The sequence below is a fragment of the Anolis carolinensis genome, chromosome 6 (assembly GCF_035594765.1).
Source record: "Anolis carolinensis isolate JA03-04 chromosome 6, rAnoCar3.1.pri, whole genome shotgun sequence".
NCBI classification, from domain to species: Eukaryota; Metazoa; Chordata; class Lepidosauria; order Squamata; family Dactyloidae; genus Anolis; species Anolis carolinensis.
The window spans coordinates 8,028,765-8,140,135 of record NC_085846.1 but is presented as its reverse complement, the minus strand read 5'-3'; the positions used below and the strand labels follow the sequence as shown (position 1 = coordinate 8,140,135).

The window sequence follows — 111,371 nt, the reverse complement described above, 5'->3', positions numbered from 1 at the left end:
TTGTGCTATGCTAATAATATAATATATTGTATGTACATATAATTTGTAAGCCACTCTGAGTCCCCTTTGGGGTGAGAAGGGTGTGATACAAATGTAGTAAATTAATGCAGTAAATAAATAAATAATAAATAAATACATTTTAGATTTAGGCTTGCCCAAAGTCTGAAATGACTTGAAGGCACACAACAACAACAACAACAACCCTAATTAACTTGACTATCTCATTGGCCAGAACACTTCCCATTGAAATCCTGATAAATGTACGTTGGTTAAAATTGTTTTTATTTTTAAATATTGCATTGTTCTTTCATTCTTCTTCTTCTTGTTGTTGTTTTTGCACTACAAATAAGACATGTGCAGTGTGCATCGGAATTTGTTTGTTTTTGTTTTTTTCAAATAATAATCCGGCCCCTCAACAGTCTGATGGATTGTGGACCAGCCCTCAGCTTAAAATGTTTGAGGACCCCTGGCCCAAAGGGTCTCTTCCAACCCTCTTTATTATTAATTAATTAATTAATTAATTAATTATTGCTAACTGGCCAACTATAGTCCGGCCCGCCAACAGTCCGAAGGATTGTGAACTGGCCCTCTGTTTAAAAAGTTTGGGGACCCCTGGTCTAGATCCAGGGAAGTCATAGAATCATAGAGTTGGAAGAGACCTCATGGGCCATCCAGTCCAACCCCCTGCCAAGAAGTAAGAAATCACATTACTAGTAAAGGTAAAGGTCTCCCCTGACGTTAAGTCCAGTCATGTCTGACTCTGGGGGCTGGTGCTCATCTCCAGGCCTGAAAGGGGGGGGGGGGGTTGGGGGGTTAGGGGTTCAACCCCCCCCCCCCCCCCGAAATTTTTCAGGTTAAAAAAAATACCTGGTTTACTCATGAATTTTAACTGGTTAACCAAATCCCCATGCTAAGTCTATGAAATGCAAAACATTAAGAGTCCCTCCAGGCACGCTCTCAAGCAGATATTGACAGGTCTGTAGCCGGGGGTGAGGGTGCTAGGGGTTCACCCCCCCCCCCCCGAAATTTTCAAAACCTCTCCCAAATTTTTTTTCTGGCTACAGCCCTGCTCATCTCCATTTCTAAGCCGAAGAGCCAGAGTTGTCTGTAGACACCTCCAAGGTCATGTGGCCAGCATGACTGCATGGAGCGCTGTTACCTTCCTGCCAGAGTGGTACCTATTGATCTACTCACATTGGCATGTTTTCGAACTGCTAGGTTGGCAGGAGCTGGAACAACAACACCCCCTGCCAAGAAGTAAGAAACCACATCCCTGTTCCCTCTCTCTTCTGCCTTGGTCACCTGGAATCACACTGTGTCCAATTCTGGGCACCGCAATCAGGGCCGTAGCCAGAAAAAAAAATCGGATGGTTTTTTGAAAATTTCAGGCGGGGGGTTGAACCCCTAACCCCCCCCCCCCCCCCCCAGCTACAGGCCTGTCAATATCTGCTTAAGATAGTGCCTGGAGGGACTCTTAATTTTTTGTGTATCATAGACTTAACATGGGGATTTGGTTAACCAGTTAAAATTCATGAGTAAACCAGTTTTTTTTTTAACCTGAAAAATTTCGGGGGTGGTTTGAACTCCTAAATCCTCCCCCCCTCCCCCCCCCCCACACACACACACACAGGCCTGACCACAATGGACGGGAGATATTGACTCTAAGCTGGAAGGTGTTCAGAGGATGGCAACTCAAAGGATCAAGGGTCTAGATACACAAGCCCTATGAGGAGCGGCTTAAAGAGCTGGGCTTATTTAGCCTCCAGAAGAAAAGGCTGAGAGGAGACAAGATGAGGACCATGTATAAATATGTGAGGAAAAGTCATAGGGAGGAGGGAGCAGGCTGGTTTTCTGCTGCCCTGGCTGGAGACTAGGTATTTCTTAGCTTTTGATTTTGAAGTAACCAAGAGTTAAGAAATACTAAGGCATCTCTTGTTGTTGACCACCCCCAAAGGAACTGGAGAAGAATCCCGATATTTCCTAGCTCAAGGTTCTATTGCATTGTTTACTGCAGACAGGCCATGAATAGGAGTCTAGTGCCTAGATCCAGGGAAGCCATGCTCCCCCTCTATTCTATTCTGCCTGGGTCAGACCACACCTGGAACCACACGGTGTCCAATTCTGGGCACTGCAATTGAAGGGAGATGTTGACTCTAAGCTGGAAGATGTCCAGAGGAGGGTGACTCCAAGGACCAAGTGTCTGTAGAACAAGCCCTGTGACAGTGGTTCTCAACCTTGGGTCCCCAGATGTTTTTGGCCTTCAGTTCCCAGAAATCCTAACAGTTGGTAAACTGGCTGGGATTTCTGGGAGTTGTAGGCCAAAAACATCTGAGGACCCCAGGTTGAGAACCACTGTCCTATGAGGAGTGGCTTAAAGAGCTGGGCATGTTTAGCCTGCAGAAAAGAAGGCCATGGAACAATGTGAGGGAAAGTCATAGGAAGGAGGGAGCAGGCTTCTTTTCTGCTGCCCTGGAGACTAGGACATGGAACAATGGCTTCAAACTATGAGAAAGAAAGGAGATTCCACCTGAACATTAGGAAGAATTTTCTAAGTGTGAGATCTGTTCAGCAGTGGAACTCTCTGCATTGGAGTGTGGTGGAGGCTCCTTCTTTGGAGGCCTTCAAACAATGTGGATGGCCATCTGTTGGGGGTGCTTTGAATGCAATTTTCCTGCTTCTTGCCAGAATGGGGTTGGATTTAATGGCCCACGAGGTCTCTCTCAACTCTAGGATTCTATGATTCTAGAAACATTTGGCCTTAAGTGGTCATCTGGGCGTCTTTTTTTCACTTTTGGTTTCTTCTGAGTTTTTTTTTAATGGCGCCAGACAGAAATATGATGAAAACATTTCAGAAAAAGAAAGAGAAGCTTCCATGAAGTCACAAAGGACGGCAATAGTAGGCAGGAGACAAGAGACAGAATGTTCTTTGCTGACAAGAGAAACACATATTTTTAACTTTAGAGGCTAGAGATCCATCTGATGACGTGGAACTTAAGGCAAACAGGATTGTTCCCACATGATCAGGTGATTAGATTCTTTAAAGTGTGATCTTGCTCTTTTAGAGAAATATTTTTCAGATTATTTGATATGGAGGACCAACAGATATTATTTCCTCCCTCAGTGTACTAGGGATCTGCCCAACATCTGTGCCCATTAGATACAATGGTTTCTGTCCTAGAAACTTGTCAGAACCACCATTTTGGGCTATATTTTTTAAAGACAATAATTTTGTTTTTTCACCTTTTGGGCACTGATTTTAATTGCTGCATCCTAAATTTTATGCCAGCTTTGTGAACAATACCTGTTTTTAATAAAGTGTTGCACACAGGATTTTGGTTAGATTGTTTTGCTCATTGTATTTCCAATCTCTTTACTGTATTATATGAACAGTAATATATCTCTTATTAAAAATGGAACTGGTTCCCAGTGGCTAGGAGGAGAAACTGAATTTGGAAGGAAGCAAAACACACACACACACGGAGTTGTTTCATTTTACATCATTTTTATTATGACCAAACCTAGAAAACAACTTGGCAAATATTTCCTGAGAGAGATGCTTTGACCCAGTTTGCTTTTGGTGAGGAAATGAGCTGAAGGGTCTTTACGTACCTATACATATATGTGTGTATGTTTATAACTTGGGAAAACCAGTTGGCACCTATTCGGTAAAGAATGCAAAACTAGCAGAGGAATTTCAGAGAAGCAAAGACCCGAGTAAATGGATCTCTGCCAAGTGCCCCAGCAATGCTTCGTTTTCGACCCTTATGCAGCCCTTCCAGTATTCAAGTACCCATCTTTGTGCTCTATATTATGCATCATATAAAGTCGACATTGACCAATCACTCTATTGTCTATTTTTATCCTTTCCTTCCTCACCTTTGGCTTCTTTGCTTGTGCCCCAGATTTCTTTGCTTCCCTTTTGCATTTGGCAGACTTTCTGCATTTGTTTGCTTCATCTGGACTAACCCCTCCCTTCTTCTCCATCATCTTCTCTGCTGTGTTTATACCGACTATTCCCATTTTGGGGTTTTTTCCCCCTCCCTACAGCCTTTCCAGAAGACTTTGTTATCAAATGAGAAGAAAACAAAAATGTTTTCCCCCAAATTCACTCCTTATTCTTTTCCCATTCAGGCTTTTATTTGGATGTGTGTATGTGCACAGGGTTGCCTTCCTAATGTCAAGTCTGTGGGGAGCAGCAGCCAGGTCTCGCCCTATGTATTTGGGTCTGCAACCCCATATCATCAGCAAAAGCTTTTGGAGAAAACATTTCTGGGATGTTAATCCTGTTGGTAGAACCATTTTGAACATCAACTGTTTGGAGGAGAGCACAGTCGGGAAGGAGAAACACTAGAAAAGCTCAGAAAGGCTCTTTGGTTAGGAGAACGGCCAAACGATTTAAACTGGAGTGGAATGCAGGCCTTTGTACCTGCAAAGATTGAGGCCTAAACATGATGAAGCAGTAGAGGTTTGATCCTCGTAGGGAACTTGAAATTATGGGTCAAGGGCCAAACAGAGAAGCCAAACATGTTGGCCTTCTGAGTGTTTTGCATTCTTGTTCCCAGAATCCCGGTCATTTGAACTTCCCAGAATCCTGGTCATTGGCCAAGTCAGCCGAGACCACGGACCCAAAGTCTAAAACTCCCAGAGAACTAAAGTTTGAGAATCATTGGATTAAAGGAATATCACTGGGCAAAGACGCATTAATATGGTGCTGGAAGTCGGAGCTCTGAAAGGAAACATTGGCACTGATGCAAGATGACCAACAGCAAAAAGAGGCCCTGAAATGACATGGTAGTCATTGGCAACAGGGATTCTAGTGTCCATCTACATCTCCATTATGGCCAACGTTGAACATTTGGGAGAGCCGGAAGTCAGAGCTCCAAAATGAAACATTGGCACCGATGCAAGGTGACCCAACAGGCATGTTTTGGCACATGTATTGCTAGCGTCCTGAGGGTCAATATTGCATAAGAGGTCTTGAAACAAGGTAATTATTGGCACCCGTGTCTGTCTTACATCTCCATTATGGACAACGTTGAACATGTGGTGGTCACAAAACAGCGCTATCAGTCAGAGCTCCGAAACGAAACCTTGGCACCCATGGAAGGTGACCCAACAGGCACACTTTTGGCACACGATTTGCTGGAGTCCACAGGGCACCACCGCAGATAGAGGTCTCAAATGACACCAGGGATTCTAATGTCTGTTTCTGTCTTTCTTAGACCACACGTCAGACTTTGCTGGTGAGGAGTGGAAGGAGAGCACAGGGTCAAGAGGGTGCCAAGGTGCCCAGCAAAGAGGTGAAGGCCAAGGCTTGTCGGGAGAGTTCGGCCACGCACACGCGCATCTCCTGGGCGGCAGGAGGTGACGGGTAGTGCAAGGCGGCGTTCTTGACCGAGCGCACGGCTTCTTTCAGCGCCTGGCAGAGCGAGCCACTGGCAGTGCTCACCCGTGTCCGCACCGTAGCCGAGGAGGCCAGTCGTGAGACCGTGTCCCCCACAAAGACCAGTTTGTGCGCCGTGACAATGACGAACTTGCCGTGGGGGACAAAGACCCACGGGGGCTTTTGGGCGCCCGCACTGGCAAGCAGGGCTTCGATGGCCGTCAGCAGGGTCGTGTAATGAGTCTGGCATTGCCCTGTGTAAAACTGCAGGAGCTGGCTGTCCTCTGGGGAAGGTGGTGCCTAGAAAACAGGAAAAAGGGGTGAGATGGTGAAAGGTTTCGTCTTTACCACTTTATCACTGTTTTCAAAAGGGGATCTAATAGAAATGGCTTCTTGTCAGACACTGGGCATTTTTAGGATCAATGCAGGAGGTACTGTGTGGTTTTTTAAAACTCTGAATACATTTTAAAGGTTTTTAACTGGGAATTTTTAAATACCGTTTATATTTAATCCTGTTTTATTGTTTGCATATTGGTATATTTTAATTGTATGCTAATGCTTTTATGTTAAGCCGCTTTGAGTCTCCTTCAGGAGAGATAAAGCAGGGTATAAAAAAAGTAAAGGTAAAAGGTTTTCCCCTGACATTAATTCTAGTCGTGTCCGACTCTGGGGGTTGTTGCTCATTTCCATGTCTAAGCCAAAGAGCCGGCATTGTGCATAGACACCTCCAAGGTCATGTGGCCATGGGCATGACTGCATGGAGTGCCGTTACCTTCGTCCTGGAGCTGTACCTATTGATTTACTCACAATATGCATGTTTTCGAACTGCTGGGTTGCCAGAAGCTGGGGCTAAGAGCAGGAGCTCACCCTGCTCCCTGGATTTGAACTGCTGACCTTTTGGTCAGCAAGTTTGGCAGCTCAGCAGGGGCTCCAATATCAATAAATAATAGAATATAATAAATAGAATAATAATAATAATAATAATAATAATAACAATAACAACAATAATAATACATTCTATATACAAGTTGAATATCCCTTGTGCTTAAGGAGTAGAAGTATTTTGGATCCTTGCAAATTTTGGAAAACCTGTATTTGCATATAGGTATATCATGGGATAACTCTGAGATGGGGCCCAAGTCTAAACACAACATTAATTTATATTTAATACACACTTTATATACATCGCCATCAGTTATTCCCAATGCTAGGTTATTTAATGTAATTCCAGAAAAGATTTGGGAAGCTAAAAATGGTGGACCATAACAACGGATGTCTTTTTCACCTATCTCTCTAAGTATTGAAAGAGAAAGATAGACATTGAATACTCTTTATTAGATGAGAGTTTGAGTTTTGTTGCTGTTATAAACTGATCATTTGGTTTTGGCAAAGTGTGTTTTGGTTAGTTTCAGCTTTAAAAAGAAGTGAATAAAGGAGACACCATGGACGGAGGGAATTCCTATGGAAGTAGGTTACAAACTAGAAATATATTCATTACACAATTAAAAGTGACAGATACCATTTCTTCCGTCTGTGCAGCGTCTGTCGGTAACGTGAGTCCAGGGTTGCCTTCTGGAGTGGTCACTTTGGGCTGGATTTTATCTGCCCCCTAAGAAGAGAAAGCCAGGATTTGGGTACGTATTTGATGGGTTTGGGACAACCGAAACTGGTGGGGAAATGGCCCACAAATGTAGTAAAGGAAAAATATGAGCAAATGAAGGATACATCACAGATCTACTCCACATTCTGTAGAGCTACGGTGAGTGGAAAGATTGCTGCCAGGGTGAAAAATAGCCAACTTGGTTTGTTGGTTTGAGCATTGTGCTGATATGCTGGGAGGCCAGTGTTTAGATCCAGGGTTCCATAATCTCAGTGAAAGTGAAAAATGGTAAATAAAAATAGTTATATCTCTATAAATTTCTAGATCTTCCAGCGCAACTCTACTGTCAACTTACATTGGAAGGGGACCACAGAATGGCACTGGAGGACCCAGGTCAGCCATGGACAAACTTGGGTCCTCCAGGTGTTTTGAACTTCAACTCCCACAAGTCCTAACAGCCCATGCTTGCTCTAGAGATTCCTAGAAAGGCATTCTCTCCAAAAAGATCTTGGCCCTTCATCATGATTGTAGGAAGCTGACCAGAGGGTTCCACTGGAGGACTTAGAGGTCATGAACTTCGTGAATAACCAATCCACAAAATGCACCTGAACAACTATACTCCCAAACTAGTTGGATTAGAGCAGTGGTTCTCAACCTTCCTAACGCCGTGACCCCTTAATGCAGTTCTTCATCTTGTGGTGTCCCTCAACCATAACATTATAACTGTAATTTTGTTACTGTTATGGATCATAATGTAAATATCTGATATGAAGGATGTATTTTCAATCACTGGACCAAATTTGGCACAAATACCCGATACACCCAAATTTGAATACTGGTGGGCTTGGGGGGAGGGTTTGATTTTGTCATTTGAGAGTTGTAGTTAATGGGATTTATATTTAACCTATAATCAAAGAGCATTCTGAACTCTACCAATTGAACCAAACTTGGAACACAGAACTCCCATGACCAACAGAAAATACTGGAAGGGTTTGGTGGGCATTGACCTTGAGTTTTGGAGTTGTAGTTCACCTACATCCAGAGAGCACTCTGGACTCAAACAATGATGGATTTGGACCAACCTTGGTACCAATACTCAATATGCCCAAATGTGAATACTGGAGGAGTTTGGGGAAAATAGAACTTGACATTTGGGAGTTGTAGTTGCTGGGATTTATAGTTGACCTACAATTAAAGAGCCCCATGAACCCCACCAACGATAGAGATTCAAGGTGTTGCTAAGATCAGAAATATGTGTTTTCTGATTGTCTTTGGTGACCCATCTGACACCCCTCTCGCAACCCCCCAGGGGTTCCGAACCCCAGGTAGAGAAACACTGGATTAGAGGCCAATCTATGCCAACAGTAATAACATATCTTTGGCTGCTGAGCTAAAGGCTGTGCCATAATCTCATCTTCTGTTCTCCTTACCTTGAGGTGAACATAGTCATATTCATCCGGCAAGCGGATCCCTTCGTATTCATTGTGGCCATCATCCCTGACTTGTTCTATTGGCTCCCCGGCTCCGAGACCCCCCAGTCGGGGTGGCGGTGGCGGGAGTGGGCGGTCCTGGATGCTGCCCTTCCTCACGATGCTTGGGGAGGGTGGAGGAGGCTCTGTCGACAGCCGTTCTTCGCTGGGAAGGGCAGGCAACGGGCGGCGGGACAGACTTTCCGCCGAAGGCAGGCGCGGACGGGATGGGGGTCCGGGTTCCCGCAGGCTCAGTCCTTGGAGAGCCCCTTCAAGGGGTGGAGAGCTGGAGACCAGCAGAGGAACATCGTAGATACCTCCATCTTCTTCCTCTTCTTCCTCCTTCTTCTCTTCCTTCTCCTCTGCATTCCCCGCTAACACTTCCTCAGGCGACTCGTACAGGTTAAGCAATGCTGAAGCCCGGCGTAAGTTAGACGGAGTGGCATAAACGAGGGGACTCTCGGGGTCTCTCTCTTCCTCCTCCTCCTCCTCCTCTTCCACTTCTTGGCTTGGGAGTTTCTTGAAGGCAAGGGGAACGTCGTAAGGGTCATCAGAAGGTGGTGGGGCAGTGGGTTGTGGGGCCACACGGGCCACTTTTTTGGGGCACGAAGAGGGCGAGTCATACGTGTCAGACGGAGAGTCCCGGAGTACAGAAGAGGGGACGTCATAAACCTGCCAATGGAGAAGAGTGAAAGAAATGAGTAACTGGTCAGTGACTGTGGACAGAAGTGACAATTTATGCATTTGATTTCAATATATAGATAACTATCATCATCATTTATTTATTTACAGTAGACCCTCCATTAACTCAAGCAATCGGTATGCTTCAAGCACAAATAATCAAAACTGAAAAGACAATAATAATAATAATAATAATAATAATAATAATAATAATAATAATAATAATATCTCAGCCGGCATTTGGAAACAATAGACATTGACAAAATTATGATCTGCCAACTGCAAAAGGCCACCCGACTGGGATCTGCACACATCATCCGAAAATACATCACACAGTCCTAGACACTTGGGAAGTGTTCGACTTGTGATTTTGTGATACGAAATCCACCATGTCTATCTTGTTTGCCATGTCATAATAAAATAATAATAATAATACTTTATTTATACCCTGCTCCATCTCTCGAAGGACTCGGTCGGCTTACACTGGGATAAGCCCAAAGCATCAATAAAAACAGTAACACAATACAATCGCAATATAATAACACATCTTACAAAAGTTAAAATAACTTAAAACATAGACAGTAAACCCAATCTGTGGTCAAGCGCCATAGGCAATGGGCCATTTTAAGGGGAATGGAAATCTGAAAATGCATATTCTTTGGTGACTAGGGATTAAAAAGCTGGTTTTATAATAAAACTGTTATATTAAGTTAAATTTCCCTTTGTCTTAATTTGTTTTAAATTACTGTACTATTTCAATATTAATATCAAGTCATGGTGCAGCATGGGGTGTAGTATTAGTTTGGCCTATTTTTAATACTAATTTTCAAGCAACCAGAAATGACATTAATCCAGCATCAACCTATATCCTGCATAACAGTTAACTGAGAGTCTACCGTATTATTGCCATCTCGTTGTTTATTTTATATAGCACCATCTATATACATGGTGTTTTAAGAGTAAAACAATAAAAAGTATTGAGTCTTGCCAAAGGTGTTCAGTCGAAAATATGTTTATATACTTATACACACAGAGGAATAGGAATACTACAAAATAAAATTATATGTTATAAAATACCCAAAATACAATATAATATAAAGCAAACTGAGCAAAATATGCAATTAGAAAATATATAAAATCAAGACAGTAAATAAAGAGCAATAATAGGAAAACAGGGGAATTCTAGACAGGAAACAATCAGGGCCAGCTGACACCTCCCAACAAAGGATTCCCCCAGGCAGGAAGCAGCCAGGCTTTGAAGCTGCAAGGCCATTCAATGCTAATCAAGGGGGCCAACTGCACCATTCACACTTGCCTCAAGCAGACAAGAGTTCTTTCTCCCACCCTGGACATGATTCCACAGATATATAAACCACACTTGCCTAGTTTCCAACAAACCTCACAACTTCTGAGGATGCCTGCCATAGATGTGGGCAAAATGTCAGGAGAGAATGCTTCTGGAACATGGCCATACAGCCCGGAAAGCTCACAGCAACCCAGTGATTCTGGCCATGAAAGCCATCGACAATATATATAAGCTTGTCTCCAGAGTTGTAGTTCAATGCTGAAACCACAAACTACACCAGCTTTTTAAAAATATAATTTAGGAACATAAAAAGCATTACATATGACTGTATTTGGCACTACTATGTTTGATACATTAGATGTATTTTTCCTGTGAAAAAAATAAGTGTCTAAAGATATCAATAACTGCAATGATGTGAGAAACTACTTCCTGCATAGTTTTTAGAAATGACACAGGAGAAGAAAATATAGGAATATATCAACTTAACTATTTTAATTCTTAAGGAGAATATTCTTAATCCATTTCTATTTTAATCTAGGAAAATATGCTTTGAAAAAAGGAGGTAAATAGTTTTGTTTATTTTCAGCTTTTCACTCCTTCACATTTCTAGTTAAGACACTGTGTTCATTTCCAAATTGCTCAGTTTACAAGCCAAACACGTCAAATGTCCTTGAATGCTTTTTGACAGGCATTCTGTCAAATCATTACCCCATAATATAGGATGATTTCTGAGCAGCAATTTGTCATTATCAGTTTGGCTCTGTCTCATTCCTGCTTATCTCAGGAATACGTCTTGAGTAAGTTTTGCTTAACTAAGTCAGAATTGCAACAGACTCAGCTTTATCTAGAATTTCTTTTTGCTGGTTTGCTTTTTTCTTTGATGCAGCATCTCCAAATATTTGGTTTTAAAGCTCTTTTAAGAAAAGAAAAAACATACTCAGATTGGAACCTGGAAGGTAACTGAGTTCTTTCCGTATTTCTTACTGACTAACCTTTGCTTTTGTGTCCCCTTTAAAGTCATTTCTGACCCTGTTGCAGGCACGATTTGTTCAGAACAGGTTTGCCATTGCTTTCCTTTGAGGCTGAGAGTGTGTGACTTGTACAAGATCATCCAGTGGGTTTCACGGTCGAACTGAGGTTGAAACTCTGGTCTCTGCTCAACCTTGGATACTGTCTACCAAAAAACTTACTCCAAATAATTACACACAACTCACAGAAGAAGTCCAATATATTCCTGAATAAATAAAACCCAAAGATCTTCCAGGCATTGGGTTGCTGTGATTTTTCTGGGCTGTATGGCCATGTTCCAGAAGCATTCTCTCCTGACATTTCGCCCACATTTATGGCAGGCATCCTCAGAGGTTGTGAGGTATGTTGGAAACTAGGCAAGTGGGGTTTATATACCTGTGGAATAATGTCCAGGGTGAGAGAAACAAGTCCTGTCTGTTGGAGGCAAGTGTGAATGTTGCAATTGGCCACCTTGATTAGCATTGAGGAGCCTTGCAGCTTCAGGGTCTGGCTGCTTCCTGGGCGAATCTTTTGTTGGGAAATGTTAGGTATCTCTCGTTGTTTCATGTCTTCTCACCTCTCACAACCTCTGAGGATGCCTGCCATAGATGTGAGCGAAACATCAGGAGAGAATGTTTCTGGAACATGGCCATACAGCCTGGAAAACTCACAGCAACCCAGTGATTCTGCCATGAAAGCCTTTGACAACACATCTTCCAGGCATTTAGGAAATTCAGCATTTTGGAGATGATAGTACCAGATTTAAGGAGAAATACTCTCCCATCTTGTTCCATCTTGCAAGAAAGATGTGAGCACTCTCTCACTTGGAAATATTACGTCCCAAAGACCTTGCTAGCAGGGGGTCATCAGAGTTGTAGTCCCAAATAGGAACTTTTCCAAACTTGGAGTCTTTACATCCTTTTCCCATCTTTTTTTTTTTTGTCTAGAATAGTTGTATTTCCTGGTACTCTTAAATTAGAAAAAAAAATGCCGGAGCAGCCTAACAGCACAATCCATTGCATTGCAATGTAGCAGAAAAACCTCTTCCATTTACAATGAGACACTCATATACCAACAAAGGCAAAGGCTTCTCCTCCAAAGCCTGAAATGAAAGAAGGCTTTGCCTTTGTCGTTGTATGTGTACGTGTGTCTCATTCTGCTGTAACAAGGCATTGAATGTTTCCTGCATCTGTTTACATTGTAATCCGCTCTGAGTCCCCATGGGGAGAAGGACGGAAAATATATGTAAAGTTATTATTATTATTATTATTATTATTATTATTATTATTATTATTATTATTTAGTGAACTCTAATTACTCTCTAATAGGACTCCCAGTTCCTCCTAATCTGGTTCAGTTATTGCCTGTTACAGAGATTTTAAATGCCTCTGGTCCTTTGCCCCAATTCCTATGATAAAACCAAGACAACAAGTATTTAAATGGAAAAGAATCTGAGTTTGGAAACTTTCCTTTTTCATATGATTAGTTGCCTAATCATATATAATCATAAGTCATAGAGTTGGAAGAGACCACAAGGCCCATCCAATCCAACACCCTGTTTTGCACGAACACACAATCAAAGCACCCCGACAGATGCCCAGGCAGCCTCTGCCCACAAGATATATTTGGGTGCGGGATTCTGGGAGCTGCAATCCAAAATATTAATATCTCAAATGTTGGCACAGATGCCCTCTGAGTCCAAAGAGTGCACTTTTTTGCTCAACCAGACTTGCTGCCTCCAATCTCTGAACGTAGCCTTTCAATTTTACGGTCTGAGCCAGCTGCCACCTCCTTGCTTCCCAGCTGCCACTGCCTGCTGAGTCTCCATCCATCTAGGGCCCGAAAAAGCCCCCAATTTGGTTCAAGAGCAAGCCGTCTCCACATTTGGCCTGTGATAGGGTTACACTCGGGAGACCAGGAGGTAACCAGCTGTCTTTTGCGACAAATGGGGCCAGCTGCTCAACAAGGCAATGATGCTCCAGCAGATAGCGGTAGGAGCCAAAGCCCATCCAAATGGCAGAGTTATCAAAACGTGACTGATAACGGTGACAATTCTGAAAGAATACACTTTGGACTGGTCAACATGCAAAATGTAAAGAAGTAAGGGAAGAATGCATGGAGGACACCCTCTATCATTACTATTGCTTCACCCAAGAAAAGGTTGTTGCCCCAAGGAGACGGCTGACCTGAAAGGGCGCCAAGTTGAGCAAAACTGAGCAAACAAATCCCAGATCATTAAGGAAAGGACTCTCCATCTTTGGAAGCCTTAAGTTTAAACAGAGGTTGAGTGGATATATTTCAGGAGTTCTTTAATTATGTATTCTCAAATGTCATGGGTTGGACTAGTTGGCCTTTGCAGTCTCTTCCAATTCTTAAGTTTATACGAAAGGGAAGGAAATGGAGGCCAAGGATTTCAGCCTATGGACTATAACAGGCATGGGCCAATTTCAGCCCTCAGCGTGTTTTGGACTTCAACTCCCACAATTAACAACAACAACAACAACAACGTTATTTACACCCTGCCCCATCTCCCAAAAAGGACTCGGGGCAGCTTCCAAGGCAACAATAGTGCAACACAGAACATATCAAATACAACAAAATTAACCAAAATCAATAAAACAACAGCAAATAACATAAAATAACAACATACACAGATCAACGTAAGACACATAAGACGAGCTATTCAAACCAAGTGTAAAGACCACATTGCTTACTTAAAGTAGATAAATCCAGAGTTTATTTACATGCAATCATGGTTTTTGTTTTGTTTTGTTTCTTGCTTTGCTCTTTTGCTAAGGAGAGTATTCCTCTCCTTATGTTTACTTGGTGAGGATGAATACTGCTTGCCATACTATTTTTCCCCAGCCTTTGACTTTGCACATTGATACCCGAAAGCACTTGCCTCCAGTTATGGAAACCAAACAGAAGCATCTATGTAAGTCTGACTTAAAATCAGTAAATTATGCCAGAACTTGGAAATGTTACTTTGGCTTAAGGTATTGGCAACCAGCATATGGATGTCCATAGGATGCTACCATCCATCTGGCTAGATCAGTGGTTCTCAACCTGGGGTCCCCAGATGTTTTTGGCCTTCTACTCCCAGAAATCCTAACACCTGGTAAACTGGCTGGGATTTCTGGGCGTTGTAGGCCAAAAACATCTGGGGATCTCAGGTTGAGAAGCACTGGACTAGAGGAACATAGGCAGTAGTTTCCTCACCTGCTCCCCAGCTCTCCACCAGCTACTACAGGATTGCATTGTGGGATGAACAGCATAAGAAAGATAAGCTTTAAGGTAGTGATGGGGTGACAATCTGAGGGAGCTATTTAATTCCTCCTTCCAAATTGACCAAGAAGTGTGTGTGCCTTCAAGTCACATCTCAATGTGTGGTGACCCCATGCATTTCATAGGGTTTTCTTTGACAAGGAAAATTCAGAGACTATGCACAGGCGAGCATTAAACGCCATATCAGGCTATAAATCCAATGGGGAGTGATGTAAGTTTTCAGACCCCATAAGGAACTGTCTTAAGTTTTGATCAGAGCCCAGAATAAGTAGAAGTACTCACCTCCGCAGGGTCCCCGTCTCTTCTGGTGCCTCGTGGTACCCGGTAGATGCTCTCTGGGGGCAAAGGACAGGGGCGAGCGGGTGGTGGCACCTCATAGACCTGGCAGGAACAAAGAGACATCAGAGACCGGGGTCTTGCAATTCCCAAACGATTCATCCTGGGATCAACAGGAATCCGTTGTCTTTTGGACAACACTAAGAGCTGTACTTGATCCAAGGGAGAGAGGAGAGCAGCAACATCCATCTGCTCTGAGCAGCCCAGTTATCCAGTGCCTGCCTCTTTCCTGGCTTCTTTGTCAATTATAAGGGCATCATGTTGACTGAGACTGACGACAACCCCATGAGTGAGACACTTCTAAGTCACTCTATCCTCAAAAGCCCAGCTCAGGTCTTGCAGACTCAGGCTTCCTCAGATGAGTCTAGTAGGCATCCAGAATGCGGTCTTCCTCTTTTCCTGCCGCCTTCCACCTTAACCAAGCATGAGCGTCTTTCCTAGTGAGTCATGCCTTCTCATGATGTGTTTCATCATCTTGGCTTCTAGAGAGAGTTCAAGCTTGGTTTGCTCCAGGACCCATTTATTTGTCTACTACAGTATCCACAGAACTTTTCTCCAGCACCACATTGCAAACAGGCTGATTTTCTTCTCATCAGCTTTCTTCACAAACATAAACAGAAATGGGGAATATAATGGCATGGACCATCCTAACTCTGGTTATTAACTGATACATCTTTACACTTGAGGTTCTTGTCTAGTGACTTCACTGCTGCTCTTCCAAGTAACTGATTTCTTGGCTGCAGTCTCCACTCTGCTTAATGCTAGTAAAGGGAAAGGTTTCCCCTGACGTTAAGTCCAGTCATGTCTGACTCTGGGGTGTGGTGCTCATCTCCATTTCTAAGCTGAAGAGCTGGCATTGTCCATAGATACCTCTAAGGTCATGTGACCGGTATGACTGCATGGAGCGCCATTACCTTCCCACCGGAGCGGTACCTATTGATCTACTCACATTGGCATGTTTTCGAACTACTAGGTTGGCAGGAGCTGGAGCTAACAGCTTAATGCTATATTAATGTAATTACGCCAGTCCAGTTTGCCTTGCACATTTGTGGGTTTCACTTTTGCTGATTTGTTTAATACAGACTTTCTAGGATTCTGTTGCCCTCTAGCCTTGAGACAACTTTTCACCCAGCACCACACCAGAGTCCAGTAGTACTAACTACAAACGTTTATTAAGGAAAGCATGCACAAAGGGAAAAAGGGTGTTTCCCAAAAGTGCAGGAGAGCAGAAAATACAAAAAAGCAGCAATCCAAAAATGACAAAATATATGAAATCAAGAGAGCCCAAATCAATAGCAGTCAAACATAAATCCATAAGCGTGAAAACAGGAGCTTTTCCCAAGGCAAACTCTTGAAGGAACAAAGGCAAAGACAGGAAACTTGAATCATGAACTTGAGAGCTGAGAAAGGCATATCATCTTTATGGCAACACCACTTAATTTAAGTCCGACCAAGAAGCCATGAGATTATGCTGAATGCACCTGGGCTTCAAAGAATTCTCACAGATTCTCTCAGAACATCTAATTAGTCTATCTTTTACTCCCTCTGTTCTTAAACCTAATCTGGCTTCTTGGGAAAACTCCCCATTGGCTGAAGGCAGTTTCACAAGAGAACTAAAATCTTCACTTTCTGTTGCCTGGGAACGAGTGCAAGAATCCCAAACAATTGCCTTCTCAGCCTGCAATTCTTTCTGATCACTAGCACACTCTTCACTCCGAAACACATCAAATGCTTCATCCTCTGAACAATCCTCTGCCGCTTGCTGAGCCACAACAGATTTGCTAGGCCCTTCATAGTGGCGCAGGCTGGTTAGCAGCCAGCTGCAACAAATCACTCTGACCAAGAGGTCATGAGTTCGAGGCCAGCCCGTGCCTGCGTCTGTCTCTGTTCTATGTTATGGCATTGAATGTTTGCCTTATACAGTAGAGTCTCACTTATCCAACATAAACGGGCCAGCAGAACGTTGAATAAACGAATATGTTGGATAATAAGGAGGGATTAAGGAAAAGCCTATTAAACATCAAATTAGGTTATGATTTTACAAATTAAGCACTAAAATATAATGTTTAACAACAAATTTGACAGAAAAAGTAGTTCAATACGAAATAATGCTATGTAGTAATTACTGTATTTACGAATTTAGCACCAAAATATCACGATGTTTTGAAAACATTGACTACAAAAATGCGTTGGATAATCCAGAACGTTGGATAAGTGAGACTCTACTGTATGTGCAATGTGATCCGCCCTGAATCCCCTTCGGGGTGAGAAGGGCGGAATATAAATACTGTAAATAAATAAAAAATAATAAAATAGTGATTCCATGGCTAACCTCCACTGGACATGGACCACTGAGTTCTGCTGGGAACCGTTTAAATCGCTGCAAATAATCCAATCTGCCGTAGTCAAAACAGAAAATGTGGAGGGACGACTGGAATGCCATTTTCTCTGAAACCATTAATCCAGATGGGATGAAGTTAAACCACCAGATAAAGCAAATCTTGCTGCATGGCTGGCATACTTTCTGTATTTCTGGACATTGCCTAACCATGGATATGAAGCAGAAACAAAGAGCGGGTTCTTGACCAAAGAGGGCTGTCTCACTGCCAAACATCAACAGAAGGCTCAGAAATGTATATGATGATGGAAAGACTTCCAAGGTGTCATCCAAATGGGCAAACTTGGGCCTTCCAGGTGTTTTGGACTTCAACTCCCACCATTCCTAACAGCCTCAGGCCCTTTCCTTTTCACCCTCAGCCGCTTAAGCGGCTGAGGGTGAAAAGGAAGGGGCCTGAGGCTGTTAGGAATGGTGGGAGTTGAAGTCCAAAACACCTGGAAGGCCCAAGTTTGCCAATGCCTGATCTACACTGAAGAATTAATGTGGTTTGATATTGCTATGGCTCAATACTATGACTCAACTTGATGATTCTGCGACCTCTTTCCTTACCTCCTGCTCCTCTTTCCTCCGTCCCCGCTGCCTCCGCTCCTCCTGGGGCGCTTCGTACACCGTTCCGACCGCAGCCGCCTCTTTCCTGGGCACCTGGTAAACCTCCGCTGCAACGTGATGTTGGTAAGGAGTGAGTCCAGGGGACGCTGGCTGCGGAAGGATCCGGACCCTGTTGGCCGGCACGATTCCTTGCTGGCCGTGCAAGGAGCAGAAGTGCCATCCTTCCAGGCCGGGGGCTTCGGGCTGGAGCAGAACCATCAGATCCCCCTTGCGGAAAGATAGCTCCTCCGGACATTCGGCAGCGTTGTCATAAAGGGCACGGCAGAGTTGGGCCTGCCAAGAGAGAGAGAGAGTGAGAAGGGCATCACATATAAGTAAGGGTTCTGAGACTTCAGTACCACAATTTGACACCAAGGGTGACTAAACATTGTGAGAATCTACACTGTAGAATTAATACAGTTTGATATCACTTTAACTGCCATTGCTCAGTGCAATGGAATCATGGAGGTTGTAGTTTGGTGAAGTCAGAGCACCTTTTGGCAGAGAAGGCTAAAGACCTTGTAAAACTGCAATCTATATATATAAAAGAGTGATGGCATCAGGGCAGCGGACAAAACAACAAAACTACAGGTCCCCCAACCTCGAAATTTGACAACACAACCCATCATTCATGGCTCTAGAAAAGAAAAGAAAAATAAAGTCCTAATTACAGGGAGATGAATAATAGTTTTTATCCAATTGCTGCCAGTTTGAAGGCTAAGCTCTACCCACTTGGTCTCCTAGCAACCTACTCAGCCCAGGGGACAGGCACAGTTAGGCCTCTTCCACAGATTATCAGATTTTAACTGGATTATATGGCAGTGTAGACTCAAGGCCCTTCCACACAGCTATATAACCCATTTAGAATCTTATATTATCTGCTTTGAACTGGATTATCTTGACTCCACACTGCCAGATAATCCTCTTCAGTGTGCATACTAAACATAAAGACAACCATACAACAGACATTCAATACCACCACTACCTCAACAATTTCTCACCAACACCACCAGACAACGCCACAGCAACGCGTGGCCGGGCACAGCTAGTAATAATAATAATAATAATAATAATAATAATAATAATAATAATAACTACAAACAGAGGCACAACTATGTGGCCCAAATGATTCATTGGAACTTATGCCTCAAGTACCATCTCCCAGCAGCAAAGAACTGGTGGATCACAAACCTGCAAAAGTATTGGAGAATGAGCACGCAAAGATACTGTGGGACTTCCGAATCCAGACTGACAAAGTTCTGGAACACAACACACCAGACCTCACAGTTGTGGAAAAGAAAAAGGTTTGGATCATTGATGTCGCCTTCCCAGGTGACAGTCGCATTGACGAAAAACAACAGGAAAAACTCAGCTGCTATCAGGACCTCAAGATTGAACTTCAAAGACTCTGGCAGAAACCAGTGCAGGTGGTCCCGGTGGTGATGGGCACACTGGGTGCCGTGCCAAAAGATCTCAGCCGTCATTTGGAAAGAATAGACTTTGACAAAATCATGATCTGCCAACTGCAAAAGGCCACCCTACTGGGATCTGCACGCATCATCTGAAAATACATCACACAGTCAAACACTTGGGAAGTGTTTGACTTGTGATTTTGTGATACGAAATCCAGCATATCTATCTTGTTTGCTGTGACATAATATAATAATAATAATAATAATAATAATAATAATAATAATAATAAGAAGAAGAAGAAGAAGAAGAAGAAGAAGAAACACAAGATGAGTCCACAGCAGACACTCTGCTGGCTGTAGTATTGGATTATTATTATTATTATTATTATTATTATTATTATTATTATTTGAAACACAACAAGATGAGTCCACAGCAGACACTCTGCTGGCTGTTGTATTGGATGATGATGATTATTATTATTATTACATACACAACAAGATTAGTACACAGCAAACAAGATCGCTATGCTGCCTGTTGTCTTGGATCATACGTCGGGCACTTCCCAAATGTCTAGGACTATGTGATGTATCGGTGAATAATGTGTACAGATCCGAGTAGGGTGGCCTTTTGCAGTTGACGAATGGTAATTTTGTCAGCACCGATTGTTTTTCAGTACTGGCTAAGGTCTTTAGGCACTGCATCCAATGTGCCGATCACCACTGGAACAACCATCATCATCATCATCATTAACCTGCATTATCTCCCCAAAGGGGACTCAAAGCGGCTTGACATAAAAGCATTTGTGTATAATTGAAATTATACATTAAAACAGAATTAAACACAAACAGCACTAAAAAAATCCAGTTAAAATCCATCAAAACGTATTCCAACTTAGAAACCACAGCACCCCTTCCTGACTCGATCTCAAACACCTTCAACTTTAAAAGCCTAATTAAAATAAAGTTTAATCCAAGTTTCCATGGCATTGATCCACGCCAGTTCAAGTGGTGTCAAACTGCATTAATTCTGCAGTGTAGATGCACCCCACGATACGGTCATGACAGTGCAAGTGGAATCATTGTGCTACAAATCTGAAGCCTGAAAGTCTAATGCAAGCATGGGCAAACTTGAGCCTTCCAGGTGTTTTGGACTCCAACTCCCACCATTCCTAACAGCCTCAGGCCCTTTCCTTTTGCCCCTCAGCCGCTTAAGCGGCTGAGGGGCAAAAGGAAGGGGCCTGAGGCTGTTAGGAATGGTGGGAGTTGGAGTCCAAAACACTTGGAGGGCCCAAGTTTGCCCATGCCTGGTGTAGATACAACCCTAGGAAACCCAATGGGCAATTTTAGGCAAGTCACACACAGTCCCTAGAGAAATCCGTTGACAAGATCACAACAAATCCAAAACTATTTGGCTTCTTTGCCAACAGCCTTAAATTTTGGATCTGCCTCGGCATTTGACCCACTTCTTTGCCATCTTGTTGCTATCCTGTTTATCAGCCAACCCAACACTCACGTGGGGACGCTGAACAATAAAAAAACCAGATTAAATACGTCCCTAATAGGGTTCAGATGAGATATGCTCTTTGCTTCCCCGTATCTAAGAGGGATGATTAATACTCGGAGCTCAAAGGTCGCAGAAGGGAGGCAGGGGAGGAGAAAAGAACCAGTTTACATGTTGACAAATAAATCTTCAGTAAGGATGACCTCAGATTAGGGTTTGGTGCATAAAAAACCTTCACGAAGCCTGACGGGCGTTCTCCATCTGCAATTGAGGTTAGAAGGGCGATCCCTGGAGGGATGGAAAGGCTGCAGTTTGCCAAAGTTTTCTGGAGACTGGGGAAAAACGTGGCATCACAACCTAAGCCATGCCTAATTCCATGCAGCTGGGAAATCCTGGAACTCAATTTACAGCTCTGCAAATTCATTCGGACTACAACACCCAGAATCCCTGAGATGTTCTGGAAGATGCAGACCAAAAAGTATTTATTTTCCACATCCTGACTCAAATGTACTAGGAAGACACTCATAATAATAATAATAATAAAACTTTATTTATACCCCGCCACCATCTCCCCAACGGGGACTCGGGGCGGCTTACATGGGGCCATGCCCAGAGCAAAACAATATAACAAGTATAAATACAACATAACATAGAGCAATTAAACAATACAATAAGTAATAACATACAATATACACTACAACGCAAATCAAAGGACCTGACGTCTCAATATATTAAACTGTTCCTTAGTATGCTGTCAAAGGCTTTCATGGCCGGAATCACTGGGTTGCTGTGAGTTTTCCGGGCTGTATGGCCATGTTCCGGAAGCATTCTCTCCTGATGTTTCACCCACATCTATGGCAGGCATCTTCAGAGGTTGTGAGGTCTGTTGGAAAGTAGGCAAGTGTACGGCCATATTCCGGAAGCATTCTCTCCTGACGTTTCGCCCACATCTATGGCAGGCATCCTCAGAGATTGTGAGGTCTGTTGGAAACTAGGCAAGTGTATGGCCATGTTCCGAAGCATTCTCTCCTGACGTTTCGCCCACATCTATGGCAGGCATCCTCAGAGATTGTGAGGTCTGTTGGAAACTAGGCAAGTGTACAGCCATGTTCCGGAAGCATTCTCTACTGATGTTTTGCCTGCTTCTATGGCAGGCATCCTTAGAGGTTGTGAGATCTGTTGGAAACTATGCAAGTGGGGTTTATATATCTGTGGAATAATGTCCAGGGTGGGAGAAAAGTGTGGAGCTTGCAATTGGCCAGCTTGATTAGCATTGCAACTTCAGAGCCTGGCTGTTTCCTGCCTGAGGAAATCATTTGTTGGGAGGTGTTAGCTGGCCCTGATTGCTTCCTGTCTGGAATTCCCGTTTTCTGAATGTTGTTCTTTATTTACTGTCCTGATTTTAGAGTTTTTAAAATCCTGGTAGCCAGATTTTATTCATTTTTATAGCCATTCAATTCTAGTCGGGAACCCCTGATGGCGCAGCATGTTAAAACGCTGAGATGCTGTCAGCAGTTCGAATCCGGGGAGCAGAGTGATTGCCTGCTGTTAGCCCCAGCTTCTTCCAACCTAGCAGTTCGAAAACATGCAAATGTAAGTAGATCAATAGGTACCGCTCCGGCGAAAAGGTAGTGGCGCTACATGTGGCCATGCTGGCCACATGACCTTGGAGGTGTGTATAGACAACGCCGGCTCTTTGGCTTAGAAATGGAGATGAGCACCACCCCCCAAAGTCGGACACACTAGACTTAATATCAGGGGAAAACCTTTACCTTTACTAACCTTCAATGCTAATCAAGGTGGTCAATTGCAACATTCCCACTTGTCTCAAACGGACAAGAGTTCTTTCTCCCACCCTGGACATTATTCCACAGATATATAAACCCCACCTGCCTAGTTTCCAACAGATCTCACAAGCTCTGAGGATGCCTGCCACAGATGTGGGTGAAACGTCAGGAGAGAATGCTTCTGGAACATGACCATACAGCCCAGAAAACTCACAGCAACCCAGTATTCCTTAGTAATTGAGCCAAAATGTTTCAGTGGTTGGACTATGTCTTTGGCGACCAAGGTCTGAATCCCTGCTTCACCTCCTTATGCAAGTCACACTCTCTCAGCCTCAGAAAAAGACAATGGTAATCATCCTCTTTTGAACAAATCTTGCCAAGAAACCCTGTGCTATAGGTTGGAAATGACTTGAAGGTGCACAACAACCAAATTGCAAGCAACTGGAAAACATAAAGGCTTTTCATCAAATCGGTCCTGGGGCTGCAAACCTGGTTGAACCAAACCCAGTCCAAATTCCATGTCAACAAACCCAACCAAATTCTTATTTGGTCAGCGCTGCTAAATTACTGACTTTAAAATGTGATCTAAAAGGAACCCAGGTACATTTTGGAGAAAGCGACATCATGCAACCTCTCTCATCCCTTTATTTCAGGCATGGGCAAAGTTGGGAACTCCGGGTGTTTTGGACTGCAACTCCCACCATTCCTAACAGCCTCAGGCCCTTTCCTTTTGCCCCTCAGCCGCTTAAGCGGCTGAGGGGCAAAAGGAAGGGGCCTGAGGCTGTTAGGAATGGTGGGAGTTGCAGTCCAAAACACCTGGAGGGCCCAAGTTTGCACATACCTGCTTTATCTCCTTTATAGTTTCCCAAACCTCAAATATTTCTATTTCAAAACATTGAGGATATTGCTGATAATCAAAAAATGTTGCAGCCCAGCTGCTCTCCAAGGTCAAAAGGGCTCTCCATCCTTGTCTCCACACTAGATTCCTGCAAATATGAGTTAATTCTCGATTTTCCTCTCCAGGTTGAGCATACTTACCGACATTTTGCTCCTCTAAAGGCAGGTTAAGCTATCCAACGCCCAGTTACACCATCTCCATTCCTTTGATGTTTGACACCCGACAAATCCGACTTGTCTTCATGTGCATTTGTGACTCCTGAACTGCTCTGGAAAGAAGAAAAGATTCCTGAGAACATGTTTGGAAGACGCAATGACTGATACAAAAGGCGAACTGAGAAAAGTTGGCAATGTTATATTACAAGTTTGCCAAGCAGGAGAAATATATACATTTCCACTGAAATCAAGGCTTCTCTCCAGCCAGTTTGCAATTCTCTTTCTGTCTCTTCTCTTTGATTCCCAGAAGTGTGTGTTAACTCTTCCCAAATCTCTTGGTCAGCACATTCGCCCCAGAAAAGCCATTTGGGAAAAAGGCCCGGCTGCATGGACTGAGCCAGGCTGGGCGTCAACTCAACATGCTCGAACAGGGAATTGTGTTGCAACCGCAGGGAAGAATCGCAAGCCAAAAAACAGACCTTTACAAGAAGTCTCCACAAAGTAGATTTCAAAAACACAATAAACAAAAACCATGCAAACACAACTTGGCACAAGTCGGAAAACAGCCACTGATTTTGCAGTGTCATGAAATCCAGAAAGCCTGAACTTTTCTCTTAGATACAGAAAGCATGGTAGTTGTAAAGTCCCAATTTACAGTTCCCAGTGTCCTTTTCAGATCCCAATTTCATCCTTAGATCCAGAATAAATCCAAAATAATCAATTTATTTTTTTTTAAAAAATCCTGCAGGTTATTTCTCCTTCTGAGAATAAAAGCAATAGGCAGCAAGATATACAGATGTTTTGGCCAATGCGCTCCAGACCCCAAAATATTATTTCCACTGAACGCCGAGGTCTGGTTTCCAGCTTCCTCCCAATTGCAAAATGTATTGCCCAGATGCTTACTGAAATTCACAAATTACCAACATATTTGGAGTTTTACCACACCAATTCCCTCCATTTTAACTTTATAGAAATTAAAATGCATGCAAATTCAACTTCAGTTCATTAAAACATAGTTTTTTCATCTTGAAAGCAAACTATTGAAAAGCTGCAAAATTCTAGAAAAATTAAGAGAGGAAAACAGTTCAATCTTGCAATTTTCCAAGCACATCGAGCATGATCATCCCCGGAGCGATCCAAAAACCTTTTGCAAACTTTGAGGAATTGTATACAGTTTTGTTTACAGTCCAGAAGCACACACAGTGATAACACCCAAGATAAACTGCAGCCAAAGAGATGTATTTCTAGCAAGTCTATTTCATCCAATCCAGAAACAGCAGCACAGTCCAAACCGATGACAAAGTCCAAAAATGCACATGCTGCAATAAAAACATACAAACAAAGATAAATAAATGGGGGCTGTCTCTAGTCTAGAAGAGGAAGAGCTGCCAAACAAAGGCCAATTTCAAAATCCAGGAGAAAAAAAAGGTGGCAGCAGAATCTAGACCAATCTAGATCAGCTGCTGGGAGCAAAATCCATACCGTCAGCCAGAAAAAGTTTTACATTTTCCACATTGACACTCCAAAACTTTCAAAAACTCTGTAAGGTTTTGTTCTTTCTTTGCGGGTTCTAAATATGGGCTTGATGGGCAGATTCCCAGATGTTCTTCACTTTGTAGGGATCGTAGATCTGTCAGATCCTTCTTTTTAGATTAGTGTTATTATTCTTGGCTCCTTCATAGAAAGGCAAAATTTAATTTCTGCTGAGGCCGAGAGGCTTGGTTTGCTGCAAGCGTCTGCGGAGGAGGGACGCTCTTCAGCTCTTCAAAGGAAATGCAAGCAGCCCCGCTCACAAATGGAAGAGTTTAGAGCCTTTTGCATGTAAAGCTGGGGTCCTGGCTGCCACACAAAGCCATAATGAAAGGCTTGGATGCTGGGCCCCTTCTCCCAAAGTAGCAATTCCTCAGGCCCAGGAGGAAGGCGCGCCCAAGATGCACAGACCTCAGCTGCTGGATGCCATGGCCAGGCTCCAAAGGGAAATTATAGCCCAGGATGCTCTGGCCATACGAAGGGGAGGGAGAGAGGGAGAATGGAGGAAGAGCAAAGGAGGAGAGAAAAGAGGGGGAGAAAGCCAGATGGGAAAGAGAGAAAGAAAGAGATGGAAGGAGAGAGAAAGAGAGAAGCATGTGGCAGATGAGAGAAATGAATTAAGAGGTGCAAAGAAAGAAGAAATCAAGTGGAAGTGGAAATGGAGGGGGAAACAAGTGGAGAATGAGTGAGAAGATAAAAATCAAAGACAGAAAGAAATCAGGTGGAAAGAGAGAATAAGTTTAAAAAACAGATAAACGAAAAGAAAAAAGACCAGGTGAGAGAAATAATCAAGTGACCAGAAGAAACAAGTTTGAACAGGAGGGAAATCAAAGACAAAACACCAAGAGCACAGAGAAAAATAATGTATGCTCTACCACAGACATCAGAAGAGCTGCAAGGCCAAGAAGAAGCCAGGAGAGAAAAGACAAAGATTCACCCAGAGGAAAAGTGTTATTACCAAACATCAAGGGAACCACTGACTGCAGAGGGAAGCTGAGGAAGAAACACAACTTATAAACTATTTACAGATCCAACAAGAAATTCCAACAAATGCTATATTCAGCAAAGGACAAGAGGGATCCTCTCACCTCTGCAGGAGTCTACCGTATCCCATGCAGCTGTGGACAAGTCTACGTAGGGACCACCAATTGCAGCAGCATTGCCCAAACACAACACAATGAACATAAAAGGCACTGCAGACTGATTCAACCAGAGAAGTCAACCATAGCAGAGCACCTGATGAACCAACCTGGACACAGCATATTATTAGAGAACATGGGAATGCTGGACCACTCTCACAACCACCATGCCAGGCTACACAGAGAAGCCACTGAAATCCACAAGCATGTGGACAATGTCAGCAGAAAGGAGGAAACAAGGAAATTGAATAAAATCTGGCCACCAGTATATTAAAAAACTCCAAAATCAGTTCAGTAAATAAAGAGCAACACTCAGAAAACAGGGGAAATCCAGACAATAAACAATCAGGGCCAGCTAACACCTCCCAACAAAGGATTCCCCCAGGCAGGAAGCAGCCAGGCTTTGAAGTTGCAAGGCTTTTCAATGCTAACCAAGGTGATCAATTGCAACATTCACACTTGCCTCCAATAGACAAGAGTTATTTCTTCCACCCTGGAGCAACCCCACTTGCCTAGTTTTCAACAGACCTCGCAACCTCTGAGAATGCCTGCCATACATGCAGGAGAAACATCAGGAGAGAATGCTTCTGGAACATGGCCAGATAGCCCGGAAAACTCACAGCAACCCAGTGATTCTGGCCACGAAAGCCTTCGACAACAAAAAGAGTATGTTTGAAAAACAGAGAAAAGATCAGGTGAGAGAAAGAATCAAGTGATCAGAAGAAACAGGTTTGAACAGGAGGGAAATCAAAGACAAAACATTTAAGAAGAGAGAGAGAAATAAGTATGTTTTGTGTGTGTGTGTCAAGAGCGACTTGAGAAACTGCAAGTTGCTTCTGGAGTGAGAGGAAAGAGTGAGTGAAAGAGAGGAAATCAGGTGGATTAGAAAGAAAATCAGAAAATAAGCTTGGGAAGAGAAAAAAATATTAAAAATATTGGTGGAGAGAGAAAGTACAGTAGAGTCTCACTTATCCAAGCCTCGCTTATCCAAGCTTCTGGATTATCCAAGCCATTTTTGTAGTCAATGTTTTCAATATATTGTGATATTTTGGTACTAAATTCGTAAATACAGTTATTACAACATAACATTCCTGCATATTGAACTACTTTTTCTGTTAAATTTGTTGTATAACATGATGTTTTGGTGCTTAATTTGTAAAATCATATCCTAATTTGATGTTTAATAGGCTTTTCCTTAATCCCTCTTTATTATCCAAGATATTCGCTTATCCAAGCTCCTGCCGGCCTGTTTAGCTTGGATAAGTGAGACTCTACTGTAAATGTGAAAGAAGGAAATCAAAAGACAAAAATCAGGCAGATTGAGACAGGTTTAAAAAAGAGAGAAAATAAGGTGGGAAAAACCAAAGTCAGGTGGAGACAGAAAAGGGTTTTGAAATACAGTAGAGTCTCACTTATCCAACACTCGCTTATCCAACGTTCTGGATTATCCAACGCATTATTGTAATCAATGTTTTCAATACATCGTGATATTTTGGTACTAAATTCGTAAATACAGTAATTACAACATAACATTCCTGCATATTGAACTACTTTTTCTGTTAAATTTGTTGTATAACATGATGTTTGGTGCTTAATTTGTAAAATCATATCCTAATTTGATGTTTAATAGGCTTTTCCTTAATCCCTCTTTATTATCCAAGATATTCGCTTATCCAAGCTCCTGCCGGCCCGTTTAGCTTGGATAAGTGAGACTCTACTGTAAATGTGAAAGAAGGAAATCAAAAGACAAAAATCAGGCAGATTGAGACAGGTTTAAAAAAGAGAGAAAATAAGGTGAGAAAGACCAAAGTCAGGTGGAGACAGAAAAGGGTTTTGAAATAATGAATTGAGGTGGAAAGAGAGAGAATCAAAGTGGGGAGGGAAAGGAAGTTGGAAAGAGAAGAGAGAAGTTGGGAAGAAAGAGGGAATCAAGGGGATGGATGGAGAGAAAATCAGGTGGAAAGCACAGCCAGGTGGAAAGGAAGGAAGGAAGAAAGAGAAAGCAAACCAGGCAGAAAGAAGGACAAGCAGGAAAGAAAGCCAGGAGGCAAACTCACCAGGAAGGAATGGAAGAGAGGGAAGGGATCACAAGAAAGCAAGGAAAAGGGGGGAGGGAGGAGAAAAAAAGGCTCAAAGCGTGCGCCTTGAGTTCATTGTCTCCCGTTTTCCCTCTCTCCCATCTGCTTTTTTGCTCTCCCTTCTCTTGCAATCTGCTTTTCTCTGCAGAGGATTACTTCTCCGGCTTATATGCTGGGATGACCCCCTTCCTTGGCCTTTTTCTTCTCCTGGTTTCCCCCCAAAGTCAGGAGTCGCGTGTGTAGGCTCTCCTCCTCCTCCTCCTTTGGGCTCTTCTTCTCCTCCTTTCAGCTCTTCCCCATTCTTTCTTCCTCCCTCCCTCCTTCCCTGACCCAGCAAGCTCCTTCTCCTCCTTTTTTCCCCTTCCTTCTCTACCTTCTATATCTCTCTCTCCGGAGAAAGGCGAGGAAAGGGCAGGCAGCTGGGTCTGGCTGAGAGCCCCACCAGCCCCCTCTCTCTTCGCCCAGGGCACACACGTCTATTCCTCCCCCAGCCTCGCTTTTCCCCTCCCTCTTTCCTCCTGCCAAGCAGTCCTGGGTCCTAAAAACACCCCGCTCCCCTTGGATGCGACCTTGGCCGCATCCTCTGCAGCAGGCATGGCCAAACTTGGGCCTTTCTCCAGATGTTTTGGACTGCAACTCCCACCATTCCTAACAGCCTCAGGCCCTTTCCTTTTGCCCCTCAGCCGCTTAAGCGGCTGAGGGGCAAAAGGAAGGGGCCTGAGGCTGTTAGGAATGGTGGGAGTTGCAGTCCAAAACATCTGGAGAATAATAATAATAATAATAATAATAATAATAATAATAATAATAATAATAATAATAATAATAATAAAAACTTTATTTATACCCCACCACCATCTCCCCAACAGGGACTCGGGGCGGCTTACATGGGGCCATGCCCAAAACCATACGATATGACAAAATATAAAACAACATATCATAACACAATTTAACAATACAATAAATAATAACATACATTACAATTCAAAATTCAGAAAAAGCAATAAAAACCAGGGCAGGCCACATGAACACTAAATTAAAACTTGGTGAGAAAGACATATGAATAAAACCACGGGGAGCAGGGACATAAAATAGTGGAACAGTCTAGAGCAAGGGTCCTCAAACTTTTTAAGTGGAGGGCCGGTTCACGGTCCCTCAGACTGTTGGAGGGCCAGACTATAAAATGGTCCAAAATTAGGAATGTTGTTGTTGTGTGCCCTCAAGTCATTTCAGACTTAGGTCAACCCTAAGTCTAAAGTTTAGGACAGGGGCCAGGTAAATGACCTTGGAGGGCTGCATCCAGCCCATGGGCCATAGTTTGAGGACCTCTGACCTAGACGATCTCAAAAGACCATATGTAAACAAAGAGACCTCCAAAGACTATCTAGATGGTCTCATAAGACCATTGGTAAGGAAAGGGACCCTCAAAGGCCATCTAGATGATCTCATAAGGCCATCAGAAGACCATAGGTAAGGAAAGGGACCCTCAAAGGTCATCTAGATGGTCTTATAGGACCATAGGTAAGAAAAGTAACCTCCAAAAGCCGTCTAGATGGTCTCATAAGGCCATAGCTAAGCAAAGAGACCATCAAAGACCATCTGGATGATCTCATAAGACCATAGATAAGCACAGAGACCTCAAAAGACCAGGTAGACTTAGGTCTAAAGTTTAGGACAGGGGCCAGGTAAATGACCTTGGAGGGCCACATTCGGCCCACGGGCCTTAGTTTGGGGACCCCTGGTCTAGAGGATAGATATCCCAATGGAATAACCGAAGGAAAATATGACAGTTACTCTCCAAAGGCACACCGGAAGAGCCATGTTTTTAAGTCTTTCTTAAAGGCTAGCAAAGTGGGGGCCTGCCTAATCTCAATGGGCAGTGAATTCCACAGTCAGGGGGCCACAGCAGAAAAGGCCCTCTCCCTTGTTCCCACAAGACGGGCCTGAGATATAGGCAGAGGCGACAGGAGGGCCTCCCCTGATGATCGAAGAGATCGGGCGGGTTTATGATAGGAGATACGGTCACTAAGGTAGGCGGGTCCCAAACCGTTTAGGGATTTATAGGTGATAATCTGCACCTTGAATTGGGACCGGAAAATGAACGGCAGCCAGTGGAGCTCCTTGAACAAGGGAGTAGATCTTTCCCTGTAGTTCGCCCCCGTTATTAATCTGGCCGCCGAGCGCTGGACCAATTGTAATTTCCGGGCCGTCTTCAAGGGAAGCCCCACGTAGAGCGCATTACAGTAGTCCAGCCTAGAGGTAACTAAGGCATGCACCACCGTGGTCAAGTCAGACTTCATGAGGTATGGTCGCAGTTGGCGCACAAGTTTGAGTTGTGCAAAAGCCCTCCCGGCCACCGCCGACACCTGAGCCTCAAGTGTCAACGCTGAATCCAGGAGGACCCCCAAACTGCGGACCTGTGATTTCAGGGGGAGTTCAACCCCATCCAGCACAGGCTGCCACCCAATACCCCGATCAGGCGAGCGACTGACCAGGAGGGCCTCTGTCTTGTCAGGATTGATCTTCAGCTTGAACCCAAGTTTGGCCATGCCTAAACAACTCTGCAGGATCAATACAATACAATTGGACCCCACTTTCATGGTCATGGCTCAATGCTATAAAATCCTGGGAATAAAATACTGTTTGATGCCTCACCAAACTACAACTCTCTCCCACTGTTCAATTCCATTGCGCCATAGCAGTATCAACCTTCAGTTTTGATATCTTACTAAAAACAGAATTTCAGCTGCAATAAATCTTGCCAGTTGAGAGGCTGACAGTTCAAAGCTCTGATCAAGGTTAGGGTGAGCTCCTGACCATTAGCCCAGCTTCCGCCTACCTAGCGGTTCGGAAGCAAAATGTGAGTAGATAAATTTATTTATTTACAGTATTTATATTCCGCCCTTCTCACCCCGAAAGGGACTCAGGGCGGATCACATTGCATACATATAAGGCAAACATTCAATGCCATATAACAGGGGTCCCCAAACTAAGGCCCCGGGGCCGGATGCGGCCCATCGAAGCTATTTATCCGGCCCCCACGGCACAAGGGCAGAAGTGGGTTGGGCTAAATGACTAAATGACTCTTCTTCTCTTATTATTATTATTATTATTATTATTATTATTATTATTATTATTATTAACATTGAGGCTGGGTGGCCATCTGTCAGAGATGCTTTGCTTGTGCTTTTGGTGCACAAAGGCAGAAGGGGATTGGACTCAATGGCCCAAAGGGTCTCTTCCAACCCTTTTTATTATATTATTATTATTATTATTATTATTATTATTATTATTATTATTATTAACATTGAGGCTGGGTGGCCATCTGTCAGAGATGCTTTGCTTGTGCTTTTGGTGCACAAAGGCAGAAGGGGATTGGACTCAATGGCCCAAAGGGTCTCTTCCAACCCTTTTTATTATTATTATTATTATTATATTATTATTATTATTATTATTATTATTATTATTATTATTATTATTATTAACATTGAGGCTGGGTGGCCATCCGTCAGGGGTGCTTTGCTTGTGCTTTTGGTGCACAAAGGCAGAAGGGGATTGGACTCAATGGCCCAAAGGGTCTCTTCCAACTCTCTTTGTTATTATTGTTGTTATTATTATTATTATTAATTATTATTAATTATTATTGCTTGGTGGCCAACTATAGTCCGGCCCTCCAACGGTCTAAAGGATTGTGAACTGGCCCCCTGTTTTAAAAGTTTGGGGACCCCTGCCATATAACATAGAACAGAGACAGAGACAGACACAGAGACAATTTAAACCTTCTCCAGCTTCCAGCTTCCCGAGGGTATACTTGATTCCGGCCACAGGGGGAGCAGCTGCTTCATCATCCACTGCGACAGCAACTTCCTCATTCCAACAGCAGCTGGGTGATTTTTTTATGGTGTCGTAAATTAGCCTCCCCACATATAAGTGGTACCTAAATTTCCTACTTGATAGATGCAACTATCTTTCGGGTTGCTTAGGTCAACAATGAGCAGGGGCTATTTTTTATTTTAATTGTCGGGTGCTCAGGTAAAGGTTTCCCCTGACCAGTTGTGTCCGACTCTGGGGATTGGTGCTCATCTCCATTTCTAAGCCAAAGAGATGGCATTGTCCATAGACACTTCCAAGGTCATGACTGCATGGAGCGCCATTACCTTCCCGCCGCAGTGGTACCTATTGATCTACTCACATTTGCATGTTTTCGAATTGCTAGGTTGGCAGAAGCTGGGGCTAACAGCGGGCACTCACTCCACTCCCCAGATTCGAACCTGCAACCTTTTGGTCCGCAAGTTCAGCAGCTCAGCACTTTAACACACTGCACCACCGGAGGCACCGAGTAGATAAATAGGTACTGCTTAAAAGCAGGGCTGTATTAAGGCCCCTGGTGGCACAGTGTGTTAAAGCGCTGAGCTGCTGAACTTGCGGACCGGAAAGTCGCAGGTTCAAATCTAGGGAGTGGAGTGAGCTCCCGCTGTCAGCTCTAGCTTCTGCCAACCTAGCAGTTTGAAAACATGCAAATGTGAGTAGATCAATAGGTACCGTTCCTGCGGGAAGGTAATGGTGCTCCATGCAGTCATACCGGCCACATGACCTTGGAGGTGTCTACGGGCAACGCTGGCTCTTTGGCTTAGAAATGGAGATGAGCACCAACTCCCAGAGTCAGACATGACTAGACTTAATGTCAGGGGAAAACCTTTACCTTTACCTTGGAGGAAATTACAAACAAAGCTCTTTGGCAAGAAGGCGGAAACGTTTCAAGTCACGCCACAATAATAACATGGGTCAAGGTTAGGGCTGACCCAAGGCATTTTGCTGCCTGAGACAATGGCACTCACGCCTTTGAACCCTTGCTTGGTCTGGCAACCTGAAGCGTCATATGATCCTGTAATTTTTTTTATTACCCTATCAACATGACCAATGAAGGACTGCAGGAGATGTAGTCCAAAAGGTAACTTATTATAGTGTAAAGGATGTTGCTGTATTATGTTCTTATAATTTCCCCATCCCCTGATTTAGAAAAATTGCTGTGGACCTTGATTTACTTTACAGAGTTTTCATGCCTGAAGCATTTCTTCAGTGATGTTGAATTTTCGCATTCCCATAACAGACCAAGACTCAGAATAAACCCAGTAAGAAAAAGGACAAGAGACATGCCTGCTCGCTAACCACTGAACTATATTACCACAAAGCATATGAGGCACCGATGGATTTGAATCGCTCACAAGTGACATCTCTTAGCTACCAATTGAGCTGAACTGAATCCCGTATTCTCCCAACTCACTAGTCATCATTAGTGTATAAAATTATCCACAATGCTTTGGAGAAGAGTGCCTCTTATACGAAACACTTGCCACCAGAAGTGTTCTGTATTTTCAAAATATTGGAATGCTTGCATATATACATATTGAGTGATCTTGGAGATGGGGTCCAAGTCCTAACACTAAATTAATTGATTTTGGATTTGCAATGCAAGCAGACCTATCTGGAACTGTCTAGGCTTGCTCCTGGAAAGAGTGGCACTCTGCCCATGCTCAGAGAAGGCCTGCCGACATCTTTGGGAAAGGTGGCACTCTGTCCATGCTCAGAAAAGGTCTGCCATCATATGTGGGAAAGGTGGCAGTTTGTTGGCATCTTTGGAAAGGGGAGCACTCTGTCCTTGCCCAGAAAAGGTCTGTTGACATCTTTGGAAAGAGTGGCACTCTGTCCATGCTCAGAGAAGACCTCCTGGCATCATTGGAAGTGATGGCACTTTGCTCATGCTCAGAAGTCTGTTAGTATCTTTGGAAAGGGTGGTAGTCTTCCCATGCTCAGAGGTTTGCCGGAATCTTTGGAAAAAATGGCACTCTGCTCATGCTCAGAGGAGGCCTTTGGCATCTTTGGAAGTGATGGCACTCTGCTCATGCTCTATTGGTATCTTTGGAAAGGGTGACACTCTGTTCATGCTCAGAGAAGGCCTGCCGACATCTTTGGAAGTGGTGGCACTCTGTTCATGCTCAGTGGTCTATTGGTATCTTTGGAAAGGGTGACACTCTGCCCATGCTCAGAGAAGGCCTGCAGGAATCTTCGGAAAGAATGGCATTCTGTTCATGCTCAGAGAAGGCCTTTGGCATCTTTGGAAGTGGTGGCACTCTGCTCATGCTCAGTGGTCTATTGGTATTTTTGGAAAGGGTGACACTCCGCCCATGCTCAGAGAAGGCCTGCAGGAATCTTCGGAAAGAATGGCATTCTGTTCATGCTCAGAGAAGGCCTTTGGCATCTTTGGAAGTGGTGGCACTCTGCTCATGCTCAGTGGTCTATTGGTATTTTTGGAAAGGGTGACACTCCGCCCATGCTCAGAGAAGGCCTGCAGGAATCTTTGAAAAGGGTGACACTCTGTTCATGCTCAGAGAAGGCCTGCCGACATTTTGGAAGTGGTGGCACTCTGTTCATGCTCAGAGGTCTATTGGTATCTTTGTAAAGGGTGACACTCTGCCCATGCTTAGAGAAGGCCTGCAGGCATCTTTACTGCATGTGTTTGAGCATGGAAACTCTGGAAGAGGACTGAGCCTGGGCAGGTTGCTCAGCCCTTGAAAGAACAGAGAGGACACTGTCTCTGGCATCCAAATCTGCGACCTTGCCCCCTCCTCCCCTTCCAGGAATCCCTATTCTTAGGATTCCCGTCCTGCAGCCTTTGCTATGGAGACGGCTCCTGTTGTGAGCGGGCTGCCCAGGTATTTTTCCCTCGCAGCGCTATTTTCCTCCATGCCTCGACCGCAGGGCAAGCCCTGCCAGAGTGCCATGCAAATGGCCCAAGATAGGCAAGGCATGGAAAGCCGGCCGGGATTTCTCTCCGAAACAAAACACACTGTTCCTGGGAGACCACGGCTGCGGCATCACCGAGCACCCAATGCCACACATTGTCTTGCCGTGGGGGCATTCTCTCCCCCCACAACCCCAGCTCCACCTTTTCTCCAGAAATGCCTCAGAACACAGGGGATGACTAAAGGCCTATTTCCATCCAACCAGGTGTAATTTGTATGGGCCATGAATGCCAGAGATGAGCAGATTAGGAAAGAAGGGTTGGGATGCAAACATCCAAAAGCCTCTTGCCCAGGCATGGGCGAACTTGGGCCCTCCAGGTGTTTTGGACTCCAACTCCCACCATGTCCTAACCCAGGGGTAGCAAATTCATTTTCATTGGGGACCACAGTAGCCTTTAATGGGCCATTGAATCCATCCATGGATACAGAGGGCCAAATATACTATTTTTTAACATAGTGATTGCTGCTCTTAAGTTTACAACCAATTTGGGTCCCCAGGTGTTACTGAATGACAACTTCTATGACGTTTGATTATCCACCATGTGTACTGAGGATGATGGGAACACAACAACGCTGGGCTGGGCTTTAGCACAGCAGGTTAAACCATCTGCAGTAAATCTTGTCAATCAAGAGGTTGACAGTTCGAAGCCCAGGTCAGTATGAGCTCCTGACCTTTAGCCCAGGTTCCACCTACCTAGTGGTTCAAAAGCAAAATGTGCGTAGATAAATAGGTACTGCTTAAAAGTGAGGAAGTGTTTTAAGCAACCCATAAGGAAATGCCAGAAAAATGCTGGCAATTCGATCAAGGAGGAAATTTACGAACAAAACCGGCTGTTAGGAATTGTGAGAGTTGAAGTCCAAAACACCCGGAGTGCCGAGGTTTGCCCAGGCCTGGTCTACACTGTAGAATGAATGCAGTTTGACACCATTTTAACTGCTATAACTTAGTGCTATGAGGTTCTTGGAGTTGTAGTTTGGTGAGACACCAGCAATAGTCCTCGTGATTCCATGGCATTGACTTGTGGCAGTGAAAGTGGTGTCAAAGTGAATTAATTCTACACCACTGCAAAATCTGTGTTTTGAAAGCCTTAATGCTTTGAGTCATGAGGCGGCTGGCCTATAATGCTTCCATATTAGTCATGCCCTAAAGTCACCCATCAATGGCCAGAGACCATCTCCCAAACCCATTACATCATCTATTATATTCGTGTTTCTCTCTCTCTCACTCTTTCTTTTGTTGCTTTCACAACAAGAGCAAACAGACTTAATAGATGGGTCAGCTCCTCTATGCTGTCATTGCTAACAATGCTCGATATTTATTCATCTTGAATGTGGCAATGTGAAAAACACTGTGAAAATATACAACATTGCCATCTACAGAAAAGGAGATTGTTGTGTCGAGGAGCCAAAAAAGCAAAAGTCTTCAGGAAGAAAAACTAGCGGGGGGGGGGGGGGGGGCATTCCAAATAGGTTGTATCTATACTGTAGGATTAATGCAGTTTGACATCACTTTCACTGCCGTGGTTCAATGCTAAGGGATCTTGAGAGTTGTCGTTTAGTGAAGCACCAACACTCTTTGGCAGTGAAGACTAAAGATCTTGAAAACTACAACTCTCATGATGTTGGGGCTCAGCAAAAGGCTGGGGACTTCTCAGAGGATGAGGGGGATGATGGGTTTCCAACTGCGAAGTCTGTGTGTGATTGGGGTGAATTGCAGGCCTTAGATCAGAGAGAAGTGCAGGCAGTTGAAGATGAGACAGAGGATGTTTTGGATTCCAATGTTCATTCCTTAGCAACAGGGGAAAGGGAAATTGGTGAAAGGTCAATTTCTCTTGGGAATCAGCCTTCAGCTGATGGGGAGTTTTCCCATGATACCAGATTAGGTCTCTGGACAGATGGAGTGAAGGATAGATGAATTAGGCATTCAGAGAGACTCAGTGAGAAATCCTTGAAACCCAAGTGTATGAGGCATGATCTCATGGCTTCTTGGTCAGGCTTAGGCTTAAATTAAGTGATGTTTATTTGATGTCTCTCAGAGCAGACAATGTTGCCCAAAGGTTCAGGTTCCTGTCTCAGCTCTCAAGTTCATGATTCAAGTTTCCTGTGTTGGCCTATGTTCCAGAAAGAGTTTTGCCTTGGAAAAAGTTCCTGCTTTCATACTTATGGATTTATGCCTGTGATCTTGGCTTCTTTGGCATCATGTACCTTGCCATTTTTGGACTACTGCTCTTTTGTATATGGACTACTGCTATTTTATAGTTCCTTTTCTACTGCTCTTTTGAGAAATGCCTCCCCCACTTCCTCCTCCCATCAGAATATTCATATCAGGTATATGTGCAATGTCCATCGATTTCATGATTTGTCTTGGGTCCCATGTATTTTATGTACATGTCTGCAAATTCCATTGATCCCCCGCATTTGCAGATTTGACTTTCATGGATTTGATTAAAACGTTCTCTCCATAAATCTCTAGGTCCGCCAGTGAAACTATGTAGTCAACTTCAGTTGGAGGACCTAGAGATTTCTAGAGTGAACGGCTCTCTGGAAATCTCTACATCCTGCAGTACATTTCTATGGTCAACGTTGGATGGAAGTAGACCATAGATTTGCACTGGAGGACCTAGAGATTATTAGAGTAGGTTTTCTCAAGTTAATCTTTTTTAAAATTTGTGACTTTTTCACTTTCACGGGGATCACACTCCCCTAACTGATGTGAATATGGAAAGCTGACTGTAGAGATATTCTGAAATAAAAATAAAAATCAGAAATCCAAGACACTTCTGATCCTGAGAATTTTAGATAAGGGGCACCTATATGTATAGGTGTGTGTTGGGAGACATACAACAACAACAACAACAACAACAACATTTATTACGGTCCATTGACCCATCAGTGAACAAACAGTTATTAATAAATTCTCCCATCATATTTTCCAAAATTAATATAGATGGTTTCAAGTAATACCCTTATCCGAGATTAGTTTCTTTCTCAGCCCTGTTGCCACTGCGAGGAATTTTGCCACTATGAGGGTCACCCTGTGGCACTTGCCCTCTAAAAGATATCTAACAATCCCCTTTGGGTGATGGCTGGTCATGCAGGACAAAATTGAATATAAAAGTTGACTAACTTGCACTGTGTAACAGCGGCACTTCAATAGATTGTGTGTTATTGTTTCTACTTCCTTTCCTTCACAGGGGCATAGTCTTACGGAGTAAGGCATTCCAGACAATCTGACTCTTAGCAGCTCTGAGGGAAATATGTTTAATCTTGCCTTTGTAAAAAATCTGCAATATTTGATCACAATAAGACTTTTTAGGTATTTGCATAGTTGGGAGACATAGAATAGTTTCAGAATAAGAACGATAAAAAGGCCATCAGAAAATTGCTATTAAATTACTGCCATTTCTCTATCTTGGTATGAACAACAGTAGAGCATTAACCCAAGAAAATGTCCCTTAAAAGCTAGTGACATGTACCATGTAGGTGCTATTGAGTTTGATGGTTCCTTTGAACAAACCAGTCAGATCTTTGGTTGTGTCCAGACTGCAGAATAATAGGAGTTTGACATGAATTTTAACTGTCATGGCTCAATGCAACGGAATGCTGGGATTTGTAGTTTTGTGAGATATTTCTACTGTTATCCATCTAGTCCCACAACAAACTACCAATCCCAAGACTCCATAGGACGGTTGTGGTAGCAAAAGAGATGCCAAAGTGCTATACTTCTGCAGTGTGGACGAGAGATCTCTGCCTTCCGGCATGTAGTAATGCAGGGACCTGAGGGTTTGTGCCGGGCAGTGAGTCATTCAGGCAATCTCTCTTGTCTGCGGTTGTAAAAGGCAACCTATTCTTCAGGTTCTCATTTTACTGAGTGACTCAGGGACAAGTGGGTTTGCCTTCTGCAGAAGAGAGATCCTGGAGGCGGAGCAGCCGATGGGGAAGCCACTTGCAGCCGGGGAACCCTGGAAAAAAGGAAATCATTTCTAATGGAACCTGACCACACTTTTCATAACCACAAGGAAATCCCTTTAATGATCAAGATTTGGATATGCATAAAAAGTCTGGTTGCTCCAGGGGATATCCCAACACAATTGCCTGGTCTGGTGCCAGAAGAGGACGATGTGGGTGGACCCCAGGATTTCATTTCCTCCTCTTAGAAATTAATTGGATTTACTGAATTTCTATCCAAAGAAGTGAGGATCATGTCTACTTATCAGTGACAAATGTGTAGTAAATCGATTGATAATCCTCGGCAGTCAGATTAACAATACAGTAAAACAGGCATGGGCAAACTTCAGCCCTCCCGGTGTTTTGAACAAAGTTTGCCCATGCTTGCAGTAGACTCTCAGTGAACCCAGGGAAGTAGCCCTTAATTGTTCAAAATACATAACCTTTATGTATTTTAAAACATACCGTATTTATTAATGTCGAGTTATAATTTATACATACAGTATGTGGTGGAGTGTGGTGGAGGCTCCTTCTTTGGAGGCTTTTAAGCAGAGGCTAGATGGCATCTGTCGGGGATGCTTTGAATGTGATTTCCTGCTTCTCAGCAGGGGGTTGGACTGGATGGCCCATGAGGTCTCTTCCAATTCTATGATTCTATGATTCTATATTGATTTACCCCTTTCCTAGGGTGCATCTACACTGACTGATTCTTATGAAGGGCACCTGCATTAGCTTCATGGCAGACCAATTATGAAGCTTATCTGGGCTGATACAGGGCAAGGTCACCTTAATTCACCTTTGGCTTCCATTAACCGAAGTCATAGGATACTCTGAATTCTGGGTCAGAATTTGAAGTAACCTATGACTTTGGGTCCATGTAAACCAGTGGTTCCCAACCTCTGGGCCACGGCCTACTGGTAGACCGTGAGACCTAAAATAAGGTCCACTAGACATGCGGGGGAAATCAGCTCTAGATTATTAAATATTGTTTCTGTGGACGAGCAGATGGCGATTACTGGGTTGTATATATTCTGTATCAGAAACTAGAGCGGATGTGGTCTATCCAATGCAATGTTCTGAATCAGCACCCCAAATAACCAAACCAAATCTAAAGTTGACCAAAAACTGATTCTTTATGGATGTATGATTCCCGTTCAATTCGTAACCCTTTTGGTACTAATGTTGGAGAGTGGTCCCTGGTCAAAAAAAAAAAAAAAGGTTGGGAACCACTGATGTAAACCACTGGGTGACGGATCAGTGTAGATCCATCCCGAGTTTGCTCATAACTTGGATTAAACAAAAGATAGACAGAAACCAAGAAGATGACTAAGAATCAGGTTCAGGCGTGGTCTCAGTCCCATATAAGGACTTTATTAAACCAGCCTGTTGTCACAATCATGTTCTTTGAGCAAAGGAAAACATACATTTTCACACCTTGCCGCAAGTGTGCAATGCCTCCAATTTGTTCATGTGAATTTACACAGTCTTTCAAACAGTTCCTATCCATCTTTTTCTATTTTCCTGCTTTTTTCGGCATTCATCACCAAACTTTCCTCCAATTCACAATATCAGGACTGCAGCAGAAGGATATTATTGCACACGAAAGAGTGATGGAACAGTGATATTGAATTTATTCATGGGTTTTTCTGTCAATTGAAAGAGATGATCCAGCTACGCTTCAAATACAGGAGAGACACAACATCATGTGGTAAGGCATTCTCTCCTGCCGTAATTGCCCCATTTCAACCTCGTGTGATAATATTCTAAGAATAGCCAGGGACACCATGCTTGATGTAAGTACGGTCTATCCAAGGATGCTGGGTCTTAATGAAATAGTCCCATAAGATGGTAGAGTTCAGAAAAAGTTGGACTGCAGCACATAGAATCCACAACCATTCTGGGGAATCTGGCAAATGTAGTCCAAAAAGAAACTTTCTCAAGTTTTGTGTCCTTGCTTTGTTTTCTAGCTCCTGTTCCTTTGCAAAACATTGTGGGGACATTAAACAGAGCTTCCATGTTTGGTGGCAGGATACCTGCAAATATCGAGTACCAAGTAACAGAAGAGCACTTTGCCCTTCAAGATTTTCTTTGGCTTTGCCTTGCTGGGACGTCCACTGTTGGAGATTCAATTGATCAATTTGGTCCTGAACCAATTTCTCTTCTCGTATTATGTGAGGTACCACCTTGGGTGCCTCCAAATAAGAGTGCCTTCAGGATCAGAGGACGGCAGCATTGGATGGGATATGTAGTCCAAGGCCTACAAGGGCAAGAATTCACAGGTAAAACTTTTATAAACATTTTTATTGCAATCCATTGGTTAGGGTGACATGTTCCACAGCCAAAGAAAACAACCCAGCTTTGTCTTTTGCATCACAGCCTTTCAGTTGTTTGAAGATGGGGGTTGTAGTCTTCTCTTCCTCAGGCCAAATGTCAGCTGGGCTATACAGTATCTATATTAGGTGGAGGATATATGGTTTAGTTGTAATATATGGGAAAAGGACCTCGCAGTTCTTGCCGATCAAGTTGAATGTGACACAGCTGTGTGATGCTGTAGCAAAATTGGTCATATTTAAGCCTGTCCGAACAGGTCCAAGTCTAGCAAAGTAATACACACGCATATATAGAAGCCTCATCTGGAGTTTTGCATTCAGGTCTGGGAGCCTCATTTCAAGAAGAGTGTGAATAAGGTTGAGTGCAAATTTAGGAAGACGAGAAAAGGTATGGAGAACAAAATATGCATGGAAAAATTGAAGAAGCTGGGCATGTTTAGCCAGAAATGAGGGATTTGTAGCTTGACATTTAGAGACTTAGAATTCCATTCCACTGAGCTGGAAGAATTTTCTAAGTGGTTCATACTTTTCCTAGGGAAAAAAAGCCATGGTGGCCAAAGTGGTATCAAATTGCGATAATTCTGCAGTGTGGATGGACCCCAACACTTAATAATAATAATAATAATAATAATAATAATAATAATAATAATAATAATTTTATTCTTGTACCCCACCCCATCTCCCCGAAGGGACTCGGGGCGGCTCACATGGGGCCTTGCCCAAACATCACAATATAAAAACAAAACAAAAAACACAAGTTTACAACAATAAATCAACAATTTCTCTTGATTTCTTGACCCTTTACCACCTTGGTTTCCTTGTCTCCATAGATTCCAATTTGTCATGGCGATATCTACCTCATCCATCAAATTCTGCCAATGACAAGATGAAAACCTCATTCAGAAGCAATTTTGGGGAATTTCTGCTTGAAATGATATTTGTATCAAGAATTTTTAGCTCTCGTGAAATGGTCAATGAAAGGATACCCCAACGTCAGGCCAATGTTTGGGATGCTTCTCATTGAAGTTGGAACCTAGAAGTTTTGTTACACCTTGTGGATGAAAGGCAGTCCTCATCTCATTGGATTGCAGTTCTCAGCAGCTCTAGACAGAATGATAGGAATTGCAATCCAGCACCCCATGCGGGAGGGTCACACATCATTCACTGCTTTTTAAAAGTCAGATGGAGGAGCAAAGGAAGTTTACCAAAACATGATAAATCCAGCGATTCGAAAGCTGATCTTTGAAAAAAGCTGTACTGCGGTGTAAAGGAAATGCCAGGATCGGTGCCATTTGGGACCCCTTTCTCTAGCCCCCCACTTCACCTCTTGGTATCACAAAATTCACCACCCGTCAGTGTTTTACAGAACAAACAGAAAATAAAAATGCCTCGCATCCAAGGAAAGTAACCACAACTTTGCATCGCATGCATATGAGTGGAACTTTGCCGGCGATAAAAATGGGAATCCCGCAGGTTGGAGCAGTAGGTAATCCCCGGAATCGGCCAGAGACAGGTGCCCTGAGAGAGAAGCCAAGATGAGCCAAATCCTATCGGTGAGTCCCCAAAATTGTGTTTTTTCCCCATAGCAGAGGATGGATGGAGGGTACCCTTTGGGGGGGTAAGGCTGAGGATCAGGTCTATGGCAGGCAATGACTTTTGTGCCAATGGAGCAACAAATCTGCTCCAGAATGTAGCCTGAATCTTACAAGAACCACCCAAAGTGCTGACTCTGTTTGAAGTTTGGACTAAAATCCAGAGCCACTTTCTGGCAGGGTTCCATTGGGATCCTTCTTTGGATTCAGGACTGCGGTTGGCCTTCCATATTTGTGGGTTTTACTTTGGCCGACTTTTAGTTCTTTTTAGGACCTAGGGGTTCCTATAGAGGCATTTGTAGGTCCTCCAGTGCAATTCTATAGTCAACATTCAGAAGAGGTTGCCCATAGAGCAAACATGGGTGAACTTCAGCCATTCCGGTGTTTTGGACTTCAACTCCCACCATTCCTAACAGCCTCAGGCCCTTTCCTTTTGCCCCTCAGCCGCTTAAGCGGCTGAGGGGCAAAAGGAAGGGGCCTGAGGCTGTTAGGAATGGTGGGAGTTGAAGTCCAAAACACGTGGAGGGCCGAAGCTTGCTTATGCCTGATCTACACTGCATTGATTCTACAGTGCAGATGCCTCCTGTGATGTAGTCGTATTTTTGTTCCTGATTCCAGAGCTCAGAGACATTCCTGTTTCGCATGACAGGAGGTTAAACTAGTCACCAGCTGGTTTTTGTGCCCCTTTCTGAGTCTAAAATTTAACGATTCTCTGCATTTGGTGTTTCAAAAAGAAATTTGATATTTCAAGTCAAACCATAGAGCTCAACAGATCAAAGTCATTATATGTCAGGATATAGCTTTCACCGGGTTATAGAATGAAAATGTTAGGACCACTAGAGCCAAACCAAGTTCTTTTAGCTTATTAATAGAATATGATGATTTAGTTCATTCCACAATTAAAAGATAGTAAAGCAATAAGTGGTGACTGGGGATTCTGAAAGTTGCAGTCCAGTCAAACTCCGTCCATTATGTGTTGTCGAAGGCTTTCATGGCCGGGATCACAGGGTTGTTGTATGTCTTTCGGGTTGTGTGACCATGTTCCAGAAGTATTCTCTCCTGACGTTTCGCCCACATCTATGGCAGGCATCCTCAGAGGTTGTGAGGTTGCGGTCATATACCTCACAACCTCTGAGGATGCCTGCCATAGATGTGGGCGAAACGTCAGGAGATAATACTTCTGGAACATGGTCACACAGCCCGAAAGACATACAACAACCCTCCGTTCATTATTTTCTCCCAATGCTGTTGTTCCACAAACCTTACCTTTGCTGTTTCAACAAACCTTACTTTTTCCGGCCTTTTTCTCTTTTCTCATAGGTCGTGGTCTCTATACTCTTCATGTTTCCGGCGCCAGAAGCCCAGCATTGCTTTTCAGCATCGCATTGCTGCAACGAGAGCGAAGTTGAACATTTGGGGACACATTTCCAGAGGACAACCAGGCACACCCAGTCGGTGGCTTCTTCCAGTGGATGCCAGGCCATTTCCGATGGATTAGACAGGCAACGCTCCATTTCCCCATGGGAATACGTGTAAGTCGGCTTTTTGTTGATGTCTTTGTTTGCTAATAACAAACTCTACACAATATCCAGTGTCATTACCGTATTTACTCTAGTATAAGCCAACCCGAATATAAGCCAAGGTACCCTGTTTCCCCCAAAATAAGACATCCCCAGAAAATAAGACCTAGTAGAGGTTTTGCTGAATTGCTAAATATAAGGCCTCCCCCGAAAGTAAGACCTAGCAAAGTTTTTGTTTGGAAGCATGTCTGCCAAACAGAATACCAGAGCATACAGGATCGGTAAATGTACGTACCATAAAGTGTTGTACATGGAAATATTGGTAGTAACAAGAAATTCTTGATAGGATTCACAGTTTGTCTGGTTATGCTGTACAGTATATAATAAATGTTCATTTTTTTTGTTCAACAATAAATGTGAATTCTTTTTCATGGAAAAATAAGACGTCACCTGAAAATAAGACCTAGAGCATCTTTGGGAGCAAAAATTAATATAAGACACTGTCTTATTTTCGGGGAAACACGGTACCTAATTTTACCACAAAAAACTGGGATAATTTATTGACCTGAGTATAAGCCAAGAGTGGGAAATGAAACAGCTACTGGTAAATTTCAAAATAAAATTACATTAATCGAGGCATCAGTAGGTTAAATCAGGAGTTCTCAAACTTTTTAAGTGGAGGGCCGATTCACAGTCCCTCAGACTGTTGGGGGGCCGGACTATGATGAAATAGTAAAAAATTAGGATTGTTGTTGTATGCCTTCAAGTCATTTCAGAGTTAGGTTGATGCTAAGTCTAAAGTTTAGGACAGAAGCCAGGTCAATGACCTTGGAGGGTTGCATCCGGCCCATAGGCCTTAGTTTGGGGACCCCTGATCTAGACGATCTCATAAGACCATAGGTAAGCCAAGAGACCTCCAAGGACCATCTAGATGGTCTCATAAGACCATGGGTAAGGAAAGGGACCCTCAAAGGCCATCTAGATGATCTCATAAGGCCATCAGAAGACCATAGGTAAGGAAAGGGACCCTCAAAGGCCATCTAGATGGTTTCATAAGACCATGGGTAAGGAAAGTGACCTCCAAAAGCCATCTACATGGTCTCATCAGGTCGTAGCTAAGGAAAGAGACCTTCAAATACCATCTAGACGATCTCATAAGGCCGTAGAAAAGGAAAGGGACCTTCAGAGGCCATCTAGATGATCTCATAAGGCCATCAGAAGACCATAGGTAAGGAAAGGGACCCTCAAAGACCATCTAGATGGTTTCATAAGACCATAGGTAAGGAAAGTGATCTCCAAAAGCCATCTAGATGGTCTCATAAGGCCGTAGGAAATGAAAGGGACCCTCAGAGGCCATCTAGACGGTCTCATAGGACCATAGGTATGGAAAGTGATCTCCAAAAGCCATCTAGATGGTCTCATAAGGCCGTAGCTAAGCAAAGAGACCTTCAAAGACCATCTAGATGATCTCATAAGACCATAGATAGGCAAAGAGACCTCCAAAGACCAGGTAGACTTAGGTCAACTCTAAGTCTCAAGTTTAGGACAGGGGCCAGGTCAATTACCTTGGAGGGCCACACCCGGCCCACGGCCTTTGTTTGGTGACCCCTGGGTTAAATAATGTATGTATATGGATACAGATATACAGGTACATAGATCTATATGTATATAAGATTTGCAAAGACCTGCAAACATATGAGGGGAAAATTCATATATAAAATTAATGTATATAGATACAGATATATAAATACATAGGGTTGCCCATAGAGCAAGCATGGGTAAACTTCAGCCCTCCAGGTGCAGGGGGTTAATTCCTATATATCTGTAGGAAATATTAACAAATATTTCAAGGGAAAATGCTTTTATAAGAATAATGGTTATATATTTTTCTTCTTCCCAACTTGCAAGAGCATCTTTCCCTTTTCAAAACATTCCCTTGGTTAAGAGTGAGGGAGGCTTTGGAAAACACACTGATAAGGGAGGGTAAGAGAGAAATATATCGTATATTGCAAGCAATGGCCTCCAGGTTCTGTTGTCCGGCCTTGGCCTTGACCCCATTATAAGCCGAGGGAAGCTTTTTCAACTCAATAAAAGGACTGAAAAACTCGGCTTATCTTTGAGTATATATGGTATATAATACAGGTTGAATGTTTCTTATGCAAAATGCTTGGGACCAGAAATGTTCCACAATTTGGATTTTGGAATATGTACATCATGAGATGTTTTGGGGTGCATCTACATCAGGCAAGGGCAAACTTTGGCCTTCCAGGACTTCAACTCCCACAATTCCTAACAGCCGGTCTGATCTGCATGGCAGATGCATTTTGGCACCACCTTAACTGTCGTGGCTCAATGCTATGCAATCCTAGGAGTTGGAGTTTTACAAGGCCTTTAACCTTCTTTGCTAATGAATGCTGGAGTCTCACTAAATTATGACTCCCATGATCCCACAGCATTGTGCCATGGCAGTCCAGGTGGTGTCAAACTGCATTAATTACACATTGTAGATAGAAGCACCCTTGGAGATGGGACCCAAGTCTAAACACAAACATCATTTTATGCTTCGTAAAGATATGTATGCAATGTTGTGCATGAAACAAAGTTTGTGCACACTGAATCCTCAAAAAGAAAAGGTGTCCCTGGCTGTGTCTACACTGTAGAATTACTGAGCTGCCATGACCCAGTGGTATGGAATCATGCGACTTGTATTTTGGTGAAACACTAGAACTCTTTGGTGGAGAAGGTTAAAGACTTTGTAAAACTATAACTCCCTTGAACCCAGAACATTGAGCCAGGGCAGTGTCAAACTGCATTAATGTTTAGCTCCATTGAAGGAACAGTATGCTTCAACATACTGTATATACTCGAGTATAAGCCTAGTTTTTCAGCCCTTTTTAAAAGACTGAAAAAGCCCCCCTCGGCTTATACTCGGGTGAGAGTCCTGGTTGGCTTATATTTGGGTCAGCTTATACTTGAGAATATATGGTACATTTATTATTTTTTATTATTATTAGTATCATTACACTTATTATTTTTCTCTATTATTGTTGCTACTATTACATTTATTTTACTCTATTTTTATTATTAATAATAATACATTTATTATTTCACTCTGATCTTATTATTATTATTACATTTATTATTTTACTCTATTTATTATTACATGTATTATTTTCCTGTGTTGATTATTATTATTATTACTATTACATGTATTATTTTTCTCTATTATTATTAAAAGGATACATAAGCACATTTACATTGAAGAAGATAGGAATAATGATTTGATCAGAGTTGGACAATCTTATCTTAAATTTGAGCTTGATGTAAATATTCAAAAATATTTAACCTACTGATGCCACAATTAATGTAATTTTATTGGTGTCTATTTTTATTTCTGAAATTTACTACCCTCGGCTTATACTGGAGTCAATGTTTTCCCAGTTTTTTTGTGGTAAATTTAGGTGCCTCGGCTTATATTCGGGTCAGCTTATACTCGAGTATATATGGTAAGTCTCACCTAAACCTATCTTCCTTCTGTTGCTTCCTCCAGAGAAGACCACGACCCTTCCCGCTACCCACAAAGCATCTGGAACGCGAAATGCAGCTGCCTTTCAACTTGTATCTCCTTGAGTTGCTGTGTGAAACAAGGCAATCGAAATATCTACAGCAAGCCGGTCTTCCATGGAAACTCTGTCCCAGTTGAACACTACACCCTCGTCTTTTACCGGACACCTTGTCCTGGGGCTGATGGACTCTACTACCTGAAGGCAGATGTGTACAAGATGAACGTGTCTTGCACATGCATGGTACCAGAGAACGGCATGTGTCACAATAGTGCGGATCGGTGCCACCACGCAGGCTTCCCAAACACAAGGCAGGGGATGTAAAGCCAACTCTCCTATCTCTCTCTCTCGTCCTCATTATCCCACTATATTCACCCATCCTGCCAAATGTTGGTGACCAACTTTTTCTCTTCCAATTCTCCTATGCCTTTGAATTTGTATTGCGACGGAAGGGGGAGAGAGTAAATGAAATGTCCATTCTCTCTGCCATATTCACTTTCCTTTGCTGTAGGATTAACAACAATAACAACAACAACAACAATAATAATAGTAATATACTTTATTTATATTCCACTCTATCTCCCCAAGGGGACTCAGGGCGGCTTACAGAACACACATACGGCAAGCAGTCAATGCCATTATACAATTAACAAGGGCAGACAATACACAAATAGCGGTAAAGGCATTTCCCGTCTTATTTATGGTATCTTGGAGGCTGTGCTCGACTCCGGCCACGGGGAGGTACTGTCGCTCCATCTTCCATGCCGAGGAGCTTTTGTCGTCCTTAGACGTCCTCCCAATCAATGCACTTAAGGGCACTTTTTATTACCTCCCCACTAAAAACGGTAACTATTTATCTACTCACATTTATGCTTTCGATCTGCTAGGGCTTTTTTTTTTTTCATGTCAGGAGCAACCGGAGTTGCTTCTGGAGTGAGAGAATTGGCCGTCTGCAAGGACGTTGCCCAGGGGACGCCCGGATGTTTTGATGTTTTACCATTCTTGTGGGAGGCTTCTCTCATGTCCCCACATGGAGCTGGAGCTGATAGAGGGAGCTCATCCATGCTCTCCCCGGGTGGGATTCGAACCTGGCAGCCTTCAGGTCAGCAACCCAACCTTCAAATCACAAGGCTTTTATCCCCTAGGCCACCGGAGGCTCCTGATCTGCTAGGTGGGTGGGTGGGATGGGGCTGACAGCGGGTGCTCACCCTGACCTCGACATTTTCCCTACAGCATTCAAAGACTTAGGAGCCCTACCATGAAAAAAGTTGGTAACATGGAACCATAATGTTTGCTGCTGTTGTTTTCTGCCCTTGCTCCTGGGCTTCTCATCTCAGTTTCCTGATTCTGAATAGAGGATAGCTATTCAATTTTGTTTGCATTGAGTTTCTTGTTTAAATATAGTGGAGGATTGCTTGCCAAAAGAATCGGCAACAACTCTAAGGCCTATCTGATTTAGTGAGAGGCAAAAGTAATGGGGAGAAAATGTCGACTCTTGTGTATGAATTACTACACTGTACAGAATGGATGGATTGTTACAGAAAACGTTTTGAGAGATTGCCCTTTGCACACTGTATGTAATAATTTTTCTGTTTAGTTTTTTTCTGAAAAATCTACAGTGCTGATGCTATTTATTTTTGTTATATGAAATGTTCAAATTAAATAAATATTTTAAAAGAACGAAAATATGTCAAGTCTTCTGTATTCACACCCACTTGTTCCTTTCCAATGTGATCTAATGGAGTACTTCCTTAGGCTTACTTACTTACTTACTTACTTAGGGGATCCCTCGGTGTCCGAGTATGATGGCCTTCCTAGCATAGTGTTTTGGTGGTGGATACGTAGGTGACTGTGGAGCCCTATTCTTGACCTGCATGTTCTTCCACAGTGAGAGCATTGGTTTCCAGGTGGAAGGCAGTCCTGGTTGTGGAGATTTGTAAAAGGCACCATGATGTGGTGGGTTGACTGGAAATGCATGTGTCGGCAGCTGATTGGCTGAGCCAGTCAGGAGCCAGAATTCTGATTGGCTGCTGTCTCTAGCTTGTTGTTGAGACAAAGGGTTTTAACTGCCACTTTCACCTCGGAAAGTGAAGAGAGTGCTGACTGGAAATAGTCAGGAAAGGAAATGGCTGCCAACTCTCCAAAGCCTGATTATTTATAATGCAAATGAGGCATATTTAAAGACTGTTTAAAGGGACTGTTTAGTCCTCTGTTCTCTGTGTGAATTCAGAGAGACTGCTGTATATATTGTTGCCCTGTTTGATCTTTTGAACTGGAGTAAAGATACTGTTACTTGTTACACAAGCCTGAGTGCCACTTTATTATGCTGCAGGGTATATCTTGGTTCAGAAACTGTGGTAAAGCTTCTATTTATTTATTTCTACAACCTACAACACTGGTCAGAGTTGGTTTGACGCACCTTCCACTTGGTACGTTTCTCCCTTTCACCCTTCATTCATGCCTCTTCAAATTCCACAGCACTGCTGGTCGCAGCTAACCTCCAGCCAGAGCACTCAGGGGCCCAGGTTTCCTAGTTCTCGGTGTCTATGCCACTGTTTTTAAAGTTAGCTTTAAGCCCATCTTTAGATCTCTTTTCTTGTCCACCAACATTTTGTTTTCTGTTCTTGAGCTGGGAGTATAGTAGCTGCTTTGGGAGACAGTGAGCCGGCATTCAGACAACGTGGCCAGTTCAGCAGAGTTGATGGTGGAGGAGCATTGCTTCAGTGCTGGTGGTCTTTGCTTCTTCCAGTACACTGACATTTGTCCGCCTGTCTTCCCAAGACACTTGCAAGATTTTTTGGAAGCAACACTGATGGAATCGTTCCAGGAGTTGATTGTGACATCTGTAGATGGTCCACGTTTCACAGGTGTATAACAGGGTCGGGAGGACAATGGCTTTATAAACAAGCACCTTGGTATCTCTATGAATGTCCTGATCCTCAAACACTCTCTGCTTCATTCGGAGAAATATTTCAGTGTCAATGTTGACTTTTATGGAGAGGCGGCTGCCAAGGTAGCGGAAATAGTCAACATTTTCTAATGTTACACCATTAAACTGTATTCCTGGCATTGCGTGATGAAAGCAGAGTGACAGGAGTTGTAGTCCTGGACATTCATGTTAGTGGGTGATGAAAAGAGAGTGATGGGAGTTGTAGTTCAGGCATTTTACACTGCTAGTGGAGTATGAAGGGGAACGATGGGACTTGTATTCATGGAATTTCATGTTGGGTGATGAAACTAGAAATGATGGGAGTTGTAGTTTTGGCCTTTTGCACTGCTAGTGGATGATGAAAGGAGCACGATGGGATTTGTAGTCCTGGAATTTAGCATTTGTTAGTGAGTGATGAAAGGACAGTGATGGGGGTTGTAGTTCAGGCCTTTTGCACTGCTAGTTGAGCATGAAAGCAGAACAATGGGATGTGTAGTCCTGGAATTTCATGTTGGTGGGTGATGAAAGGAGAGTGATGGGCATTGTAGCTTTGGAGGTTTATGTTGTTAGTGGGTGATGAAAGGAGAGTGATGGGCATTGTAGCCCTGGACATTCATGTTATTAGTGGGTGATGAAAGGAGAGTGATGGACACTGTAGCTCTGGACGTTCACATTGGTGGGTGATAAAAGTAGTGTGATGGGCATTGTAGCTCTGGAAGTTCACATTGTTAGTGGGTGATGAAAGGAGAGTGATGGGCACTGTAGCTCTGGAAGTTCACGTTGTTAGTGGGTGATGAAAGGAGAGTGATGGGCACTGTAGCTCTGGAAGTTCACGTTGTTAGTGGGTGATGAAAGGAGAGTGATGGACACTGTAGCTCTGGACGTTCACGTTGTTAGTGGGTGATGAAAGGAGAGTGATGGGCACTGTAGCTCTGGAAGTTCACGTTGTTAGTGGGTGATGAAAGGAGAGTGATGGGCACTGTAGCTCTGGAAGTTCACGTTGTTAGTGGGTGATGAAAGGAGAGTGATGGACACTGTAGCTCTGGACGTTCACGTTGTTAGTGGGTGATGAAAGGAGAGTGATGGACACTGTAGCTCTGGACGTTCACGTTGTTAGTGGGTGATGAAAGGAGAGTGATGGGAATGGTAGTGCTGGAGTTCTGGGCGGTCAGTGGGTGATGTGGGTCTGTGGGCCTCTCTGCTCTTGACTGCCCTCTGCTGGCCTTGCTGGGCTTTGCATCCCGGTCCTTTCCCCTCTCCTCCTCCCACGCCCACCCTGGACCAAATGCACTGGGCCTTCTCTAGAGAATGTGGCCATTCTCCCTTCCCTCTTCCCGCCTTGGGCCTCCTGGGCCTCTGGACAATCCGGACCTTGTTCTCCTGGGCCCGTCCGCTCCTGGCCCTGGGGAACAATCCCGCATTGTCCCTTGGAGGGAGGCTGGGATGCCAAAGAGCCAAAGGGCAGGTGGGCGCAGAGCGAGGAGAAACCGGGGAGAGATGTGTGGTGGGAGACCCAAGCATTCCCTTCCCACTCTGGGCAAGACCCACCACCTCTGCCTTCAGAGCCCTTCAGAGTCTTCTTCCGGGCCTCCCTTGCTTGCCCATTTGGGCTTTTCTTGGAGAGCTTTTTGCCATCACCACCCCACCCTCTCTTTCTCTCTCTTTCCCCCTCCCCAAAAAACTTTGGTTTCCTCTCCTCTGCCTTATGCGTGGAAACCGGGCCGGGTGCCAGGTGGACTGGGAAGAACAGACACCCCCTTTCATCTCCTCTTGGGCCTTTTTTTTCCTTTCCCGCTTCCTCCCACCCTCCGCCCCCAACACCCATCCTTCCCGGCAGCAGCAGCCACAGCAGCAGCAAGAGGGGCTCAGAGGAGGCAGGATGGGGGAGCACGGAGACCCGGCCGGGGGGCTGCAAGGCTTCGCCCTGGACAAGGAATTCCTGAGTTCCCCCAAGGGCATCCTCATGGAGGCCGAGCTGGTAACAAGACCCCTCCTCGCCTTCCCCTCCGCTCTCCAGACCCCCAAGTGTCCCATCTCTCGCTCTTTCCACTCCACTTTCCTCTCTCTCGGCTCCATCTCATCCTCAACTCTCTCTTTGCATCATATATTGCAGTCAACATTATATTCCTCTACTCACTTTTCATCCAGACCCGTAACTTCTCCGTCTCACTCACTCACACTTTCCTCTCTCCATCTCTCGCTTTTCTATCCATCTCTTTCTCTCTTGGCTCCATCTTATTCTCATCCTTTATTGCATTCGATGTTATATTCCGAGCTTACTTTGCATCCAGATGCCTAACCTCTCCATCTCTCTCACTCATTCGTTCCACTTCACTTTCTTCTCTCCATCTCTCGCTTTCCCATTCATCTGTTCCTCCATCCTTTACACCTTTTCCTCAAGTCTCTCTTTGCATTCAGGCCAGGTTGTGGTGCAGGCTGGTTAGCAGCCAGCTGCAACAAATCACTCTGACCAAGAGGTCATGAGTTCGAGGCCAGCCCGGTGCCTGATTGTCTCTATCTCTGTTCTATGTTATGGCATTGAATGGTTGCCTTATATGTGTAATGTGATCTGCCCTAAGTCCCCTTCAGGGTGAGAAGGGCAGAATATAAATACTGTAAATAAATAAATAAATAAATAAAATCCTATGAAGGTAAAGGTTTCCCCTGACGTTAAGTCCAGTCGTGTCCGACTTTGGGGAGTGGTGCTATCTCCATTTCTAAGCCAAAGAGCCGGCATTGTCCGCAGATACCTCCAAGGTCATTTGGCTGGCATGACTGCATGGAGCACCCTTACTTTCCCACCGAAGCGGTACCTATTGATCTACTCACATTTGCATGTTTTCAAACTGCTATGTTGGCAGAAGCTGGGGCTAACCCTGCTTCCCGATTTGAACTGCCGACCTTTCAGTTAGCAAGTTCAACAGCTCAGCAGTTTAACCCACTGCGCCACTGATGGCATTCTATATTGCATTCAATATTATATTCCTCTACTCACTTTTCATCCAGATCCCTAACTTCTCCATCTCTTACTCTCTTACTCTCACTCTTTGCTCTTTCATCGCCACTTTCCTCTTTCCATCTCTTGCTTTTCCGTCCATCCCTTCCTCTCTCGGCTCTATTGCATTCTCAAGTCTCTCTTTGCATCCTGTACTACATGCAGTATTATATTTCTCTACTCAATTTTCTGCCAACCTAGCAGTTTGAAAATATGCAAATGTGAGTAGATCAATAGGTACTGCTCCGGCTGGAAAGTAATGGCACTTCATGTAGCCATGCTGGCCACATGACCATGGAGGTGTCTACGGACAACGCCGGCTCTTTGGCTTAGAAATGGGGATGAGCACCAACCCCCAGAGTCGGATATGACTAGACTTAATGTCAAGGGGAAACCTTTACCTTTACTGCCCAATTTTCATCCAGACCTTAAGTTTTTAATCTCTTACTTGCACTCTTTCCTCTCCACTCTCCTCTTTCCATCTCTTGCTTTTCCATCATCCCTTCCTCTCTCAGCTCGGTGTCTTTCCCAAGTCTTTCTTTACACCCTGTATTACATTCACTATTGTGTTCCTCTATCCATATTTCGAGGGGGCCCCTGGTGGCACAGTGTGTTAAAGCACTGAGCTGCTGAACTTGCGAACTGAAAGGTCGCAGGTTCAAATCCCGGGAGTGGAGTGAGCACCTGCTGTTAGCCCCAGTTCCTGCCAACCTAGCAGTTTGAAAACATGCCAATGTGAGTAGATCAATAGGTACGGCTCCGGCAGGAAGGTAACGGCGCTCCATGCAGGCATGCCGGCCACATGACCTTGGAGGTGTCTACGGACAATGCTGGCTCTTCGGCTTAGAAATGGAGACGAGCACCAACCTCCAGAGTCGGACACGACTGGACTTAATGTCAGGGGAAACCTTTACTGTTACCTATCCATATTTCATCCTGACCCCAACTTCTCCATCTCTCACTTTTCCATTCATCCATTCCTTGCTGTCTCAAGCTTCTATTGCACATAGTATTGGCACCTCTCTCCGAAGTTTGCCCATTCCTGAACTATACTGTCAAACTGATGCAGTCTGATCTCACTTGAACTGCCATGGCTCGATGTTATGGAATCCTGGGAGTTGTAATTTAACAAGGTCTTGAGCCTTTTCTGCCAAAGAAAAGGCTAAAGACCAAACTCACCAAACTACAGATCCCATGATTCTATATCATTGAGCCACAGAAGTTAAAGTGATGTCAGACGGCATTAATTCTACAATATAGGCTGAGAGCCATTGCACAGAGATCAGATGACAATTGGGACACCTGTTGACGGTCAGAACACCTGTGTATCTCCCAATGAGCTGCAAACCTCACCCGTGCCAGTTATTGACTTATTTCATTTCTTTCTCTCCCAACCATTTTTTAGGGTCTCTGCTTTTTGGTGTTCATACTCCTGACAGCGTCCATCTCGGCCTACATGGGGGCTGCTCTTCTGGAAGTGTTGGTGACATTGGCATTCCTGGCACTGCGAGCGACACACTACTACGAGAGGCTGACCAGGGTCAACTGGCCTTGCTTGGTGGGTGACTATTTACAATTCCCCACATACCTCTGGACAGTCATGAATATATATTAATGTGTCTATATCTTTTAAAGGGGGTTGGTTTAACCCAGGCATGGGCAAACTTGGGCCCTCCAGGTGTTTTGGACTTCAACTCCCGCAATTCCTAACAGCCGGTAGGCTGTTAGGAATTGTGGGAGTTGAAGTCCAAAACACCTGGAGGGCCCAAGTTTGCCCATGCCTGGGTTAACTTCTGAAACTGAATTACTGTGTCGCAAAATGATGCATGTTCGTTTATAAAGGTGTGTCACCAACATGAAATGTTTGGAAAGCTCTTATTTACACTGTGGAATGAATGAGGTTTGGCACTTGAACCATCACCGCTCAATGCTATGGAACCTTGGGAGTTGTAGTTTTCAAAACTTCCGAAAGATTGTGATATTGAATGTCTCAAAATCTCAGAAACCATCCCCATTCTGATGACCAATTTTATCCCCAACACAATTCATCCATTGGTGACTCTTGATGTCTTCTCTACAGGATTTTCTTCGCTGTGTCAGTGCGGCCATCGTCTTCACCGTTGTGGCCTTTGCTGTCATTGCTGCCAGTCATGAGGGATCTGCAGTCTCAGCCTTTGTAAGTTACCTACCACCTTGCTATCTCCCTACACCTATTCCTTTATAAGCCACTAGCTGTGCCCGGCCACGCGTTGCTGTGGCTTATGGGAATGCTTTGTTGGCCAGGTGGAATAGCAGTGAATAGCCTTGTAGCCTCAAAGCCTGGCCATTTTCTTCTTATGGGAATCCTTGTTTGATGAGCTGGAATACAAAGGAATAGTCTTGCTGCTTGGAAGGCTGGATTATATGGCAGTGTGAAGATAATCCAGTTCAAAGCAGAAAATATAAGATTCTAAATGGGTTATATAGCTGTGTGGAAAGGCCTTGGGTCTACACTGCCATATAATCCAGTGCAAATTAGATAATCTGTGGAAGAGGCCTAAGTGAAGCCTAACTCTGCCTGTCCCCTGGGCTGAGTCAGTTGCTAGGAGACCAAGTGGGCAGAGCTTAGCCTTCTAACTGGCAGCAATTGGATAAAAACAATTATTCCTCTCCCTCTAATTAGGACTTTATTTTTCTTTTCTTTTTGTTGTATCAACCTAGAGGCGTGGATGATGGGTTGTGTTGTCAAATTTTGAGGTTGGGGGGCCTGTAGTTTTGTTGTTTTGTCCACTGCCCTGATGCCATCACTCTTTTTTATATATAGATATCCACCATCAGAACTCCTACTTTTGGGATTTGAGAGGAATCCACATATGTGATGATGGTGGTGGTTAGATAGATGAAAACTAGGGTCAAACATGGAGAGTAAGAAAGATGAGCATCTATCAACCCCATCCTCATCATCTTCATATTTACCCAAATAACATCCATCAACATCATCATCTTCATGTTCTTCTTCATCTCATCATATAGTGCCATCACTATCCATGGAGCTTTGCAAGTAAAAGAGCAACAAAGCTCTTCTGGAATCTAGCTATGATGTGACACAAAAGGAAAAAGAGATGGCAACATAGGAGTAGATGAACTCCGGCAGATAGTGTCCTCTGCAGTGAGGGCAATAGTGGTTGAAATGGACAGTGCTTTTCTTCTGCTCCTGGGTCAAGGCTTGATGGACTTGCTATTGCCTTCTCCTCCTCTGAGGCCAGGGCAGTGGAACTTGGGATGGAGGGAGGTCCTTTTGTCCACTTTTGGGCCCAGACTCAATGGAATTGTGCCATGGAAAATTCTTCTCCTCCATGGTCAGGGTAGTGGCAGTTGGAACGGAGAAGCACAAATGTATGATGACCCTCCAAAACACATGTAAGGAGATACAAGTCTTCAGACAGCTTGGACCTGAGGCATATAGGACTTGGTAGGACATAACCAGCATTTTGTTGCTTGCTTGAGGGAACATAGTACCTGTCTTGAATTGTGTATACACCAATCAAGGGCCAACTTGGATCCTCCAGGTGTTTTGGACTTCAACTCCCACAATTCTTAACAGCCTACCAAGCTTCAGCACAGCTGGTACATCACCAGCAGTAATAAGATCTATCTACCGAAAGATGGCCAGTTCGAAGCCCGGTTGGGGTGAGCACCTGACTATCAAGCCCAGCTCACTGTATACCTAAGTACAGTAGAGTCTCACTTATCCAACATTCGCTTATCCAACGTTCTGGATTATCCAACACATTTTTGTAGTCAATGTTTTCAATACATCGTGATATTTTGGTGCTAAATTTGTAAATACAGTAATTACTACATAGCATTACTGCATATTGAACTACTTTTTCTGTATAATTTGTTATATAACATGATGTTTGGGTGCTTAATTTGTAAAATCATAACCTAATTTGATGTTTAATAGGCTTTTCCTTAATGCCTCCTTATTATCCAACATATTCACTTATCCAACATTCTGCCGGCCCGTTTATGTTGGATAAGTGAGACTCTACTGTAGTTCAAAAACAGCTTAGAGATGTAAATAGATAAAGTAGGTACTGCTAATTAGTGGGGAAGGTATTTTATGAAACCATAAAAGAAAAAGATCAGAAATGCGGTGACCAAAAGGAAGGAGGAAGTCCTGATGACACTTTGTCATAGAGAATGGGGCAACAGCACCCCCCCCTGTGGCTGAATCCAAGCACAACCTCCAAGGCACCAAAACTGGACTTTGACACAACATATCTCCTTTCTGGGTTGTTGTATGTCTTTCGGGCTGTGTGGCCATGTTCCAGAAGTATTCTCTCCTGACGTTTCGCCCACATCTATGGCAGGCATCCTCAGAGGTTGTGAGGCATGGATAAACTAGGCAAGGAAAGGAAAAATATATATCTGTGGAGAGTCCAGGGTGTGACAAGAGTCTTTTGTCAGTTGGAAGCTAGTATTAATGTTTCAGTTAATCACCCTAATTAGCATTGGAAAGGTTTGTCTCTTGCCTGAGAGGCATCCTTTGTTCAGTCATTAGCTGTTGCTTCCCAACTACTGTTTTGATTTTAGAGTTTATCTCCTTTCTGTCTGTTCTGTCCTGTCTGTCCAAATGGCATTGAATGTTTGTCATGTATGTGTACTGTGATCTGCCCTGGGTCTCAGCATCTATGAGTCTCAGCATCTACTTAGACAAGAAGCTTAACACAAAACACTAGCTGGAGGAGCTGGTAAAAATGGCCAGCACCATCCCTTGGGGAGATAGGGCGGAATATAAATAAAGTGTTACTATTATTATATGATTGGTATACACCAAAGTTTTTCAGAGGCCCATCCAATCCAATATTGTCAACACTGACTGGCATCTGTGGCTTTCTAAGGTTTCATTTATACTCTTTTCTTAGCCCTATCTTGAGATGGAGCCCTGGTGGCGAAGTGCGTTAAAGCACTGAGCTGGTGAACTTGCAGACCGAAAGGTCGCAGGTTCAAGTCTCAGGAGCGGAGTGAGCGCCTGCTGTTAGCTTCAGCTTCTGCCAACCTAGCAGTTCGAAAACATGTAAATGTGAGTAGATCAATAGGTACCACTCCGGCAGGAAGGTAACGGCGCTCCATGCAGTCATGCTGGCCACATCACCTTGGAGGTGTCTATGGACAACACCGGCTCTTCGGCTTAGAAATGGAGATGAGCACCAACCCCCAGAGTCAGACACGACTGGACTTAGCATCAGGGGAAACCTTAACCTTATTATTTTATGACTGATATACACCAAAGTCTTTCAGAGACCCATCCAATCCAATATTGTCAACATTGACTGGCATCTGTGGCTTTCTAAGGTTTCATTTATATTCTTTTCTTTGCCCTATCTTGCGATCTGTTTTCTCCTGGTGGTCTCCCATTCAAATACTAACAAGGCACAAGAAAGACCAAAAACACAATAATCCCATGGGCCATGATTGTCCTGCATGTCTTATCCATACCCTTTCTCCTGCCAGGTCTTCAGCCTTATCCTCATTGCTGTCTTCTGCTTTGATGCCTACAAAACCTACAAGGCAGAGATGGGATCAGAACAAGGTAAGCAGAGCAAGGGGGAACTGAAGTCCTGCAACCTTGTGTGCATGTCATGGTGAGAATTGAGGCAAACACCCTCTACCACCCTCCTCTTCTTCCCCCTCCTCTTCTTCCTCCAACTGCTTTATATCATGACTTGTAACTCTTTTTATCTCACAGACCCAGATCTTGGCTGAGCGAACAGGCACACATTCCTTCTTGGTGAATACTACATATACGGCGGTTGTTGCTGCTGCCCCGGACAAGTTTTCCCTATTTCCACAACCTCTGCTGACTTGATTGAGATCTGATGATGACGTTCCTGTATCTTCTTTCCAAGTCCCGCAATAACCCTTCTCTTCGCCTAGTGTTTTTAGTTCCCAACCCATCTATCTGGGAGCAAAGCACAACACCGAACAGGGATTTCGCAGACACGCACACCAAAGTGGAATATTTGGAGGATACTGACCCTGGTTTGTGCTGCTGGATGGCTTTATGTATTTAACTGGCCAGGTTAAAACATGATTAAAGGTGATTTTAAGATTGTAGGGTAGCCGGGCTTTTTTATAACTATGAGTGAGTGTGGGATATGCAAGTTTGTTCACGTTGTATGGGGTTGGATTGCATGCATTAGGGATGTAATCACATCCAGAATTCTGAGTGTCAGAGCCGTTGCAATGCGATTCTGTTGGGTGACACTTTTGCTTTTATTCCAACTCAGAGCCTTCCAAATAAAATAATAAATAACTAAGACTGTAATCTCTGACATTGGCCACACGGTGGTACTATAATATGAAAAATAAAGCCTGGTGATTTCAATGCTAACCTTTTGGGAAGATGCTCCATATGACCACCAGAGGTCGGAGTGAATCCCTCTATAAACCAGAGGGTTGTGAAAACATACCTGCTTGTTGTGAAGCTCTTAAAGGTAGGTAAGGGTAAAGGTTTTCTCCTGACATTAAGTCTACTCATGTCCCATTCTAGGGGTTGGTGCTCGTCTCTATTTCTAAGCCAAAGAGCCAGCATTGTCCATAGACATCTCCAAAGTCATGTGGCCGGCATGACTGCATGAAGTGCCGTCACCTTCCCGCGGGAGGGGTACTTATTGATCTACTCACATTTGCATGTGTTCAAATTGTTAGGCTGGCAAAAGCTGGGGCTAACAGCAGGAACTCACCCCGCTTCCCAGATTTGAATTACTGACCTTTCGGTCAGCAAGTTCAGAAGTTCAGCTGATGGCACTGGGGTCCCTTAAAGGTACAGAATGGCAACTCTGTTATATCTCATTTCAACAGGTAACACAACCCAACCTGCTTTGTTCCATGAATGAAGTAAATGGTAAATGGAGATTTCAGTTTGCTGTTTAACTTTATTCATGACACTATATTAAGCTTTATTCATGATGCTCTAACTGTGCTGAATCAGAAAAACAGTTTGGAAGGTCATCACTGCTGTGGACTTCCAAGCTCACTCTTCTTCATGAAGTTTCTGAAAATGGAAAAGGAGGAACCGTCAAGTAAAGGGGAAAAAGAAGGAAAGAATAGCCTAGTTCATTAACCCATACATTAAGATTAGCAAAAGGGGGAAGTAAAAGAAGATCTATTTGAAAATACAGTAGAGTCTCACTTATCCAACATAAACGGGCCGGCAGAACATTGGATAAGCGAATATGTTGGATAATAAGGAGAGATTAAGAAAAAGCCTATTAAACATCCAAATAGGTTATGATTTTACAAATTAAGCACTAAAACATCATGTTATACAACAAATTTGACAGAAAAAGTAGTTCATTACACATTAATGCTATGTAGTAATTACTGTATTTACAAATTTAGCACCAAAATATCACGATATATTGAAAACATTGACTACAAAAATGCGTTGGATAATCTAGAATGTTGGATAAGTGAGACTCTACTGTACATGAAAGCCATTTACTAGTTTCATGTGTAAACGTAATGGCAAATTCAAACCACTACATCACTACTAGAAGTTGACCACAGGATTCCACTGAAGGACTTAGATTCTGAGGCCCCATCTACACAGCCATATAAGACAGATTATCTGCTTTGAACTGGATTATATGGCCATATAGACTCATATAATCCAGTTCAAATCAGATCATCGGGATTCAGAAACTGGGTTATGTGGCAGTGTGGTTTTGGCCGAGGTCCTCCAGGTGTGACACTATGTTGGACAAAAGCTAACTGTTGTGTTGAAGGGATAGGCAACATGTAACCTGCTTGTAGGCCATATGTGGCCCACAAAGTCATTATTGTGACCCCCCCCCCCCCCACAGGCACAAGGAGAAAATGCAAGACAAATAAGGAGGGTGGACACTAAAAATACGAGAAGGAAGGCATGCAATTGGGAAAGAGTGAGAAGAAGCAGAGGCAGAGAAAGATGGGCAGGTGGTCCCCGCTGGTTGTCATTGCAAGTTTCTCTGCCAGACCCTTCTTCTTCCTCACTTGAGCCAGGCTACTCACCTTTCCTCCCACGTCCCGGGTTTTGGCCTTCAGCTTGTTCACTTGGGACTCGGCGATGTCGGCCCGTTCTTCGGCTTCATCCAGCTCATGTTGGACCTTCCGGAACTTGGCCAGGTTGGTGTTGGCCTGCTCTTCCTGGTGGAGAGGGACCCAAATCAAGAGCATTTATTTACCTGGTGAACCATTTGTGATTTCGCCAAAGGTTTTGCAGAGAATGAGCCAAAGGCCTACGAAGTTTGGCAGAATTCGATCACATTATACAGACTCTGTATTGCAAAGCATGGCTGGGTTTTAAAGAGTTTTATCACACTTTCTGAAACACCACTAGGCCAGTTTGCAAGATGTAGACGTAAATCGTTGGATCTGTGAAAGCTTTTGCCAAATATGGGATAACATTTAATCTGACCAATCCAGCGATATATGTTCAGCAGAACATATTTTGATTCAGAAAGGAGAAGAGACCATGAAATGGGGCTACAGTTCGCTCTAGTATCTCCAATATTTTGGAATTGTCTCTGAGAAGGGCAGAGGAAAATTGTAGGATGGATCCAAGAACTCACCGCTTCTTCCGCCTGTCTCTTATAAGCTTTGACCTTCAGCTGCAGCTTGTCCACCAGATCTTGGAGTCTCAACAAATTTTTCTTGTCTTCCTCTGTCTGCACATGGGGAAAAATTGCAAGGAGAAGGAGAAGCAAAACCTTGAGTTACATCTACATATCATCCTTGTTCAAAGCTGTGGTTGCTTTGGTTGTCTAAATCCACATGGTCCAACAATGCTATGGAATCATCGAAGTTGTAGCTTGGTGAGACATCAGTTTTTTCTGAAGAGAATGGTAAAGACTTTGTAAAACTATAACTCCTATGATTCCATAATATTACGTTGTATCAAAGTGCATTAATTCTACAGTGTAGATGCATTCATTGCTCACATCTCCAAGATCTCTCAATCTTAAAATATGGGACACTTCTGGTCCTAAGCATTTCAGATAAGAGATTCTCAAAGCATATTCTGTTTGGTTGTTACATAGTCCTGGCATAACTCTTATCAATGTATATTTATAATACCCTGTGGCAAAGTAGGGTTGAGACCATTGTCTTGTAACTCAACAACTAGCTTGTCTCAACCAGAAGGCAAGAACTCAAGACCTGTACTTACTTGGTAGGTGAGCTCCTTGATGCGCCTCTCAAACTTGCGCATCCCTTTGACGTTCTCTGCGTTGCGCTTCTGCTCCGACTCCAGTTCATTCTCTAGCTCCCGCACTCGGGCCTCTAATTTCTGGAGCTGCTTCTTTCCACCCTTCAGGGCCAGCTGTTCAGCTTCATCTAAACGCATCTGGAGGTCCTTGATGGTCTGCTCCATGTTCTTTTTCATCCTCTCCAGATGTGCGCTGGTGTCCTGCTCTTTCTTCAGCTCCTCTGCCATCATGGCCGCCTGCTCCATTCAGGAGACAACACAGAAATGAAGGTCATAGTTTAGGCAGAAAGCGGGAGAACCTTTGGTCTGGCAAACTCACTGCATGCGCTAAGTCCTTTAACACCTATATGACAGCAATCATCTGTGTTCTCCTTTCTAGTGGAGACATAAAAAGTCCATCTCCAGTGCCATGTCTTTGATTAGACATGACCATTTTGAATGACGGTAGGTTGCCTACCTTAATTCAAAGTATCTTCTAGTAGGGGAAATATTGTTATTAGGGACTCTTAGGAATGAGGAGATCCTAGCAAGCAATTCTTATTTTTCATAATCATTCCAGAAAGGAGAAGGGGGAAAAGGGTGAGGTCGGTCAGTTTCATTTTAGGCAATGTTATGGGGGGGAAAGGCTTAAATTATGAGGTTTACTTATCCTTGCCCCACTTTCTATAATTTTATTTTCTTTGAAACATCTCACATCAGTGATAGCTTTCTTGGCCTTCTCCTCGGCATTCCTGCATTCCTGCACAGCTTCTTCCACCTCCGACTGAAGCTGGGACAGATCCGACTCCATCTTCTTCTTTTGGTTGATGAGGCTGGTGTTCTGTGGAGAAAGAGGAGAAGAATCAAAAGATAGAGTCCAGGTAGGATAGTGGTTACAACAAGCATGCAAAGAGCTCAAATATAACTACAGTATAATCAGAAGTTTTCCTCAGGTCGCCCATAACTCTACCTAATCAATATTGGTTATCATAAGAAGCATTACCAAAAACTGAGGTGGGATGTAGGTGAGTTGGGGTCAAATTACTCCTTCCTTCAATCACAATAAGGGAGCTTTTGGTGATTGTCTTCTGACCCGTTCAAATAACCATGTCACTCCTTCCCCATTTGAGTAGAATACAGAGATAAGGAAGCTCTGATGGAGCCACATAACACTGTCAGGAACCATCTTTGCTTCCACTCACACATTTCCTGATCAGGGAGGGCAAGTATGGAAACAAACAAGGGCTAGGAATTCAACTGTGACCTTAGGTGACTTCCCACTAAGCTGTATAACATAATATCTCATTCAAGATGATATTAGAAGATCTGCTCATCTACTGATAGGCAGTCCTGCTCACCTGGGAATGGAAGAGCTGGACCCGCTCACTGGCCTCGATCAACTCCTGTTCCGCCAGTTTCCGGCCACGCTCCGTCTGCTCTACCACGTTGCGTAGCTCTTCCAGCTCAGCCTGTAGAAGAGCATTCCTTCTTTCCACTATAGCAATGTTCTCCTTCAGGTCTTCGTTGGCTCTCAAGACGTCATCCAATTGGATCTGGTTGTCCTACGCAACCAAAGAGAGGAAAGCCTTGGGCACACTGATTTCAAGGTGTCAGAATACTATATTTAAACCTTTATTTTCCTCAAGTGAGAATAGTCCTCCTCTCAAACACCTCTCCATCATCTCAAGACTCATTACCTTGAGGTGGGCCTGAGCAATCTTGAGGTGTTTCTGGGCTTCCACCGCCACCCGGTTGGCTTGGCTAAGCTGGATCTCCATCTCATTGAGGTCTCCCTCCATCTTCTTCTTGACCCTCAGGGCCTCATTGCGGCTGCGAGTCTCAGCATCCAGGGAAGCTTGGAGTGATTCGATCATCCTCATGTGGTTGCGCTTGGCTTGCTCCATCTCCTCATCCTTCTCAGCTAGCTTGCGCTCAGTGTCGGCCTTGATCTGACTGAACTCCAGTTGCGCTCGGAGAATCTTGCCTTCCTCATGCTCCAGAGATGCCTATGGAGTAAGGAAATTATGCATAAAGGGAGAGAACAAATGGAGAAGGAAAAGAGGGAAAATGGAAGGAGATGGCTGCTGATGGTGTAAAGGACTTAAAATTTGGTGGGCCAAAAATGAGGAGAAGGAGCAGAAAAGGATGAAACTGGGGGGAAGCGACAACATTTGATAATTAATGGAATTAATAGAGTTTGAGGAGCAAGAACCTGGCTCTCTTTCTCACCTCTGCCTCTTCCAGAGCAGCCTGTAACTCAGCTTTGTCAGCTTCCAGCTGCTTCCGAACCTTCTCCAGCTCATGCATGCTCTTAGATCCTTCACTCAACTGTTCGGTGAGGTCGGATATCTCCTCTGTGTTGAGAAGAAAAGCAAGAGACTTGGCTTGGACTCAGCTATGGGTACATACAACTGAGGGATGATGGATCCAAGCACTCAAGAGCCATAAGACCAAAAGAGTCCTTCTCTGGAAGTTCTTTGTGTCCCCACCTCAGCCTAACTCACCCTGCAAGTTCTTGTTCTCTCTCCTTAAGGTGTCCAGATGTTCCAGGGCCTCCTCGTAGGCATTCTTCAGCTTGAAGAGCTCAGTGCTGAGTGAGCGGGATTCCTTCTGTGACGCCTCCAGTTCTGCTTGGGACTCTTCATACTTTTGCTTCGCTTCAGAGAGGATCTAATAGGAAAGAGGGGGGAAAGAGAGATCATCTGGTCAGGTCAAGGAATCTCAGGGTGAGAGCACTGCCTTGAAAATGATGTGTATACTGTACTTAAGTTTGTATATTTTTATATCATTGTTAGACTGTTTAGTTTAATATCATACAGTTCTCTGAGCAACTGTGATTGATGATTAAAGCATTGTATTACAGGGTGAGCAATGCTCATTGAGCATCCCTTTTCAGAATTCCAAAATTTGAAATTGTCCACTATAATTGTCCTTTGCTTTCTCATAATTCAGTGTGCACACATTATTTAAAATATTGAATAAAATGACCTTCATACTATTGATATAAGGTATACATGAAACATCCAGTGTCCCATCTCCAAGATATCTCATTATGTACGTATGTAGAAATACAAATATTCCAAAATCTGAAAAGATCCAAAATCCAAAACACTTTTGGTCCAAAGAATTTCAGATCAGAAAGACCCAATTGGATATTACCAGGCTTGTCTCCTATGACATCACAAGGTGTAGGGATAAGGTCTTACAGTCCTCACCCTAAAAATGTAGGACCTGGAACACACTTGATTTGGCAGTCCTTCTTTGTATCCATTTTACTTTCTCCACAACTGAGTTCCTCACCTTGTCAAAGTTCCTCTGCTTCTTGTCCAGGACGGCAGCAGCTGCATTTGAGCGCTCCACGTCCACCATGAGGTCTTCAATCTCATTCTGCAGACGATGTTTGGTCTTCTCCAGTGAGGAGCACTTGGCATTCACAGCCTCCACTGCCTCCTCGGCATCTTGTAGCCTCTGGGCCAGCTTCTTCCTGATGTACAGTGGGCGACAGCAAGCCAATTACCATGGGGGAGGGAGATTTTTGCTTTCTATCACCTACAGAGAAGTCATTTCTCCCATCTTTTCTTCAGGGTAGAAGTTGGCAGGGAAAAGAAGAATGACATCACTAGGAGGACCCAGGGAAAAGTTGATGACATCAACAGAGGATACCAGGAAGCCATTTCTGTGCTCCATATGATATACCTGTATATGACGTACCATGGGGAACTAACAAGGAACTACACAGGGAATGGAGAGCAAGCCATAATGGCCTGAAAGATGCTTGTGGGCTGCTTTTTAGCCTTGAGTGTTTCAAAGAGACATAATTCCCACCCTGTTAGCAAAGTCAAGCCACCCCCAGATCAGTTTCCTATCCACCTACCTTGGTGCCTTTTAAAATGGGGACTTCTCCTCCAACCAACAAGCTTTTTGCTCGTCTTATACACTGCCATTCTAAAATATAACCCGAGCCAAAAGCTTCCTTGTTAGAGGAAACACCTGTGAAGAGTGATGTCCATGGAAATTGTATTTAGGGCGGGGGGGGGGGGGGATGGGTTGGGTACACCATTGAATTAAGAAGCTGGGGAAGCAAGAACCAAACCAACTGATGATGAGATAGAAAGTGAAGAAGAAAAACAGGGAAGTATTAGACCACAAAACAGGTCCCAAGATAGGGTCATTGCAGGTGTCAGGGGGATAAAATGCAACCAGTGAGCTCTGGTCAAAGGAAGGAATTACAGGAGAAATCAGCTTCACCTCTTAGAAGGCATGCAACACCCAGCAGGCCAGAGAACAGATGTGACCCTGTACATTCCATTGCCCACATTTGTGGGTTTAACTTTTGTGGATTTGATCAGGCAAAGATTTGATTAATATGTTCTTTCTAGGAATCTCTAGGTCATCTAGTATGGCTTTATGGTTAGTATGAGCTGGACATTTCATGGGAAGTGGATCAAGATATTCCTAGAAAGAAAACCTCCTTAGGAATCTCTAGGTCCTCCAGTGTGATTCTATGGCCAACCTCCAGCAGAATTTCTGTGTCCTGCAGTGTTGAGCATAGAATCAAGTCTTGTTGATTCTTCAGTCTCAGGGACCGAGTGGATCCACCTTCTCGCTCTTCCATGCCTTGGCTTATTCTCCTTCACCTTGATGTTCAAGCCAAGATGTCCCTCTCAGATCAGCAGGCTGTGCATTGACTGGTTCCCATAAGTAGTTGGGTGCTCTGATCCATGGACACTTACTTGGCTTCCTCCAGTTCCTCTGTCCTCTGGATGGCATCGGTCTCGTACTTATTCCTCCACTGAGCCACCTCAGAGTTGGCCTTGGAGAGCATGCGCTGAAGTTCTGCTTTGGCCTCCATCTCCTCCTCATACTGTTCTCTCAGCAAGTCACAGTCATGTCGGGCCGACTGGAGCGCATGTGCCAGAGCATTTTTGGCCTTAGGAAGAGAGAGATACACATACATTTGACTGATTTCCCTCTGTCCATTTTTGCATGGCTTTTCTCCATAACCACCATTAGGTCTTAACCTACTGTTTCCAAGACATTATCATACCTTAGCCTCCTCTTCCAACTGTCTCTTCAGGTCCTCCGTTTGTTGTGTGTATGACTGTTTTCCTCGGGTCAGTTGAGAAACGAGAGCTTCTTTCTCTTCTAATTGACGGCTTAATTCTCCTGTGGACAGTAAAAATGGAAAGACAGAGTCCTCAAGATTGTGAATGCTCTTCTCCCCAACCAGTGTTGACCTCAGGAACCGTTGCTCAAAAAAGGGCTAATGGGAGACAAGGTAGTACCGTTTTCAGTCTGGAGCTTTGCCCGCTGTGTGTTGGTGTCGTTGAGGGTCCGTTGGGTCTCCTCAAACTTGGCTCGGTAATCTGAGGACTGATCCTCAAGGGTACGGCAAATTTTCTCCAAATTCACCTGTGGACATGAGAAAATATAATAACAAGGAAGGCTGGAAATAGGCAGGGTTAGTTCCATATGTGAGCAACTGTCCAGCCAGAAGAAGCTGGATCAACCCATCAAGTAAGAACAGCCCCAAAATCATCTAGCTGGTGGATTCCGAGGTGCCTCCTCAACTTGTTTGACTTCTAAAATGCCACGTACATCAATGGCACTCTATACATAAGCAATAATAAGAATAATAAATTTTATATCTTGTGAGAGTTGAGACTTTTGGAGGTAAATTTGAGGGGGTTCTGAGTATTGGGGGAAGAGGGCTCATTTCCTACCCCATTCTAGAAGATATAGTTGTCCCTCAACACTTGTGGGTTTAACTTTGGCAGATTTGATTATTCATGTATTTAATTGATGTGGTCCCCCTAAGAATCTCTAGGGCCTCCAGTGAGCTCTATGGTGAACTTCTGGTGGAATTTCACCATAAAGTCACACTGAAGGATCTAGAGATTCCTAGAGGGATGTTCTTTTGGGTAAAAACTAGCTTTTATTCATGTTTCCCCCACTTTTTGAAGTGGTCTTGAATCTCTAACGTCAGCAAATGTGGAGAGTTGACTATATTATCTTACCACTTTCCAACTGTGAAATGTCCTTAAAATGAATAGCTTGCTCCTTTTAACTAGCTTTATCTCCTCCTCCTGTCTAGTACCTTGGCTTTCAGCAGTTGCTCCATGTTGGAACCTAGGTCGTCCATTTCTAGCTTCAGCTCGCTCTTCTCCTTCTCCAGCTTCTGCTTTACACGTTGAAGGTTGTCGATTTGCTCGCCCAGCTCCGCCACGGAGTCGGCGTGTTTCTTACGCAGGGCTGCGGCCGTGGCCTCGTGGTGGAGGGTCGCCTCCTCCAGGTCCCGACGCATCTTCTGAAACTCAGTCTCCCGCTTCTTGTTCAGCTCAACCTGGACAGAAGTGGCTCCACCAGCTTCCTCCAAGCGTTCACTGATCTCCTCCAGCTCTCGCGAAAGTTCGGAGCGCTGCTTCTCTACTTTGGCCCGGGAGGCACGCTCAGCCTCCAGCTCTTCTTCCAGCTCTTCAATCCGTGCCTGAATCATGGGAAAGGAATATAATTTCCTGGGTTCAGGCAGTTAATAGATCTAGTTGTTTGGCGTGCAGTCTTTGGTGCTCCTGCATTATTCTACATTAAACAACTCCCATCTTGGCAGCAACAAATTACAAGGTTTTTGATGGGGCAGCTCTAGAATGAGTAGGGTAGGGTAGGGAATCCTAGAGCAAGGACTTTTCTAGACTGGAATTCCCAAGTTTGTGGAGATTTCTAGAGCAGAAGGCTGTTCTAGAATGGTAATCCCCAGTTTTGAGGGAGAGGAGGAAATAGTCTTTAATTCTTCTAGGTATAAGATGAATAGTTCTAAATGCCATTCTAGAGCAAATAAATAATCTAGAATGGTGTCTATAACCAGACCACTGGTGCATAGAGGGATTGAACACAGAGGTTTTGAGCCTGAGGCTGTATCCACACTGCAGAAGTAGAACAGTTTCGAACCACTTTAGCTGCCATGTTGGATGTGAAGTTTTGTGAAATATTTAACCTTCTCTGTCAGAAAGCTGAACACACAACCAAATCCTAGGATTCCATAGGATGGAACTATGGCAGTTAAAATGGCATCAAACTGCTATAATTCCGCAATGCAGATGGGATGGTCTCGGAATTGAGGGCTGTGTCAAAGCTCAGCATCCAAGACCACTTACTTGTAGTTCCTTCAGTTTCTTCTGCAGCTGTGCAGCCAGGGCCTGCTCATCTTCGATCTTGCTGTTCTGTTGGTTGATATCAAATTCCTTCCTGCAACAAAGCATTTCAGGACGTAAGCTTCTCTCCCCTGCCTTGCTCTTCTGTCTCTTTGGTCCACAGCAGAGCTTTCCAAACATTGCATATTGGTGATTACTTTTTAGACATGCATCATTCCGTGACACAGTACAGTAACTCAGGGGTTAAAATAATGTCTTATGGGAAATATGGACAAGTACATAAATTGTAATAACGAAATGTATGGGAATGCAATGTATCTTATGAAAACTTTTCATTTATATATTTTTAAAATCTATGATTTGCAAGATAGTTACATACATTTTCAAGATTTTTGTAATTTCTCATTAACATTTGCACAACACACCTATACACTGCAGCCAACACACCAACATGTCACAATACACAGTTTGGAAAGCTCTGGTCTATAGGATTTCCATCCAACATCTTCTCTCATTTACTGTACTACTTTCTATCCCTCATAGTGAAACGTTCCAGTGTGCTGAGAACGAAGAATCTTTCTTACTTTTTCATTTTCTCTTCCAGTTGTTGTTTGTCATTTTCTAGATCCATTACATTCTCCTGCAAAAGTTTCAAGTCTCCCTCAAGCTTCCTCTTGGACCGTTCCAGGTCCATCCGGATTTTTCTCTCCTGTTCCAGGGAGCCTTCCAACTGTTTAGTAAGAAACAAAGAAGAGGAAAAATGACTGCAATTTAGTGGGGATATGCAAGGCATTTACTACCAGTCCCTAGTTCAATCAGAAATTAAATTATTGATAAACCTCATATATATTAGATCACAAACTCTCCCAACCTTGATTCTACACACTCCATTACTGACCAAGGAAAACAGACAATGTTGTCCCAAAACACCTGCAGTCCATGCTTGGACTAGGCTCAAGCTAGGTGATAAGTCTGACTACAGATAAGGTAGCCTCACGTGTTCACATCCAGTCTTCCATTGTTTTTGACATTGCTTTTTGACTCACATCATCTGCCTGCTGTTCCAGCTTCAGTTTGGCTTTGGAGAGCGTATTGACTTTGTCTTCTTCAACCTGGAGGTCATCCAAAGCCTGCTGGTGCGCCTCTTGCAAGGCCTTCTTCTCCTTCGTTAGCTTGGCAATGATTTCATCCAGACCAGCCATCTCCTCCGTGAGGTTTTTCACCTGAAGAAGACCAAATTTCCCAAGGTAGAAGGTGTTGTGGGAAGGGAAAAGAAAAGTCTTAACTGCAGTTTGCCAGTGCAAATTCATCCAACCAGCTTCACGAAGGCACATTGATAGGAAGAAACTCCAGAGATATTTGGAACCCAAGAAATAACCAACACCCAATAGTTTACTATAGTTCATTGTGGCACCTTCAAACTACAACTCTAGGAATCCTTGTGGGACAAACTGGCTGGAAGAGTCTGGCAGCTATAGGCCTAGTTCTACGTAAATCAAGCATGTGTGAATTCTGTGCAGAATAATACCCAAAATAACAGCATTTTTGTGCAGAAATATTATTTTCTGTGCAGAAAATGCTATGTCCTGTGCAGACAATAGTTTTCTTTACAAAACAAATACATACGAATTTTGACCAGAATAATTCTTGAACTGTGAAGATTCTTGGCAGTTTGGGATTCTTCTCATCAGGGTTCCCCAACATGAAAAAAACTGTTCTCCAACCATTTTGAACTCTGAAATATTATTTCTATCCTTACTCTCAGCTTGCCTTACTGCTATTTTCTGCTCACCTTGTTCTCTGTCGCGTGCTTCTCCTTTTCCACTTTGGCCAAGGTGAGCTCCAGGTCATCAATATCCTTCTTCAGCTCTGAGCATTCATCCTCCAGCTTCCGCTTCTTGGCCGTCAGTTCAGCATTCATCTCTTCCTCATCCTCCATCCGTTCGGTCATCTCTTTCACCTTGGCCTCCAGCTGGATCTTGTTTTTGATCAGCTGGTCACACCGTTCCTCTGCGTCATTCAGGTTGTCTTGCTCCTGGAAGGGGAAGAAGAAGAATGCTTCAAGCTTGACCCCAACTTGGCATGGACTACAACTCCTATAACCCTAATCAATTATGATGAGCAACTGTGCTCCCAAAACATACCAGTCCCAAATCACCCAAATAGCTTTATTGCACAACTAAAAAGCACAATTGTGTAATTTATTTATTTATTTACCTAATTTCTACCCCGCTTTTCTCCACCCCTAAGAGGACTCAAGGCAATATTTTGAAACTTCTTCATCAGGAAACTGAAGATGTTGGAGTCACGCCTACATATTGTTTTAGATGCTATGTCTGTTGTTAGTTAAGATTGTGTAGAGCAATGGTTCTCAACCTGTGGGTCCCCAGATGTTTTGGCCTTCAACTCCCGGAAATCCGTACAGCTGGTAAACTGGCTGGGATTTCTGGGAGTTGTAGGCCAAAACACCTGGGGACCCACAGATTAAGAACCACTGGTGTAGAGAGATTTCAATGCAGGCAGAAACTATTTCCCTTTTTGGCCATTTGAGAACCAGAGACAATGACAATAGACAGGCAATAAAACATCAAATCTATTAGCAGTGGCAGTGTAATTTAACTTGAGATCCAAGTTATCCACTCCAATATGTGGTTGAAGGCCCCCACAATGCCACAAGAATCCTCAGCCATTGTGGTCAAAAGTCCAACACAATGGGAGATCTATTAGAAGTTATCACCCGAATAGTCACTACTTAGTCCAAATAAAAGAGCATGTGTAGGGTAGAACTGGAAGGGGAAAGATGGATCCAAATCTACTGACCCACTAAACCTACTCACAGCCTGAACTTGCAATTGCAGGTCATTCTTTTCTTGCAGGAGAGATACCATCTTCTCCTCCAGTTCTTTTCTTCGTGTTTCGGATTTCTCCAGAGCTTCTTTCAGCCTCGCAAACTCCTCCTTCATCGTCTGTAGAGGATATAGAAGAGACAGTCAACATTTTCAGACTCAGTCAGTTCAGACATTGCTGTGTTAAAAGAGGCTCAAGTGATAGATTTGTTCCTGAATTTTTCAACTTTGGATTGTAAATATAGAGAGCCATATTTGAGCGTGTTCCTCATGACCCATCCTCTTTTTAGTAAGAGGGCAAATTCCAATTTTGGAAGACTTTCCAGAGGCCCATATCTAGTAGAGAATGGCCATGTAGGCACAACAGGTGAGACTCTGTGTAACTTTGACCAATCTGGATGCTGTCCCATCAAGCATACAAAGCACAGCTCCATGTCAGAGTTCCAGAGCTTAAGAATGAGATTCCTGGGTGGATTCTTGATCTTTCTCTTTCACATCACCTGCATCTCCTTTTCAGTCTCTGCGCTTTTCAGGAGAGGCTTGATCTTGAAGAAGAGTTTCATCCAAGGCCAGTTCTTCACCCCCATGAAAGCACGGATGTTCCACTGAATCACAAGCAAAGCATCCCTGGAGAAAAAAAGACACAAGGAAGGTTGAACCATTCAGAAAACACAACCCTCATTTTGTGTCATCATTAACTTCCCAAAACGTTGATGGAACATTAGCTGAGCATCCCTGGAGAGATACAGACACAGGTAGGTTGAGGCCTTAGGGAAACATGGTCTTCCTTTTGTGTCACCATCAGCTTCTCAAAACATTGATGGAACATCAGCTGAGCATTTGAGACTATTAATCTGCCTTTAAAGAGGAAGGGCTTGCTAGTAGTCCACTAGAAACAGTTTTCCCCGTGGATCTCATATTTTCTTCCTCATTCATAATATTTCTCAATTGATCCATCCACAGCTAGTGGGACTCACCTGCGCTCCATAATTTTTCTGAACTCAATGCGCATGAGCTGGCCTCGTGACCGGGCCTGGATGCGCGTGATGATGCGGGCTAAGCGTTCGTCACGCATTTCTTCCAGCTGTCCTAACAGCCCAGCCTTGAAAAATACCTGTTAGGAAGGGGGGAAATTGGCCAAATGTAGTTCGGCAATATTTAAATGTGTGTACAAGCTTGATATCACAAAGTGCAGGAGGCTTGTGAACTCTATTTTCAAAAATTCAGCAAATCCTGAAAGTTTTCTGAAGAAGTCATTCACTTTTTTCAGGGCAGAAAAAGGTAGCCAAGAAGATCTGGAAGGGTATGAGGTCACAAAACAGTCCGGAGGGGCTACACTTTTCCAACCCTGAATGATGTCTCACCTATACTACAAGCAGAATCTCCTTTTATATTCCTTCAGCAATCATGGCATTCTCTTGCCTTTACAAGAATAGCAATTTATTTATTTATTATTTATTACATCACTTCTACCCTACCCTTCTCACCCATCAGGGGACTCAGGGCGGCTTACAATATAAAAACATACATAAAAACAATTTACATCACATTTAAAATCTATTTAAATAAAAAAATTACATTAAAATTAAGAGCATACATTAAAAACCTTCATAATTATACATATAAATATACATTCACAGCACGTTTCAAATCATAGAATCATAGAATCATAGAATAGTAGAGTTGGAAGAGACCTCATGGGCCATCCAGTCCAACCCCCTGCCAAGAAGCAGGAAATCGCATTCAAAGCACCCCCGACAGATGGCCATCCAGCCTCTGCTTAAAAGCCTCCAAAGAAGGAGCCTCCATCAAGTCCGGATGGGGTCTGTCATTGAGTCATCATATCACATTTCTGCTGCTACTCTTGCTCAAAAAATTGGGGTATTGTGTTTTGAAGAGCAGGCTGAGAATGCTTGGTTGGAGATCCTAAGCCCTTCCCTCAAAGAACTACATTTCCCATGGTTCCTTGTGATGGAAAGGACAGGTTTAAGCCTGCAATGTGGACATGCCATTGAAGAAACGGGGCTGGCTTCTTCATTTTCCATATGAAACCATGAAACCATGCTTGATACACTACATCCCTTAACAATTATGATTGCATAGTCCTGAAGGATTTTCAAAACTGGAGTTCTCCAAAATATTTTTTAAAACTCTGCTCTCTTTTTTACTTATGGGAACTCTGCCCTCTTACCTTGGTGTGCCCAAATTTGTATTGGCCGTGGTCAATATCCAGAGAGCCCAGGAGTTTCTCTGCTCCCTTCCGGCTGTCGATGAATTGGCCTTCAGGGATGGCAGCTGGGTTCAGGATGCGGTACCTGGGATGGAGACAACAACTGTATTACGCTCCACCTGGAAATGTCCTCTTATGGATCTTCACATGAAGAATATCAAGGCACAGGGTTTAGTTTCCAGAAAGACAGGAGACTGAAGTTTCACTGGGGCACAGGAGCAAGGACACAAATGGCAGATTGAACTCTAAACTGGAGTGGAAATCAGTTGACCGTCAAATGTTGCCAGACTGAATGTACCATCAACTATAGCTAGCATAGCCAATGGTGAAGAAGGAGTGGAGTTGTAGTCCAACAATATCTGATGACTGCATTGTTTCTATTCTGATTTAGGAGAACTTTAGAGTCTGTCCTGTGATTTGAAAATCAAATTTCCTCCTCTTTTATATATACTGTATATAGGCATCTCCACCTTTTGAGTACAGTAGAGTTTCACTTATCCAAGACTCGCTTATCCAAGGTTCTGGATTATCCAAGCCATTTTTGTAGTCAATGTTTTCAATATATCGTGATATTTTGGTTCTAAATTCGTAAATACAGTAATTACAACATAACATTACTACGTATTGAACTACTTTTTCTGTCAAATTTGTTGTATAACATGATGTTTTGGTGCTTAATTTATAAAATCATAACCTAATTTGATGTTTAATAGGCTTTTCCTTAATCCCTCCTTATTATCCAAAATATTTGCTTATCCAAGGTTCTGCCAGCCCGTTTAGCTTGGATAAGTGAGACTCTGCTGTACTTTTGTTGTTTCAACAGATCTACATTATAGACATGTGCCGTGTTTTCAACCACTGGTCCGCTCTTTAGACTAGCTCTGCTTTCTCTCTCTCTCAGTCTACTAAACACATTGTTCCTTTGACTCAATCGGCTCAGAACTATCTAGTGCTCAGTTTTGTATTGACAAACTAAAAAAAAAAAGATGATTCCACTTCCACTTTTTCATTCAGGCTTAAAGAAAAATTTATTCTATATATCTAAAGTAGTGGTTCTCAGACTTTGGTCTCCAGCTATTTTGGAAGTTCAAACACTTAAAGGACTTGTTAATGTGGGATTTGTGTATTAGTAGTGTTTAAATGAAATTTGTGTCTAGCATGTATTGCATCATCCAGGAAATGCTATAGTGTGTAAAGAGTTAATTTGGTAAGAAGCTGTATTGACCTTGGATATGTGGCTGGAGCCAGATAGGAGTGTCCAGACTACAAGTGTGTTTGTATATAGCTGATTGCATCAGATGAGTTCTGTTGTGCCTGCTGAGAAGATCTGTGCTGTTTGTCTAGAGCGAAAGTCTTATGTCTATCGTCTGCAAGTCTGTTTGTTTTGTTCAGTAAACTTTGTACATACTTTTTACTTTGTCTCTGACGTTCCTTCGTTCTGCGCTTCAACTGACATCATACATCTGCTGCTACGCTGCGCGCACTACTCTGATAGGACTAACATTTGGGAACCACTGCTCTAGAGCAGGCGTGGGCCAACTTGGGCCCTCCAGATGTTTTGGACTTCAACTCCCACCATTCCTAACAGCCTCAGGCCCTTTCCTTTTGCCCCTCAGCCGCTTAAGCGGCTGAGGGGCAAAAGGAAGGGGCCTGAGGCTGTTAGGAATGGTGGGAGTTGAAGTCCAAAACACCTGGAGGGCCCAAGTTAGCCCATGCCTGCTCTAGAGGGACACTATTATTATTTCTTCCAGAAGGCATTTTGGGTTGAATATAACAGACCGAAAGAGACACACTAGAAGGAGGAGAAGGCATATTCTCAATACTATTGCCAGAAATAGCTTCACCTTTGCCTGAAATCCCCATAAAGGATCCGGTTGGGGAATCCCTTCCGGCAGATCCGGATCCCCTCCAGTACACCATTACAGCGGAGCTGGTGCATGACCAAAGGGTTGTCCATTACGCCTGGGAAAGCAAAATGAGAGATGGGAGTGAAGTCTTTTTAGAAGCTTGTCTTCTCTACATGGTTCAACTAAATATTTTCTCCAAACTTTCTTTAATTCCCACCACTTCTTTCCAGAGCCCCGGAAGAATATTTTGGAGGATTACAAATCCTAGAATTTCTCAAGTCAAACCAATATAGTTATTGGGGCACACAAGATAGAATATTGCCCCCATTGCCAGGAGCAATAAGATAACAATAACAATAAACAAGTGGAACAATTTAGAATCTGCTTCCTTTCCCAAATGCAAGGGAAAGGCCGATCTGCTGGCGGAGGGGCAACCCTGAAGTTGGGATCCAAGGGACCACCCAAAACATCCCATTATATACCCCTCGTCTATTACCAGGTGCTTTTCTTTCATTGGGGATGATACACCGCACAAAATGGGGGTGGGTGGTTTTGAGATTGGCCATCAGCTTGTTCAGATTCTCCTGTAAGAAAAATGGAGAAAGGAATGAAGGTGGCCAAAAGGCAGTATGTTTTACATACTTCTGCCCACAATGTGGTCTATATAAACAAATCATACCAAAACGAAGAAATAAATGAAAAAAGTGGGTTAGTTTGGATTAGAGAGGAGCCACTGAATCAATTGAATGTATCTATGGTTTGAGGATTGGACTGTTATTCTGGAGACCAGGGTTTGGTTTGGTTCTCCACTTGGCCATGGAAACCCACTGAGACAGGGTCAACTTAGGGTTGCTGTAAGTTGGAAATGACTTGAAGGAACTGATGTACTTACTCAACAATTGATTCTATGGGTTTACTGTAGTTGGGGTTGTTGGAAATAGCAACCTCCCAAGCCTTTCACTATTTATTTGTTAATGTATGTATTTGCTTAAAAGGTAAAGGTTTCCCCTGACGTTAAGTCAAGTCATGTCTGACTCTGGGGGTTGGTGCCCATCTCCATTTCTAAGCCGAAGAGCCGGCATTGTCGGTAGACACCTCCAAGATCATGTGGCCGGCATGACTGCATGGAGTGCTGTTACCTTCCCACTGGAGCGGTACCTATTGATCTACTCACATTGGCATGTTTTCGAACTGCTAGGTTGGCAGAAGCTGGAGCTAATAGCGGGTGCTCACTCCGCTCCCGGGATTTGAACCTGGGACCTTTCGGTCTGCAAGTTCAGCAGCTCAGCGCTTTAACACACTTCGGCATCGGGGCTCCATATATTTGCTTACCTGTATTCTATTTTACCGCCAAAGGGAATTTCTATTAATCATTATTATTTTATAATACATAATCATAGTTACCATACATTTCCCTTTTCCATTCCCTTCTCCCTCCCCACACGCACTCCACCCCCTTCCCTGTTGACAACTTAAACCTTATTTTCTTGTTACATGAGCCTTCTTTCCATTCTTTCCAATTTTTTCACTATTTATTTGTTAATGTATATATTTGCTAATTCTATGTGTATGTTGATTTGCCAGTTTGACAGTACCTCTTTGGCGTGGGAGGGGTTATAGAAGTGACTGTACTGAGCATGTTCAGACTCAAGACTCCATTTTGTAGGCAGTCTGCTTTTCACAGCAGTGGAGGTGATACCCATCTGTTTTACACCTCAGTGGAGGTGGATGGTTGCATGTTGCTGTTTGGACTTCAGTAGAGAAGTATGACTTATGGATCTCAGTAAATACAACTATACCTAAAGACTATGGACTATTGATTAAGAATTATACCCTGTGTACTCAACACACAGAGAACTACTTCCTATCTATAACTGAACTTTAAATAAGAAATGTGCCTGTATGTTGAATTAATACAAGATGTTTGTGAGTAAACAAGATATGTTACTTTTCAAAGAAGACTTTGTTTTTGTTTTTTTGTTTTTTAATCTCTGAGTGCATATTTCAAACTAAGAGATTTCAAGGGAATGTATATCTTTTGGGCAATTACAATTACAATTACAGCTTCAAAGAAACAACTATTCTCTGCTAACCAAATATATTTTGTAGTGGCATGTCTTTGTCCTTGGCAGCTCAAAGACACGGTTCTTCAATTTAACAGTTGAGTTACCTTTGCTCCATTACATGAATGCTTTCTTTTCTTGACTAGTGGTTTTCAAAAGGTGGTCTCCACATGAAGATTCATGAAGATTCACATTTGCCAAACTGATATGACATTATTTTTCCTTTTCAATAAGGTTATGATTGCCATTTATTTCCAAAGGGATATGTGCCCAGAGGGGGTAACCAACAGAACTCAAGCCTTGCAGTTTCATATTTGTGGATGATAACACCACCATTCCTCAGTATCTTTGAGATGCCCTATTATTCAATGGTTTTTACAAAACAAACCACTGTGTATTGCCTGTGCCTCAATAAGCTGGCACACAGGGAGATTGACAACTGGTGACACACTGTCTGCATTCAGCAGAAAGGTAGGGTGTTGCAAGCGAAGTGCAACCCAATGAGCATATATTGAGAAAAATTACGGATAGCAAAGACTCTAGAGCATAATCGCTCAAGAATGCACTTGGCTCTCCATCATTTCCTCCTTCTAAGCTGGGATTCAAGGTTTTCCAACACAAGATTTGCAAATTCCTGGACATGAGGTATACAGCAATGTGTCCTCTTCACAGTTTTAGCTTCTATCCCCCGAATCCTCCCATTCTCATCAGAAAAGGCAATTCAGAGAGCTGGGGGTCCCTGATCCCACCCCAATGTCTAGAAGAGGGTTGTCTCCTACCCGGTGAAGCGCAGAAACAGTCTGGAAAGAGGAGCCTTTCTTCTTGGAACCTTTCCCCTTCCCGCCATCTCCACCTATGAACAGAAGATACAGGATAGGTCACACTTGTAGGTCCCACACTTGGCAAAATAAATGGTCTGCTCCACATGTATTCCAGATATAAGATCTTTGGACTTGAAGGAGTAGCCAGTTCTTCCACTTCTCCATCCCTCCATTCTGAAACATTTTAACTTTCATCTCCATCGTTACATCCATCATTTTCCATTCTTTATCATCTACTTATCCTTCTTCTTCCATCTTTCCAGCCATTGTCCTCCATCCCTTTTTCGTTTGCCTATCTATCTTTCATGCCTTCCACCTAACCATCCTTGATTTTCCTCCCACCAACCCTTTATTCTCCAACCTTCTGTCCATGATTAGTCCCTCGCTCTTTCATCTCCATCCCTTCCTTGTTACTTCTATCTCTATCAGCTCCTCCCTCATCCTTCAACCCACACCCCTCCGTCATCTCTTGCTTGACCCATCTACACTGTAGAATGAATGTAATTTGCCATCAGTTTAATTGCTATTGCTCAACATCATGGCATCTTGAGAGTCATAATTTGGTGAGGCACTGGCACTCTTTGGCAGGGAAGGCCAAAGATTCCAGGATTCCACTGCATTGAGCCAAGGCAGTTAAAGTGGTATCAAACTGCATTCACTCTACAGTGTAGATGCATCCTCTGACATTCTCCTTTTCTTCGTTTTCCTCTGCCCTGTAACCCCCAACCTTACCAGCCTCCGTGCCAGCGTATGTGGAGAAGAGTAATGCCAGCAGTTTGAGGGCTGATTTCTGGTAGAGCCCCACCACCGTCTCATTGAGGGGATCCTTGTTCTTCTCCAACCAGCCAATGATGTTGTAGTCGACAGTGCCAGCATAATGGACCAAGGAGAAGTGGGCTTCTGGCTTGCCCTTGACATTTCGCGGCTTCCCAAAGTTGTTTGATTTGCCCAAATGGTTGTCATACAGCTTTGCCTTGAAGGTCACTTCTGATGCTTTTGGAAACATGCATTCTTCCTCCAGAATGGACATGATACCCAACGGCTGAAGAGGAAAATAAAAATGAGGCAAGGCAGAAAAATAACAGGGGTACTCTCTTGAATACTAGTTTGGATCCAAGAGAAGCAACTGGTATAGAACTGGTTTATAGAAGCTATGTACCTTCTACAACTACAGCTCTTGGGATTCTATAGAATGAAACCATAGTAGAGAACTGGTACAGTCATCGAGTGCATCTGTGTCCACAGCATTGTATTTATGGTAAGAACTTCATAATACCTTCTCAATGAGGTCGATGCAGGCCTGCAGGTCCATGCCAAAGTCAATGAAGACCCAATCGATGCCTTCCTTCTTGTACTCTTCTTGCTCCAGGACAAACATGTGGTGGTTGAAGAACTGCTGCAACTTCTCGTTGGTGAAGTTGATGCAGAGTTGTTCAAAGCTGTTGAACTGGGTGGAGGATGGGGGAAAGTAGGAGAAAAGAAAGTCAAGAATCCATGAGCGGTGATCTTCCTCATATCTCCTCAAGATAGGTCTTATGCAGAAGGAATCACGACTGCTAATACTTCATGCGTCACTAATACTTCCAGCAGAAGCTGACCATATAATTGTGTTGGAGGATCTAGAAATTCCTAGGGAAGCATTTCATCAGGTTAAATATAGCATTTTTCATTCACATTTGATTCATTTTTATGGGGTTCCAATGCCCCTGATCCTTGCAAATATGGAGGTCTGACTGTATTTGGACATCATGTAGTCCATAGTCACTCTCAGGTGGAACCAAGGTCCACATCATTGAAATGTCAGGACATTTTTCTTACAGACACCTTTCCTCAGATACGTCTAAATTTAGCTATCATCTGGAACAGCTGGAAGTGGTACGATGCAACTGGAATATCCCACCAAGACTGTCCATTATAATGCATTTCAAATTGGATTGCTCTTGAACAAGGGATTAAGGCCCATTAATCTTACAAAATATTTTTGTACCTGGTGGAGATGGAAATGGGTAGAAATAGTTTGTTGCTATCCCTGTGTTTTTGGACTGTCTTTAGAGACATGACGTTGCTCCCACCTTCTCTTGTCCTGCTGCAACATACTTACATCAAAGATCTCAAATCCAGCAATGTCCAACACCCCGATGAAATATTGCCGGGGCTGCTTCGTCTCTAGAGAGTTGTTGATCCGGACCACCATCCAGCTGAACATCTTCTCGTACACTGACTTAGCCAGTGCGCCAATGGAATAGTACACCTGAGAAGAACATGATGGAAAAGAGCAAAAAGAGAAGATAAAGAGGGAAAATAAGCAAACTCTGAGGAAAATAATTCACATCACTAGAGAGTATGGTCAAGAGAAACCAAAAAGATATTTGTGGCCAGATAAACGATGGAGCTGTTTTTCCCCAGAACAAGGAGTAGGACCACCGTGGAAGGACCATTGGCTTGGTTTCCACTCAGTTGTCCTTCTCTTTATATCCCTGAAGCAAAGAACACCAAAAGAACCTGAGTGGATCAGTGAAGAACATCAATTACATATATATTTGATACTTCAGCTCCCAGAATTGGGGTCTAGGAATGGTCATCCAAAACTAAACTTTCCAAACCAATGGTCTTTTGAGACTCAAGTGGCCAACCGCTTCTGGAAAGCCCAACATCATGATGTGAGGACAACAGCAGATGGCATACAGAGACATAGACACTGAACCCAACCCTGGATTTAGTCATGGAAGGGGCCTCATGGGCTATGTAGTCCAAACCATTGCTCAATGCAGGATTTTTAGCCAAAGCATCCCCAGAAGGTAGCTGTCCAGTCTTTTTTGGAAGATGTCCAAAAAAGAAGGAGAAGGAGACCTCAACACCTCTCAAGGCAATATGTTCCATTGCTGAACCACTCATACTATCAAGAAGTTCCTTCTAAAGTTCAATCAAAATCTCAAGCCATTAGACCTGGTCCTAAACTTTGCGGCATCAGAGAACAAGCCTACCTCCTCTTCTCTGTGACCGCCCTTGAAGTATTTAAAGAGTGAAATCACATCTCTTCATATACCATGAGGACTAGAAACCATGGATTATTATCTAATTCTCTTACCCTCCCAGTTCCATAAACCATTGGATTTTCCAAAAGCCTCCTGAACAGAGGGTTTCAAAAATAAGCTATGATCTCTTGTGGTTTCAGTCTTCATTCCTGAGCTCAGGCTTGGATCAAATGGTGCTTTGGACGAGGACTGTCCTTTCCATTTGTTCAATTTTGAAATACCTTATTTTTATGGCTGCATTTGTGACACATCTTGCAACCCAGTCTGCAGGCATGATTGATCCCTGCCCAAGAAGACAATGACCTTGCATGCTAGAGTCTGTAAATCAGTATTTATTCAATCCATGTAAAGTGTATTATTTCTTTCAGCTGTTGGGGAGACAGTCTATGTGACAAATGTTTCTTGAGCCCAATACCCTGCTCTACGAGTCTCATGGCTCCAGGCAGTCTTCTGAGTTGCTTCCCCCAAAATCTAGCCATCCTCATACTTGCTGACCTCCATTGGTGGTATAAACAAATTTCTAGTCCTTAGTGCAACAGTAAAAACTAAATAATCCTATCTAATAGTGGATTTCTATGAAGAAAAATCCCATTATTTTCAATACAGCTGCCTCCAAGTTAAGGCATGACTTAAAAGTGCATTTGAACCCTTCCATAAATATGTCCACATGATGGAAAGGCACGCTGAAGGACTTCTTGAGACCTTCAGAGTCTGGCAGATTTTGGAGATGGGGCTGATGTGTTCAGCATCAGCAGTCCAGAGTTTGGAAATACAGTAGAGTCTCACTTATCCAACATTTGCTTATCCAACGTTCTGGATTATCCAACGCATTTTTGTAGTCAATGTTTTCAATATATCGTGATTTTTTGGTGCTAAATTCATAAATACAGTAATTACTACGTAGCATTACTGCATATTGAACTACTTCTTCTGTCAAATTTGTTGTATAACATGATGTTTTGGTGCTTAATTTGTAAAATCATAACCTAATTTGATGTTTAAATGGGCTTCTCCTTAATCTCTCCTTATTATCCAACATATTCGCTTATCCAACGTTCTGCCGGCCCGTTTATGTTGGGTGAGACTCTACTGTATTCCTTTTGAGGATGAAAACTCCCCAAATTCCCCCACCCAGCATCTTGATAAGGAGATTCTGGCTGTTGTAATCCCAATAATAATTTTTCTATATGGTTTCAAACTCTCTGGAACAACTAGAGCAGGGGCGGGAATACTTTGCTGCTTCAACTGTTGTTGTTGTTGTTGTTGTTGTGTAGTTTCAAGTCATTTCTGACTTATGGTGACCTAAGATGACCATATATGGGTTTTCTGGGGCTGAGAGTCTGTGACGTGCCAAAGAGGAGATTTCCATGGTTGAGTCAAACCGTGTTCTCCAGAATTTTAGTCCAATGTTCAAACCATTACACCGTGCGGAATCTTTGGATGTTACTGGAGTACAACTCCCAGTAGCTCAAGCAAGCATAGCCAATGGTGAGGCATGCTGGGAGCTACAGTCCTAAAACATCCCATTCCTGCACTAAAACCGATCACTTTCTTCAAGAAGAAAATGGGTTCTTTGAGATTTCCTTTACAGGCAGTTGAGTCAATTGGTGCAACTTTCTCAACCACTCCAACTCTATTAGTCAGAATCATCTGCTTGTGTCAAGTTTCTGTCTGAGGACTTTAGGTGCTGGAATCCCAGCCCAACTTTGGGCCTACTCACAAGTAACTATCCTTACCTGCTGGACATTTTGCCCTTTGGTGACGTATTCATTGCCGACCTTCACCCGCGGATGGCAAAGTCCCTTCACCAGGTCCGCTGAGTTGAGGCCCATCAAGTAAGCAGATTTGTCTGCATCTAGAAAAGAAGGGAATTAGAGCTATAACTTCCATGAGTTCATAGTTAAAACTGCATGAATTCTACTGTAACTGAGGTCACACATTCTCACCCTCAGTCCCATCGGGCTCGGCCTGTTCCTCCCTCTGTTTCTGCTTGAACTTCATGTTGCCGTAATGCATGATGGCCCCAGTCAGCTTGTACACCCCAACTTTCTCTTCTGGGGTAAAGCCCAGCACATCAAAGGCACTCTGTGGGAATAGAGAAAACAGGCAATGAGGGGTGCATCCACGCTGTAGAATTAGTGCTGATTGGCACCACTTCAACTGCTATGACTGCATGCTATGGAATCCTAGAAGTTGGAGTTTGGTGAGGCATCAACACTCTTGGGCAAAGAAGGCAAAAGACCTTGTAAAACTACAACTCCTAGGATTTGATAGCATAGAGTCATGGCAGTGAAAGTGTTGCCAAACTATTGATTCTACAGTGCAGATGCACCCCAAAAGGAATAGGCTCAAACTGCTGCCTTGTCTTTCTGCAGTTTTCTACCAGGCTTGCAGGTGTCACTACTCTGATCCCAAATTTGTACGATAGTTCCACCCCTGAAAGCTGACTGGCTCATAGTTGTTCCTACTGACTGATTAAAATTCTGGTTTTCTTTGAGCAACAAGGGCTGGGTTCAAGATATCTGGAGCAGCAAATACTCTTCCTATCAAAAAGGTGAAGGAAGGTGGTTTGGCACCTGTGTCAGAAAATCTCACAGGTACACCTTCGTATTTTCTTCCAAAAATTGTAAAAAGACAATAAATCAATAATTTTCTGCTATATTGGGAAAGCCACCATCTGCTACATACAACAGTTATCTCCCCCCACCTAATATTAGGGCCAACCCTGAGAATGATGCCCTGAAGGTTTAATAATGGCAATTTCTATAGTATAGAATAATCATGCAAGCCACTGGAAGTCTCCTTTCTATGCAACTTACGTCAGTAGCCATCAGCTCCTCGGAGTCGTCGATGGAGGCTACGGTTACCTCTCCTTGGGAGACGTAGTTGTAGTCATAAGGGTTGTTGGTAACCAAGAGCAGGTCTATTGATGGAGGGGCAGAAAATAGGAAGATACACAGAGTGTTAGGAGTGGAATATAGTGAGTTGTGGGTTGCAAAGTTTCTAATTCCAAAGCAGTTATTTGGAAAGCCCTTACCATGATGTTAATGGGGAAAATTTGGAGAGAACAAAAATGTATTGATCCATCAGTGTCTCTTAGACAAGCTATCTCATTATGAGTTGTCGAAGGCTTTCGTGGCCTGAATCACTGGGTTGCTGTGAGTTTTCTGGGCAGTATGGCTAAGTTCCAGAAGCATTCCCTCCTGCTGTTTCACCCACATCTAAGGCATCATCAGAGGTTGTGAGGTCTGTTGGAAACTAGGCAAGTGGGGCTTATATATGTGGAATAATGTCCAGAGTGGGAGAAAGAACTCTTGTCTGTTTGATCAAGTGTGGATGTTGCAATTGGCCACCTTGATTAGCATTGAATGACTTTGCAGCTTCAAAGCCTGGCTGCTTCCTGACTGGGGGAATGTTAGGAGGTGTTAGCTGGTCCTGATTGTTTCCTGTCTGGAATTCCCCTGTTTTCTGAATGTTGTTCTTTATTTATTATTCTGATTCTAGGCTTTTAATACTAGTAGCTAGATTTTGTTCATTTTCATTGTTTCCTCCCTTCTGTAGAAATTGTCCACATGCTTGTGGATTTCAATGGTTTTTCTGTGTAGTACACATTATGTACACACGCACATGTGCACAAATCTGAAAATATCCAAACTCGCATTATATGACATTTGTGTCCATTTGCCTTACTAACAAAAGCCCCTTCCACACAGCTGAATAAAATTCCACATTATCTGCTTTGAACCAGAATATATGGCAGTGTGGACTCAGATAACCCTGTTCAAAGCAGATATTGTGGGATTTTCAGCCTTGATATTCTGGGTTATATGGCTATGTGGAAGGGCTCAAAGACTCACCTAGCAGCTCTGGTTTCTTGTTGGAGAGAATCTGGTAGAAGATGTGGTAATTCCTTTCAGCTTTAAGCTGGAAGATAACACGGGACTTCTCCAGTAGGTCTAGGAGAGAAAAGTGCACGGGACAACCAAATGAACGTGATTCATATGCTTGAATAAGGAATATGGAGAGAAGTTCAAGGATGGATAGAAAGACATGTGGATCATTTCAGAGAGACAGTACAAGTGCTTACAAATAAGCAAAACCTCTGTAGCCCCACTTACAGGTTTCTATGTCGGCGGACGCCAATTTTCCTGTTGCCCCAAAATGGATTCGGATGAATTTACCCTAAAGGAAAATGCGAGAGCATTAAAGTTGAATCAATGAAACTCTTGAGTTCAAATCTTCCACCACTATGTAGCTATTCAATGTATTTGGATAAGACACAAAATTTAACTTCTTACCAAGGATTTGGAGACACCTTTGGAAATGAAGTGTTGGGCAAATCTATTATGAGAGTACGATTATCCCTCCACATTTGTGAGTTTGATTTCTGGGGATCTGATAATTCATAGATTTGATTAAATATTCTCTCTAGATTTGGACTTTGGAAGTTGACCATAGGATCATGTTGGGAGCGATTACTTGAGAAAACACCTCTTTGGGAATATGTATATCTTCCAGTGCAATTCTGTATTTATGAACAACCACAGAAGGGGACAAGGGCATCATTCTGGCCCTGTTAGTTATTCCCAACCCTCAAGTATCGGCTCATACAAGGTACAAGGTCCCTTTTACAGTAGAGTCTCACTTATCCAACATTCACTTATCCAACATTCTGGATTATCCAACATAGTTTGCCTCCTACCCCGATCCATAGCTGTTTCTCTACGCAGCAAGGATTGAACTTTCGATGGATTTAATTTCCCGACAATGTTGCTACTGTAAGTTCATTTTATGCAATTCTATCTTTATTTGTAGCCAATGTGTTAGTAGCCATTTTTTTAGTCAATGTTTTCAATATATTGTGATGTTTTGGTGCTAAATTCATAAATACAATAATTACTACATAATGTTACCATGTTTTGGACGTTTTTTTCTGTCACTTTGTTGTAAAACATGATGTTTTTGGTGCCCAGTTTGTAAAATCATAACATAATTGACGTTTAATAGGCTTTTCCTTAATCCTTCCTTATTATCCAACATTTTTGCTTATCCAACATTCTGCTGACCTGTTTATGTTGGATAAGTGAGACTCTTCTGTATTTGTTCCTTTAGCCAGATTCTTGCACTGGGAATACTCACAAATCGGGATGAGTTGTCATTTCGCAGAGTCTTGGCGTTGCCAAAAGCCTCCAAGGCAGGGTTGGCTTGGATGATTTGATCCTCCAGCGTCCCCTGAAAGTGGAGGAAATGGTTAGGAAATTAAAGTTAGAAGTGAGGATCATTTCATGTATAGCTTCATATCCCTGAGAAAAGCCCCATTTGTATCCCTTCCACACAGCCATATAACCCAGAATATCAAGATAGATAATCCACAATATCTGTTTTGAATTGGGTTATCCGAGTCCACACTACCATATAATCCAGTACAATGCAGATTTTGTACAGCGTGTGGAAGGGGCCTTGCTCTCTGTTGCATAGATATGGGTGTTAGGGATTCCTCTTCTTCAGAAGAGGAAGGGGGGCAGGAAAGTGTTCATGAATCAGAGGGGCAGTTGGAATCTGAGGAGGAGATTTTGCAAGTACCCACATTTCAGGAGAGGCAAAAGGAAACAGAGCAGAGACGTTCAGCTAGAATAGCTGCCAGAAATGCCATGGAGTAATTAGGAACTGCCCTAGCAGCAGTGAGGGGACTCAGGGCTATAAAGCAGAAGCAGGTGCAGCCAGCTCTTGCTGGTAACAAACTGACTCTTCGCTCCCCTTGTGCCTGCTTCAAGTCTGCATCTGGGAAACTGCTCCTAAGGATTTGTTGCTGTTTCTTTGTCTGAAGTAAGACTGCTATTTGATTTGGGAATTAATCAGAGACTAAGAATTGTGCTTGCTTGCTTGCTCTAAGACTTCCTTGCTTTCCACTGAGAGTGCTGTACTTTATGTTTTACTGAAGTAAAGCAGTTTTCATTTACTTACCATAGTGTTTTAAGGCTGTTCTTGAAAGACAAAACAGGACAACGGGTAAGTGTAGAGAACTGAGAAGGTGGGGCAAATCTGGACAGCTGCACTAATTCTGTATAGTGGATAAAGCAACCTCCTTCAACCTGCCCGCCTCAAGATGTGCTGGACTCCAACCCCATCATCCCCATTCATCATGCTGGGTGGAAGTGATGGGAGCTGCAGTCCAATGCATTGGGAAGCTGATGGCAGGGGAAAGCTGTGTTTGAAGTGAATTGTGGACTCTCTATAAGAATTTTGGACTCTCTATAAGAGAAGCCTGTGGCGCAGGCTGGTGAGCAGCCAGCTGCCAGCTGCAACAAATCACTCTGACCAAGAGGTCATGAGTTCGAGGCCACCTCGGAGCCTGCGTTTGTCTCTGTCTCTGTTCTATGTTAATGCATTGAATGTTTGCCTTATATGTGTAATGTGATCCGCCCTGAGTCCCCTTTGGGGTGAGAAGGGCGGAATATAAATACTGTAAATAAATAAATAAAATAAATAATTCGCTACGGAGACACAAACCATTTCCAACACAGATCGGGGAGACACTTCCCTGTTCTTCCACATTAAAAACCAGGCAATCCCATATAGAATGGCAAACCATCTTTTGTCTAGTTTTGAATGAGTTTTCTAAGTAGGGATTTTGGGTGGAGGCACATGAGTGGGTGTGTTATACTGAGCATTGGATTATGGAGATCAGAATTCTTGGGTGCAGTAATCGGGGATGATCGGAGCTGTAGTCAATCGGATGATTGACTGCTGTTATTATAGAATACTGATAATGGTAAAGACCTTGCTGGTGTTGGCAGGCTCTTTCTTGCGGTCACCGATCGCCGCGATGCTGGCAAAGTACTGGATGACTCGTTTGGTGTTGACTGTCTTTCCAGCACCGGATTCTCCACTGGAAAGAGGACAAAAAGCATAATGAGAACAGAAAGAGGAAAGGGGTGACAGAAGAGCAGGCAGGTTGCTAGCATGTTGTGGACAGAGTATTCCAGGTGAGGTTTGACCCCATTACTTCCCTCGATCTAGCCCAGACATGGGCAAACTTTTGGGGCTCCAGGTGTTTTGGACTTCAACTCCCACCATTCCTGGCCTCAGGCCCCTTCCTTTTCACCCTCAGCCGCTTAAGCGGCTGAGGGTGAAAAGGAAAGGGCCTGAGGCCAGGAATGGTGGGAGTTGAAGTCCAAAACACCTGGAGCCCCAAAAGTTTGCTCATGCTTGGTGTGCCCTCCAAGTCATTGATAAAGATGTTGGATAGTACTGCACCCAGGTCTGAAATGTATAAAGTTAGTTTGGAAAAAGCAACTTGAATCCCTGGGAGAAAAACAGTCATGCTGGCTGTGGGATATTGGGAATTCCAGTCTCAAAAAAACCCTCTCCAAGCTCTAATGATAAGTTACAGTTCCACCACACATATACACACAGCATTTGTTATTTTTATAGTTACAGTGGCTGGAAAGTAGCTCTTTAGTATGTTATCCATAATGTAAACTATTTCTATTGTTGTGTTAACAATAATAAATAATATAAATGTTGGTTCTTTAGTTTGGTGTTATTCAGTTTTAGTTTTAGTTATTTTAAAAACAAGTTACTTTAAAAAAGTAATAAATCTTGTCAAGAAAACTGTGTTGTAAGTTTGCTTTAGAGTTGCCATAGATGAAAAACTTGAAGACACACAATAACAACAATAACAAATTGAGATGTGACATATGCCAACAACAGCAACACTGGCACTTACGTGATGAGGACAGATTGGTTTTCTCGGTCTGAAAAGAAATGGGGAATGTAAGAAAATAATCACTCCAGGGGTGCATCTGCACTGCAGAATGGATGCAGTTTGATACTAGTTTAATTGCCGTGGCTATGGAATCTGTGCTATGGGAGCTGTAGTATTGCAAGGTCTTTAGCCTTCTGTGTATAAACACAAGGTTGTCCTGTCCTAATGTGTTTGTTCCTCATGTTCTTGAATTATAAATACCGTATATACTAGAGTATAAGCCGACCCAAATATAAGCCAAGGCACCTAATTTTACCACAAGAAAACTGGGAAAACATTGACTCCATTATAAGCTGAGAGTGGTAAATTTCAGAAATAAAAATAGATACCAATAAAATGACATTAATTGAGGCATCAGTAGGTTAAATGTTTTTGAATATTTACATAAAGCTCAAATTTAAGATAAGACTGTCCAACTCTGATCAAACCATTATTCTCATCTTCTTCCATGTAAATGTCCTTATGTATCCTTTTAATAATAAAATAATACATGTAATAATAATAATAATAATAATAATAAATACAGGAAAATAATACATGTAACAATAAATAGAATAAAATAATAAATGCAATAATAATAATAATAAGAAGAGCAGAGTGAAATAATAAATGTATTATTAATAATAATAAAATAGAGTAAAATAAATGTAATAGTAGCAACAATAATAATAGAGAAAAATAATAAATGTAATAATACCAATAATAATAGAGAAAAATAATAAATGTACCATATATTCTCAAGTATAAGCTGACCCAAATATAAGCCAACCAGGAGTCTCACCCGAGTATAAGCCGAGGGGGCTTTTTCAGTCTTAAAAAAGGGGCTGAAAAACTAGGCTTATACTCGAGTATATACGGTAATAGTCCGTTTGTAATTATTTTTCTATCCTGTATTACTAGTGAGTCTATAGTAACAGGACAACCTTGTGTTTACACTAAATTCATAGATATCTGTGTAGTTAGTGTTTTAGCCTTCTGTGCCAAAGAGAGTGGGTGCCTCACCAAACAATAAATCCATCACCTTGAGCCATGCCATGTTGTCAAACTGATTTAATTTTACAGTATAGATGTCCCCAAAGTCCCCAAGAAGATGGAGTGTCCATTCCTAGCTGTCTTAAGTAAACAGTCACAACCTAACGACCTATCCTCTGTGAATATTCTTGTTTTAAATGGAATTTATATTTTATGGCAGGAATGGGAAATGTATTCTATAGACCGTATATGTTTGGTTGCAGTACCGAAGGTCTGCGAAATTGCTGACATAAAGGAAAGGAAGAAAAGGGGAGAACAATGAGGGCGTCATACCTGTCAACATGTATTGGTACGCGTTGTCAGAGATGGAGAAGATGTGTGGAGGGGCTTCGCTTCGCTTCTTGCCCCGGTAGGCTGTGACCACCTCGGCGTTGTAGACGGGCAGCCATTTGTAAGGATTCACCGTCACGCAGAAGAGCCCAGAGTACGTCTGTGGAAGAGAGAGACGAAGAACCGGAAAGCAATAGCTCTGGTGAGAAGGACGTGTTCAGTACACACAGCAGAAATGCCCACCCACCACCACAAAAAAATCTGTCTTCAGGATTTGAAGGAACTTTGAAACCATAAACCATCCTGAAGATCTAGATCTAAAAACCAGACCTGTGGACCAGAAGAATAACAGTGAGTTTGATCTTATTCGAAAATAACAAGGACATGCCTGGTTATTGGTTCTTTCAATATGCAGGAAATACTTTCTGCCATCCCTTGTGTTTTGCATTCTAAACAAACCTTTGCACCTTTACAACAATATAGTCTTTATCCAGAAATTTCACAAAGGATGCAATTGAACCCACTTGCTTCCTGTTGTAGGTTTTTAAAAGCTATCTCTGCTTAGAAACCTTGGCCCCTTCTACACTGCCATATAAAATCCAGATTATATAGCAGTGTAGAAGGGGCCTTGAGTTGCGTCTTGCACACAGTTAAGGCAGGAATGGGTTTATTGAGAGGGAAGGGCATGGATTTGGATGCGGCATGGAAATCTTCATCCATCCATCATTGCAGGACAACCTTGATCTCAACCATCTTGAGGCCACTTTTAGCTGCATTGACGAGATGTAACATTTTCTGGGATTTGTAATTAGGCAAAGTACTGGAACTCAATAGCAGGAAATTCCAAATAGGTAGCACTAGACACCCCAGGATCCCATAGGATGGCACCATGGCAGCCCAAATGGTACCAAAAAGGTCTAATTCTATAATGTAAACTATACTGCAGTGTTTAGCCCCGACTGAGTCGTGAAACTGATTTTGGTCCATCCGATTTACCTAAAAGGGTTATTGTGGGGAAAACGTGGGAGGAAGAAAGGTTTGTATGCCATTTTGAGTTCATTGAAACAAAAATAGGAAATAGATGCAACTAAGAAGATAGGATATAGGTGAAATAAATGAATGCACTCATGCTTTCTGCAAACACCATCCTTGTTATCTTTCTGTCCCGCATCAAGGTCTGGAAGCAATGCCCTAAGAAGAGTGGTTAAGAGCCATGTGTAAATATTTGAAAGGATGTGATACGGAAAATGGAGCAAGCCTGTTTTCTCCTGTTCCAGAGACCAGGACATGGAGCAATGGATTCAAACGACAGGAAAAGAGGTTTTACCTAAACATTAGGATGAACTTCTTGACAGTAAATACAAAGTGTGATATCTCCTTCTATGCAAAGCTTCGATGGTGGTCTCAGGAAGAGCTTCCATTGAGTATTCCTGCTTGCTAAAATGGGGTTAGATTGAATGATCCTTAGGGTCTCTTCCAGATCAATATTTCTATGATTCTAACACAGTGGTTCTCAACCTTCCTAATGCCACAACCGCTTAATACAGTTCCTCATGTTATGGTGACTCTCAACCATAATGTTTTTGTTGCTACTTCGTAACTGCAATTTTGCTACTGTCATGAATCGTAAATGTTAATATTTGATATGCAGGATGTATTTTCGTTCACTGGGGCAAATTTGGCACAAATACCCGATATGCCCAAATTTGAATATTGGTGAGGTTGGGGGGGGGGGGGTAATTTTGTCATTTGGGAGATGTAGTTATCCTACCATCAAAGAGCATTCTGAACACCACCAACAATAGAATTGAACCAAACATGGCACACAAACTCCCATGACCAACAGAAAATACTGGAAGGGTTTGGTGCGCATTGACTTTCAATTTTAGAGTTTTAGTTGACTTACATCCAGAGAGCACTACCGACTCAAACAATGATGGATCTGGACCAAACTTGGCACGAATACTCAATATGCCCCAATGTGAACACTGGTGGAGTTTGGGGAAAATAGACCTTGACATTTGGGAGTTGTAGTTGCTGGGATTTATAGTTCACCTACAATCAAAGAGCCCCTTGAACCCCACCAATGATAGAATTGGGCAAATTGGGCTTTTGGTGGGAGGATTTGCCATCTGTTTCCAAAAAAGGAAGAGATGGACAGGCAGAGAGATCTTCAGCCTTCTGTGAAAGGGGTTCCTAAGACCATCAGAAATATGTGTTTTCTGATCGTCTTTGGCGACCCCTCTGACACCCCCTCGCAACCCCCCCCCAAGGGTCCCGGTTTCCAGGTTGAGAAATGCTGTTGTAAGATGTCTTTGATTCTAGAAGTGCAGGTAGAACCAGATTAGAACAGGAAAGTGTTTTGTCCCTTGTTTGAGTGGGTTTCTCCCAGGCTTTGTGTGATGTTCTAGAAAAGAAGACCCCCAGTCCTTGTCTTACATAGATCATCCAGGCGGCATAGCGCTCCTTCAGGTTGAAAAGGACCGCCGGTTCATGCAGGAAGGTGAGCATGGCCATGTCCTCGATCTTGTCGAACTTGGGCGGGTTCTGCTGGTGGACCTCCGTCTCCCTCACCGTCACCGTCTAAAGGAGGAAAAGGAAGGAGGCCATGTGAGCTGGCAGAGATCTCAAGGTATCGAATAGTCTTGATTCGGCAACTCTATAGGCAGCTGATGACACAATGGGTCAATTGCTTCCAAGTCTCTTGTTCCCAGCTTCGCAATTTGTCACCAGAGTTCTTGCATTTTACCTATGACATCTTCAGATGTCATGGTCTCTAATGATGATGATGATTTATTTACAGTATTTATATTCCGCCCTTCTCACCCCGAAGGGGACTCAGGGCGGATCACATTACACATATAAGGCAAACATTCAATGCCTTAACATAGAACAAAGACAAACGCGGGGCTCCGAGTTGGCCTCGAACTCATGACCTCTTGGTCAGAGTGATTTGTTGCAGCTGGCTGCAGCTGGTTGCTCAATAGCCTGCGCCACAGCCCGGGCTGTTGATTATAATTATATTCCCTCCCACTTGTTGGCACTACTACATCACTTTGCTCACCAGTTGCTTCCTTTACTTCATATGAACCATCAGGCATGTGGAAACTTTGGCCGTTTAAACAGCTGAGAGCAAAAAGGAAGGGTCCTGAGGCTGTTAGGAATTGTGGGAGTTGGAGTCCAAAACTCTTGGAGGGCCGAAGTTTCCCCATGCCTGTACTAAATGATTCTAATGATACTAAATGCTAGTATATTTATCTACACTGTAGAATGAATGTAGTTTGGCACCGCTTTAACTGCGATGGCTCAATGTGATAGAATTCTAGGAACTGAAGTTTTACAAAACCTATAACCTTCTCAATCAGAGTACTAATGACTTGCCAAATTACAACTCCTATGGTTCCATAGCATTGAGCCATGGCAGTTCCAAGTTGTGTCAAACTGCATTAATTCTAGAGTGTAGATACACCCCAGGACTTCCCCTGTGCAATCAGTTCAGCTGGAGACACTGATGTTTTGCACCAATCTGCACCATCACTTTGGGTACCTTGCCGTTCTCGGTTTGCACGGTGACCATGCCGCCCTCGCGGCTCGTGACTTTGGCCTTGATGAACTCTTCTTTCTCGTCCGGCACGAAACACTCAGTCCGGAGGTCGAAGGGCCGGGTCTGGGCCTCCAGTCGCTCCTTGTCCGACTTGCGGAGATAAGGGGCTGCAGCGCCAAATTCGGCCATCTGTGCATCACCCATGCTGGACAAGAGAAGGAAAGAGGGCAGCAAAGTGAAAAGAACAAGCAACTCTTTGGCACAAATGGAGATGGCATCAAGAGGGCTTGGGATGGCAACCAGAGATCACCCAACCTGGCTTGGGAAAGGTACCAATTGGACCACAACTCTCTGAATCCCCCAGTGAGCATTGAGCATTAACCCTAACTAAGCTTTCCAAGCAAGTGGAGCACTATTCTTAGTTAATTTTTTTTCATCCTTGATATTTCAATCAACAATTAATTAAATCTCCACATTTCATGGCCAATCTTGCCATTGTGTCCAGATGTAGGGACTGAAATTGGGATGGATGGAGAGGCTGAAGGAAGATAGTCCTACCTTTTTAGGATCTTGGAGGAGAAAGTAGAGGAAGAACTTAAAACCTGAGAGAAGAAAAGGGAAAAATGTCATTCTCTCGCTCTCTCTCACACACACAATATAGAATCATAGAATTATAAAATTGCAAGAGACCTCGTGGGCCATCCAGTCCAACCCCCTGCCAAGGAGCAGGAAAATCTCATTCAAAGCACCCCTGACAGATGGCCATCCAGCCTCTGCTTAAAAGCCTCCAAAGAAGAAGCCTCCACCACACTCTGGGGCAGAGAGTTCCACTGTTGAACAGCTTTCACCATGAGGAAGTTCTTCCTAATGTTCAGGTGGAATCTCTTTTCCTGTAGTTTGAAGCCATTGTTCCGCATCCTAGGTCTCTAATGCAGCAGAAAATAAGCTTGCTCTCTCCTTCCTATGACTTCCCTTCACATATTTATACATGGCCCTTATCATGTCTCCTCCCAGCCTTCTCTTCTGCAGGCTAAACATGCCCAGTTCTTTAAGCCACTCCTCATAGGGCTTGTTCTCCAGATCCTTGATCAATGAATTTCTAGTCTTTTATTAATATGGTTAGTCCCTGGTGATGCAGTGGGTTAAACCACTGCTAAATTTGCTGACTGAAAGGTCGGCGGCTCGAATCCAGGGATTGGAGTGAGCTCCCACTGTCAACTCCAGCTTCTGCCAACATAGCAGTTCGAAAATATGCAAATGTGTGTAGATCAATAGGTACCACTCCGGCGGGAAGGTAATGGCGCTCCATGCAGTCATGCCGGCCACATGATCTTGGAGGTGTCTACAGACAACGCCGGCTCTTTGGCTTAAAAGCACCAACCCCCAGAGTCGGATACAACAAGACTTAATGTCAGGGGAAAACCTTTACATACATATATACGTATATATATGTACATACATATATATGTACATATATGTACATACATATATATGTATATATACACACACACACACATTTTATTTTGCAAGCCATTTCGAGTCCCAATCTTGGGGACTGATATAAACAAAAGACGATAATAAATGTATTGCTATTGTTTTTGTTATCTCGGACCCGTCGTTTCTTCAAGGACTTTGAGGCGACATGTACAATTTTTCCCCATTTTGATCCTCCTGTCTGACAGCGCTACAAGGTAGGTCAGCCAAAATCACCCAATGGGTTTCATGGCTCTGTATTGGAACTTTGGTCTCGCCACCCCGGGGGGTATCTGCACTGTCAAATGAATACAGTTTCAGCTCATATTAGCAGCCATGGCTCAATGCTGTGGTCTCTTGGGAGTTGTAGTTTGGTGAGATCCTAGAAGTCATTAGTGGTGAAGACTAAATGTTAGGCAACAACTCCCAGGATTGCATAGCATTGAGCCATGGCAGTCAAAGTAGAGTCACACTGTACTCCAGGCATGGGCAAACTTGGGCCCTCCAGAAGTTTTGGACTTCAACTCCCACCATTCCTGGCCTCAGGCCCTTTCCTTTTGCCCCTCAGCCGCTTAAGCAGCTGCTTTTTTTTTTTTTGCAAAGAATGAACACGAGAATTAGGAGAAGTGGGGGCTTAAAATCCTACACTACTTTGTGCAGAATGGATGAGAATAGGAAAAGACCCCTATATCTCATTTTGTGCAGCATGTTTTGTCTCAGACCCACATTTTTCTGCTCTCCAGATCCCCACCCATCCATCTCTTGTCTCTTTCCTCTTCATCTTCTATCTCTCCTCTATTTTTAGTCTCATTCACTAGACGTCTTTAATCCCCTCCCCGCGGGCCACCAAATGCCATATGGAATCTTTGTTCTTTTGCACAGGAATCTCGGTTTCGTTTCTCCTCCTCCCTCCCATCTTCTGTTACCTTCTGCTAAATTCTTTTAGCCATCACTCATGATTTGTTTTCTAGTTTCCAGTCACTTTGAAAGCTGTTTCCATCCTTTATTATGATATTTTGCTCTCTCCTTTTCCCCCTCTCCCATCAATACTGTTACTAATTTGCAAAATATTTCTCTCTTCCCAAGATTAGGATATCCTATCTCTGCTGTGTGTTAGCACTGAATTTTTCACTTGAAAGCCCTTTTTGTAGTAAATTTGGTCCCCATCCCCTCTAAACTAACCCACCTTCCTGGATTAGCACTTTAACAAAGCCATAAAAGTGTTGTCGAAGGCTTTCATGGCTAGAATTACTAGGTTGCTGTGAATTTTCCGTGCATGTTCCAGAAGCATTCTCTCCTGATATTTATACCCACACCTATAGCAGGCATCCTCAGAGGTTGTGAGGTCTCTTGGAAATAAGGCAAGTGAGGTTTATATATCTGTGGAGAAAGAACTCTTGTCTGTGAATGTTGCAATTACCCACCTTAATTAGCATGGAATGGCCTTGCAGCTTCAAATCCTGGCTGATTCCTGCCTGAGGGAACCCTTTTTTGGGAGGTGTTTGCTGGCCCTGATTGTTCTTTCTCCCACCCTGGACCTTCCACACACATATAAAAACCTCACCTGCCTAGTTTCCAACAGACCTCACGACCTCTGAGGATGTTTGCATAGATGAAGGTGAAACATCAGAAAAGAATGCTTCTGGAACATACAGCCCGGAAAACTCACAGCAACCCAAAGCCATAAAATCCTATGGAACATAAGATGAGAAGGTGTGTAAAACCCTAAAGACTTTACAAGAGACTCTGGTAATTCTGTATCCCCATCCTCAAAAGCAATTTGTCTCCCCCCCCCCCCCCCCCCGGAATCTTTCCTTGGATCTTTGTGCACCTAAGTACACAACTACACAACACAAAGATGGCTGTGTTGCACAGAGAATTGTATTTGAGAGGTGGATGTCTTGCTTCTGCCCAATTTTCCCTCCTGCAAAAGCAAATTTTGCCAACTCAAGGCCAAAAATTAGGTAATTTCTGCCTTCTTTCCTTATCCAGCTTTGCAGGTATATTTGGAGCAGTCAGCAGAGCATTGAAAATTGAGTGCAGCCAATTCCAGAACATGGGGAAAGGAGTTAAGCCAATGTGAAGAACATGAAAAAGCACCTTTTTTTTGGAACTATTAACTTCACAATCATTTTCCCAACCAGCTTTCCCAAACTCTAGTCTTATGCACAAAGACTATTTATTTCCCCAGAATGTAGAAAGAGGACTGTATCATCAGACATGGAGAACATGGAGAAGGACCTTCTTACCGTGTTTCCCCGAAAATAAGACAGTGTCTTATATTAATTTTTGCTCCCAAAGATGCTCTAGGTCTTATTTTCAGGGGATGTCTTATTTTTCCATGAAGAAGAATTCACATTTATTGTTGAACAAAAACATGAACATTTATTATATACTGTACAGTAGTTGTTATCATAAACCAGCATAACCAGACAAACTGTGAATCCTATCAAGAATTTCTTGTTACTACCATTATTTCCATGTACAACACTTATGGTATGTATATTTACCAATCCTGCATGCTCTGGTGTTCTGTTTGGCGGGCATGCTCCCAAACAAAAACTTTGCTAGGTCTTAATTTCGGGGGAGGCCTTATATTTAGCAGTTCAGCAAAACCTCTAGTAGGTCTTATTTTAGGCAAAACAGGGTAGCACTACAACTCACTAGTCATCCTCCCGACCCACATTTCTAAACTCGTATTACTTTCTATTTTCATAGAACACAGGGAGAGGATTTTAGCAAATGTGTAGAACATGGTACATCACTTTTTTGAGCTAAAACTTCCCAATCCAAATTTTAGTTTTGCATTTTTTCTTCTTTTAGCGAGGACTTGCACCCTTTTACTATCAATACCTTGCATCCCCAGTTGATTTCTTCCCTGCCCCTCAAATCATTTTGCCCCAAGACTTACACTGCCAGGAAGGTAACTCAGCCTGGAGTCCGGTCAAGATCTGAGCCCTTTGCGATCCCCCTCCCTTTATATCCTCCCATCCAAAATAGCTCCAGCATCTCCATCCCAGGCTCAAAGCCTTCCCCTCCCCATTGCTTCCCTGCAGGCCCATCGCAGCTGTGAGTGACATGCTGACAAGGAGGCGAAGAAGCGATGGCTGGCTCGGTGGAGGTCCAGCTTGACCATGAATGGCCTGCTTCTTCATCCCTTCCTCTGTCCCCCTTCCCTCCCACCCCCTCTGTTTCCAGGAGAGAGGCACATTCCTGGGAAAAGCAGCAGCAGGAGGGCGGGGAGCACACTTAGAGGAGGATCGTGGTGCCAGATAAGTGCAAGGCGACGGAACTGGAAAGACAGTACGGAGTGTGTGTCCTTCCCAGGAGAGAGACAAGGGCTGATAAGAGAAAAGACATCTGTAATGGAGATGGTTTCTCCATTAAAGTGCATCACATAAAACCCAGTGCAATTTGAGCCAGAAGGAAGGGAGATATTCTACCACCCTGCTCATGGGGAATATGGGGTGATCCAAAATATGCATGGAGCACCAAATACAATTCCAGGCTGAATCAATAGGAGTACAGCGTCTACACCACAAAGTGTCCACTTCAAGTGCCACGGGGACAAATATGGCCCATCACATCCTTTTCTGTGGCCTTCCAGATGCTGGGCTACAACTCCTGTATTCATCATTATTAGACGCCATGACTAGAGCTGATGGAAATTAAGATACAGTATAATATCTGGTTCAAATCCCAAGAGCGGAGTGAGCGCCTGCTGTTGCTCCAGCTCCTGCCAACCTAGCAGTTCGAAAATATGCCAATGTGAGTAGATCAATAGGTACCGCTCCGGCGGGAAGGTAACGGCGCTCAATGCAGTCATGCCGGCCACATGACCTTGGAGGTGTCTACGGACAACGCCGGCTCTTCGGCTTAGAAATGGAGATGAGCACCAACCCCCAGAATCAGACATGACTGGACTTAACATCAGGGGAAACCCTTACCTTTACCTTAGACAGGAGAATGGGGTTTGAATTTAGATTCAAGGCTTCTGGATGTGATGTCTGACATAAAAATGTCCTTGAACCTTTCCCCAACCCCAGAGCCAAAAGTGCTGTCGGATTGCAATTCCCATTATCCTCAGTCCATGTAGCAGATAATAAAAAGTGATGAGAGTTGTGTTGCTGAAGGCTTTCATTGCCGGAATCACTGGGTTGCTGTGAGTTTTCTGGGCTATATGGCCATGTTCCAGAAGTATTCCCTCCTGACGTTTCACTCACATCTATGACAGGCATCCTCAGAGGTTGTGAGGTCTGTTGGAAACTAGGCAAGTGGGGTTTATATATATGTGGAAAAATGTCCAGGCTGGAAGAAAGAACTCTTGTCTGTTTGAGGAAAGTGTATATGTTGCAATTGACCACCTTGATTTGCATTGAATAGCCTTGCAGCTTCAAAGCTTGGCTGCTTCCCCAGATATATAAACCCCACTTGGCCAGTTTCCAACAGACCTCACAACTAGATATGGGTGAAACATCGGGAGAGAATGCTTCTGGAACATGGCTATACAGCCCGGAAAACTCACAGCAACCCAGTGATGAGAACTGTCATTCAACAATATTTGGCGACTCAAATTGCATAAAAACTAAAGCACACCAACCACCATGTAAAAAATTATAGTTGGCCCTCTTTTTTTCCTTTGAGGACATAGAAAGGAATATAAATTATTATTATTATTATTATTATTATTATTATTTTATTTTATTTTATTTTATTTTATGACACAGCAAACAAGATAGACATGCTGGATTTCGTATCACAAAATCACAAGTCGAACACTTCCCAAGCGTTTAGGACTGTGTGATGTATTTCCGGATGATGTGCGCAGATCCCAGTAGGGTGGCCTTTTGCAGTTGGCAGATCGTAATTTTGTCAATGTCTATTGTTTCCAAATGCTGGCTGAGATCTTTTGGCATGACACCCAGTGTGCCCATCACCAGAAATTGGCAGAAACTGTACTGGTTTCTGCCAGAGTCTTTGAAGTTCAATCTTGAGGTCCTGATAGTGGCTGAGTTTTTCCTGTTGTTTTTTGTCAATGCGACTGTCTCCTGGGATGGCAACATCAATGATCCAAACCTTTTTCTTTATTATTATTGTGGAGTATTTTGGATTTCAAAATTCTGGATAAAGGATGCTCAACCTATATTACTTTTTCTTGGATGCCAAGATGGATCCATTTCAACCACTTCACTTACCATTCTTTCCCTTTTTCTCTTTCTCTCGGGTGATGAGGGCAGTTGACATAAATAAGACAGAAATAGTTGTTACCAAGGATTGCTAATATGAATTTAGAACTGGCTTCTTTGAAAGATTCCAGCGTAGGACGATGAATCTAGCCTTTCCTGTTGCAAAAACCTTCTGCGCCCATGAAGCGTGGGGAGCAATGGCATGAATCTATCCCGCATGAGGTCAGATGCCTTCCAAGCAACGCTGAGAGCAATGACCTTTTTGGACCCTGGCTCCCCAAATCCTCTAGCCAACATAGACATGGTGGCAGGGAGATTATAGAACTTGCAGGGTGCATTTTCAAAAGAATATTTCCAACAAAGCATCTCCATCCAGGTAGGACTAATTCCAATGTCTACTGGCAACCCAAACCCACCATCCTCACCTTCTTTGACCTTGGGCCGACTAAGGGGTTGTTTAAGGGGACAAGAAGAGAGAGAAGGTGAAAAAGAGAGAGAAAGAGAGAGAGAGATGGAATTAATTCCACTGTCCCTGGAACTTCACGCCTCTCAAGGCCTCTCAGACTGGTGCCGATTCTCAGCTGCTATTGTTGTCCCCACCGAGGGAGGGAGGGATGGCGAATGGGGACAGGTGCTGGAGCCCGGATAAGCCCCGGGACAGGATTAACCGGGGAGGGGGGGATCGCAGGCTTGGCGGGGTTTGGAGATTAACACCCGCTTTTGTTTGTGTCGCTAGGATGCTTTCGGATCATTCCCTGGGTCCTCTCTTTTGTTTTAACCCAGTAGCAGGCTAGGCCTCCAGAGAAGGAAGAGCTACTGAGATGGTCAGAAGATACCCCAAAATCCATCCAGCCCAACCCCATCCTGTCATGCCAACGTTATAATCAAAACACCCCCAACACTCCCATCCAGCCCCTGCTGAAAAACCTCCAAAGAAGGAGACTCCACCATATTCCCAGGCTATTTATTGCACCATGAGATGGTTGTAAGCATCAAGGAAGTTCTTCCTAATATTCAAGTGAAATCTCTTCTCTTGTAAGTTGAATCCAGAAAACAAGTCTTGTGCTGGTACGGCTGTACCAGAAGCTCCAACTTTATTTTCTTTCTGCTAATGTTTGCAGTCATAGGGCAGGCCGCCTGTCCATCATCATTAGGTTTGGTTCCACCCCTTGTTCAGGGCTCTGGGAGGGAAGGAGCCATTTTTAAGTCAGTCTCACTTAAGGAAGCTAAGCTATAGGACGTAGACCAGCTCGTCCCATAGAAAAGCTTCATCTCTCAAGAACATCCGGGGATATAGGACATCCGAGAAAACAGAAACAGAAATTCCAGGGGAAAAGTCCCAAAAGCTCTGGCTGAGAGCTTACAGCTTCTCTGCCTCACAGCTCCTGAGGGAAACAGCCCTAAAGTTTCCAAAGAAACCTCGGAGAGAGAACAGCATCACAGATCCACGGAACCCCAGCTGAAACATCTGCAAGCCTTGGTTGGTAGGTCTACTCGATGCCTAGACACATTTGGAATTGGTAGTAGGTCCCACATCAGCTAGGCCCGTATGATAGACAGCCTGGGAGAGATTATAAGGGGTTTTTCTTCTCACAGAGAAAGTTCAGTTATCCAAAGCCGATTGCCTGTCCCCTGGGGACAAGATTGAAAAGCCAACAGTTTATTAAGGAAACCTTGAAGTGTTATTTGACTCCTTGAAGATTTATTATCTGTTCAACAATAAAGACTTTGTTATTTCATTAAAGACTCAAAAGACTATCCCTTTTAGGAAAATCCTCAAGAACCCCTCTTTGAGGCGCCCTGGCTTCCCACTGGGCATAAAGTATACGTCCTATACAAAAGACAATAGTTACAGGCCCAGCGCATGACAGAACAAGTCTACTCCATCTTCAATATGACATCATTTCAGATATTTAGACATGGCTCATGTCCCCTCATGTTTCTTCTCCAGGCTACATATACCAAGCTCCCTAAGCCATCATGATAGGGATTCATGGTTTCCAAACCTTTGAACATTTTGTTTGACCTTCTCTGGACACTTTCCAACTGGTCAGTATCTTTCCTGAACTGTAGTGCCCAGAACTGGGCACAATATTAACCCAGATGAGGTCTGACCAAAGCAGATTACAGTAGGGTTCTTACTTCCCTCAATGTAGACACTATACTCCTCTTCAGGCAGCCTAGAATTGCATTGGCCTTTTTGGAGGCCACATCCCATTGACCTTAGTATTCCAAGTGAGGTCCAGGTGAGAAAATGGACAGCAGCCTTGGAAGCCTTAAGTCAACAGGTGATTTGAAGACACACAAGGCACTAGAGGTCTCTGGTTGAGGATTGTACATAACCCTTCCTAAACTAAGATAGGATGGAACCACAGCATTCAGAGCAGAATTGTACAAACATGTAGTGTGAAGGCTCCACCGGTTGCTTTTTTCTCCCATGCCAGTTTTTGATGTTGTTCTTAAGCAGTAATTCCCAAAGCTGGATTTGGGATTTTACTTTGTTCTGGACATTGGAATGGTGTTGGCCATATTTACCTGCTCCTCCAACTATTGTTTTCTGTATACATAGATGCTGAGATCTTTTTCAGATTTACTACTGTCAAGCGAGTTTTCACCCATCTTACATCTGTGCGGTCAATGTTTTTTCTGTCAAATTGAAACACATTATATGTGGGCATTCCTGTTTAAAGTTCATTTTGTGAGTTCTCATCTAGCACACCTATCACTTAAGGCAGTGGTTCCCAACCTTTTTTTGACCAGGGACCACTCTCCAACATTAATACCAAAAGGGTTACAAATCCGTTTTTGGTGAACTTTGGATTCGGTTTGGTTATTTAGGGTGCTAATTCAGAAAATTGCATTGGATAGACCGCATCAGCTCTAGTTTCTGATACAGAACATATGCCATCTAGTAGTCGCCATCTGCTTGCCCACAGAAAACCATATTTAATAATCTAGAGCTGATGTGATCTATCCAATACAATTTTTTGAACCAGCACCCCAAATAACCCCAGGAATAGGCCTAAAAACAAAGACACCAAGGCACCCCAGCTACCAGGTGCCACATAGAACAGTTTGTCTCAGGTGGAAGGAGGAGGAGGAGGAGGAGCAACAGTCAGGAGGCTTGTTGTTGCTTCTTTCATGGGTAGTCAGCCTCTCCTCTTCTGACATCCCTGTTGCCTGGGCACTATAAGAATTTTTCACAAGACCAGTCGCTGATTGCAACTGTGTAGTAACAGTGAGTCCGCAGTCCATATTTTAGTTCTTGGGGGCCACTGGTGATCCACAGACCACAGGTTGGGCACCACTGACTTAAGGTCATCTTGTCTTCAGAGGCATTAAGGGGTTGGTGAACTCTAGTTTAAACCATAAACCTTGACCATATCTGATACAGGCAGTCCCTGAGTTACAAACATCCGACTTACAAATGACTCATAGTTAAGAATGGGGGTGAGACAACAGGAAGTGAGAGAAATCTATCCCTAGGAAGGGAAATTCCAGGTGTTTTGGACTTCAACTCCCATCATTCCTAACAGCCTCAGGCCCTTTCCTTTTGCCCCTCAGCCGCTTAAGCGGCTGAGGGGCAAAAGGAAGGGGCCTAAGGCTGTTAGGAATGATGGGAGTTGAAGTCCAAAACACCTGGAGGGCCAAAGTTTGCCCATGCCTGGTTTACTATCTGGGAGTGTGGCATTCCCACGTCTCTGGGAAATATCCGCCTTGACACTCAGCTGCTGTTGACAGCCACTCCGTTTGGCTCGCTTTCTGGAATCCTGGCCTTTCTATATTGAGACAAAAAGAGTCAGGGAATCGCTTGGAAGAGGAGGGGGGAATGGGGGGGATGCACAGAGTTAATTATCTCTATCCTTTGTCTCCCCCACAGCCAAAAGAAAGCGCGTGAGCGAGGGAGACAGAGCGGAATTAAATTTGGCCCCGTTCCTTGGACATAATGCCCACTTAGTCATTATAAAGTAGATACCCAAACAAGAGTACAACTGTTAGCCCAAAAGAGGTGATACATTCCAGGGATTTGGGGAGGGGAGAAGGGGGTATGTGCAAAGAGAGGGTGTGGGTGTGGGGTATGTGTGGAAATGTGTCTTTGTAATCAAAGTCTAATGTCATTTGCAATAGAATCTGTGTGTTGTTGATTCCCTGCCATTGTCATACTGTGCCATCTCCTACCATCCTGACCCATATCAACTTGCTTCATTGGCCCTTTACTTCTGAACCTCTGAATGTTCTACGTGTGTTCCTCCAATCATGCCACTTTTATTGTGTCAGAAGCAACTTGAGAACATACTGCAAGTCGCTTCTGGTGTGAGAGAATTGGCCGTCTACAGAGACGTTGCCCAGGGGACGCTCAGATGTATTGCCATCCTGCTGGGAGGCTTCTCTCATGTCCCCGCAAGCTAGAGGATTCGAACCACAACCTTCAGGTCAGCAACCCAACCTTTCAGGTCAGCAGTCCAGCCAGCATAAGAGTTTAACTCATTGCACTACTGCATCGCATATGATGCCACTAAATAGTATCTGAATTCATCTCACATAGTGCCCGCTGTTAGCTCCAGCTTCTGCCCACATAGCAATTCGAAAACATGCCAATGTGAGTAGATCAATAGGTACCGCTCTGGCGGGAAGGTAACGGCGTTCCATGCAGTCATGCTGGCCACATGACCTTGGAGGTGTCTATGGACAACGCTGGCTCTTTGGCTTAGAAATGGAGATGAGCACCAACCCCCAGAGTCAGACATGACTGGACTTAACACCAGCGGAAACCTTTACCTTTAACCTAACTCCTCTGTGTCCACAAAACCCTATTCCCTCTGCACTCACTTGGCTGAAAAACTCCTTCACTCATCCATTGTGCCATTGATATCATACGTACATATGGGACTTTTCTGCCTTTGCCATTCTGAGATATCCTCAAAAGTGACATTGTGAAGAAACAGAACATTTCAGACTAGATCCATGGGATCCCGATGGGCAATTCAGAATCACCCCACTTTGCAAGGCATGTCTCTGAGTAGCAAACTGAATTCAAATCACGGTTCAAGAAATATATGGACAAACTGGAATGTCTCCAGAGAAGGGCAATCAAAGGAATCAAAGGTTTGGAAACCCTTTGAGGAGTAGCTTAGGGAGCTGGGGATGTTTAGCTTGGCGAAGACAAGGTTGAGAAGGGACATGACAGCCATGTTTAAATATTTGATAGGACGCCATATTGAAGATGGAATAGACGTCTTCTCTACTGCTGTAGAGACTAGGCTTGTGCATTTGTATAGAATCGATATCTATTTTTGTTTGTTTCATTCGTAAGCCCCTGTTTTCATTTCTGGGTGCCTCCTGAAAACAGGTGTCTTTCTGAATGGGCGTTTTTGTTCTACGAATTAAAACACGAAAATGTTCAGTCCATTGGTGGCAATGGGTGGACTTCCCCAGGAACCCTTTTCCCTCAGTTTTAGGGCTATATCCTTCATTATGACCTGGATTAAAAGCATCAGAGTTACTTAAGATACCACTCTTCCTGCAGAGGAGACGAGAAGCGGCGGGCGAGGTGAGCCAGGCAGGCAGCAGGTGTGGTGGTTGGTGGCCCAACAGGAAAAGAGCAGCGGCAGGCCGCATGAGGAGCACCACATGGCACGAAAAGCAGGCGAGGAGACGGTAACCACTCCTGCTTGCTTTTGTGTCAAGCTTATTTTTGTGCCGGAGGGGGGCTTCCTGTTACCTGCTCCCGAATGGAACGAAAGAACGAATTAAACAGGAGGAATGAATTCTGCGCACAATTCTACCAGAAACACAGCACAATGGATTCAAACTGCAGGAAAATAGATTCCACCTAAATATTAGGAAGACTATCCTGATAGTAAGAGCTGCTCAACAGTGGAATATGCTGCCTGGGAGTGTGTTGGAGTCTCCTTTGTGGGGATTTGTAAAAGGCACCATGATGTAATGGGTTGACTAGAAAGACATGTGTCAGCAGCCGATTGGCTAAGCGTGCCAGGAGCCAACACTCTGATTGGCTACTATCTCTGGCTTGCTGCTGAGAGAAATTGTTTGAATGGGCACTTTTACCTCAGAGAGCAAAGTGGTAATAGCTAGGGAATTAATGGCTGCTGACTCTCTGAAGCCTGATAATTTCTAAGGCAATGAGGCATATTTAAAGACTGTTTTAAAAGGACTGTTTATTCCCTCTGTTCTCTTGTAAGAAGCCAGAGAGACTGCTGTATATATTGTTGCTTTGTTTGACCTATTGAACTGAAATAAAGTTACTGTTACTTATTTCACAAACTTGAGTGGCATGTTATTATACTGCAGGGTAAACTTTGGTTCAGAAGCCGTGGTAAAGCTTCTATTTATTTCCATCTACAACATCCAACATCCTTCTCTAGAGGTTTTTAAGAAGAAGCTGGATGGTCATATTTTGGAATACTTTAATTGCATTTTCCTGCATGGCAGCCAGTTGGACTGGATGACCCTTGCGGTCTCTTCCAGCTCTGCAATTCTACGATTCTACTGTTGACTTTGGTGGCTGCTAAACTTAGTTTTGCATCTGTTAGCCCCACTGTCCGTCTCAGTAGCCCCCCACCTTGTACCATCCACTACAGCATCCAGAGTCCCATATATACCACTGCTGCTGCCAAATCTTGTTTTCGCTTTAATTTTAAACTTCCCCTTTCACATATTTTTTTATTATTATTGCTCTTGCACAACATGTCCCCCCTATTTTCAGATGCCTCGCATGTGTCCGGCTTACACTCCACAGGATAATGGAGGCGGAAGGGCGGGGAGAGCAGCCGGGGAGTGAGAGGCGGAGGGACAATTGTCTCCGAGGGCGGATCAAAACAGGGTTTTAAAAAAAAGTTCTTGGAGATTTGGTGCACCTGCTGGACACAAAGGCTCCGGTCACGTCATTAGAGCCATTTTCGCGTGCGGGTGGGCGACAGGTGGGGCGGCAAGGGTCAAGGCTGGCGGCAGAAATGAGGCACCGCCGCCACCAGCCTGTAGGATGCACAAATCGCACTTGCATTATGGAAACTTTGCAAAGTATGTCTGGTATATACTCATGTATAAGTCTAGGAAACGTACATTAAAACTCCCGAAAACCTGTGTCATACATGCGTCAACTCTTATTTTAAAAGGAACCATCTACTTCTCTGAGTAGGAGAACTCAAAAGAATTACTATCCCTCTATTCCAGGCATGGATTTTAATCACAGTTGACATGGGATCAAGATATGTTAGAGCCATATACTGTATTAACTGCATTAGAGCCATAAAATGCATTAAGTGAATTGAATTGAGTCTACACCAGGCATAGGCAAACCTCAGCCCTCCAGATGTTTTGGACTTCAACTCCCACCATTCCTAACAGCCTCTGGCCCCTTCCTTTCACCTTTTCATGGAACAATCCTCAAGTTATCTATGTGTCACATCAAAATCCATAATTTTGTCTCCCAAAGCCTGCCCTCGACTAATACATGAGCTCCATTTATGCATGACTATATGCATTAATGAACCACATGTCCCACTTTTGGTGCTTCATCTTAATTACCCCCGCCCTTAAAAATGCATGGAAGATTGATGGCATCGTGTACTCAAAGAAGCGAGGCAAACTAAGGGCAGGGATTACACAGTTTTGAAAAGTCGTGTTTTGTGTGAAGGGTGTCAGAAATATTGAAAATTAATTAGCTATTTTTTAATTACAAAAATGTGAGTCAAGCACTGAAAGGGTTAAATAAGCTAGCGTAGCCCTGAGGAGAGTGAGTAGGCTGATAACAAAAATAATATTAAAACTTTATTTGTATTCCGCCCTATCTCCCCGAGGGGACTCAGGGCGGATTCCAACAAACAATGGCAAACATTCAGTGCCTCTTTAAACCTGTTAGAGTTAGTGGGCCAAAGCTAGTGTCATCCTGAGGAGTGAGAGAATGCCCCAGTATGAGGTAGATCCCAGTGTTAGTCAGTCACAGTGTTGGTAGGCCTCTGTGTGAGGTAGCTCTCATTGTGAGGTAGACCTCTGTGTGAGGTAGGCCTCAGTGTTAGTCAATCACAGTGTTAGTAGGCCTCTGTGTGAGGTAGGCCTCTGTATGAGGTAGGCCTCTGTATGAGGTAGGCCTAAGTGTTAGTCAGTCACAGTGTTAGTAGGCCTCTGTGTGAGGTAGGCCTCTGTATGAGGTAGGCCTCAGTATGGGGTAGGCCTCAGTGTTAGTCAGTCACAGTGTTAGTAGGCCTCTGTGTGAGGTAGGCCTCAGTGTTAGTCAGTCACAGTGTTAGTAGGCCTCTGTGTGAGGTAGGCCTCTGTGTGAGGTAGGCCTCAGTGTTAGTCAGTCACAGTGTTAGTAGACCTCTGTATGAGGTAGGCCTCTGTGTGAGGTAGGCCTCAGTGTTAGTCAGTCACAGTGTTAGTAGGCCTCTGTATGAGGTAGGCCTCAGTGTTAGTCAGTCACAGTGTGATTGAGGTGACCCCCCCCCCCCCAGGACTTTGTAAAAGATAGTTCAAAAATCAAGACTTTATGTTCTATATTCCATATATTTATAGTAGAAGGTGATTGAGACTTTTTACTGGAGTTTACTGTGACTCTCTGCACAAAAGGTGTTTGACCTTTTAGCCTGAGGCAAGAGATAGCTTCATGAATTGTAAAATCATGCTGCTAAAACTCCACTTTT

At 43.5% G+C, this 111,371-nt stretch overlaps 4 protein-coding genes and 1 non-coding gene across 10 annotated transcripts; 2 read left to right on the top strand and 3 right to left on the bottom strand.

Annotated features, from left to right (window-relative positions):
• Positions 1 to 3,482: 3,482 nt before the first annotated feature.
• On the bottom strand, positions 3,483 to 29,059 carry efs (embryonal Fyn-associated substrate). 6 transcript variants are annotated; one of them, XM_062984272.1, is made up of 7 exons: positions 28,928 to 29,059; positions 23,793 to 23,915; positions 18,016 to 18,348; positions 15,015 to 15,113; positions 8,414 to 9,124; positions 6,903 to 6,992; positions 3,483 to 5,683 (listed from the first exon to the last, which is right to left on the bottom strand). In XM_062984272.1, the coding sequence occupies exons 2-7, from the start codon at positions 23,796 to 23,798 to the stop codon at positions 5,270 to 5,272; spliced, it is 1,653 nt and encodes a 550-aa protein (XP_062840342.1). In that variant the 5' UTR covers positions 23,799 to 23,915; positions 28,928 to 29,059; the 3' UTR covers positions 3,483 to 5,269. The 6 variants fall into 6 exon arrangements, with proteins under 6 accessions (XP_062840342.1, XP_062840338.1, XP_062840339.1 ...); XM_062984268.1 differs by having other exon boundaries at positions 23,793 to 23,920; positions 28,928 to 29,053; XM_062984269.1 differs by lacking the exon at positions 28,928 to 29,059 and adding an exon at positions 28,534 to 28,920 and having other exon boundaries at positions 23,793 to 23,920.
• A 14,108-nt stretch (positions 29,060 to 43,167) lies between these two features.
• Positions 43,168 to 48,631, top strand: il25 (interleukin 25). The gene is made up of 3 exons (XM_008122345.1): positions 43,168 to 43,185; positions 44,545 to 44,756; positions 48,295 to 48,631. Exons 1-3 carry the CDS (start codon positions 43,168 to 43,170, stop codon positions 48,629 to 48,631), a joined length of 567 nt encoding a protein of 188 aa, XP_008120552.1.
• A 4,084-nt stretch (positions 48,632 to 52,715) lies between these two features.
• On the top strand, positions 52,716 to 60,331 carry cmtm5 (CKLF like MARVEL transmembrane domain containing 5). The gene is made up of 5 exons (XM_062958155.1): positions 52,716 to 53,214; positions 55,637 to 55,789; positions 56,312 to 56,407; positions 59,731 to 59,809; positions 59,966 to 60,331. Exons 1-5 carry the CDS (start codon positions 52,942 to 52,944, stop codon positions 59,980 to 59,982), a joined length of 618 nt encoding a protein of 205 aa, XP_062814225.1. The 5' UTR covers positions 52,716 to 52,941; the 3' UTR covers positions 59,983 to 60,331.
• An 803-nt stretch (positions 60,332 to 61,134) lies between these two features.
• On the bottom strand, positions 61,135 to 100,497 carry LOC100567683 (myosin-6). Its single transcript, XM_062958154.1, has 41 exons — positions 100,434 to 100,497; positions 96,608 to 96,651; positions 96,053 to 96,254; positions 94,945 to 95,088; positions 92,509 to 92,665; positions 91,165 to 91,192; positions 90,216 to 90,324; positions 88,575 to 88,667; positions 87,554 to 87,617; positions 87,293 to 87,391; positions 86,255 to 86,358; positions 85,382 to 85,520; positions 85,172 to 85,290; positions 82,502 to 82,651; positions 81,677 to 81,847; positions 81,133 to 81,442; positions 80,359 to 80,432; positions 78,013 to 78,100; positions 77,514 to 77,631; positions 75,631 to 75,754; positions 74,417 to 74,553; positions 73,940 to 74,066; positions 73,431 to 73,559; positions 72,386 to 72,628; positions 71,640 to 71,816; positions 71,178 to 71,323; positions 70,597 to 70,687; positions 69,543 to 69,932; positions 68,731 to 68,857; positions 68,493 to 68,611; positions 68,179 to 68,375; positions 66,746 to 66,929; positions 65,950 to 66,115; positions 65,675 to 65,799; positions 65,143 to 65,451; positions 64,804 to 65,007; positions 64,161 to 64,286; positions 63,428 to 63,703; positions 62,832 to 62,927; positions 62,272 to 62,406; positions 61,135 to 61,273 (listed from the first exon to the last, which is right to left on the bottom strand). Exons 3-41 carry the CDS (start codon positions 96,251 to 96,253, stop codon positions 61,253 to 61,255), a joined length of 5,817 nt encoding a protein of 1,938 aa, XP_062814224.1. The 5' UTR covers position 96,254; positions 96,608 to 96,651; positions 100,434 to 100,497; the 3' UTR covers positions 61,135 to 61,252.
• Positions 67,344 to 67,433, bottom strand: mir208 (microRNA mir-208). Its single transcript, NR_129917.1, has one exon. It is a non-coding gene; the product is annotated as a microRNA mir-208 (primary transcript).
• Positions 100,498 to 111,371: the final 10,874 nt, after the last annotated feature.

Bases quoted from the DNA above. Each gene is read 5' to 3' on its own strand.
- cmtm5 (XM_062958155.1), top strand. From the start codon at position 52,942: ATGCGTGGAAACCGGGCCGGGTGCCAGGTGGACTGGGAAGAACAGACA. The intron at 53,215-55,636 runs GTAACAAGACCC...ACCATTTTTTAG, and splicing joins TCCTCATGGAGGCCGAGCTG to GGTCTCTGCTTTTTGGTGTT. The intron at 55,790-56,311 runs GTGGGTGACTAT...TCTTCTCTACAG, and splicing joins GGGTCAACTGGCCTTGCTTG to GATTTTCTTCGCTGTGTCAG.
- il25 (XM_008122345.1), top strand. The intron at 44,757-48,294 runs GTAAGTCGGCTT...TGCTTCCTCCAG, and splicing joins ATTTCCCCATGGGAATACGT to AGAAGACCACGACCCTTCCC.
- LOC100567683 (XM_062958154.1), bottom strand. From the start codon at position 96,253: ATGGGTGATGCACAGATGGCCGAATTTGGCGCTGCAGCCCCTTATCTC. The intron at 69,933-70,596 runs GTAAGTGGTCTT...CCCATGATTCAG, and splicing joins AGAAACTGAAGGAACTACAA to GCACGGATTGAAGAGCTGGA. The intron at 63,704-64,160 runs GTGAGATGTTTC...TGAATGGAGCAG, and splicing joins CCAAGAAAGCTATCACTGAT to GCGGCCATGATGGCAGAGGA.
- efs (XM_062984272.1), bottom strand. The intron at 15,114-18,015 runs GTAAGGAAAGAG...TGTTCCTGCCAG, and splicing joins GGAGGAAAGAGGAGCAGGAG to GTCTATGAGGTGCCACCACC. The intron at 9,125-15,014 runs GTGAGTACTTCT...CTCCATTGGCAG, and splicing joins GAGACGGGGACCCTGCGGAG to GTTTATGACGTCCCCTCTTC.